This window comes from Sesamum indicum, linkage group LG5 (genome assembly GCF_026168435.1).
Source record: "Sesamum indicum cultivar Baizhima isolate 11 linkage group LG5, ASM2616843v1, whole genome shotgun sequence".
Classification (NCBI taxonomy): Eukaryota; Viridiplantae; Streptophyta; class Magnoliopsida; order Lamiales; family Pedaliaceae; genus Sesamum; species Sesamum indicum.
In genome coordinates this window covers 7,674,746-7,818,924 of record NC_142661.1, presented here as the reverse complement: position 1 = coordinate 7,818,924, position 144,179 = coordinate 7,674,746, and the positions used below count along the sequence as shown (strand labels likewise).

The window sequence follows — 144,179 nt, the reverse complement described above, 5'->3', positions numbered from 1 at the left end:
TTCTCTACGTTTTTATATTATTTTGCTTTTCATGCGTTCTTCCATGAGCATGTTTAGCTAAATCTCTCATTCCGGTTGAAGACTTGGTGAACGCTTAAATCCAACGGGTTGTGAGATCTAATTTATGCTTTCTACTTTTATTCATATTGGTATTTGTGTTGTTCTCTGTGCTTTTATTACAAATAATCTGATTTATTGTCAAGAATATTTGCCTAGCCAATTGAACTTTCAAATCCGTAATTGTTTGTTTAGTTCGATAACTAGTGGTAACACAACATAATTGATTATGTAGAAGTTTTCGATTATGTTCTGGGGAATGCACAATCTAACTTAAATAAATCCTCGTAGGAATTTATTGGTTAGAATTGGGCCTTTTTAGTTCTAAATGCTGTCGGTAAATTAAATCTTGAGGACGTTCCCAAGGTTGTTTATTGATTAGGGATTTAGTCAACGGACGTTCCTTGACTATCCACAAGGTAAGGAAAGGTGAGGTCGTTAGGTCGTACCAATTGCCATAACCAATTTATCTATCATGAATAATTGTTATCTTTGCATCTATGATCAACCGTGGAATTAAGTGTGATCCTATCTTTAACTGGAATACTCTTCTCTTATATTTATCTCTTCTAATTTTATTAGCTTTTTATTTTTATTCTTCTTCCAATCAAAACTCCCCCTAATTATTTTCGTTTTTGAAGGAATTAATTTAAAATCAATCTCTGTGGATTCGACCCTACTCACACATCTACAAAGGTGTTCGTAGGAATTATTTTTGGTGGATTCGACACCCATCATCTCACCTAAAGAACGTGTCACATTCGAGAAGTTACTTGAGGACAACCGCAAGGTCCGCAGTATCATATTGGCTTCGATGTCCAATCACCTTCAAAAGCCATATGATAGGCTATATGATGTTCCCTCGATAATGCTTTGCATGAAAGAAGTTTATACGGTTCCTGATAGGCATATTAGATATGCTGACAAGAAAGTATTCTTAGGAACCAAGATGACCGAAAGATCGTCTGTACAAAGTCATGGGTTAAGATGCTATCCCTAGTGGAGAAGCTCGAAGACCTTTAAGCTGGGCTTGACAATGACATATACACTGACGTGATTTTTCAGTCACTTTCTTCGTCCTATGACCCGTTATTATTAAGTACAATATGAACGGACTTGAGAAGTCTATTCATGAGTTATTTAATATGCTGGTCAAATGCGAGGCGACGACCCACAAATCTACACTGACGGTATTGGTAGGAAACATTTCAACCTCCAAAGCAAGAGGCAAGAGGGCCGGACACTGGAAGAGGAAGAAGGGTATGGGAAAAGCCATCGCAGCCGTGGCTAGCGCTTTAAGGGTTCCTACTGCTCCCGTTAGAATTGGCAAAGGGAAAGGGAAGATTGGCAGTTCTCAGCGGTCAAATGCAAATGATATTTGCATTCATAGCCAAGGAAAGGGGCATTAGAAGAGGGAGTGCCCGCAACTCCTCTCCAACATAGGTTAGCTTGTGATTGAAGTGATTATGATAACTAATTTTGCTTCTTGGGTACTGGATACCGGCTGTGAAGCTCACATCTGCAATAACTTGCAGGTGTTGGAAAGAATCAGAAACCTATGTAAGGATGAGATGATTCTAAGGCTAGGAGATGGGAAGCCCATCATAGCGAAAGCTGTGGGATCTCTCCAGTTAGTTATTAGTGATCATATTCGGATAGAATAAAAAGACTGTTATTATGTACTAAGCATGATCAAGAATATTATTTTCATTCTTGTTTTAGACAATGATGGTTAAATATTTGCAATTAATAAAAATAGTTTTTATTTGATGATTGATAATAACTATTATCTGCTTGATACATTGGTAAATGGTCTTTATATTCTCCAACAGTCTAATTGGATTATGCCTGGTCAACATAAACGAAAATTAGATAATCATAAAAATGCACAGTTTCGGAATGCAAAGTTAGGCCATATCTCAAAATTAGGATGAGAAAGTTGGTAAACTCAAAGAGTGTAGAGGTTGACGATTTGGACAACCTACAAACTTGAGGGAAAATGAGCAAGAAACCTTTTGTTGAAAAAAGTGCACTTGCCAACGGTCTTTTGGATTTGATCCATACAGACGTCTATAGATCTTTAAATACTCTGCCTAAAGGAGGATTCTCGTACTTCATAACCTTTATCGATGATCACTCATGATATGGTTATGTTCACCTAATGAGGTACATGTCTGAGGACTTTGGAAGGTTTCAAGGAATGCAGACTTGAAGTCGAGAATAAAACTGGCCATAAAATCAAATCCCTTTGGTCGGACCGAGGCAGAAAGTATTTAAGTGGTGATTTCATTGATTATTTAAAGGAGAATGGAATTCTCTCTTAATAAACTCCTACTGGAATGCCACAACTTAATGGCATGGCTGAAAGGAGGAATTGAACCCTGTTGGACATGGTTCTATCGATGATGACTTTTACGGAATTGCCCCCTTCTTTCTAGGGTCACGCTCTTGAGAGGACGACCTAATTACTTGAAATGGTGTCATCTATGACAGTGCCCTAGACCTCATATAAGATATGGCATGGCAAGCCTACGTCCTACAAATACTTGAGAGTGTGGGGTAGTCCCATATACGTCAAGAGGTTAGTGGAAGGCAAACTAGACTCCAGGTCTAATCTATGCAAGTTTGTCGGATATCCGAAAGAAACTGCGAGATACTACTTCTATGATCAATCTGAGCAAAATGTTTTTATCTCAAGGAATGCAGTGTTCTTGGAAAAAGGTTTTTGTGCGGATAGTCGATGCAATGAGGTACAACGTAAGGAAGGAAGTCAGAAACCTTAGCTGAGCGAAAGAACATTATTTGAGCCTATAGTTGCCACTGATGGATCTCTAATCCTCCGTAGGTCGACCAGGGAATCGCGACCACCTAATAGGTATGGATTCTCAGGACTGACCAGTTAATTGGATAATGATCCAAGGACGTACTAAGAAGTAATGTCGGACATCGATTCGGATAAGTGGCTTGAGGCCATGAAATCTGAAATGGACTCTATGGGTTCAAATCAAGTTTAAACCTTCGTAGACCCACCTAAAGGTGTTAAACCTATTGGGCGCAAATGGGTCTACAAATGTAAGCTTAGAGCTGACGTAAAGGTTAAAACCTTCAAGGCTAGGCTCATGGAAAAGGATACACTAAACAACCTGGGGTTGATTTCCAAGAAATCTATTAGCTTCTAGACATGGCCAAGTCCATTCAGATTCTTCTTGCCATACCAATATGGTATGACTATGAAATATGGCAGATGGACGTGAAAACGACATTTCTCAATGGTTTCATTGAGAAGAGATCTACATTGATCAACCAGAGGGTTTCACTTCCCTTGAGAAGAACAGAAGGTCTATTGTCTCCAAATATCCATCAATGGCCTCAAATAAGCTTTCTAAAGCTGGAACACACATTTTGATGAAGTCATACGGGGTTATGATTTCATCAAGAATGAATTAGATCCTTGTGTATTCAAGAAGATCAGTGGGAGCGTAGTTGCATACCTTGTGTTTTATGTAGATGATATCTTACTCATTGGGAATGGTGTTAAGGTATTAGGCAACATTAAAGCTTGGTTTTCCACACAATTTTCCATAAAGGATATGGGTGATCCTCTTACATTATTGGCATCAAGAGTTATAGGGATAGATCTAGAAGGATGTTAGGACTAACCAAATCTTCTTACATCGAGAAAGTCTTGAAGAGATTCAAGATGCAGAACTGAAAACGAGGATTCCTTCTCATGAGGCATAGGATTAAGATGTCCAAGAAGCAGTCTCCCAAGACTGACGAACTTAAAAGAATGTCGGACATCCCTTATGTTTCAGCCATAGGATGCATTCAGTATGTTGTCCAGTGCACCAGGCCCGATTTCGTGTACGCTTTGAGCGTGAGGAGCAGATATCAGTGATGCACCAAGGAGGAGCATTGGAGCGCAGTCAAGATAATACTTAAGTACCTGAAAAGGACTAAAGATGTGTTCTTGATTTACGGTAGTGGAGAATTGATATTGTAGGGCTACAACGATGCTAGCTTGCAATCGGATGATGATGATGCCAAATCTCAGTCGGATTTTGTATTCAAGCTGAACGATGGTGTGGTTGCTTGGAAAAAGTACCAACCAGGATACCACAATGAATTCCACAACGGAAGCAGAATACATAGTGATTTTAGAAGTAGCTAAGGAAGCAATTTCGATGAAAAAGTACATCCAAGAGTTGCGTGTGGTACCTAGAATTGCTATGCCCGTAGTTATCTTCTAGGATAACAACGAGGCAATAGCACGAGTAAAGAAAGAGATATCTCATCACCGTTGCAAACATATTCTTAAACGCTACCATCTGCTTAGAGAGTTTGTGAGCAGAGGTGACGTCAGGATGGACTAAGTCAGTTCAACAGATTACACAGCGGATCTACTTACTAAGCCAATTTCTGAAATTGCCCATGCTCGGCATCTGAATAAGATGGGTTTGAGGTTGATGGGTTATTGGCTTTAGGTCAAGTGGGAGATTGTTAGAATAGGTGACCTGAATGCCAATTGGATTGGCATGTTTGTAATTATTCAGGCAATAATTCGATTTTATGTAATATTATTCAATGAATAAAATGAGTATTTGCTATTGGCATTTCATTTGTTTTGCTCATTATATTTATGTTTGCACTTCTTTCAAATATCACAACAAAGCCCACAGACCACCTTGAACCATTGTGCAACAGTTAGAAATGTGCATTTGATGATGGTCATGAAACTAATTGTTTAGGGTTTGGTAAGAAATGTTCTGAATCGAGGACTTCGAGAATGGGCATCGAAGTGTCCTATGGAGACTTGCATTTTGAGTCACATTCATTTGATGAGTTCCATGTTTCATCAGGGATAGACGTGGGACGTTAATGCGATCTTAATGGGTTGATTGACTAGGTATCGAGTCGACTGACCTGACTCGCGGGGATCATCATATGGAAGCCTTAAAGGCTTGATCGGTATGACTTGAGTCCCCAGATCCGATAGTACAGGAGTAGTCCTCAGACTTGAGGAATCACGGCAGTAACGTGCATGTGATGACTCTATCATAGATTTGTGCGAGAGGTGATCGTGTCCAGACATGATCTTCATAGGCCAAAGTTATAGCGAGGACGGTGAGTTCCAAGAAGAGGATCCATCCCCTGTCAAAACGGGACAAAGGCATCTCCTATGCACTTGGAGATGCGTTAATGCTCTATAAACTTGTGGCCACAATCATTGGTTGAATAGAAAAAATAGGTTCCTCGTTCGATCAATTTGGCATGACGCGATCTTAAGTATTAAGTATAGATGCCTAGTCCAGTATGGGAACCGACACCCATTTTCATGCTATAAACTATGGCTAGGAGACAGTAGATGGAAGGACCGTACTCGTATAGACTAAGAGCCTAAAAGTTCACATGGATTATCACCTTGATGATAGGCTTTCTTGATCAAGGATTGACAATAATTATTAATTAAATTAGATTTAATTAATAATAGTGTTGGACACTAGCCCAAGTGTAGCTGAAAGGTGAACCTATATAGTCACACGTAAATCACTAAGAAGGGACGAGTAATTAACTGAGAATTAATTTCATAAGTAATTAGAATACTTATATATGAGAGGGATCCATTGGATGGAGAAGTCTAACGATAAATTAATTGAATTAATTTATATTAGGCCTGCCCTCAATATTTAATAAGTTGGACTTATTATTTCGTAAAGGCTTATTGGGGTATATATTTAAATGAATTAAATATATGATGGACTTAATTTAGTGGAATTTAATTAAATTAGATTTAATTAAGATTTATTGGGCCTTGTATTTCAATTAAGTAAAATTAAGTTGGTGGGAATGATTAGAAAAGGAAAATATTGACTAACAAATTCACTTTTGAAAAGTGCCATGATTAGTGATTTTTTATTTGGAATAGAGGATCTTATTACCTTATGGATGGTTAAATGAACCTAAACATATTTTATTGAATCCATACAAGGTATATATATGTATATTAGTTATTTGGAATAACTAATGAATACATAAAAAAGCAAGAAAATAATTTCCTTCTCTCCAATTCCACCTCTCGGCCTAACCCCCTCTTGTACACATTTGATGTATTTTTTTCTCGTCAATTCTTGTCTAGCAAATTAAGTTGAAGAATCTCAAGTTCCGGTATGGTGTGGGAATAGATTTAGAGGGTTTTTACGGTGAAATCTTGCGTGAACGGATCAAATGAACGAGGTTCAAAATAAACAAATCAAAGGTTATTCTTAATTTACATTTATGTACCTCTCGTTTTCATGCAACCAATAGCGTGTTAATTTTATTATTGTTGTTTATTTTATTAACTACATCGAACGCTCTGGAACTCCAAGGTATACCCCTTGGAATTACAGTTTCATTGCGATTTCGTTTTGTTTACATAGGGGAATTTTATAAATTTTGTCCGGACCTTCTTTTGATGCGTGACAGTTTTTATCATGGCTACAAATTTAAAGCTGATCGTTACAAAAGCTGTTCCAAACAAATATATTTTTTGTAGTATTTGTGCAATTCGATATATCTTTTTGGAAATGATTTAGCTTAACAATTGTAGTTACTTTGTTTATTTGAAAACCAGTTTAATTGAATCCCCAAAGACCTTTGATAAATTTATGATGGATATATAGATATTGGTAAACAAAATAAAATAAAATAAGAAGAGAAATAAGAATGATTGGTCGATTGTGGTTTATTTATATTTTAATATGTGCAAAGTTAGTAATTCTTATATCTGTGTCAATAATTTACTGAGTGACTTAATTAATAATTGTTTTAACATTATCTATTATAATCTTGTTTGTAACTATATATAATGCACGAATACTTCAAAAAATTATTTAGTGCAGCATTGAACATGGCTCGTACATGCCTCGGCCACTTGTCAGACACAACATACGAATGCATAAAAATATAAAGCAAAAAATAAAAAAAAGGACACACTATTGTATTATTGTTGTGTCCGACACGTTTTTTATGTTTAAGATTTTTTCAATAATTTTAAAAAGTCTTGGACTGTGTTAAGAAAAAAAAGAGTTTTTAACTTAACAAAACAAATAATAATTCCCTCCTTTCAGACAAAATATTTTAGGATAAATTTACTAAAAATTCGAGAGATGGTCTTGATGATTTCACAATTTTAGATTATTAGAAATTTTCGTTGTGTATTTCTTAAAAGAAACTGATTATGTAATACTTTTTAAGCCACATTTGGTTAAATATTTTACATATAAGACATGCTTATTTTAGGTTTAATTTGATACTTTTCATATTTTATATTTTAATTTTATTAAAAACTGAGAACATATATAATAAGAATTATATCGTTTATAGCAGTGTTAGTTCCGTTTTCAATTCTAATATTTTTAAATTTCTAGGGTGGCTGTGTCCATTCGTATCCGTCTCTATCGGCGTGTCTGATGCATCATAGATAACTATATCAGTAAAACTATAACATGTAATATAAAGAAAAAATTGAAGATCTTTTTATTTTTCACACTTTTTATAATAATATAGACAATGTTTCTCTATGGTTTTATGCCATATTTTCTACTTTTTCTTTTCTTTCTTTGGAAAATGGATATGTGTGGTGATGGTTTGGGAGAAACATTTTTATGTTTTTTTTACAAGGATCGATAATTTCTATCGTGCATTATAGAGAAGATCAAAAGTTATACACTTATATTTTATTCTATTATATTAGAGATAATAAAAATGTTATACAATGTACATAGTAATTCCATGTCAAATCTCAAATTACATTTTAATCTATCTTACAACAAAAAGTGTTCACTTTACATAATAAATAATTTAATATATTCTCATTTTTGTTTTAGCATACGTATGCTACTCTTCAAATTGTTTTCTTATATGACAATACATTTAATTCATTTCATTCGTCATAACCTATTTTGATATGTTAACTGATTTAACTAATTATCATTTATATCTATGCTAGTAAAACTTTCAACATTAAATCGTTTCAATTTTTCTAATTTTTGTAGGTGTTATATGATAGGGGGAAACCTAGTAAATGTGATACATTATGAATATTATATACAAAAAAATTATGAGTAAATAAGTATAATGTAAAAAGTAATAAGTAGGAATAAATATGAATAACATGAGATTTCAAGTCGAGGACCTCAAGACTGGGCATCGAGAGTCCTACTGAAACTCGTACAGATTACATTCATTATATGAGTGCCGCGTTTCATCAACGACAGATATTGGACGTTTATGCAATTTTAATGGGTTAGTTGAGAAGGTGGTAAACTAATTGAACTGACTCGCGAGGATCGTTAAATAAAAGCCTTGGAGGCTTGGCCGGTATGACTTGAGTCGTCGGCTCCGATAATATGGGAGTAGTCTTTAGACTTGGGAAATCACGACAGTCACGTGCGTTCGATGACTGTATCTTGGTTCTGCGTGAGAGGTGATTGTGTCACAGACATGAACATCATAAGCCTTGTCTGGTACAGTCGGAGTATGTAGCGAGAATGGTGAATTCCAAGAAGAGGATCCATCCTCTCTCAGCATGTGACAGAGCTATCTCCTATGCAATTGGAGATACGTTCAAACTTTATGAATATGTGGCCATAGTAGTCGATCAAATAGGAAAAAGAGGTTTCTATGTCGAGAAACTTGGCATAACACGATTTCAAATATTAAGCATAAACGCCTAGTCAAAGATGGGAACTGATCCCTAATTTCATGGCCTAAACTAAGGCTGAGAGATTGTAGATGGAAGAACCATACTGGTATAGACTTTAGAGCCTAAATATTCACATGACAATTCACCGAGTCTTTAGTGTCATGGATCGTTGCTACACGGCCACCCTTGGTGACAGACTTTCTAGATTAAGGGTTAATGAAGAATTATTAATTAAACTGGATTTATTTAATAATGGTGTTAGACACTAGTCCAAGTCTAGCTAAAAGGTGAATCGAAAGAATCACACACAAATCATTGAAAATGAATATAGAATTAATTTGAAATTAATTCCATAACTAATTGGATTACTTACAAAAAGAGATTCATTGGATAGAAAAAAGGCCCAAGAATAAATTAATGGCATTAATTTATATTTGGTTTGTCCTTATAATTTAATAAGTTGGATTTTATTAAAGAATAAGAATGATTTGGGTATAAGTATTTAATTAAGATTAAATAGAAGTTGAGCTCAGTTAAATTAGATATTTATTAAATTAGATTTAAATAAAAATTCATTGGCTTGTATTTTTATAAGGGTATAAAAATTGTTCAACCTCAATTATTTTGAGTCAAGAAAAATTTTATGGAAGGAAATAAATGGCTAGCAAATTGCAGTTTTGGAAAGTTCAATTCTAGCCATTTTTGGGGATCTTTTTATTTGAAATAAAGAGAAATATACCTTTTAGATAATAGTATATATTCAGAAATATTCTTAATTATCTAAACAAGATATAGGAAAAATGACAGATTTAGTCTTGTAGGATAGGGCAGTTCTCACTTTCGGCCCCTTACTTTCGGGGTCAACAGTTTTAGTCCATTAGTTTTATGAAATTGACACATCTAGTCCCGTTTCATCTCTAAATGGCATGATTACACCCAGCTTGCGAAAATGGTATCAGAGCCTAGGTTTATTGAAGAAATATATTATTATATTACATTTTGATATTATTTATCCACTAATGGAGGAGACTATTCAAGATAAAATGGAACCGAACGAAAGTTCGAGTTATACTGAAAATAGGAAATATTTTCAGATTCTGGAAAATACGAAGAAGAGAATTTCTCATGAAAATTCTTGACAAGTGTAACAATGGTCCCAAAAGGATTGACCCAAAATTTCTTATGCCTGAAGAAAAACAAGAGTGGCTGAGAAAATTTGAAGTTCGACAACTACTACCAGGAAATGCAGTGAGACGTCTACACTCCACTGAAGTCCATGGTAGAATTCCAGCCAGGAGTAAAGGAACGGGTAAATTCCTACATAATTTCAGTTCAACAAATTTTGACTGATTGGAAAGAACTCGAGCTAGATACGTCAAAGATTTCGTAAGATCTGAGGGAGATCCAGAAGACAGTTCAAGATTATGGACATAGGTTAATCTATATACCTATGAAAATAGAATTTTTGAGCCAAAAGGTGGATGAGATCCTTCCTGATCTACAAAAGGGTCTTACAGATCTGAAGGCAGAAATTACAGATCTGAAGAGAAACCAACGAGAGAGCCATGAGACATCTAGATCCAGACAGGAGCGAATTAGGGACGCCCTTGGAACAGTATCTCTTCTACACGAGAAGGGAAAGACCACTGAGATTCCAAAGTCGAAGTCAAGAGAAGATCTGATTATTGCATCTATTAGATCTATAAAATAATAGAGGTAACGAGAGCGGATCTATCAGATCTACAAGAATTGGCCGAATCCTTTTCCCAACTCGGGATCGTGGATTTAGTTAATATCCAAACAAATGAGATCACTCCAGCACTACCACCGGCTGGAGGGAAGTACATGTTCTAATGATCTTCCACAGGATCGACCGATGAGAGAAAGTGCGGATTTTCACACTAATGCCACTCCAACATTTGTGGGAACCAGGCTAAAGGAAAATCCAGGAAGAAATCCAAAAAGAGTGCCGGAGAATACACCTTGGACAAGGACCATACTCTAGCCTTTACATCCATATGGCGCTATACTAAACCTGGACATTATCGATTTTTGAAATACCGAGAAATTGATAGACGAATGGGTTGCAGCAATCAAGATAGCAGCCACTACCCTACAGCTCGACAAAGAAAACTTCATAAAGCTTCTGGAGTTGAGCTTGGAGGGATCTGTGAAGATCGGATGGGATAATACCCAAGAAGATACCAAAGCCAGCATCCTTGCTGGAGACTCGAAAGGCATAATAGCGGACCGGCTAGGAAGACTTATCAAGATACATTTCATCGGAGATGGATACTTTGAAGGAAGTAGAGCAGAAAAGGCTAGAGAATATGTGCAGGCGCTCTTTAGCCTTGAACTTAGGAGTATTTGCGTAGTTGATGAATACATCTATTGGTTTCGCAAGTATTTCTTCCAAAGTGGAGTAGCAACGGAAGTAGCAGCTCCAATGTTCTTCGCAAAGATATGCAGTCCATGGAGGGATATGTTGATCCAGTCATACAAAGTACCCGAAGGACAGCTGGATTTAGTGGCGCGAAGAATGTCTTTTCTTAAAGACAAATTGAATGATTATTGTTATCAAGCATCCACCCAGAAGAATATAAAAAGAATAAGAGGTAAAATCAAACGAAACCCTCTCTGTTATGATAATAATGATTTTCCGACTATTATAGGAGAATCAAGCGAACCGAGGAAAAGGAGGAAGCAAAATAGTGACTCCTATCCCAAGAGTTACAGAAGAACCTTTTCCTGACGGAGATCATGGTGGTCCAAGTCCAAAGCCAGAACATACAAATCAGGACAAAGAACAGGACCAACAAGGGCCTCATCCCAAGGATCCAGACGAACAGATGCACGATCCACCGGAAGAACCCTTACAAGAAGAACTTTCAGACGAGCCCATACCTGAGCCAATGAAAGTTTCAAAGACTGCAATTGCTGGACTTATGGAACAAAAGGACATATATCTCCCGATTGCTCGCAAAAACGTAGTGAATTGAGAAAATTTGAAGCCACGGATGACATTTTAGATGCAGTTTACTATGGCGACTTGGTACCCATCTACCAATTCAAAGATATTCCTTCAATTGAAAGCGTCTATGAGGAGGAAATAGAGACTGATTCGGATGGATCTTCAATTGAGTCAGAATAATTACAACAAGGGAGATAGGCTTCAAACTTCTGAAAGCCTATCAAGATTCTTTTCCAAAATGACAGTGTCAAACAAAACCATGGAAAGAATCATGCGACAAGATTCTAACCTTAGCCCATACGATGGTTTTAGGATTGGAGGGATTGGGAAAGTTCTGAACCAGATAGGATTTAACCAAAGTAAGCATCACATAATCTACAAAGTAAGCTCAGGTGAGTTTGCTATACCTATGGAACTTACTGGTAATGTGATGAAGATGCAATTGATTCCTAAAGAAGAAATTCTTGAAGAATTAAGTGAGCTTAGAGAAGAACTAGCTATTATTATGAAATGGATCCACATAGGAACTATTGAAGTAGTAATAAAAGCAACTTTTAAGGAAGGAATTGATTCAGAAATACATTTATCGATAATAGATAGAAGAATCAATAACTTGAGAGATGGCTGTCTTGGGACAATGATAGGAAATTTCTATGCAGGAAAATTGATGTTTGACATTCATCATAGGATTGCCTACAACCTAGCAGACCAAGATTTTAGTAGAGTATTAACCCTTCGTCAAGATTTCAAAAGAAAAGATCTAATGAAAGAAGGTAATAGACCAAATTCTATAACTTATAGAATAGCTTATGCCCTTTCCAGTATGCATCATTAAGATTTATTTCTTAGCAAAGAGTATATTAAGATTCCTGAAATTTTTAAGGAATTCGCAAGGTAATGACACCAGATCCTATTAGAATAACTAGAATAGGTGGTGTTGATATTATTATAAAAGATCACCCAGTTTTAGATTGAACACTTAGGTTTAAAACTGAGTTTAGTAGTTGGATGTCGTTTTCAGAAGGTAGGATTAGAGTCTACAAAGGAAAGGAGAAAGAGTTGTTAAAAGCTTTAACTCCTCAAGATATTAGGGTAGATAACGTAAAACTTAGATGCCTTGAAGGATGGAAAGAAATACAAGTTATATTTGACATCACTAAGAAAGAGAATTATTTCCCTTGTGATGACTTATATCATTTGTAGCAACCTATTGTTGGAAAATATGAAGGCATGCTAGAAATAGCAGGCCATGAAATTTTAGTTGCAGGAGTTGCAGACGAGAAAATGGGAGTATGACTTTCGGGTTAAGTTTCCTAAAAGATCATAAACCATGGGGAAGAAAACGTAACGGAATGGAATTCAGTCTTGATGGTGTTACCATAAGAATTGAATGACGAGTCTCTTTTCCATATACATATCTGTTAGTTTGTTGTATGATCGATATAAGACAGAATATTTTGCAGCTTATATTGATTCAGGATCAGGAATTTGCACGGAAAAACCAGGAGTTTTCCCTAAGGAAGCAAGGGAAACCTTACCCATTATTGTAGGAAGGAATTTTTAACAAAAAATCCTGATACACAATAAAGGAATACTAGAAGCCAAAATCATGATCGGAGGAGCATTCGGATCGCCCTGGTTTAGGGTAAAAACACCTCCTATATACTTTCATGATACAGGTGCTGATATCTTGCTAGGTAACAATTTCATCGAAACATTTGTAAGATATATGTAGGATAATCAGAAGAATATGTTAATCTTTCCTACTAATTGTGGTAGTGAAATACAGGTGTTGCGAAGAGAAAAGACATTTAACAGGATAATGCCAATAAATTTTCGTAGCAAACGTGGTGATTTTTTGATGTCAAATTAACTTATCCAAAAATGCAGGATAAGAGAAAATTTGGTAAGGTCCTTTTGTCTTTCAGGCAGCAGGGACGCATAGACAGCGAGAGCTTCTATAAGGAATCCGAGGAGGAAATTCTAAACCTTAAAGAAGCACTATTGGAAATGAAATCATTTGATATCAGTGAAGAGAGAAGGCTTTCTCTTGAGAATGTCAAGAGGCATATCCAGAGGAACTTCACTGAAAATCCTCTGGCTTGGTGGGATAGGAATAAGATCGAAGCTACTCTGAAGGTCAAAGATGAATGCAAATACGAGTATGTTCAATACAAACCTATCCAAATGAACATGGAGGATAAGAAGGATATGCAGAAGATAATCAACGAGAATATCAGTCTTGGACTTATTGAACCTGGAGTCTCTACCTACAGTAGCCCTGGATTTCTGGTAAGAAACCATGGTGAGATTAAGAGAGGTAAACCCAGGTTGGTTATTAACGATTAAGGTATTAATAAAATATTAGAATTTGATGGTTATTACATTCCTAGTAGAGAACACTTAATCGATTGCATTAAAGGGGCAAAAGTGTTTTCTAAATTCGATTGCAGATCTGGGTTTTATCAGATTAAGATGGAGAATGAATCAAACAAATTTACTGCATTCTCCACACCAAAGGGACAATATATGTGGAATGTGCCTCCAATGGGTTTAGCTAATGCACCTCAGATATTTCAAAGAAAAATGGATAATCTTTTCAAAGATTATTTCGAGTTCATGTTTATCTATATTGACGACATACTAATTGCATCCAAAAATATGAAAGAACATATTAAAACATCTTGAAATATTTTCTGATGCATGCCATAGAGAAGGTTGAGTACTTTCTGAAAAGAAAGCTACTATTGTTGTCAATAAAATTGAGTTTCTAGGAATTCTTATTGACGAAACAAGGATTGAATTACAGGAGCATATTGTAGAGAAAATTCGTAATTTTCCAGACGTGCTTAAAGACAAGGAGCATCTATTGAGCTTCTTGGGAGTTGTTAATTTTGCAGAATCTTCTTTAAGGATCTTGCAAGATATAGAAAGGATTTCTGACCACTCTGAAAAGAAACAGAGAGTTCAAAGTGGAAATGGAAAGAAATCCACACAAAAAGGGTTCGTGAGCTGAAACAGGTTTTCAGTAACCTGCCAAAGCTTGCTATACCATAGGACGAGGATGAATTGGTAGTCTATACAGATGCCAATGATTACAGATGGGCAGCAGTGCTTATGAAGAAGACAACTACAGGCGAAGAACCTTGTATATATACAAGAGGGTTGTTCTCATAACAACAAGTCAAAGTTTGGCACATCAACGAGAAAGAATTCTTTGCGGTTTGGAAGGCTTTTAAAAAATGGCCTTTATTTTTACTTGCTAAAGAATTTACTTTAAAGGTTGATAATACTAATGTCAAAGCTTTCTTAAAGAATAAATTAGAATAAAAAATAGAGAAAGCTCGTATTATCAGATGGCAAGCTGAATGCCAATATTATTGTTATAATATTGTCGTTATAAAATCTCATGAAAACGTTCTTGCAGATTTCCTGACGAGAGATGGAGGCATCTGAAGCAAACTCCCCTCATGTTGAGACTCAGGCACCTTCGGGGAAAACCTCGAGGAGCTTGACAGAAAGTTCGGACAGCTAGCAGTTAATGCCCAAGTTGCCAGACAAATTCAAAGAGCCGATCTAGACACTATCCAGGTCGCAATAAGGAGTTTCTTATTAGCATCCACCTCGCTATGAAACGACTTACGAGAACCAATTCGAAAGGCGTCACCTTCGGGGATGACTCACGAGTTGAGGGAGCATGACCCAAAATATGCTTTTAGAGTGCAGGGCTCTAGACCTGTAGCATCGGATTCAAGTACCGATTGCACAAGGCCATCACCAGACTCTGGTGAAACGACAACAATTGAGTCTCATTAAGTGCACACTCTTGTTGATTCAAGTCAACCCAACACCTCCGGATTTAAGGAGGGGGAGATTAGCCTTAGGCTGATGACAGGCACCTCTAAGGCTAATACTAACAAATTGATATCTTCTTCTGCTTGGCAGGATTATCAGAATATGTGTGAAAAATTAATTTCCCCCAAAGGAGTGAACCCAGGCAAGACCATTATCGAAACGTACGGAAAATATAACAGAGTTTGGATGTTAGAAGGGTCTAACCCAGAAGATGTCAGAGAATGGTAGGATTTTGGAGCTCTTCCTTCAGTTCATACTATGTCACCGAGTTTTCTGGAAATCTCAAAACTTCCGGAGTGGATCAGTGGGGCGGTCTTTGATTCATGGCAAATCAACTCCCAATTGAAGAGAGGCGATGTTCTGGACATAAAATTTGTTTCAGTAGTTCCTTAAACTGTAGGAAAGGGGTCTCATCCAGCATTCCATTTCATGAAGCTGCAGAGGCCAGATATGGTAGCTTTCAACAAAATCAAAGTTGCCTCAGGAGAAGCTCCCTTGGTAATAGCCATTAGTGAAGATAGTATCTCTACCAGGAGAGCTTGGGGATTATGAGTCTATCTCACAAAGATGGACAAAGTGAAGTATCTACTCAAGATTTTCTTAAATAAAGTGAATGGATCGTTCCTGTTGAATTCCATGACAGAAAAAAGCACGGAGTTCGCTGAAAGCTTATTCGAGAAAAAGAGGATGTTAATCTGGGAAAATAAGCTGCCAACAACTGAAGCAACAAGGATGAAGACATGCAACATGTTGCATGTTGGGCAATGGCATAACCATTTGTGCCCTTACTGAGAGAAACAAGAAAAACCCCTGTTCGAGACAAATATTCGGGTCACAAAAAATAAACCCGAATCGGACCAAGACAAGGGAAAGAGAGTAAAAATTTTATCAAAAGAAGTAATAATTAAACGATGTAAAAAATCGAGAGGATAAGAATGTCGGCATAAAACAACAAAAGCTAACAATCAGCAAAGCAGCCAGCTGGAAATCATGTGACCGACAAAGCATTATGACCGACAGCTGGAAATCATGTGACCCACAAAGCATTATGACCGACAGCTGGAAATCACAAGGCGATGATGAACACAATGACGTCATCACAAAACAAGTCTGGAGTCCGAATTTCAAGTCCGCGGACACCTATTAATAAAGATGCAATGAAGCAGAAGGGGACCATCAAAGCATTAGAATTCTGAGTCTTCTTAATTTTCTGTAATATTTTAGTTTATGAGAGGCTAAAACAGTTGTCTCCTCCAACGGAGGAATATTATCTATGTATTATTTTCTATATTTTTTCAATAAAAGTTAGGCTTCCATTCAACCTGTTTTTTCAAAATTATATTAAGTCCCCATACTAGAATCCCTTTTACGCCCTAAGATTGGAAACGAAATAGGGCTATGCTGTTTGTTACTGAAGGAGCCAAGTTCTTGTGAACCATCTACTGCGGTAGTATGGTTGGAAGAAGTCCTTAAAACCAAGGACTTGGAATACCCGGAAACAAAGCGGTCGAAAGCAAGGTATGAATTTATGGGGTCTTAATTTATTTCGGAGACATGTTGGGCCTATTTCTAAGCATGAGGTGTAGTTTCACTAAAAATTGCAAAGAAGTTGATTATAGGATCAATAGTGTTAAATTTGGAAACCAGAGGACCATAATTGTCGACCATGAAAAGCGTGGGACTAGAAGTGATAACGGCCTTATCTAACGGGACCTAAAATGAAATTTTGCCCAAGATATATATACATATGAAATACAATTATTTGGGATAATTATGATGATCATTACACACACACAAAAAAAAATCTCCTCCTTCCACCAAAAATCATTCGGCCGCCCCCTTCTCTTTTTGTTCACTTGGTGCAATTTTCTTCTTTCTTTCTCATCTAGCAAAGAGGACGTAGAGATCTCGACTCCAGTATGATGTGGAAGAATTAGAGGGTTCCTGTATTGAAGCCTCAACCGAGGAGCATTTCAAGTTATCATTTTTCACCCTTTTATTTTTTTCGTTTTTCGTAATCCAACAACAGCACCATGTTCGTTTTATTTTTAGTACCTCTAACGGTACACCCCTTGAACTTATTTATTTTCTGTATTGTTAATTTTTTGCTATTATGCATTTTATTTATTACTTCCGCCAACACATTCCCGGGCCGTACCATGCAATCCCCTTCAAGACAATGTCTTCAACTTATGAATAATATTTCTATCGTTTGCATATTTCTGTTTAATTCTATCATGTAGGAAATGTCTAAGAACCCCTTAACCCTGATAATGGAGACTAATAAATTTAATGGCACAAACCACAACGATTGGCTGCAAAATCTAATGATTGTCCTAAATTTCGAGAACCAGGGCTACGTCTTCGACAAGCAGCTCTCGGCGACATTACTGGAAAGCTTCTCGCCCGAAGAACGTGTGACGTTTGAGAGGTGGCATGAGAAGAACTGCAAGGTCCGCAGTATCTTATTAGCTTTGATGATAAATGACATCCAAAAGCAATATGATAGGTTGGAAGACGTTCCCTCGATAATGGTTCGCATAAAGGAAGTTTATGCAATTCTTGATAGGCATATTAGATATGCCGCTGCAAAAGCATTTGTCGGGTCAAAGATGACTATAGGATCTTCTGTGCAAAGACATGGGGTCAAAATGCTTCCCTCGCGGAGAAGTTCGAAGATCTCAAAGCTAGGCCTTGACATTGTCATGTACATCGAAGTGATCCTCCAATTACTTCCTTCCTCTTGTGACCCGTTCATCATTAACTACAACATGAATAGACTTGAGAAGTCTATTCATAAGTTAATTATTATGCAGGTCCAATACAAGAGAACGACCCACAAGTTTGCGCCAGTGGTATTGATAGGAGAAACTTTGACCTCCAAGAGAAAAGGCAAGTAGGATACACATATTTCATAACCTTTACTGTTGATCACTCACGGTATGGTTATGTTTAAGTAATGAGGTACAAGTTTGAGCCCGTTGGAAGATATAAGGAATTCAGCCTTGAAGTAAAGAATCAAACTAGTCGTAAGATCAAAGCCCTTGTGTCAGACTGAGGTGGGGAATATTTAAGTAGTGAGTTCATGGATTACCTAAAAGAGAATGGAATTCTCTATCAATGTACTTTATGTTGAAAGTTTGTTGCTCATTGGGAATGATGTCAAGATATTAGAAAACATAAAAGCATGGTTTTCCACTCAATTTTACATGAAGGATATGAGTGAGGCTTCCTACATCCTTTGTATCAAGATCTACAATGATAGATCCAAAAGGATGTTAGGATTAACTCAATCTTTTTACATTGGGAAAGGCTTGAAGAGATTCAAGATGAAAACCTCAAAACAGGGATTCCTTACAATGAGGCATGGGATTAAGCTATCCAAGAAACAGTCTCCCAAGACTGATAGGAACTTAAACGGATGTCAGACATTCTCTATGATTCAGCCATGGACGGTATTCAGTATGATGTCTAATGCACTAGGCCCGATTCGCATACGCTTTAAGCGTAACTAGCAAATATTAGGTGTGTGCTGGTGAAGCACACTGGATTACGGTCCTTATGTACTTGAATAGGACTAAAGATATGTTCTTGATCTACGATGGAGGATAATTTATACTGAAAGACTACAGTGATGCTAACTTTGAGTTGGGCATATTGATGCCAACTCTCAATTAGGTTTTGTACTCGAGCTAAATGGTGGTGTAGTTACTTGGAAAACTTACAAGCTAGCTACCACAAAGGATTCCTGTTGGAACAGGTGACCAAAAAGCCAATTAGATTAGTTGTTTTCAGAACCATTTAAACAATCTTTATTTAAACAATGTAGTCTCGACGAATATGAAAAGTATTCGTCCTAGCGCATGTATCTGTTGTGCTTACCAAATTACATCAAGCACTGCTTTCACATCACAACAAATGCCCACATACCACTCTGTAAGTCATGTAGTTGGCGTATTTGAAATTTCTGTGGGTTAGTTGACAAGGTGTTCAACTGACTAAACTGACTCTCGGGGATCGTCATATAAAATTCTTAGAGGCTTGGCCGTTATGACTTGAGTCCCCGACTTCGATAGTATGTGAGTAGTCCTCGGACTTGAGAAATCACAACAGTCATGTACATGCGATGACTGTATCTTTGATTTGTGCGAGAGGTGATTGTGTTTGAGGCATGGTCATCATAAGCCATGTCCAATGCAGTCAAAGCAAATAGAGAGGATGGTGAGTTCTATGAAGAGGATATGTCCCCTGTCAAAACATGACAGAGGTATCTCCGATGCATTTGGAGATGCGTTTATGTTCTATAAACCTGTGGTCATAGTCATTGGTCGAATAGCAAATCCGGTTCTTATGTCGAGCAACTTGGGGTAACGCACTCTAAAGTATTCAGATAGATGCCTAGTCCAGAATGGGAGCCGACAACCAATTTCATGACCTAGACTAACGCAGGAGATGGTAGACAGAAGGATAATACCCGTAAGGACACGATTGCCTAAAAGTTCACATGGATATTCGCCTAGTCTCTAATGCCATGGACCGTTACTAGACGGCAACCTATTGTGACGGGCTTTCTTGATCGTAGATTGATCGAGAACTATTAATTAAATTTGATTCATAATAGTGTTTGACACTAGCTCAAGTCCAGTTGAAAGGTGAACCTAAAAAGTCAAACACAAATCACCGAAAAGAACGAGGAATTAATTGAGAATTAATTTCATCATTAATTGGATTACTTATAAATGAGAGGGATCCATTGGATGGAGGAGCCTAAAAATAAACTAATAGGATTAATTTATGTTGGGCTTGCCCTTATTATTTAATAAGTTGGACTTATTAATTAATAAAAGTTTATTGGGCACATGTATTTAATTGATTAAATATATGATCGGTTTAATTAGGTGAATTTCAATTAAATTGGATTGAATAAAAATTAATTTAACCTTGTATTTTATTTTTTATAAAATCAGCCATCGCAACCCTAATTAAGTTGTTGGAAAATCTAGAAAAGGAAATTATTGACTAACAATTTTACTTTTGAAAAGTGCTATGTTAGTCATCCTTTATTTGGAATAAAGGATTTATCATCTTATGGATTGTAGAATGAACTTAGACATATTCCAGTACATTCATACGAGGTATATATCTGTATATTTGTTATTTGGAAAAAAATAAAAATCCTACCCTAGAAGCTCCTAATTCGGCCACCTCTCTCGCAAACACACTCGGTGTCTTCTTTCTACCTAATTTTCTTCTAGCACAGAGGAATGAAGGATCCCATATTCCGGTGTAGTGTGGATGTGCCTTTAGATAGCTTCTACATTGAATCTCATGTGAATTGATCAATGAAATGGAGTTCGAAACAAATCAAGAAAAAGGTAATCCTCGATTTATGTTTATTCCACTTATTGTTTTGATTTTACCATAAGCCCCATTTAGTTTTATTGTTATTATTATTAACTACATCGGACGCCCAGGAACTCCAAGGGTCATACCTTGGAATCATAATTTTGTTACGTTTAGGTGTTAATTTACGAATTTTATAGTACAGCTTCCGCTTGCTGGTTTCCAAGCCGGTCTACTAGCATTTTCCTTGCTTTCAAGTGGTAACAGAGCCCGATTCGATGTAGGGCTATATATTTATGTGAATCAGCATGATGATATATTATTATTGCTTTTAAAGTATGATATTTATTTTTGCGTATTCTTGAATGATTATATGAGAAAATCAACATGTTTAGTTTTTTCAATTTTGATTGGTTTTAGTATTTTAAGAAAATTGAATTTTCTAGTAAAAATACTTGATTTTAGTTTGAGTTTAATGTGTGAAAAAAAATTAGTGTTGTAGCAGTACACTGCCGACCGATAGTGCACAGTGTGCGCGCGTAGGCAAGAGCTTGCAACGCAGCCTGGATAGAGCAGGCCCTACGTGCAGGCAGTGCGACTGCTATCCAGTTGACGGCCGATGTTTGGGCCATTATCCGAAAAATTGAATTTTCTAATTTTTGCATATTTTCTGAAAAATATTAATTTTTGTTGATTTAATTTTGGACAAAATTGAATTTTTTTATAATTAAATTGCTTTAATCAATATGGTTGATTTACATGCATTGGATGCATGGGGCTTTATCATCCTTTTGAATTAAAAATTTTAAACCTGTTGTTTTCTGCATGTAATTTTTGTCATGATATTGGATATCACGATATTTTCTTGGGATTTTCATTTTCTTATCTAGAATGCTTAATTGATATTATGTGACAGTTGAATATGAATGGATGATCACGGAGCCCTAGACCGCATGTATGTGTTTTAATTTTATGGGTGGATCTGTGTGCGCTTGTGATTTATTTTCTTCCTCCTTCTCGTTTTTAGCTATCTCCCTCCTAGTGTACTCCCTCCGACCTCTGATCGGGGTTTCTTGTTAAATTTTAATGAGAGCAGTATAGAATATTTCAGTGATTTTTTATTTTAATTCAGCCCATAGAAGAAGGTCCATGGAGGAGGAGGACCATGGAGAAGGTGGCTCACGAAGATATTACAAGGCCCATCTATATGTTGAAGGGTAAAACATTTTTTGTAATAGCATAGGGCCACCTTACACAGTCCTTAGACTCAATGCAGGCTCAGTGGGTCGCATAGGCTGGGCTCGTGATCATCCAACAAGGGTATGCTAGGTTTCATTGCATGCAATGCGTTTACCTAATGCTTTAAATATTTGATATTTATGCATGCAATGCTATTTTGTGATGAGGTCTCTATCAAACAACTTAATATTAACTGTTTTAGGGACTTGCATCAAAATGATTTGATTTGTTCAACATTTCCATCCACAATAATAAGGTCAGGAAGCGGCCACTACCTATGTGTGCTCTCACGAGTCGTGGCACATTTGGACTAGATGCAAGCTGCTCCATTATTGTGCACAAAGGAACATACTCACTGTTTCCCTGTCTCACGAGTCGTTGGAGGCGACAGTTGAGGTGTGACTTGATTGATGAGTTGTAACCAACACGAATTAAAATATTATGACCGTAAATGGCATTTCGATCTGTCGAGGCCTTCCATCCACATCAATGTCATGAAGAAGCTACCACTATACAAATTTGGTCTCATGAGTCGTGACACATTGGGTATAGAAGGCAAGTTGTATTATCGTTTTGAATAAAGGAATACCCTGGTTGTTTCCCTGTCTCACGAGTCGTGGGGGGCAATAATTGAGGCATGATTTTGTTGATGGAATGGGTTTAATACAGAATAACATGATTCGCTTGGACTCCTCAGGGACATGTGAAGAGGTGAGGAAAAATATCTTGGGAATCTCATGGAATGAGAATGGCATCGGTTGCCTCCCACAAGGCTTTTTCCATTTGAATGATAAAAGTGGGGCATGGTAAATTGTTCTTGTGGAACCCAAGCCCACTACGAAAGGATTTTTTGAAACCCCACTTCAGAGTAGTGGAATTTTGTACAAATAGTGGGAGGAGTTAACGACTGAATGACTGAGTCTTTACTCAAACTCAACATTGCTATACTCTACTTATTTTCTACTTTGCATTTAGAATGCATGTCTTAGATACCATTTTCCATTTTCTTTATTTTTGAGATTTACTTTATGGAATACAATCGATCAAAGATGAATGTGAAAATCCAAGGATTGTCCTCAATTTCCGAACCTAGGCATATATCACGGAAAAGCCACTTCCATCGGACATGCAAAAGGAGTCCTTGCTTAAGGAATGCTTGACGCTCAGGATTAAAGCATAAGGACAATCGCAAGGTCCGGAGGATTATACATGCTTCTATCATCCATGAGCAGTATGACACGCGAGACGTTGTTGGTTTAATAAATGCTCCACATAAATCATATTTCTGTGGCACCGAACCGGCATATCGGATATGCCACGACAGAAGCATTTTTGTGAGGCCTAAATGACTGAAGGTTGTCTGTACACAAACATTGGGCTAAGATGCAATTTCTTGTGGAGAAGCTCCAATGTTGATCTTAAAAGTAATGTAATTCATCCCTCCTTCGTCCTATTTATCATAAACTCTAAATGGGCTTGAGAAACCATTTCATCAACAGAAAATAGTTGGACTAATACGAGGCAATGATTGAAGAATCTACACAGATGGTATTGGATTTGGAGACTTTAACCTCAAAAGCAAAAGGCAAGGGAGCCAGACGTCCAATGAGAAAGAAGGATGAAGCAAAATCAGCCGCTTCATGCGCTTTGAGTGTTCCTGTCACCTTAATGAGCGAATGTAAAAGGAAAAATGGGATAATGGTTCGAAAGTTAAAATTTACTTATGATGTTTACATATAATTGCCCAAGGGCATTAGAAGAGGGAGTATCATGAACACCGCTTCACCCAGACTATGGCATTTGTCGACAAAACATGACTACTGTTCATATTTCCACGTGTTAGACACTTGCTCTCAAAATGCATTTGTGCAAATGGTTTATAGAAATGAAAAGGAATAAAACTCTAAGACAAGTATTCTTAAAGCAAAGCAATGGCTAGGCCATTACTACAAAAGCAATAAGTCTAAATAAACTTAGCTCATAGTATTCATGTTGAAATAGTATACAATTATGTAACTCAAAATGATCAAGTTGTTAGTCAATTGTTGGACAAATTAGACTACAAACTTGATCAATAAAAGATTTTTTCGAGTTTGCTAAGTTATTAAATTATCGTACTATATAATTAGATTATGCACACTAAAAACAAATGACTGAAACGGATGATCAAAAGCATAACTTACAGAAAATGACATGCATGAACTAGGCCATATCTCTCTAGTTAGGATAAATAGATTGGTAGACTCAAAGAGTCCAACAATAGATGATTTAATTTTACTAACTCATGAATTCTTTTTGAGAAGGAAGAAAGCCATGAAAGCACTTTGCAGGACAAAGAATGATGTTCAAAACCAATATATTGGATTGGATCCTAAATAGACATTTGTAAGTTACTAAATACAAAAATACCAGTAGAGGGTTCACAAGTGTAAGGACTTATGGAAAGTTCTGAGAAATTAGACTTGAGGTGGAGAACCAAACTGGTTACAAAGATAATCCCTTCGATGGGATCGAGGTAGTGCATATTTAGTGGGAGTTCTTGTAACATCCACAATGAAAATGGAATTCTCATTCAGTGACATTTCACCGGAAGAGACGATCTGTGCAACTGTCTCTGGTAAGGAAGAAATTGAACCTTGATTGAACATGGTTCGATCAATGCTTCACTAGATGTGGACTTTTGAAAAACCGCCCAGTTGTAAAACATTGTGTTTTCTTAAAGTCGTAATCCAGACACTATATTTGATATGGTTTGGCAAACCTGTGTCGTACAAAAGTTTTGAGTATGAGGAATGGTCCTGCATACTTTAAAGGACTAGTGGTAGGAGAATTAGACTCGGAATCTACTTTATACAGGTTCTTTATGGAATAATACAAAATCACTTGTAATCGGAACTTAACTGAATATGTCTAAGCTCTCCAAAGGATAGTAAAAAAACTCCAGTTACCTGAAAGGTTCGAGTTTCTGAAATCGGACAAGAAGGAGCGATGTAGGGCATCTATCCGGATAAATGGCTTGGGGCCATAAAATCCGCTATGGAGTTCAAACTAGGTTCGGATGGCCTACATACTTATTTTGACAAGTTCATGAGGTACACGACTTGGTCAAGAACAAGGTGGAAAGTCAATGGGAGCCCAATTGTGTTCAAAGTGTTTTAGAGGTTCAGAGTGTCTTGATCATTTGGAATGATATAAAGACGTCTTAGATGTTTGGAACACGAACATTCTTTATCAAATTTTCCGTAATAGGAATTGGACTCCTATATAAGGACAAGCTATCCAAGATTCAATCATGGTAGACTGATGAGGAGCTTAGATATTTGACATCCCCCACGTCTTTATTGTAAGCAGCATGGAATGCAATTCGATGCATTAAGCCCGATGTTGTTCATGATTTTTAAGCATAAAAACGTATATCGACTGTGCAACGATGAGGCAACAGACTGTTGTTGAAGGGCTATCTTTAATACCTGAATAAGGATTAAAGAAGAGCTCATTACGCACATTAACGGAGGTTGATTTTGGAAGGCTATAGCAATAGTAGCTTCCAACATCATATGAATAATGTATAATCTCATAAAAGAATGCACATTCGAAGATTAATGATAATGTGGTAATATTGGAAAGGTTCGAAGTGGCATATCACAAAGAACCTAATCAACAAAAATTGAATGTACAGCAAGCTTTAAAAGTTATATTGAAAATAGGCTAGGACCGAAAAACAATGTTCAATTATTGGGTGTTTTACCTAGCATAGACGTGCCAGTAGTCACCTTGGCGGATGAGAACAGGGCTATGGTACAATATAAAAGGCCCGACATCTCATCACAGGTCTAAGGAGAAATCTTAGACACCATTATCTGCTTGAAGCGATGATAGAAAGATGTAACGTTCGGTTGGACCGCAGAACATCGGTAGAAACAAAAGTAGACCCACAAGACCTAGACGGTATCACAGATTGGTCATAATTAGATTAATCTAGAAGTATGAGTAATTTGTTTTAAGGTCAAGCGGGAAATTGTTGGAATAGGTGACCAAAATGTCAATTAGGTTGGCGGTTTGGAGAACCATTTAAACAATCTATATTTAAGAAATAATGTCCTGACGAATATGATAAGTATTCGTCTTTGGTGCATGTAAGTATTGTGCTTACCAAATTACATCAACTACAGCTTTGACTTCACAACACATGCCTATAGGCCACTTTGTAACCCATGTAATTAGGTTGCACATTGGATGGTCGCTATGAAAGCAACTTCTGTGGGTTGGTCTGAAATGTTTCAAGTTGAAGAGCTCGAATATGGGCATTAAGAGTCCTACTGAGACCTGCACTGAGTATTGAATTCATTGGACGAGTGCTGCATTTCATCGGCGAGAGGCACTGGATGTCTATGAAATTTCAGTGGTTTAGTTGACAAGGTGGTTAGCTGACTGAACTAACTCACAGGGATCGTCATATGGAAGTTTTATATGCTTGGTTGGAATAACTTAAGTCTCTGGCTCTTGGATTGAGGAATTGAGGAATCACGATAGTCACGTGCATGATATGACTGCATCTTGGATTAGTACATCCATACAAGGTATATATATGTATATTAGTTATTTGGAATAACTAATGAAAACATAACAAAAAAAAAATCCTACCCTAGAAGCACCTAATTCGGCCGCCTCTCTCACAAGCACACTTGGTGTGTTCTTTCTCCCTAATTTTCTTCTAGCAGAGAGAACTTGGGGATCTCATATTCTGGTTTGGTGTATACGTGTCTTTAGAGGGCTTCTACGTTGAAGTCTTGTGTGAACTTCGAAACAAATAAAGAGAAAGGTAATCCTTGATTTATGTTTTTTGCACTTCCTGTTGTAATTTCACGATAAGACCCATTTAGTTTTATTGTTGTTATTATTAACTACATCAAACGCTCGGGAACTCCAAGAGTACACTCCTTGGAATCATAGTTTTATTGCGTTTCGGTTTTAATTTATGAACTTTATATTATCGCTTCTACTTGCACGTTTCCAGGCCGATCCACTCGCATTTTTGTTGCTTTCAATTCCACCACGTAAGTTGAAAACAATGCAACTTTAGAAGCAGCTCAGGAAGCGATTTGGGTGAAAAACTATATCCGACACTTGGATGTATTGCCTAGCATTGCTGAGATAGTTATCTTCTGTGATAACAATGGGGCAATAGCATAAGAAAAGAAACCAAGATCTCATCACCGTTGCAAACACATTCTTAGACGCTACTATCTACTTTGAGAGATAGTGAGTAGAGGTGACGTGCGGATGGACCGAGTCAACTCAGCACAAAACACAGTAGATCCACTGACTAAACCGGTGTCGCAAATTACTCATATTCACCATTTTGATAAGATAGATTTGAGGCCGATGGGTGATTGGCCGTAGGTCAAGTGGGAGATTGTTAGAATAAATGACCAAAAAGCCAATTAGATTGGCCTAGATGTATTTTATTCTAACAATTAATCGATTATGTAATATTTTTTTAAGTAAATAAAATGAGTAATCTCCTATTTTGGCATCTACTTTTTTTTTCTCATTTTGTATGTTTGCATTTTCTTGAACATCACGACAAAGCCCATAGAACACTTGACAACCGTGTGTTTAGGCCGCGCATTGGATGGCGGTCATGAAACCAACTGCCAAAAAGTTGTGTCTGAAACGTTGCAAGTCGAGGAGTTTTAGAATGGGCATCGAGAGTCCTATGGAGACTTGCATTAAGAGTCGCATTCAATTGGTGAGTACCACATTTCATCGGTGATAGACGCGGGCATCTATGCGATCTTGATGGGTTGATTGACTAGGTATTGAATCAACTGAATTGACTGGCGGGATTGTGATATAAAAGCCTTGGAGGCTTGGACGGTATGACTTGAATCCCCAGCTTCTATAGTACGAGAGTAGTCCTCAAACTTGAAGAATCATTGCAGTCACGTGCATACGAAGACTATATTTGGTATCTGAGCAAGAGGTGATTGTGTCATAGACATGATCATCATAAGCCTTGCCTAGTGCAGTCGGAGTATGTAGCGGAAGACAGTGAGTTATTAATTAAATTAGATTTAATTAATAATATTGTTAGACGCTAGCCCAAGTCTAGCTGAAAGGTGAACCTAAAGAGTCACACACAAATCACCAGAAAGAAACAAGAAATTAATTTTGAATTAATTCCACAACTAATTAGATTCCTTATAAAGAGAGATTGATTGGATGGATAGACTCAAGCATATATTAATGACATTAATTTATATTCAGTTTGTCCTTATTATTTAATAAGTTGGATCTTATTAATTAATAAAGACAGTTTGGGCTTATCTATTTAATTATATTAAACACAAGTTGGCTCAACTAAATGGATTTTTATTAAAATTGGATTTAGCAATTCATTTGGCTCGTATTTTTCTTTGTAAAAATTGGCCAAGCCTACTAATTTTGAGCCCATGAAAATTCCATAGAAGGAAACAAATGGTCAACAAATTTTAATTCTGTAATGTGCAATTTTAGCCATTATTGGGGATCTCTTTTTTTGGAATAAAGAGAAATATACCTTGTAGATAAAAGAATAAATCTAGAAATATTTTTCATTAACAATACAAGATATAGATATATATATATGATACATAATATTTGAAAAATATTTTATCAACACAAAAAGGTCCCTTCGTTCCTCACCTACCTCTCGGCCGCCCCTCTCTCTCTTGCACTTGGAGTGATTCTTTCTCTTGTTCTCTTCTAGCAAAGAGAATATTGAGACTCCAATTCCGGTAAGGTATTGACGAATTATAGGATTCCAGTATTAGAGTTTCAAGTGAAGAACATTTCAATCGAATGTTAGAAAAACAAAGGTAACATTTTTCACCCTTTCTATGTTTTGGTTTTTGTGATTCCAGATTAGCCTCATTTATGATTTGTTTTACTATACATAAAACGTCCGTGAACTCCAAGGTTACACACCTTGAATTCGTTATTTTATGTGTTTTAATTTTGTTATTATGCTTCTTATTTGCCGCTTCGCTAGTGTGTTCGTGCACCGTACCACAGGATCCTTCAAGTGGTGTCAATATTGGAAATGTCTACCAGAAAGCCAATTAGATTGGCGGTATTGGGAACCGTTTAGTAATCTTTATGAATGTAGTAAACATTCATCTATGGCACAATGTGTTTTTTGTGCTCACTATTTATGTTGAACGGTGTTTTAACGTCAGAACAAATGCCACAGACTAATTTGAATAACTCATGTAGTTGAACTGCGAATTGGATGGCAGCTATGAAACCAACTTGTGAGGATTGGTCTGAAATATTCATCGAGGACCTCAAGATTGGGCATCGAAAGTCCTATAAAGACTTGCACTAAGTATTGCATTCATTAGATTAGTGTCGTGTTTCACCGGCAACATACATGGGATGTCTAGCTATTTTAGTGGATTAGTTGACAAGATTGTAAACTGATTGAACTGACTTGTGAGAATCGTCATATTGAAGCCTTGGAGGCATGATCGGTATGACTTGAATTTCCAGCTCCGGAAGTACAAGATTAGTCATTGGAGTTGAGGAATCATGGCAGTCGCATGCATAGGATGGCTATATCTTGAATATGGCGAGAGATGACTGTGTCTTTGATTTAGTCATTATAAACCTTATCCAGTGTAGTCGCATTATGTATTGAGGATGGTGGATTTCAAGATAAAATCTATCCCCTAACAGTATATGATGGATATATCTTCTGCGCGCTCTGAGTTGGTTTAGACTCTCTAAGTATGGCCATAATGATTGGTTGAATAGGAAATAATTTCCTTTGTCGATCAATAGAGTATACATATCTCAAGTATTCTGCATAGTTGCCTGGTCTAGGATGGGAACCGACGCCCAATTTCATGCCCTCGACTAAGGTCGGGAGATGGTCGACGGTCGACGGAAGGACCGTACCAGTATGAAACTCGAGAGCCTAAACGATCATGCCAACATTCACCTAGTCTCGAGTGCCATGGACCGTTGCTAGACGACCACCCATGGTGACGAGCGTTTCTGATTAATGTTAAATTGAAAATAATTAATTAAATTAGATTTAATTAATTAATTGTGTTGGACACAATGCCCAAGTCTAGCTGAGGGTGAATTTAAAAAGTCAGACATAAATCACTATAGAATTGGTGGAATTAATTTATAATTAATTCGAGAAGAAATGAATTAATTTAATTAGATTAAATTAATTGAAGGATAATATATAAACGATTGAATTATTTATTTAATAATCCAATTGATGGATTGCTCTAAAATTAATTAATTTGATTAGCTAATTTTGGGCTTAGTACGTTTAAATTAATTGGATTAATTTATTAGATTTGGCTTAATTAATTGATTGGATCAATTTATTAGTGTTTCGATTGATATTTATTTAATTGGATTAAATAAATTTTTGAACTTCGTTGGGCTAACATTAACTTAATTAATTATTATCCAATGGACTTTGGATGGGCTTGATTTAATTTGATTAAAATAAACTCGTTGCATACTTGAAGTCCAACCCCATTTGAGAGAGGTTGAAGCGAGTTAAGAAGGAGTTGAAACTACTCACCATGATGAACATAATGGAGTAGTTATTTCTTCATGGTTGAAGGTTATATGCATGTGTGTGTATAGGTTGCCTTGGAGGCTAACTTGATAGTTATTGAATTTTGAATTCAATTAGTGTAATATATAAAACTACACACATATCAAGTATAACCATGAGATGAGCCATGAAATTTGCTACTTTTCTCTCTTAAAGATATTCTTGTTTTTATTCTATATTGAATTGGATTCATGTTAGAACATAAACAATCCAGAAGCACTAAACAATAGTTTTAGTTTGGAGTTATTTTTGTTCTTGTTCCATCTACCGTTAGAAAAAGAACTATATCTATTCCATTTTGTGGTGTAGACAACTTAGAGAAATTCTAGTTTGAGTTCTCAAGTGAATAGAACGGGAGAACGTAAAGGGAACAACACACGTTGCTGCTCAACTATAGAAATAAAAAGGTAAAGTTTCATGTTTTGTTTCCATTCTTTTTGTTTCATCCTCTAGCCACTGTTCTAGCATGTTTATGTGTTAATTATTATGCTTTTGACAAACACCTAACGCCAGAAAATTTTAAAGGAAACACCCTTTTGAACCATTTTAATTTTCTTATTTCACCCTTCCGCCGCATTCTCAGGCCATACTGATTCTTTCAATCAGAGCACGCTTCGATATAGGGGCTGATGCTTATGTGATATTTTGCACGTTAATGTGCTTTCACGGCTTTTGAAGCATGTTTTAATGCTTTTCGTTATGTAATTATATGATGAAAATAGCTCGTTTGATTTCTGCAATTAATTGGATGATTCAAGCATGTGAAAAGAGAAATTTTCTGTATTTATGCACTTTTTTGCTGTTTTACGTTCAACACACAAAATATTGGAAAAAAAATCGCATCAGCACTGTTACTGCTGGGGCATAGTGTTCGCCCGACCAGACATAAGCAAGCAAGGGAGCCTGCACACGCTGAACCTGGCAGAAAGCAAGCACGTGCGTGAGCATCTTGCAATGCAGCCACGCATGCGAATGCTGGGAGAGGGCCAGAGCGCACGGCCAGGCAACTACGATAGTGCGTGCTGCAAGGCTAACAGCCAACGGCTAGGCTGTTTTTTGCCCGTAATACAAAGATTTGATTTTCTGGAATTTTCTTCAGTATGAGTTAGTGTTATAATTTTTTGGGACAAAATTGAATTTTTTCTAAAATTAAAGTTGCATAATTAATTAGCCAATGCACATATTTTTTTATCATCCTTTTGATTGGGGCTTGTGTTTTCTTCCTAAAATTAATTTTTGTGATATTGGATATCCTGGAGTATAACATTACATGGGACGTATATTATGTGATGTATGGATGAATGACCACGGAGCCCACGACCTCTTGTAAGTTTAAGTTTATGGTTAGGCTTGTATGCCCTTGTAATGTTTCTTCTCTCTCCCTCTCGTAAAAATATAAAGTAAAAGTTAAAAAAAAAGGATGCAGTATTGTATTATTGGTGTGCCCGACACGTTTTTTATGCTTATGATTTTTTTTATAATTTCAAAAAGTCTTGGGCTGTCTTAAAAATAAAAATAATAATTCCCTCCTCTCAGACCAAATATTTCAGGATAAATTTACTAAAAATTCGAGAGATGGTTTTGATGATTTCACAATTCTAGATTATTAGAATTTTCCTTGTGTATTTTTAAAAATAAACTGATTATGTAATACTTTTTAAGCAACATTTGGTTAAATATTTTTAGATGTAAAACATGCTTATTTAGATTTTATTTGATATTTTTCATATTTCATATTTTAATTTTATGAAAAACTGAGAACATATATAATAATAACTATATTGTTTATAGCAGTGTCATTTTCGTTTTCTGTTCTAATATTTTTTAAATTTCTCGTGTGGCTGCGTCCATTCGTATCTGTCCCTATCGCCGTGTCTGATGCGCCATAGATAACTATATTAGTAAAACTATAACATGTAATATAAAGAAAAAATTGAAGATCTTTTTATTATTCACACTTTTTATAATAATATAGACAATGTTTCTCTATGGTTTTATGCCATATTTTCTACTTTTTCTTTTCTTTCTTTGGAAACTGGATATGTGTGGTGATGGTTTGTTTACACATTTTTATATTTTTTTCATAAGGATCGATAATTTCTATCGTGTATTATAGAGAAGATCAAAAGTTATACACTTATATTTTATTCTATTTTATTAGAGATAATAAAAATGTTATACAATGTACATAGTAATTCCATGTCAAATCTCAAATTACATTTTAATCTATCTTACAACAAAAAGTGTTGGCTTTACATAATAAATAATTTAATTTATTCTCATTTTTGTTTTAGCAAACGTATGCTACTCTTCAAATTGTTTTCTTATATGACAATACATTTAATTTATTTTCATTCGTCATCTAACCTATTTTGATATGTTAAGTGATTTAACTAATTATCATTTATATCTATGCTAGTAAAACTTTCAACATTAAATCGTTTCAATTTTTCTAATTTTTAGTAGGTGTTATATGATAGGGGGAAACCTAGTAAATGTGATACATTATGAATATTATATACCAAAAAATTATGAGTAAATAAGTATAAAGTGAAAAGTAATAAGTAGGAATAAATATGAATAATCTGAGGTTCCAAGTCGAGGACCTCAAGACTAGGCATCGAGAGTCCTACTAACACTCGCATTGAGTATTACATTCATTACATGAGTGATGCGTTTCATCAGTGACAGACACGTTGTCTATGCAATTTCAGTGGGTTAGTCCACAAGATGGTCAACTAACTGAACTGACTCGCGGGATTCATCATATGAAAGCCTTAGAGGCTTGGTTGCTATGACTTCAGTCGCCGACTTCGATAAAATGGGAGTAGTCCTTAAACTTTGAAAATCATGGCAACCACGTGCGTACGATGACTGTATCTTGAGTCTACGTGAAAGGTGATTGTGTCACACACATGATCATCATAATACTTGTCCAGTACAATCGGAGTATGTACCGAGGACGGTGAGTTCCAAGAAGAGGATCCATCCTCTCTCAGTATGTGATAGAGGTATCTCCTATGTACTTGGAGATACGTTCAAATTTTAGGAATATGTGGCCATAGCAAAGAGGTTTCTATGTCGAGAAAAATTGGCGTAACGCGATCTCAAGTATTAAGTATAGACACCTAGTCAAAGATGGGAACCGACCCCTAATTTCATGCCCTAGAGTAAGGCTGAGAGACAATAAACGGAAGGACCGTAAACTCATATGGACTCGAGAGCCTAAATGTTCACATTGTAATTCATCTAGTCTCTAGTGCCATGGATCGTTGCTACACAGCCACTCTAGGTGACATGCTTTCTAGATTAAGGGTTAATGAATAATTATTAATTAAATTGGATTTAATTAATTATAGTGTTAGACACTAGTCCAAGTCTAGCTGAAAGGTAAACCGACAAAATCACACACAAATCACTGAAAATGAACATAGATGTAATTTGAAATTAATTTCATAAGTAATTGGATTACTTACAAAGAGAGATCAATTGGATGGAAAAACGTCCAAGAATAAATTAATGGCATTAATTTATATTTTGTTTGCCCTTATAATTTAATAAGTTGGATCTTATTAAAGAATAAGGATAATTTGGGTATAAGTATTTAATTAGATTAAATAGAAGTTGACCTCAATTAAATTGGATTTTTATTAAATTAGATTTAAATAAAAATTCATTCGGTTGTATTTTTATAAGGGTAAAATTGTTCAAGCTCAATTATTTTGAGCCAAGGAAAATTCTGTGGAAGGAAATAAATGGCTAGCAAATTGCAGTTTTGGAAAGTTCAATTCTAGCCATTTTTGAGAATATTTTTATTTGGAATAAAGAGAAATATACCTTGTAGATAATAGAATATATTTAGAAACATTCTTAAAAATCAAACAAGATATATATATATATGAAACATAATTATTCGAGAAATAACTATGATGATCATTAATCACAAAAAAAGAATCTAATCTCGTTCTTCTACCAAAAACCATTCGGCCGACCCCTTCTCTCTTTGTTTACTTGGTGCAATTTTCTACTTCCTTTCTCATCTAGCAAAGAGGATGTAACGAATCCTGTTTGATGTGGAAGAATGGGAGGGTTCCTGTGTTGAAGCCTTAAATGAGGAGCATTTCAAGGTTTTTTTCACCCTTCTATTTTTTTGGTTTTGGTAATCCAACATCAGCCCCCCATGTTCGTTTTATTTTTAGTACATCGAACGCTTGGGCCGTACCACGGGATCCCCTTCAAGACCATGTCTTGAACTTATCAATAATATTACTATCGTTTGCATATTTCTCTTTAATTCTATCATGTAGAAAATATCTAAGAACTCCTTAACCCTGATAATGGAGATTAGTAAATTTAATGGCACAAACTACAACAACTAGCTACGAAATCTAAAGATTGTCCTAAATTTCGAGAACCGGGGCTATGTCTTCGACAAGCCACTCCCAGCGACATTGCTGAAAGGCTCCTCGCCCGAAGAACATGTGATGTTCAAGAGGTGGCGTGAGAACAACTGCAAGGTCTGCATTATCATATTAGCTTTGATGATCAATGACATCCAAAAGCAATATGATAGGTTGGAAGACATTTCCTGATAATGCTTTGCATAAAGGAAGTATATGCAATTCCTGATCGGCATATTAGATATACCGTTGCAAAAGCATTTTTCAGGACAAAGATGACTAAAGGATCTTCTGTGCAAAGGCATGGGGTCAAAATTCTTCCCTCGCGGAGAAGCTCGAAGATCTCAAAGCTAGGCTTGACAATGTCACGTACATTAATGTGATCCTCCAATTATTTCCTCCCTCTTGTGACCCACTTATCATTAACTACAACATGAATGGACTATAGTAGTCTATTCATGAGTTAATTAATATGCTGGTCCAATATGGGGCAACGACCCACGAGTTTGCGCCAGTAGTATTGATACGAGAAGGCCGGACGCTAGAAGAGGAAGAAGGAAAAAGTAAAAGTCGTCGTAGCCACTTCTAGATCTCCAGTGCAAAAGGAAAAAGGGAAGGGGAAGAACGGCGGTTCACAGCGATCAAGGACAAATGATGTTTGCATTCATTGTGATTAACAGGGGCATTGGATGAAGGAGTGCCCACAACTCCTGTCCAACCAAGGCACGTTTGTGATTCAAGTAAATATGATAACTAATTCTATTTTTTAAGTATTAGATACTGGCTATGGAGCTCATATCTGTAATAATTTGCAGGTGCTGGAAAGAAGCAGAAGGCTACTTAAGGAGGAGATGGTCCTAGGGCTTAGTGATGGAAAAGCCGTAGCAAGAAAAATTGTGGGATCACTCAAATTAGCTATTAGTGATCGTATTCAGATAGAATTAAAGAACTGTTATTATATACTGAGTACAATAAAAAATATTATTTTCATTCCTGTTTTAAACAATAGTTATGCGTTTAAGATCAATAAAAATAGTTTTTAATTGATGATTGATGATAACCTTCATCTGCTTAGTACATTAACGAACGGTCTTTATATTCTCCAACAGTTAATTAGATTATTATTGCCCAAAACAAACGAAAATTAGATAATCATGAAAACACGCAGACTTGGCATGCAATGTTAGGTCATATCTCCATAGAAAGGATGAGGAAGTTGGCAGAATATAGGAGTCTAGAGGTAGACGACTTCGATAAATATCTACTTGCGAATCCTGTTCAAAAGAGAAAATAACCAAGAAACCTTTTGTTGGACAAAATACGCTTGTCACTGGTATGTTGGACTTAATCTACACAGATGTTTGTAGACCACTGAATACTCCGGCTAAAGGAGGATACCCACATTTCATAACCTTTACTAATGATCATCACGGTATGGTTATGTTTACCTAATGAGGTACAAGTTTGAGCGCTTTGGAAGATTTAAAGAATTCAAACTTGAAGTAGAGAATCAAACTAGTCGTAAGATCAAAGCCCTTCTGTCAGATCGAGGTGGGGAATATTTAAGCAGTGAGTTCATGGATTACCTAAAAGAGAATGGAATCCTCTATTAGTGGACTCCTCCTGGAATGCTGCAGCTTAACGGCGTGGCCGAAAAGAGAAATCGAACCCTATTGGACATGGTTCGATCCATGAAGAGTTTACCCAACTACCCTTGTCCTTTTGGAAAAACGCTCTTGTGACAGTGGCCAAGTTGCTCAACATTGCGCCATCCAAAGCTGTGCCCCCAATCGCCATATGAGATATGGCACGGCAAGCCAACATTATACAAGTACTTGAGAGTATATGGTAGCCCAGCATACATCAAAAAGCTAGTAGGAGACAAACTAGCATCAAGGTCTAGTCTGTACAGGTTTGTCGGTTATCCAAAAGAAACTGCGGGGTATTATTTCTATGACTCATCAGGACAAAAGATTTTTGTCTCGAGAAACACAATATTCTTGGAAAAAGGTTTTCGCATGAATAGCCAATGCGATGAGGAACTGCTTGAAGATTCAATTGAGATACCTCATCAAGATAATGCAACACCATCTGTACTACGATTCCCAGTAATAGTGCTCTAGTTCTTCGTAGGTCAACTAGAATATCTCAACGTCCTGATAGGTATGGATTATTAGGCTTGACTAGCACATTGGATGGTGATCGAACAACATACAGAGAAGCGATGTATGACATCGATTCGCACAACTGGCTTGAGGACATGAAATCCGGAATGGACTAAATGGTTTGAATCAAGCTTTGACTCTCGTGCACCCACCTAAAGGTGTTAAGCCAGTTGGTTGCAAATGGGTATACAAACGTAAGCTTGGAGCTAGCGGGGAGGTTACTACCTTCTAGGCTAAGTTCATAGCAAAAGATACACTCAACAACTCCGGGTCAACTTTGAGAAAACCTATTCGCTCGTAGCAATGGCTAATTCCATTAGGATACTGTTTACCATAGCAGCTTGGTATGTCTACGAAATATGGCAAATTGTCATTAAAATGGCCTTCTTGAACTATTTCATCTAGTAACTGATCTACATGGATTAGCCAGAAGGTTTCACCTCTTCTGTAGAAAAATAGAAAGTTTGTCATCTCTAGAGGTCCATCTCTAGCCTCAAACAAGCTTCCCGTTGCTGGAACACGCATTTTTTGATGAAGTCATGCAGGATATGATTTCATAAAAAATGAATATGATCCTTGGGTATACAAGAAGATCAGAGGGAGCTCGGTTACGTACCCTCTACTTTATATTGACAATTTATTTTCAGAGCCATTCAAGCAATTATATTTAAACAATGTTCTTCCGAAGAATATGAAAAGTATTCATCCTGGCCGACGTCTCTATTGTGATTACCAAATTGCATAAAGCACTACTTTCACATCGCAACAGATGCCCTCACATACCACTTTGTAACCAATGTAGTTTGCGTATATAAAATTTCTGTGGGTTAGTTGACAAGGTGGTCCTTAGAGTCGCCGAATTTGATAGTATGGGAGTAGTCCTTAGAGTTTAGGAATCACAATAGTGACATACATGCGATGACTATATCTTTGATTTGTCCAAGAGGTGACCGTGTCTGAGGCATGGTCATCATAAGCCATGTCCAATGCAGTCAATGCATGTAAAGAGTATGGTGAGTTATAAGAAAAGGATCTGTCCCCTATCAAAACGTGATAGAGGTATCTCCGATATATTTGGAGATGCGTTTATACTCTATAAACTTGTGGTCGTAGTCATTGATCGAATAGAAAATGAGGTTTCTATGTCGAGCAAATTGGCGTAACGCAATCTCAAATATTAAGCATAGACGCCTAGTCCAGAATGGGAGCCGACACCCAATTTCATGCCTTAGACTAAGGCCAGGAGATTGTAGACGGAAGGACAGTACTCGTATGGACCGAGCGCCTAAAGATTCACATGGATATTCATCTAGTCTCTAGTGCCATGGACCGTTGCTAGACAAAAACCTACGGTGACGGGCTTTCTTGCTCGAGGATTGATCGAGAACTATTAATTATATTTGAATAATAATAATGTTTGACACTAGCCCAATCAAGCTGACAGGCAAACCTAAAGAGTCAAACACAAATCACCAAGAAGGGACGAAGAATTAAGTGGGAATTAGTTTCAAAATTAATTGGATTACTTATAAATGAGAGGGATCCAATTGATGGAGGAGCCTAATCATAAAATAACAGGATTAATTTATATTTGGCTTGCCCATATTATTTAATAAGTTGACTTATGGATTATAAAAGTTGATTAGGCTCATATATTTAATTGGATTAAATAGATGATGGTCTTAATTAGGTGAATTTTAATTAAATTAGATTTAATAAAAATTAATTGAGCCTTGTATTTTGTTTTTAATAAAATCAGCATTTGAACCCTATTTAAGTTGTTGGAAAATATAGAAAAGGAAATTATGGACTAACAATTTCACTTTTGAAAAGTGCTATGTTAGTCATCCTTTATTTGGAATAAAGGATTTATTAGCATATGGATTGCAGAATGAACCTAGACACATTATAGTACATCCATACGAGGTATATATTTGTATATTAGTTATTTGTAATAAAAAATCCTTCCCTAGAAGCTCCTAATTCGGCCGCCTCACTCACAAGCACACTTGGTGTGTACTTTCTGCCTAATTTTCTTCTAGCAAAGAGAAATGAGGCATCCCATATTCCGATGTGGTGTAGACGTGTCTTTAGACAGCTTCTACGTTGAATGTCATGTGAATAGATCAACGAAATGAAGTTTGAAATAAATCAAGAAAAAGGTAATCCTCGATTTACGTTTCTTCCACTTATAGTTTTCATTTTACCATAAACCCCATTTAATTTTATTGTTGTTTTAATTAACTACATCGGACGCCCGGGACTCCAAGGGTCACACCTTGGAATCATGATTTATTACGTTTAGGTTTTAATTTACGAATTTTATAGTGTCGCTTCCACTTGCTGGTTTCCTGGCCAATCCACTCACATTTTTTATGCTTTAAAATGCTATCAGAGCACAGTTTGATGAAGGGGCTATGTATTTATGTGTATAAGCATGATAATAACATTGTATTGCTTTTGAAGCATGATATTTATTTTTGCTTATTCTTGAATGATTATATGAGAAAATCAACATGTTTAGTTTTTGCAATTTTGAGTGATTTAAGTATTTTAAGAAAATTAAATTTTTTGGTAAAAATACTTGGTTTTAATTTTAGTTTAATGTGTGAAGAAAAATAGTGTTGTAGCAGTGCACTGTCGGTCGATAGTGCACAATGTGCGCGCACAGGCAAGAGCTGTCACGCAACTTGGATAGCGCAGGCCTTGCGTGCAGGCAGTGCGACTGCTGCTCCAGTTGACGATCGACGTCAGGGCCATTTTCATCGTTTTTTTGAAAATTGTATTTTCTAATTTTTGCTGATTTAATTTTGAAAAAAATGAAATTTTTTTAGAATTAAATTGTTGTAATTAATATGGTTGATTTGTGTGCATTGGATGCATGGGGCTTTATCATCCCTTTGAATTAAAAAATTTAAACTTGTTGTTTTCTACATGTAATTTTTTGTCATGATATTGGATATCACAGTATTTTCTTGGGATTTTCATTTTCTTATTTAGATTGCTTAATTTATATTGTGTGCTAGTTGAATATGGATGGATGATCATGGAGCCCTAGACTGCAGGTATGTCTTTTAATTTTATTGGGTGGGCAGTGTGCCCTTGTGATTTATTTTCTACCTCCTTCTCATTTTTAGACTTGGAATAAAGCTTGCTATTTCCCTCCTAATGTACTCCCTCCAAGCTCTGATCAGGGTTTCTTGTTAAATTATAATGAGAGCAGTAGAGAATATTTTGGTGAGATTTTTATTTTAATTGAGCCCATGGAAGAAGGTCCACAGAGGAGGAGGCCAATGGAGAAGGCGACCCACGAAGATGTTACAAGGCCCATCTATATGTTGAAGGGTAAAGCATTTTTTGTAATAACATAAGGCCACCTTAGGCAGTCCTTACACTCACTGTGGGTTCAATTGGGTCGTATAGGCTAAACTCGTGATTATCCAATAGGGGTATGTTAGGTTTCATTGTATGCGATGAGTTTACCTAATGCTTTAAAAATTTTATATTTATACATGCAATACTATTTCGCGATGAGGTCTTGATCAAACAACTCAATATTAACTCTCACTTGGTTGGACCAAGTTAAAGTTTTAGGGCCCAATATGGATTTGCATCAAAATGATTTGATTTGTCTAACATTTTCGTCCACAATAATGTGGTGAGGAAGCTGCCACTACCTAAGTGTGCTCCCACGAGTCGCGGCACATTTGGACTAGAGGCAAGCTGCACCATTATTGTGAACAAAAGAACACGCTCACTGTTTCCCTGTCTCACGAGTCGTGGTGGGCGACAATTGAGTTGTGACTTGATTGATGGGTTGAAACCAACACGAATTAATATATTACGCCCGTAAATGGACTTGGATCAAAATGGCATTTCATCTGTCCAATCCATCCATAGCAATATCATGAAGAAGCTGCCACTATCCAAATATGGTCTCATGGGTTGTGACACATTTGGAATAGAAGGCAAGCTGTATTATTGTTAAGAACAAAGGAATATGGTGGTTGTTTCCGTATCTCACAAGTTGTGGGGGGTGATAATTGAGGTACGATTTGGTTGATGGGTCGGGTTTAACAAAAAATAACATGATTCGTTTGGAGTCCTCAGGATCATGTGAAGAGGTGAGGAAAAATATCTTGAGAATCTCATGGAATGAGATGGCATCGGTTCCCTCCCACAAAGCTTTCTCCATGTTAATTATAAAAGCGGGGCATGGTAACTTTTTCTTGTGGATCCCAAGCCCACTACAAAAGGATTTTTTGAAACCCCACTTGAGAGTGGTTTGATTTTATAGAAATAGTGGGAGAAGTTAACGACTAAAAGACTTAGATGCAATCCCTTGTGGAGAAGCTCTAAGACCCTAATGTTGGTCTTAAAAGGAATGTACTTCATCTCTCCTTTTTCCTATTTATCATAAACCCTAAATGGGCTTGAGAAGACCATTTCATCAGTTGATAAAAAAATAGTTGGACCAATACGAGGCAACGATTGAAGAATCTGCACAAACGGTATTGGATTTGGAGGCTTCAACTTTAAAAGTAAAAGAAATTACCAAACGTCTAGCATCCCCTCACACTTTGAGTGCTCATGTCAGCTTAATGAGCGAATGTAAAAGGAAAAATGGGATAATGGTTCAACAGTCCAAATTTACATATGATGTTTACATATAATTGCTAAAGGACATTAGAAGAGCGAGTATCGTGAACTGCCCTTCACCCAAACTATGGCATTTGTCGAGCAAACATGATTACTGTTCATATTCCCAAGTGTTAGACACTTGACCTCAAAATGCATTTATGCAAATGTTTTACAGAAATGAAAAGGATAACTCTAAGACAAGTACTCTTAAAGCTAATGATAGGATCGCATTTTGTGCTTATTTTATATAATATTTTAGCCTATTTTGTGATCAAATGCTCCTAATTAAATATTATTTTGCAGCAATAGGACAAGAGAAATGGAAAATGAAGAAAAGCACCAAAATGGAAATTCAAACAAGACTCACACTCAATTTTTGGCAAGAGTTTGGAGCTGCTTGAACTATCTCTGATGAAGGAAGAGTTTAACTAGAATTATAATTTTATCTCTATAAGTCTTTTAGTTCAACTAGGAATCTACTTCTAATCCTAGTAGAACTAGGTATCTAGCTATTATAAATAGGTGATGTAATATACTTTCAGAGACAACTTTTGAACTCTTTTATTTCTCTATGTTTTTATATTATTTTGCTTTTAATGCGTTCTTCCATGATCATGTCTAACTAAATCTCTCATTCCGGTTGAAGACTTGGTGAACGCTTAAATCCAACGGGTTGTGAGATCTAATTTATGCTTTCTACTTTTATTTATATTGGTATTTGTGTTGTTCTCTGTGCTTTTATTACAAATAATCTGATTTATTGTCAAGAACATTTGCCTAGCCAATTGAACTTTCAAATCCGTAATTGTTTGTTTAGTTCGATAACTAGTGGTAACACAACATAATTGATTATGTAGAAGTTTTCGATTATGTTGTGGGGAATGCACAATCTAACTTAAATAAATCCTCGTAGGAATTTATTGGTTAGAATTGGGTCTTTCTAGTTCTTAATGCTGTCGGTAAATTAAATTTTGAGGATGTTCACAAGGTTGTTTACTGATTAGGGATTTAGTCAACGGACGTTCCTTGATTATCCACAAGGTAAGGAAAGGTGAGGTCCTTAGGTCGTACCAATTGCCATAACCAATTTATCTATCATGAATAATTGTTATCTTTGCATCTATGATAAACCGTGAAATTAAGTGTGATCCTATCTTTAACTGGAATACTCTTCTCTTATATTTATCTCTTCTAATTTTATTAGCTTTTTAGTTTTATTCTTCTTCACAATCAAAACTCCCCCTAATTATTTTTGTTTTTGAAGGAATTAATTTAAAATCAATCTGTGTGGATTCGACCCTACTCACACATCTACAAAAGTATTCATAGGAATTATTTTTGGTGGATTCGACACCCATCAGCTAAGCAATGGCTAGGCCATTACTATAAAAGCAAAAAGACTAAATAAACTTAGCTAATAAGTATTCATGTTCAAATAGTATACGATTATGTAACCTAACATGATCAAGTGATTAGTCAATTGTTGGACAAATTTGACTACAAACTTGATCAATAAAAGATTTTTTCCAGTCTGCTCAGTTATTAAATTGTCGTACTACATAATTAGATTATGCACACTTAAAACAAATGACTAAAACGGATGATCTAGAACATAACTTACAGAAAATGACATGCATGAACTAGGTCATATCCCTCTAGTTAGGATAAATAGGTTGGTAGATTCAAAGAGTCTGGCAATAGATGATTTGAGTTTACTAACTTATTATTCCTTTCTGAGAGGGAAGAAAGCCATGAAAGCACTTTGTGGGAGAAAGAATGATTTTAAAAAACAATCTATTGGAATGGATCCAAAATAGACATGTAAGTTACTAAATACAAAAATACCAGTAGAGGGTTCACAAGTCAAAGGACTTCTGGAATGTTCGGAGAAATTAGACTTGAGGTGGAGAACCAAACTGGTTACAGAGATAATCCCTTTGATGGGATCGAGGTAGTGCATATTTAGTGGGAGTTCTTATAACATCCAAAATGAGAATGGAATTCTCATTCAGTGTAATTCCACCGGAAGAGACGATGTTGAACTATCTCTAGTAAGGAACAAATTGAACATGGTTCGATCCGTGCTTCAATAGATGTGGACTTTTGAAAAACCGTCCAGTTGTAAAACATTGTGTTTTCTTAAAGTCGTAATCTAGACACTATACTTGATATGATTTGGCAAACCTGTGTCATACAAAAGTCTTGAGTACGAGAAATGTTCCTGCATACGTTAAAGGACTAGTGGGAGGAAAATTAGACTCGAAATCTAATTTATACAGGTTCCTTAAGGAATAATACAAACATCACTTGTAATTGGAACTTAACTGAACATGTCTAAGTTCTCCAAAGGTTAGTCCGAAAACTCCGGTTACCTGAAAGGTTTGAGTATTTGAAATCGAACAAGAGGAAGCGATGTAGGACATCTATCCTGATAAATGGCTCGGAGCCATAAAATCTGCTATAGACTTCTAACTAGGTTGGGATGCCCTACATACTTATTTTGACAAGTTCATGCGGTACATGACTTGGTCAAGAACAAGGTAGAAAGTCAATTGGAGCCCATAATAGGAATTGCACTCCTATTTAAGGATAAGCTATCCAAGATTCAGTCATGGTAGACTGGTGAGGAGCTTAGATTTTTGACATCCCCTACGTCTTTGTTGTAAGCAGCATGGAATGTTATTCGGTGCATTAAGTCCGATGTTGCTCATGCTTTTTAAGCATAAAAACATATAACGAGTGTTCACCGATAGGGCAACAGACACCTGTTGAAGGGCTATCTTTAATACCTGAATAAGGATTAAAGAGAGCTCTTAGCGCAAATTAATGGAGGTTGATTTTGGAAGGCTACCGCAAAAGTAGCTTCCAGCATCATATGAATAATATTTAATCTAAAAAATGAATGTACATTCAAGATTTAATGATAATGTGGTAATATTGGAAAGGTGCCAAGTGGAATAACACAAAAACCCTAATAATGATACATTGAATGTATGGAAAACTTTTTAAAAGTTATATTAGAAAAAGGTTAGGACCGAAAAACAACACTCAATTATTAGGTGTTCTACCTACCATAGGTGCGCCAGTAGTCACCTTGGAGGATGACAACTAGGCTATGGCACAATATAAAGGGCCCGAGATCTCATCACAGGTCTAAGGAAAAATCTTAGACACCATCATCTGCTAGGAGCGATTATAGGAAGATGTAATGTGCTATTGGACCGCTGAACATTGATAGAAATAAGAGTAGACCCATAAAACCTTGTCGGTATCACAGATAGGTCATAATTAAATTAATCTAAACACATGAGTAATTCGCTTTAAGGTCAAGTGGGAAATTATTGGAATAGGTGACCAAAAACCCAATTAGATTGGCGGTTTTGAGAAACATTCAAGCAATCTTTATTTAAAAATATTGTCCTGATGAATATAATAAGTATTCATATTTGGCACATGTAACTATTGTGCTTAACAAATTACATCAACTACAGTTTTGACGTCACAACACATGCCCATAGACCACTTTGTAACCCATGTAGTTGAGCTGCGCATTAGATGGTGGCTATGAAAGCAACTTCTGTGGGTTGGTCTGAAATGTTCCAAGTCAAAGACCTCGAATCTGGGCATTGAGATTCCTACTAAGACCCGCGCTGTGTATTGTATTCATTGGATGAGTGTCACGTTTCTTCGACGAGAGGCATAGGACGTCTATGAAATTTTAGTGGGTTAGTTGACAAGGTGGTCAGCTGACTGAAATAACTCGCGACGATCGTGATATGGAAGCCTTAGATGCTCGGTCGGAATAACTCAAGTCTCCAGCTCCGATAGTGCGGGAGTAGTCCTTAGAATTGAGGAATCACGGCAGTCACGTGCATGCGATGATTGCATCTTGGATTAGTACATCAATACAAGGTATATATATGTATATTATTTATTTGGAATAACTAATGAAAACATAACACAAAAAAAATCCTACCCTAGAAGCTCCTAATTCGGCCACCTCTCTCACAAGCACACTTGGTTTGTTCTTTCTCCCTAATTTTCTTCTAGCAGAGAGAACTCGGGGATATCATATTCCGGTGTGGTGTATACTTGTCTTTAGAGGGCTTCTACGTTGATGTCTCGTGTGAAAGGTAATCCTTGATTTACATTTTTTGCACTTCTTATTTTAATTTTACGATAAGCACCATTTTTATTCTTAGAATCTACCATCTACTTTGAGAGATTGTGAGCAGAGGTGACATGCGGATGGACTAAGTCAACTTAGCACAGAACACAGTAGATACATTGATTATACCTTTGTCCCAAATTGCTCAAATTCAACATCTTGATAAGATAGGTTTGAGGCCGATGGGTGATAGGCCTTAGGTCAAGTGGGAGACTGTTAGAATAAATGACCAAAAAGTCAATTATATTGGCCTAGATGTATTTTATTCCAACAATTAATCATTTTATGTAAATAAAATGAGTATTCGCTTATTTTGGCATCTATTTTTGTTCTCAATTTGTATGATTGCGTTTTCTTGAACATCATGACAAAGCCCATAGAGCACTTTACAACCGTGAGTTTAAGCCATGCATTGGATGGCGCTCATGAAACCAACTGCCAAAAGGTTGGGTCTGAAACATTGCAAGTCGAAGACTTTTAGAATGGGCAACGAGAGTCCTATGGAGACTTGGATTAAGAGTCGCATTCAATTGGTGAGTTCCGCGTTTCATCGGTGACAGACGCGGGGCGTCTATGCGATCTTGGTGGGTTGATTGACTAGGTGTCGAATCAACTGAACTGACTGGCAGGATCATCATATGGAAGCCTTGGAGGCTTGGTCGGTATGACTTGATCCCCAACTTCTATAATACGATAGTAGTCCTCAGACTTGAAGAATCATGGTAGTCACGTGCATACGTTGACTATGTCTTTTATCTGCGCAAGAGGTGATTGTGTCATAGACATGATCATCATAAGCCTTATCCAGTGCAGTCGAAGTATGTAGCAAGAACGGTGAGTTTCAAAAAGAGGATCTGTCCCCTGTGAGTATGTGATAGAAGTATCTCCTATGCATTTGGAGATGCATTCACGCTCTATAAATCTATAGCCACAGTCCTTGATCGAATAGGGAAAAGAGGTTCCCAGGTCGAGAAACTTGGTGTAATGCGATCTCATGTATTAAGAATAGACGCCTAGTCTATGATGGGAATCGACACCTAATCCCATGAGCTAGACTAAAGTTGGGAGATGGAAGACGGAAGGACCATACACGTATGGACTCGAGAGCCTACATTGTCTCACAGAAACTTACCTAGTCTTTAGTGCCATGGACCATTGCTAGACGGCCACCCATGGTGATAGGCTTTCTAGATTAAAGGTTAATCAAGTATTATTAATTAAATTAGATTTAATTAATAATAGTGTTAGACACTAGCCCAAGTCTAGCTGAAAGGTGAACCTAAAGAGTCACACATAAATCACCGGAAAGAAACAAGGAATTAATTTCGAATTAATTCCACAACTAATTGGATTACTTACAAAGAGAGATCAATTGGATGGATTAGAATCAAGCATATATTAATAACATTAACTTATATTGGGCTTGTCCTTATTATTTAATAAGTTGCATTTTATTAACTAATAAAGACAATTTGGGCTTATCTTTTAATTATATTAAACACAAGGTGGCTCAAATTAAATGGATTTTTATTAAAATTGGATATAAAAATTCATTGAGCTTGTATTTTTCTTTGTAAAAATTGGTCAAAGCCACTAATGTTGAGCCCATGAAAATTCCATAGAAGGAAACAAATGGCTAGCAAATTTTAATTTTGAAAACTGCAATTCTAGCCATTATTACGGATCTCTTTATTTGGAATAAAGAGAAATATACCTTGTAGATAAAAGAATGAGTCTAGAAATATTTTTCATTAAGACTACAAGATATAGATACATAAATATATGATACATAATATTTGGGAAATATTTTAGTTTCACATTATTACACAAAACAAAAAAGTCCCTTCCTTCCTCACCTACCTCTCGGCCGCCCCTCCCTCTCTTGCACTTCGAGTGATTTTTTCTCTTGTTCTCTTCTAGCAAAGAGAATATTGAGATTCCGATTTTGATGCAATATGGACGAATTATAGGATTCCAGTATTGGAGCCTCAAGTTAAGAACATTTCAACTACATGTTAGAAAAAACAAAGGTATCATTTTTCACCCTATCACTATTTTGGTTTTTGTGATCGCACATTATCCTCATTTATGTTTTATTTTATTATACATCAAACGTCAAGGAACTCCAAGGTTACACCCATTGAATTTGTTAGTTTATGTGTTTTAATTTTGTTACTATGCTTTTTATTCACCGGTTCGCTAGCGTGTTCCTGGACCGTACCACAGGATCCTTCAAGTAGTATCAATATTTGAAATAGTGACCAAAAAGCCAATTAGATTGACGGTTTTGAGAACCATTTAGCAATCTTTATGAATGTAGTAAGCATACATCTATGGAACCATGTGTTTTTTGTGCTCACTATTTATGTTAAACGGTGTTTTAACGTAAGAACAATGCCCACAGATTAATTGAATAACCCATGTAGTTGGACTGCGCATTGGATGGCAGTTAGTAAACCAACTTCTGAGGGTTGGTTTGAAGCGTTCGTCGATGTCCTCGAGACTGGGCATCGAAAGTCCTATAAAGACTTGCACTAATCATTGGACTTGAGGAATCATGGCAGCTGCATATATATGATGGCTATATCTTGAATCTGACCAGAGATGACTGTGTCTTCGATGTGGTCATTATAAGCCTTTTCCAGTGTAGTCGCATTATATATTGAGGATGGTGGATTTGAAGATAGAATCTCTCCCTTATCAGCATATGAAGGATATATCTTCTACACGCTCTAAGATGGTTTAGACTCTCCAAGTCTATGGCCATAATGATTGGTTGAATAGGAAATAGTTTCTTTTGTCGATCAATAGAGTATAGACATCTCAAATATTCTGCATAGTTGCCTGGTCCAGGATGGAAACCGACGCCCAATTCCATGCCATATACTAAGGTCGAGAGATGGTCGATGGAAGGACCATACCTGTATGGAACTCAAGAGCCTAAATGTTCACGCCAACATTCACTTAGTCTCTAGTGCCATGGATTGTTGCTAAACGGCCACCCATGGTGACAGACGTTTCTGATTAATGGTTAATCAAAAATAATTAATCAAAATAAATTTAATTAATTAATTATGTTTGACATAATTCTCAAGTTTAGTTGAGGGTGAATCTAAAGAGTCAGACACAAATTACTATGGAATTGGTAAAATTAATTTAGAATTAATTCGAAAAGAAATGAATTAATTTAATTGGATTAAATTAATTCAAGGAGAATATATAAACCATTCGATCATTTATTTAATAATCCATTTGATGGATTGCTAAAAAACTAATTAATAGGATTAACTAGTTTTGGAATTAGCACCTTTAAATTAATTAGATTAATTTATTAGGTTTGGCTTAATTAATTGATTCGATCAATTATTTAGTATTTCGGTTTAGATTTATTTAATTGGATTAAATGAATCTTTGGACTTTGTTGGGCTAAAATTAACTTAATTAATTATTATCCAATGGACTTTGGTTGGGCTTGATTTAATTTTATTAAATTTTGTTTGGTGCATACTTGAAGTCCAACCCCATTCGAGGGAGGTTGGAGCAAGTTAAGAAGTTGAAACTCTTTACCATGATGAACTTAATGGAGTCGTTATTTCTTTATGTTTGAAGGTTATATGCATGAGTGTGTATAGGAATCCTAGTTTGAATTATATCTATTACATTTGGTGGTGTGGACAATTTAGAGGAATTCCTGTTTAAATTCTCCAGTGAACGGAACGGGAGAACGTAAAGGGAACAATGCACGTTGCTGCTCAACTATAGAAATAAAAAGGTAAAGTTTCATGTTTTATTTTTATGCTTTTTGTTTCATTCTCTACCCACTTTTCTAGCATGTTTATGTGTTGATTATTATGCTTTTGACAAACACTGAACGCCAGAGAATTATAAAGGGAAGACCCTTTTGAACCGTTTTAATTTTTTTATTTCACCCTTCCGCCGCATTCCCGGGCCATGCTGATTCTTTCGATCAGAGCACGGTTCGATGTAGGGACTGATGGTTATGTGATGTTTGTATGTTGTTAACTTTCACGGTTTTTGAAGCATGTTGTAAGTCTTTTCATTAATAATTTGTATGATGAAAATAGCTTGTTTGATTTTTGCAATTATTTGGATGATTCAAGCATGTGAAAAGTTGAAATTTTCTGTATTTATGCTTTTTTTTGCTGTTTTACATTCAACACAAAATATAGGAAAAAAAATCGCCCCAGCACTGCCGCTGCTGGGGCATAGTGTTTATGCGACAATACTTGGGCAAGCAGAGAGCAAGCACGCACCCTGCAATGCAACCACATGCGCGCATGCTAGAAGAGGGCCAGAGCACACGCGCAGGCAACGAGGACAGTGCGTGCTGCAGGGCTGACAAACAACGACTGTTTTAATTATTTGGGACAAAATTGATTTTTTTGCTAAAATTAAAATTTAATAATTAATTGGCCAATGCACATATTTTTTCGATCATCATTTTGATTACAAATTTCAAGCTTCTGTTTTCTTCGTAAAATTAATTTTTGTGATATTGGATATCCTGGAGTATAATATTACATGGGATGTATTTATTATATGATGTATGGATGGATGATCACGGAGCCCACAACCTCTTGTAAATTTAAGTTTATGGTTGGGCTCGTATGCCCTTGTAATATTTCTTCTCTCTCCCTCTCGTTTTTAATCTTGGAATAATGAGGACTGCTATCTCCTTCCTTATGCACTAACCCCAACTCCTGATTGGGGTTTCTTTTCAGTTGTAATAAGAGTAATATAGGAATTTTTTTTGTCGGGCTTTTTATTTTAAAGCTAGCCCATGGAGAAGAAGGTCCAAGGATAAGGAGGCCCACGAAGAAATTACAAGGTCCATCTAATGTTAATGGGTAATATTACTTTGTAATAGGATAGGGCCACCTTAGACTGACCATAGACTCATTGCAGGCTCAGTAAGTCGCATAGGTAGTGCTTGTGATCATCCCAGGTGGGTATGCTTAATTATGTTGCATGCGGTGATTTCTTTATTGCTTAAGCATTTGATGTTTTGCATGCTATAAAATTATGTAATGAGGTCTTGGTCAGACACCCAAACATTAACTCTTACTTGATTGGACCAAGTTAAATATTAGGCCCAAAATGGACATGGATCGAGATTGTCTTGATCTCACCAAGCCTTCCATCCAAAAATTTGGTGAGGAAGATACAGTTGCCCATGTGTAGTCTCACGTGTCCTGGCATAGTTTGGAATAGAGGAAAGGTACAATATTATTGTGAACAAAGAACATGTTCAGCATTTTCCTTTCTCACGAGTCGTGGGGGGCGACGATTGAGGTGTGATTTGGTTGATAGGTCGAGCCTAATATTGAGTAACATGATTTGCTTGCCGTCCTTAGGATCGTGTGAAGAGGTAAGGGCATGGTATATTGTTCTTGTGGATCCCAAGCCCACTAGGAGAGGATTTCCCAAAACTCCACTTAAGAGTGGTGGACTTTCTTATCAATAATGAGAGAGTTAAAGACTAAAAGACCATGACTTGAACTTATCAATAATATTACTATTATATGTTGAAATCTGTTTAATTCTATATTGTAGAACATGTCTAAGAACCCCTAACCCTGATAATGGAGACTAATAAATTCAATCGCATGAACTACAACAGTTGGCTGCAAAATCTAACGATTGTCCTAGGTTTCGAGAACCAGACTATGTCTTGGACAAGTCGCTCCCGATGACCTTGCCGGAAGGGTCTTCGCCCGAAGAGCATGTGACGTTCGAGAAGTTGCATAAGGACAACAACAAGGTCACAGTAACATATTAGCTTCAATGAGCATGACATCCAAAAGCAATATGATAGGCTGGAAATCGTTCCCTCGATAATGCTTCACATGATCGAAGTTTGTATGATTCCTGATAGTAATATTTGAGTGCTGCTAGAAAAATATTTTTTAGGACAAAGATGATTGAAGGATCTTCTATGCAAAGTCATGCGACCAAGATGCTAACCCTCGTGCAGAAGCACAAAGACCTCAAAGCTGGGCTTGACAATGACACGTATATCGATGTGATCCTCCAATCACTTCCTCCCTCCTATGACCCATTTATCATAAACTACAACATGAATTGAATTAAAAAGTCTATTCATGAGTTAATTAATATGCTGGTCTAATACGAGGCAATGACCTACAAGTCTGCACCTATGTTACTAATAGGAGAGGCTTCAACCTCCAAGGCGAAAGGTAAGAGAGCCGGGCGCCGAAAGAGGAAGAAGGAAAAAAAAAAAGCCATCGCAGCCACTGCTAGCGCTCCGACCGCCCCTGTTGCACCAGAGGGAAAGAGAAAAGGAAAATGAAGAACAATAGTTCACACCGGTCGAGGGCAAATGATGTTTGCATTCATTGCCGTGGAAAGGGGCATTAGAAGAGGGAGTACCCACAACTTCTCTCCAACCCAAGTACGTTTGTATTGAAATAAATATGAAAACTAATTCTGGTTCTTGAGTATTGCATACTGGTTGTGGAGCTCACATCTGCAATGATTTGCAGGTGTTGGAAAGAAGCAGAAGGCTAAGTAAGGATGAGATGATCCAAGGCTCGTTGATGACAAGGTCGTTGCTGTGACATCGGTGGGATCTCTCAACTTAGGTATTAGTGATCATATTCGGATAGCATTAAAGAACTGTTGTTATGTACAAATCATGATAAAAATTATTAGTTCCATTCCTGTTTGGGACAATGATTGTTATGCATTTGGGATTAATAAAAATAATTTTTATTTGATGATTGATAATAACCTTCATCTGCTTGATACATTAACGAATGGTTTTTATATTTTCCAATAGTTAAATTGGATTATAACTACCCAACACAAACAAAACTTAGATAATCATGAAAATGCACAGATTTGACATGTAAGTTAGGTCATATCTCTATAGAAAGCATGAGGAAGTTGGTAGAATCAAGGAGTCTAGAGGTAAATGACTTGGGAAAACTATCAACTTGTGAGTCCTGACTAAAAGGCAAAATGACCAAGAAACTTTTTGTTTGTCACGCTTGCCATTGGTCTGTTGGACATAATCCACACAGACGTCTGTGCACCACTAAATACTCCGGCTATAAGAAGATACTCATACTCTGTAACCTTTATCTATATCCACTAACGGTATGGTTATTTTTAGCTCATGAGGTACATGTTTAAGGCATTTGGAATATTTAAGGAATTCAGACTTGAAGTAGATAATCAAACTTGCCATAAGATCAAAGCCTTTCATTGAGTCTGACCGAGGTAGAGAATATTTAAGTGGTGATTTCATGGATTATTTAACAAAGAATGGAATTCTCTCTCAATGGACTCCTCCTAGAACGCCACAGCTTAACGGCGTGGCCGAAAGGAGAAGTCGAACCCTGTTGGACATGGTTAAATCCATGAAGAGTTTTATTGAATTGCCCATGTCCTTTTGGGGATACGCTCTTGAAACAGCGACCAAGTTCTTCAACATGGCGCCATCCAGAGCTGTACCCCATACGCTATATAAGATATGGCACGATCATGGTAAGAAAATATATCAAAACATAAGGTAAAATAGAAAAAGACAAGTTTTACTGAGTATGATTTGTACAGCCTTAACAAGGAGTTCCACAAGAATTTATTATAAAATATTTATCAAATAAATAAAGTTGAATCTCTTGTTGAATTCCTAATTACGGAAAATAATTTCTTAATATATTAAAATTTAAATATTTATTTTTTAAAACTTTGACAGGAAAGAAAATTAATTTAAAATAATTAAATATGTACCTGAGGCTCCGTTAAACTTGCTCACAGAGCACAAGAGATGGGATCCAACGATAGCACACCGGAATCTTCACAAGATAAATTGAATTTGGGTTGGATGAAATTATCCGGCCAAAATCTTTAGTGTATGTTCTTGGAGAATTCTGTTGGCACATTATACATGATGACGAATTAACAAATCAATTCAGAAAAAGGAATTAAAGAAGGAAAAATAAAGAATCAAATGCTTGAGAAAAGGAACAATGGAGTTGCCTGCGTAGAATTCATCTTACATTTATGGAGTTTTTTGCCATTTCTTGGATACCGAAGGAATTAGATGTAACGTTCCTAGGGCTCTTGAGCGTAGTACTTTATGGACTTGCACAATGTTTTGCAGTGAGTGTGTTGAGGGAGAAAAGGTGTGAGCAAATGTGAAGTGTGAGTAAACGTTGTGTGTGTATGTGTGAGTGTTTCAAATAACAAAACTCAATTCGGGATAGCAGAAGCCTTGGAATTGACGTTCTATCTTTTTCTCATAATATTTTTCTACTAATTTCTTCTTTTTTGGTTTGTCTTTACTTAATATTATTGTAATAATTAGACATGAATCAGTTTTAGAAAGAAAATATATATTCATGCTATCTATGAATACAATACAATAAATTATATTCTATATCAGATTCCTCCAGAAATGGCAAAAAACATGAGAGATAATATCTATGAAAATTAATTAGAGAGTTCATCAATTTGTACATATTGTTGTATTGTAATCAACCATTTATTTTACGAAATTCTTATATACAACTCAAGTTTTTAGTAAGATTGAAAAAACTTAAAGTAGTGATGAAGTTAAAATCGATACTCAAAAATGAAAAATTAATCATGTATACCTTTCTTAGCAGTTCAACCATTCTGGGTTTTGTTGAAATTGGACAATATTTTTATCTGAGGATCTTTTGGAATTCCGTTTCAAAGGGTGGAAATTTTGAAACAAATATATGTGGTATATAATTAATGGTTTGGTATATAAAAGATAGTTATAAATTAAAGTCACTTACCTAATTCATAACTTTAATGATTATTACTCTTTGAAGATTGGATTTCATTCATGAACTAGATTCCAGAAATTTAAGTTTGAAATTTTATTGCAATTATATTGAAGTTATACAGATAAACTAATGTGTGCAAGAAATATATATCACTTTCAAATATTTTGAAAAGAAAAATCAATACACTTTTGAATCCATTAATCGCAATATATATATATATATATATAATAGATACTTAAAAAATACTAAAACAATAAGGACGATTCAATTGCTACAATTTTTTTATTGGAACACAAAAGAAAAAATTGGACTAAAATATTTTTAGTCCCCTATGCTAATTAGAAGGGGTGGTATTTTAAAGGGACTGAGTTTGTAATTTAAAAAATCCATGCAATGAAATTTTCATTTCAAAAGACTGAATTATTAACTTTTATTTTATTTGACGAAGTTACTTTTGAGCTCTTTACACTATGAGTTCATATATTTATTGATATTCAATTATATAATTGTTCAGTTATTTCTAATAATATTCATTCATTTGTTGTAAAACTCTTTTTCAAAATTTAATTTTTCAACTTTATAAATTTTCAATCTTTATAATTCATTTGTTTGCTCCATCCAATTTAAATTAATTGTTTATATAACTTTTTGAGAAAAATGTTGAAAGCAATCACTAGCATAAAAAAAAAAAAAAAGGTTTTATAGCGGTGGAATTTTAGACGGCTTCAATGGTTTTGCCAACGGAAAAAGCTTCAATCTGAAAATTAGGCTTCGGAAATAAATTCTGATGGTTTTCTCGAAAGAACCATTGACCAAAAACTAAAGAAACTATCGGAATATGCATCCTAGTGAACGAATAACAAAATTACCAAATTCTGGTGAGGATGGAATATTTTCCGACAAAATTACCAACAGGCGTGTACCTTTTTTTTTGGATGCCATGCATTATTAATGGTGTTAATATTTACAATATTATGCATACAAAATACTAAAACATGACGAGGTTTGGGTCATATAAATTACAAATGACTATCACTTCGTTTGACCAAGTTAAAATATTAGACCCGAAAATGAAAATAAACAAAGCATTGTTATTTCATTCCTTTCATCCACGATAATGTAATGAGGAAGTTGATTTCATCCATACGTGGTTTCACGAGTTGTGGCACGTTTGGACTAAAATGAAGCTGCACTATTATTGTTAACAAAGTGAATACACACTTATTTCCTAGTATCATGAGTCGTGGGGGGAGATAGTCTACACTATGATTCGGTTGATAGGTCGAGTCTGACACTAAGTAACGTCACTCGCTTCGACAAAATTTGTTTCTTTTTTTTTTAGTATACAGGTGTTCCCAGGGTTACGTTTCTAGCAAATAATGCCAAAGCTTATTTATGTACATCAATCCATTGGATGGATGACATAAAGTTTAATAAATTAGATTAATTAGAATTTCAAGTTAGCCATTAAAATTAATTGGACTAATTTTATTGGACCTGGTCTAATTTATCAATTGATAGAGAGATAATAAAAGGGTTGGATCCTTTAATTGGATTAAAGGATATTTTAATATTAGCTTATAAATTAAACTAGGTTTGATTTAAAGTCCATTAAAGTGGACTTGATTTAATTTTAATTAATCTAGAGCCAGTCCATTCAAATGCAAAGCCAAGGCCTTGGCTAGACCATGGCTAAGTTAAGGAGGAAACACCTCCTTGGGTGTGGTTTGGCCAAATTGGGGTCCTAGGGTGCACCAAAATCAACCACAAGGTAGCTTAGATGTGTTAGATGGTAGTTGGAGTCTTGCTAGATCAAGACTCCTTTGTATCTTGTGCATAGGTCACATATAAAGCCTCTGAAATCCTTATAGCCAACCAGCAGCTGCTGCACACGCATACCCATGAAAATTTTTCTCCTATTTTCTCTCAAAAAAACCTCGCAAGATCTCAAAGATAGAAAGAGGAACAAGAGATCAGACGTTAATCAATAACGTTGTTGATTCTTTGCACTTCCATGGAGGTTTTTCTAGAACAAAATCTCCACATTCTTGGTGCGTTAGTGTTTAGATGGTCTCTAGATCGAGACATCACTATGAACGGATCCAGAACAATGAATCAAAGCTTTTAGCCGAATGATAAAAACAAAAAGGTGTAAAAATCTCATTTAGTATTTTCGTCCCTCTTATTTATTTTTAGCAGAACTCTTGCCTCCTTTGTTTTGTTTTTACACCAAATGCCCTAAAAAAGATCAAGAGTACACCCCTTTTTCGAGATTTAATTGTATGTTAAATTATTATTTTTTGATTTTTTGAGCTTTCGCTCTTCAAGTGGTATCAGAGCACGAATCGGTGTATAGACCTAGAATTTAACATGTTTAATACGGATGTCCATGATAACATACTTTAATTGGCTTTGGAAGCTTGGATTTTGGTCTTAATTACATCTCTAGAACTAAGATTTTAGATGTTTTAACTATGCATTTAATTTTGGGCATGAGAATTTTTTGAAATTTGAAAATTTTCAAATATAATTGATTTTTGTTGTTTCAAGTATTCCAGAAAAAGAAAAACAAAAAGTTTCACAAAAATAAAAAAACAGCAGTAGATGTGTTGTTGTCTACTGGCCGATTACTGGCTGGCAAGGTACAGCTAGCAGCGAGAGCCTTGCTCACGCAGTTTGGCCAGCGTTCTTATGAGCGTGAATGCTAGTAGGAGCGAGCCTATGCATGCGGGCATACACACAACATGTGTGCGGAGCCCTGTCTGCTAATGCCGGCTGTGACACGAGCGCATCTGGCAGGTGTGTCTGCGTGCGTGAGCCTAGCTATGGCAGGTTGGGCCAGTTGGTCATCTGGACTAAATGTTTATGTTTTTTTAGAATTTTTGCATATTTTTCGAAAATAGTTAATTTTGGGGTATTTAATTTTTTTTAAAAATTTGGTATTCTCCAACCTTAAATTTGTAAAATTAATTTTAATGGATTTTCGAACAAGAACTATTTGTTTGCATGGGGTTGCACTTATATCCATAGTTAAGTTGCATTATTTTTAATGTAAAATTCATTGAATTGGATATGTGATTAATTTATGATATTGGATATCATTATTATAATGTATGGTTTGCGTTATAGTTTTTGTGCTTGTTTATTTTCGAAATAAATGTGTTTTTTTGTTAATTGGTAACATGGATGATCACAAAGCCATTTGGACCTTATGGATGGTTTCTTTTCTATTATTTTGGGGCCTACATATATTATTTTCTTATCTCTTCATTTTTAGCCTAACTATTTAAGGCTTGCTTTCTCCTTATTTATGTACTCCCCCTAACTTTTATTTGAGGTTTCATTTCAATAGGTTAGAGAGACGTTTACTTTTATTTTTTATAATAATCGAAGAGAGCAAGCCCATATGATGAAGGCCCATGAAATAGGCCACAGGTTGGCCCATAGAAATCCATGGAAAAGAGGCTTGAAGGATGGTGCCTACGAAGTAGATGAAGAAATAAAGAAAGATTACAAGGTCTGTAATATGTTAATGGGTTTTAATATCTTGTAATAGCGTAGGGCCTACCCTAGACTACCAAAGATCCACCACGGGCTCAGTGCACCACATAGGTTATTGGGCTTGTGATCATCCAACAGGCGTGTACGTTTTTTTTTACATGCGATGCATTTTAATTAATGTTGTTAATATTTAGAATATTATGCATACAAAATACTAAAATGTGACAATGTCTGGGTCATATAAATAACAAATGACTATCACTTGGTTTAACCAAGTTAAAATATTAGACCCTAAAATGAAAATAAACAAAAGATTGTTATACCATTTCTTCCATCCACGATATGTAATGAGGAAGGTGATTTCATCCATACGTGGTCTAAGAGTCCTGGCACATTTGGATTGAAATGAACCTGCACTATTGTCGTGAACGAACACACACCTATTTCCTAGTGTCATGAGTCGTGGGGGTAGATAGTCTACACTATGATTCGGTTGATGGGTCGAGTATGACACTAAGTAAGGTCACTCGCTTGGAGTCCTTCTAATCACTTGAAAAAGGTGAGGCTAAATATCTTGGGGATCTCATAGGTCAAGAATGGTATTTGATGCGTCCTACATTGTTATTTCCATGTGAATCATAAACGTGGGGTATGGAGAACTTCGTTTGTGGACCCCAAGCCCACTAGGAAAAAGTTTCGGGAAACACCATTTGAGAGTGATGGGCTTTCATAGAAATAATGAAAGGGTTTAATGACTGAAGTCCAAGTCCTTAACTTGAACATAATATTATGATAATCTACTAATTTTTCTATTTATTAATAGATGCCTAAGAATCCATTGAAAACCATACTTGATTCTAATAAATTTAGTGGAACAAACTATTGGAATTGGATGGGAAATACACTAAGTGATAGTCATCGATTTCAAGAACCTGACTAGTATGCTGGATGAGTCTCTACCTCGGAATTTGCCGGAAGGGCTCCTGCAATGAGAATATTTGACGTTCGTCAGTGGCATGAGGACAATCGAAATGTACGCAGTATTGCACTGGGCACGATGAGTAACAAGATCTATAAACAATACAAGAGGTATTAATATTTCGATGCAAGACATGCTTATTTTAGTTTGAATTTTATAAATATGGGTATTTGGTCTACTTTTATAGTAGTTTCTTGCTTTTAGTAATTTTTATTTAATGTATGATTTAATTTGAAATTATGTGTCTATATATATCGATAATTTATTACACTATTTTCAATAAAAATAATTCACTTATATTTAGGTTTTCATGAATCGCAAGTATATAATAATTAATAATGAATTTTAGAATATTGAATCATAGTTTTGATATAGTAAAAAAAATGTCCCTTAACATAACAAAAGAAAAAAAGTTGATCATATTACTACCTTCCAATGATTATAAATTTGTTTTGGTTTCTGATAATTCAAAATGAAGATTGAATTAAAAATTTAATTGACGAGCTCACTTAGTTTGAGATATAATTTGATCTATAGTTAAAGTAATTGAAAAAGTATTTAATCGATCCATTGAATTTGTTTAATGAAATAAATTTAAGTAAATTAAACTTTTCATTGATTAACAAAAATAATAAGTAGTTAATCATTTTATTGATATTAAAAATTAGTTAATCAAATTAAAAAGATGTCAAAATTTAAAATTTCCTTTTTAATTATAAATGTTGACAAAATAATAAGAAAAGAATAAAGAGAAAATTGATTGGCTATAAATAAATTATTGGGTTGTTTAAAGCACAAGCAAAGATCTCTAACTCTCCATCTTTTTAACTATAAATGTTTATTTGGATTTTCATTGCCCGGATTTGATGGAATGCCTATTAAGATAACAACATATAACAAAGATAAGAGTTAAAATTCAACCAAACCTAAACCAATTATGTTGGTAAGAAATGAATATGATTTAAAGTAGAACATTCTACATACCTTCTATTTCCTTTTCTATCTCAGTAATATTTCTTGTACTACTTCCACTTACATCCCCAACCTGAATGTTGTGGAAGTTTTAATATGTGTCATGAACAAATCACATAATGGTTCATTCATTTTTTATAATCTTCTATAGTTAAAAAGATAGAAAATAAAACATATCCACATAAATTTTGGTCAAAGATAAAATGGATTTATGGATTCAGAATTTACCTGTTCGAGCACTAGATCATTCCTCCGACAGCTATAGAGCATAAAAGTTGCAACCTCCTTTAAAGAGCGGAAGTTTTGAGAGACTCTATCATGAATATAGTACTATTGCATGAAAATTTGGTTGAAGAATGTTAGTTATATTATATTAGTTTTGCATAACTCAAAAATTGCGCTTTTTCTTTTGTAATATCCAAACCTTGTATCTTGGTTGGATTTTTACTGTCTCAATAATTTCCAGTAGAAGGTCCACGTCTTGTTGGAGATGGACTTTCTTCACTCTTACGTCCAACTTGTCTTCATTATCTTGTACAATTATGTAATACATTTCCCTTTTTCCTACTTCAATCTGCCATACATATGTAAATTATAATATCACATTTTTTATAAATTATAATATCACATTTTTTAGATAAAGAAATGTAAAAGTGCATAAGAACAAAAATGCACGTGATTGCACACTAATATCTAATCTTGTTTTCTGTTTTTTAGTGCATGAGGTGCTAGAGATAAGTAAAGTAATTGCATAAGTTTTCTACAAACAAAGTGTTATATGTAGATTAAAGAACAAATAAATAATTACCAAGAAAATAATTAAATTTTAGAATAAAAAGTAATAAGATGAGAAAAAGATTACTTCAGTACTAAATCAGTAAATCATAATACCAAACGAAACGGATTTCTAATATTCAAACGATTTGGATATATGAACCTAGCTTGCGTCCCAAAAATATAGAATTACTATTATTTTAGTTTTATTCATCATAGGGATCTCACATTATATCTTGTAATTGAGAAACTTCCACCAAACTAATGTTAAATTATTGGTCATGGACTAAATTCATGGTTGCTAGTCGCAGATCAAGATGCCTAAAGAGTTGGGTTCAAGAGGGACTCAATCTAGAATTTGATTGACCTAATCCAGGAAAGTTGGTTGGTCCAATCCAGACCAATCATGGGCTGATTCCAAGTATCAATACTTGGGATAGGCCAGCCCAATGACCTAGGACCTCCTAACCCTCGGTCGAGTTAGCGGGGCAATCTAATCGTAGCTACTTCTTTTTTTTTTTTAATAATACATGACATGTAAGTTTTATTTTATTCTTATAGCTTAACTATTCCATATTTTTTATACTTTTGAAACTCTAAAAAGTTTTACCTTTATTCTTCTACTTCTATCTTAGTACAATAATTTACTAAAACTCATTGTTATTTTTTTAAAAATGTATTTTAAATATTTTTTGGGCTTGTCATTATTTAAGTTTATTATTTGTAGCTAGTTGGTTAAATTGTTATAATGATCTTTATGCGGTCTTAGCTACTTTTTTTTTTGTAGTTTTGACTTTTTGTTTGGTTTAATTTATGATTTATTTATTTAAACATCAAAGCATAAATGATTTAAGTTTGTTGAAAAAAGTATCTCATCTTCATTAAAAAAGAAAGGAAAGAAAACTTATTTGGTTTGAGGTATAAAAATTATTTAAGGTATAAAAATTAGTGTTTTCAAATATGGTAAGAAAATATATAAAAAAATAAGGTAAAAGAAAAAGAAAAGCTTTATTGAGCATGATTTCTATAGCCTCAAGAATGGATTCCACATCAATTTATTTTAAAATATTTATCAAATAGCGAAAGTTCAATTTCTTGTTGAACCCTAATTACGGAAAAAAATTTCTACATTAGATTCGTATTGAAAAGGCAAAAAATAAAAAAAAAAGAGATAATATTTTTGTAAATTAATTAAAGAGTCCATCAATTTGTACGTATTATTGTATTGTAATGAACCATTTGTCTTTACAAAATTCTTTATATATAACTCCAGTTTTTGAGTAAAATTGAAAACTTAAAGTAGTGATGAAGTTAAAATTGATACTCAAAAATGAAAGAAATATATGTTGTAGGTGTGATTTAATCTGAAAAATGTAATTAATGGTTCGGTATATAAATAAAGGTATAGACTAATGTCACTTGATTGATAATGTTAGTGATTATTACACTTTGAGGATTAGATTTCATTGCTGAAATAATGTTGTAGTAATTTAAGTTTGAAATTGAATTGCAATTATATTAAAGTTATACATATATACAAATGTGTGTAAGAATTTTTTGCACTAATTTATTTAGTTCTTTGCCACCATGGAACATATTGCTTTCAAATATTTTGGAAACAAAAATGAATTGACACTTTTGGATCCATTAATCCCAATATATATATACACATATGTAATTGACACATAAAAAAAGCTAAAAGAATAACAAAGACTAGAGTGTTGGATATAACAAAAAATAAAGCAAATTCTCGAATATCGAACCCTCTAAGGCTGACAATCCTCTAGCAGCTTCTGGAATGTCTCCTATAAAACAAATAAAATTATTAACACTTTTAAGCAAGAATTAATTTTTTTTATAAAATAATACCTACTTACCGCCACCTCCAATGCCCTCGGCCAGCTCCAGCCGCCGTCCACTTTTTTCTTGTAGCACTTCTCCAATAATTTCATCTGCTTGGGGGGCCTATCGAGCTTTGCCTCCTGTAGATGAAAAAGCATTTAGCATCTTATTTATAAAATAATGGTAAAGCATTTAAAATACAATTATTTACTTACCAACTTCCTCTTATGCATGTCGATAGAGGAAGACCCCCTCCAATACATAATTGAGGACGTCGTAGAGTTCGCCGCCCGGTTCACCTAGGAGTGGCCTGACCAGGATGGACAGGACGATGAAAAGTATCTTTTGGATTTACTTATCAGCCAACATGTGGAAGACCCAGTACATGAACCCATTGTCACAGTCCCACAAGTAGGTCATCTACAATAATAAAATTAAATCAAACATTAGTAAAATTCATTAAATAATTAAATTATTAGATAAAACTAAATTAATTTAAAATTGATTACCTACATGGTCTGAAACCAGAAATGCTGGTACTCTGGCGGCATCTGCTCATACATAGGGATAGGTGGGGAAAGTGTCCCCGTCACGATTGCATTGATGCGCTCGTGAAAGCGGCGATCAGACATAAAAAGGACATGCTATATTAGATATTTTGAAGATAAAATAATAATAAAAAAATTTGAAAAATAAAATTAACTCGCGTCATCGATGCTGATGTACTGGGCGTGCTAATGGTACGGGTACTGATGGTAGTGATGAGCAGCCGTTGGGGTGGCAGACTGTTGTATCGTGTCATTAGCTGTCGGTGCAGCTCCAGATGCTCCAACATCATTCGGAGTCCGCGGGGTGGGGGACGGTGCGGTTGTGTCAGGTGGTGGCGGTGGTCGAAGAACTACTTCCCCAACATGAGACGAAACTTGTAGACGACCATGTCCTCGACCACATGGCACAGGAGGCGTACCACTAAACATGATCTAAACAAATTATTGAGAAATATTAGTCTAAATTTTACGAATATTCACATTAATATGTATATAAAAAAGAATACACTAATGCTTACATATCGAAAATATTATCATGAAGTTATGAGTATTGTACTCATTAATTATTTAAAAATATATAATTATCTTTTGCACGTATAAAACGGGCCAAGTATTGTTTTAAGCGTGTAGCCTATCACATGAATTTTTTATTTTAGTATTTGTTACATTTATCCATTTTAATTTATCAACATTGTCTTTTGTTGACAGATGAAGATGGATAAACATAACAAGTTTTACTAGCAAAATTCAATTAATAGGATAAACAAGATTAAAGGCATATGTGATCTGTTTGTACGCTGTTACCAAAGAACTATATATTTTTAAATAATTATTAATTATTGAAAATATTGTCCTCAATTTGTTTTCTATTTCTAATGATTATGTAATTATATTTTAATTTTAAATATTACCTTAATATTGTTATTGTTGACATTATTTTGTATATAATATTATTACTGGAATTATTGGTCTAATTTTGTGATTACTGACATTATTATGTAAAAATGTTATTGTTGGGAATATTCTCTAATTTTGCGATAATTGACATTGTTATGTAAATAATGTTATTACCGGGAATATTAGCTATTTTTCAAGATTATTGAAATTATTATTTAAAAATATTATTACTGGAAAAATTGGTCTAATTTTTTTATTATTGACATTATTATGTAAAAATATTTTTATTAGGAATATTGGTGCAATTTTTGTGATTATTTACATTACTTTTTAAAAGTATTATTATTGAAAATATTGATCTAATTTTTTTTTATTATTCAAATAATCTTATTATTGGGATTAACTATTGGTCTAATTTTTGTGATTGTTTACATTATGATGTTAAAATTGTTTTATTGAAAATTTTGGTCCAATATTTTTGATTATTTACATTATTATTTAAATAAATTTACTATTGAGATTATATATTGGTCTAATGTTTTTTGGTTATTTACGTATTATGTAAGGGCATAAATTACACATAAATTGCACATAAATTACATAAATTGTATAAATTTACAGAAAATTAGAAATTTTGAAAAAATATTTTCGAAATTTTTTGAAAAAATATTTCAGAATTTTTTTCATACAGATTTTTTTTTAAAATACCAAAGATTTACAAAAAAAATTTAAAATACCAAAAATATACAGAAAATAAAAAAATTTTGAAAACATTTTTTCAGAAATTTACAGAAAAATTTTAGAAATACAAAAAATTAACAGAAAAAATTTAAAAAATATAAAAAATTAAAAAAATTTCAAAATATTTACAATTTTTGCCTCAGTCTGGTCCCTCAAGCTATTTTTTGTTGAATACGTGGCTGAATTTTGACTTTTTGGAGGGTAAAATAGTCCATTTAAGTTTGATTTTACCATTTTAATCCCTTAAATTTATAACATTGTCAAATTCCTCCTTTTTTCAAAGGAAAAAAACGTATCTATATTTTTTATGTTGATATATTAAAATTATCTTTTATGAATAACAAAAAATTTGCACTCTTGTGAACATAATAATATATTTAACTTAAAACAAAAACAGTGTACTCTATTTTCTCTTTTTTTATTGCAATAAAAAAAATCCAAAATTATGATAAATTTTATGAATTTACCTTTTGCGAAAAGTTATATAAAAAATTGAAGTCAGTAATTTTTTATTTCAAAAAATTAAAGATAAGTCTAAAAGTTAAACCTTAACAATCTATCTTTATTACTAATTAAGAGCACTATTTTGGTGTCTCACTCTTTTTGGTGGGTCAATTTTTTTTTTTAATTATATTTCTTATTCTCAACTTTGTTTGAAAAATTACAAATAACTCCTCATTGTTTGAAAAATTATAAACTTCCCCTTAATATTTGATAAAATCATATAATCCTTGGATGGAGGTTTAAAATTATTAACTTTGCCCTTGATGTATTTTTATCTTTTTTTCTAAAAATATTAAATAATGGAAAAAAAAACATACATAGTGGATGAAATATTATCAACTTAGTCCATAAAAATTTTTTAGAAAATTTTTAAAAATAACTAAAATTATAATTCAAAATTCACAAGAATATTTTAGTCAGTTTACCATAAAAATAGATGAATTGGACTAATTATTACAACAATGTTAGAATCAAAGGTTGCATGGTAATTTTTCAAATAAAGATGGTGTATTTATAATTATGTCAAACCTATTTATATATATTGTTATTATTATGAACTTTTTGTTTATATCGATGTATTGTAACTTAAAGAACAAAATTTATTTGCATTACTAATGTACAACATTTAATATTTCGATTGACTTTCACAAAATTAAAAAAGTTATGAAATAACCAGAACAAAAAAAAAAAAAAAGTTTTGAATTGTGATTTTAATTAATGCGTACATTACATTACACGGAACACATGCTAGTTAATTATACATTCATCAATTATAGTTATAAATAAGCGAGACCTATAATTGGTATTAATTGGTATAAATGAAAATATCTGGAATGTGTTTGATTTTGTGATAATCTTCTCCTTCACCATCCACCACTCCTACCCTCTTCGCAAACTCTTCTGGCATAGATATAATTCTCAGTTCTTGGAGAGTATTAATGAATTCCAATTCATCTGGAATCATCTTCAATTTACTGCATTCTGCAATAAGTAGACTAGAGAGGTTGAGCATTGCTCCTTTCTCCACTCTCCACCCCATTAAATTCAACAACCCATGCAAAACAAGTTCCTTGAGTTAAGGAAATCCAGTTGCCCGACAAACCATCACTCTGCCCACATATGGATTGCTCCACAAGCCAAGAACTCTTAACATGGGAAGCTTCTCTAGTATTTCCATTGGGTCTTCCTCAATCCTTGTACCCACAAGCTGCAATTCTATCATATTTTGATATAGTTGAACTTCATAAGTTGGTAATTTGCTCACTCGACAATGTGTGATTCTCAAGTAATGTAGTGAGTGATACATCACGAACCTCCTGAAAAGAGTTGAGCCATCTTCCCGATTCGTATTGACATCCATGTCCATCTTTGGCAATTTAAGAAGATGAGTGATATCATCAACCACATCACCAACCCAGATATCATCAACCATCTCCAATTCATTCAACCCTTCAAATTTCAATTTTTCGCCTCCAACCCTCTCATGATCATCTTTCATAAATAGATGCCTCAAGCGCTTCATTTTGTATATGCAATTAGGTAATCTCATTATATTTTTCACATTCAATGTCTGCAAACAAGGTAGCTTGCATATAGATGGTGGCAATTCTTTCACAATACTATTTTCGAGACTCAATAGCTTCAACAGCTCCCATTTTGCGATTCCTTTGGGCAATTTCCAATTCTCAAATTGATAACCTTTGAATACAAAAGATCTTATGTTCTTATTTTCCCCAATCCTTTGACTAAGATCGTTATCCACTCCCACCGCATGAATAGCCAATCTATTTATTTTGCAAATGGCAGAGTCTCCTCCTCCCATCTCTCTATCCATAACCTTCAGAAATCCTTTTCTTTTTCCTTTTGACAAACATAGATCTCTAATCATATCATGAAGCCGGCATGACTTAAACCTTTTATACAGTGGCAACTCGTCTATTTCCACTTGAACCATACACCTATTTTCTGGCTCAAATAAATACCGTTCTGCCACATCTCTCAAACTTTCTCCCTTTCCCTTGTCTTCTGAAGAAATCATTCCTTCAGCCATCCATAGTAAATATAGTTTTTCTGTATCTATTTCTTGATCCTTTTTAAAACATGCCAAATACAAAAGACATGATTTCGGGTTGTAAGGGAGCATATTGTAACTCAAATCTAGTATTTGATTAACTCTTCTGTCAGTCTCCAAACCTCTTCCATGTTGAAGGTACGAATCAAGATTTCTACACACATTTTTCTATTCTATTGATGCCTTTTCATGACGAAGAGTTCCCCCAATAACTGAAATGGGTAATGGTAAATAACCACATTTTTTTACTATTTTCCTTCCATATTCTTCCAATAACTTTATTTCAGTTGTAGGTAGCTCTGCATACATAATGAATTATTGTTAGTTATTTACGTTTGTTAATTCAATATATTAAATTTGTGCAATTAAAACAAATCAAAATAAGAGAATTTCGCCCCATACTTAAAACAAATAAAAATAGAATTGTTGTTATGTTTGTATTTTCATGAAATTGTCACTAATTATTCATAATAACAATTTTTTTGGCACTAATAATTTTTAAAGATAGTTTTTTCACACATATTGTCGTCATGAAAACTATAAAAAAATATTAGACATATTAAAATAATCTTTTTCGCCTAATATATACTATTAATGATATTTTTAGCATCATTACTCTTTTTCTTTTTGTCACTAACTAGAGAAGAAGATTCAAAATCAATAAAACAAAAACAAAAATATTTACAAACTAACCTTGTGAATAACTATTTGGGAGTGCTATCTTTTGAAGGAGCTCCCATCCTTCATCTTCACTCATGCATATAATTTACTACAACCTACACAATCTAAGAATATTTTTCAATAATTGCATCAAAATAATTAACTTAATGATACGAAAACAGACAAAGTTCAAGCAAGAAAATTGAAAAATAGAATCAACAACCCTAGTGAAACTATAGATTCATTAAGGACAATTCTAAACAACATCTTAATAAATAGCAACTATTATACGCCATATAAAAAATTATTGTATTAATTCTTAATAAATAGTTATTACTAAATATATTTTTCAAAATAATCCAAAGTTTATAATATGTTTATAATTTTTATAACTATCTTTTACAAAATTAATAAAAAATAAGATTGATGTTGACCATCCACATAGACACGGGTGTATCTATAAAAGTAGGATACGTTCCCTATTACAAAAGGAAATCGAAAATAAAACATAAATTAAATCACTTAATTTTGATTGGTTCAAAATTCCATCTAAAGTTCATAAAGTGAATACATCAAATTGATAAGAAATATGTGTGCAGTATATTTGAGAAGACAATGAAAATAGTTAATAATGAATTAGAAAATTGATATTGAAACTCCAACGATTAGTAGTGGGTAGATGATAAATAATTATATATATATAAAAAAAACTCAATAAACTCATGAAGCCAGGCAAGAGGATTTCTCCTCCAACAAAATCAAACTAGCAAATGAATAATGGAACCATATGTTTACATGACAACTTAATGAGTTCTATTGTTAATTAACTTTTGAATTTTCATTGAATATTGATCCGCCTCGATCACGTTTGACCTTGATCAATGATCTCGACCTCTCACATCACCGATTTGGATCTGTTATCTGGAAACAAAATACAAAGCTAGTCGGGATCATCCCGACAACGAAACTCCGATGCCTAAGTCAGATGCTGAGATTGAAGGTAAAATTCGGCAATCTAAAATATAAGTGCGGAGAAACAGGGTAGCTTCTCTCAGTGGGGACTTGGAGTATTTATAGACAATGGAGGATGGGACCCACTTGCGGGACAAGTGTCAGCTCCATGCTCGCCCCTGCAGAGACTAAGTTGCTTCTTTAGTGGACACCTGTCCAATGAGTATTGCGGGTCGGATTTGGGTTCCCTTGGCCCGATTTGAGACGTCATCAAGCCATAATGCGTCACATGCGATCTCATGACCTCACCCTGCGACCTTGTTTATGTTCTTTATCCCCCTCGACCTGCGATCTTCTATGCGACCAACCGGCAACACCACATTCTAATCTCCCTCTTCTTGTGGCATCCTCATCATAATTCCCCCACTTCTTCCAAATGTAATTTATTACATTGGGGAGAAGCATATCTCTTCCAATTTGGGTCGAAAGAAGTCCTCGCAGGGTCGTGTGTTTGATGCAATTTGATAATCGAGGGTTGAAGCCTTGAATATGTACCGTCATCCAAGATCAGTAACCGAAAGGTCTTGCTACGATAAGTCCAATCGTTGCATCAATAAAACGCCACGCGCCAGCAATCCATTAGTCGGCTCGATCCTCGAAGCGCCACGCGCCGTACATCCCCTCATCCTGCAATGGTGCGTCTTTCCATATAGTGGTCTATATATACCCCCCTTTTTCAAAATCCGCCTGCTCCACCACTCTGCCCTCGAGATCGTTGCTAGATTCCCAGCGACCTGCCTCCTCGATCTTTAACAAGGTACCATGTCTTCCATTAATTCGAGCTTTTCCTTTTCTATTTCTGTGACTTCTCCCTTGCATGAGGAACATCCAGAGGGACCTTCAGTGGTCAGGTCTAAGTCTTGATCTAGGTCTAGGTCGAGGTCTAGATCGAATCCCTCCAATGACTCATCTGATGATGGGGCCCCTAGGCACGTTAGATTTCAACAAGCATTAGATAACAACCTTTGGATTGGTATTGTCAGTAAAGTGAAACAATCCATTTCCCAAATAAAGGAAAAGTACTTCATCCCGCATGATTTCGAGGTCTTGATCCCCCGTTCTTTTGATCGCATGCATACACCTCCTAGAGGTTTCTGTACTTTATCGATTGGCCATTTTGAGGCTGGTCTGCGAATGCCTTTAGCTCCCCCTGTAGCTCGCATACTTAGGGGATTAAGGTTAAATCCCATGCAGTTGTCCCCCAATTCCATTAGCCACATCATACTTTTTGTCATAATAATGCGAGCTTTCGATCTCGACCCCAGTTTTGATAACTTTTGGTCACTCTATTCTTTTACTACTTCCACTAGGTCTGCCAATAGAGGTTTTTTCTACCTCACCTTCCGTAGACAATGTAGATATTTAGAGCCTCTTAAGTCCAACACTGGTCCTTGGAAGGATCGCTTCATCTTCGTGCGACCTCCACCTGGTAAAAAATGGCCCTTCACTCTCAAATGGTCTGGAGAGAAACTCGAACCGGTTACTGAAGGAGAGGGTCTAGATCGGGATTTGATTAATAGTCTCGCTTCTAACCCATTTTTTTCAAAAAAGTTACTGACTGAAGAGATTTTCTGTCTCGCGCGCTTATCTCGTGCTTCTGTACCCATCACCGGGTCGTTAGGTGATTCACTATCCTCTCTACTAGTTTTCTTTTTTCTTCCTCCGCTAACTTTTTGAGGTCGCAAATTTGCAGAGACCAAAATTATGTTGGGTCGTCTGACTCAGCATGCTCAAGCTCGCCAGGAGTGAGCTGCTCGTGAACAAGCTCAACAGTCCACTCCTACACATGATCGGGCTCCACGTCGCACCGCTCCTCAGTTACCCGACCCAGATACTTCGGCCACTCCAACAACTGAGATGCAAAGGCCGGACACCCCAATTGACATCGGCAGCAAGGAGATCCATCTTCACAACCTTTCTCCTCACCCAGTTTGAGGTGTTTCCCCTAGTACCGAGATGGTTGGCTCGCAGGTCGAGGCCAAAGCTGCTGGTCCTAGCCACCCTCAGAAGCGTAAGCACAGATCGCCTTCTAAGTCCAAGCATGGGAGGTCGCACTTTCATAGGCGATCCGAAGAGGAAGCTGCTGCTGCTCGAGCTGCTGAGGATGAAAATTTGAAATGTTTAAAGGAGGTCGAAGAGTGGGAGTTGTCTGCCCTGGCCAATCATCGCACGGAGTCTCAAAAGTCGGCCGAACGGACTGGAGCTCAACTTGCACCCAACTGGAGGGTTTCTGACCACAGCACTATCCTGAACAGCGAGGCCGGGTAGGAATCTTACGAGATCTATAGGCACACCAACCTACCTCGCGAACAGGCTACACTCCTCTCCTTCCCCTACCCTCGATTGGAGCAGTATGCTGCCCACGCCCTGGCGCAGGTAATTGCTTCGACCTCCGTATTTACCTCAACTTCTTTACTCTTCTGACCCGATGTACCATCTCTGCAGGCCGGGTCGTTCATGCGATTGTTGTCACTCAAATGCACTGTCCTTCACAAGCGTCGCCGGGAGGTTCAAGAAAAATAACGCGAGCTCCGAAATGACATCCGGGCGAAAGAGAAGGAATGGGGAGAGGAACGCCAGCCCTCGACGTGGTGAAGACAGGTCTCGAGGCGGAGGTCGCTCGACTGAGGGAGATCGTGGAATCCCATGGTGCTGAGGTCGCCAGGGCGCGTGAAGAGGGCCAAAGGTCTGGTTTTTCTACTGGCCAAGAAGCTGGTCTCATTCAGGGTCGCACAGAGGGCCGAGAGGAGTTCCTAAACTCTCCTGAGTTCGCTGCTCGATCTCGCGACCTTCGATTGGAAGGAGCACGGGATTTCTTGAAGACTCTGGTCTTCGATACTGCAGTCGAGATCAAGGCGAGTGTGTACGTGCAGGGCTTCAAAAAGTGCAAGGCTCAAGTCAACAAATTGGAGGCATTTGTTGAAGGGTTCGATTAGAACAGGCTCAACCCCTTTGTAGATGAAAACTTCCAGCCATACCCTGTAGAGCCATCTCCTCAGATTGAAGGCACTAAGTTCGCGAGCTTAATGGATGATGTGGAAGCCATGGATGAATGAGCTTGGCCTCTTGACCTTATGACCAGCATTCCTGCAAATACTTGAATTTTTTTTGTATAGACCCAGGGTTAGAGAAACAATTATATTTTGATTGCTCATGCTTATTGATCATGAATTTTGTAATGACTTTTTGGAACTTTTGCCATGTTTATTGACTTCAACAATTCAATGCATGATAGCTTTTCTAATTATTCAATGAATGTGTAAACGGTGCTCTCGAATATTTGGATTTGACACCAATGCAACGTTCTTCAAATCATGAAGATCTAATGCTCAGATGATCATCTGATGTTTTTTACTTCTGCAACTTTTTCCTACTTCCGCAGGTCGCGTCTTTTATAGATCGAATGATCATTTACAGGTCCTACGATCTTTTCCAGATCGAATGATCTTTCTCAAATCTTGTGATCTTTTGCAGATTCTATGATCTTTTTCAGATCGAATGATCTTTCTCAAATCTTGTGATCTTTTGCAGGTTCTACGATCTTTTTCAGATCAAATGATCTTTCTCAGATCTTGTGATCTTTTGCAGATTCTACGATCTTTTTTCAGATCGAATGATCTTTTCCAGATCTTGTGATCTTTTTCAGATTTCAGAATTAAACATAAACTAAATACTTAACAAAATAAGTTGCGGAAAAAGAACATGATATTTATATATGCAAGCGATCTTTTTCAGATACAATGTACATGACCTTTGATCGACCTCGAACTAGACCTTTCTCAGGTATAAAAGTGATCTCTATTCCCATGGATACATGACCTTTTTCAGGTTCAAAATTATGCATAAAATTTCTTCAAGTTTTGGATATTCCACGGTGTGGGTAGATCTCGACCCTCCATATCCTAGAGGCGATAGGTGCCTCTTCGTTTGATTTCTGTAACTTTATACGGTCCTTCCTAGCCTGGGTCCAGCTTTTCCACATGCTTCGACACCTCCACCTTCTTCAAAACAAGATCTCCAACTTGGAATTGTCTGGGCCTCAATCTTTTGTTGTAACTCCTCATCATCAAGCTTTTATGATGTAGCATTTTTGCGTACGCGACCTCCCTTTTTTTTTCCTCGATTAGTTCCAAGTCCAGCAAGCACTCCTCGTGATTGGTCATTGGATTGTACATAGTCATCCGATGTGATTCTTCGCCTATCTCTGCAGGAATAAGAGCTTCAGTACCAAATACAAAGCAAAAAGGAGTTTCACCTGTTGATGATCTAGGAGTAGTCCGGTATGCCCACAAAACCCCAAGTAATTCGTCCAACCATGATCTTTTGGAATCTAGTCTTGTCTTCAAATGCTGAAGGATGGTCCTGTTAGCAACCTCGACCTGTCCATTCGACTGCGGGTGTCCCACTACGGTAAAGTTCTGCTGAATTTTTAGCTCTTTACACCAACTCGTAATCTTCTTCCCTTGAAATTAGGTGCCATTATCTGAAATTAAAATTCCAGGGACCCCGAATCGGCATATGATGTTCTTCCATATGAACTCGATCATGTTCCCCTCCGTCACCTTAGCCACAGCCTCTGCTTCTACCCATTTGGAGAAATACTCCACAGCTACCACAATGAATTTTTTTCTGAGATCGCGCAGTGGGGAAAGGCCCTTAGATGTCTATCCCCCATTGGTCAAAGGGACAAGCAATCTTAACTGGTTCCAGCTGGGTCGCAAGTGCGTGAATCTGTATTGCAAATTTTTGACAGGCCTCGCACTTCTTGACTAACTCTTTCGTGTCTTCCACTAGGGTTGGCCAAAAATATCCTTATCTGATAACTTTTTCTGCTAGCGACCTTCCCCTAGAGTGATTTCCACAACTCCCTTCATGAATTTCCCTCATAACGTATTCAGCTTTCTCCGGATCTAGATATTTCAATAAAGGCCTTTCTATGGTTCTTTTTGTATAATTGTTCATCAACCAACGTAAAACAAGCTGCTCTTGCCTTCAATCTTCGCGCACCAATGGGGTCAGTAGGTAAACTTCCTTCTTTCAAATATTGGACGATCTCATCCTTCCATGACGGCTTTTCATTTACTGCATTAACGTCAATACTCTCAGTGATCGCGGATGTCTCTTTGATCATCACAGTAATCTTGCGATTTCATGTCGTGGAATTTGGTGCACCTGGCACTTGTTAAATTTGGATATTATGGATTTCGCTTTGGTGTGGTATAATATCATGCTCTCTTCTTTGGTCTCGTAAGTGCCCTCTATCTGTAAAGCAACAAGCTACGAATCTGTGAACACTTCTAAATCTTTCGCTCCCGCCTCTAGCGACAGCTCCAAACTCATGATAAGAGCTTCATATTCAGCTTCATTATTAGCGACTGGAAAAGAGAGTCGTGCTGCGACCTCGATCTCCACGTATTCCTAACCCTGTATCAATATCCCAATTCCTCCATTTCCCGCATTAGAGGATCCGTCCACATGCAACATCCATTTATCTAGCTTGGGCTCGGTCTCAGGCTCGCCGACGAGCTCGACCATGAAATCAGCCAATACTTGTCCTTTCAATGCCGTCCGAGCTTGGTATTCAATATCAAATTCCCCCAGTACACCTTCCCACTTCACAAGCCTACCCGAGGCCTCTAGTCGCGCCAATACATTACGGAGCAGATGATTGGTTAGGACGACTATGCGATGACCTTGGAAGTAAGGTCGCGGTTTACGGGCCGTTACAATAAGCGCAAGTGCCAGCTTCTCAATCTGTGCATACCTTTTCTCCGCCCCTTGCAACATCTTGCTCACATAGTATATCGGACTCTGCACCCCATCTTCTTCTCTGACCAAGGCTGAACTAACCGCATTGTCTGAAACAGCCAGATACACATACAACACCTCATTTCCTTTCAGATTCGTGAACGGTGGTGAGGGCAAGAATGTTTTTAGGTCTTGAAATGCTCGCTCACACTCGTCAGTCCACTCAAAATTTTTGGTTTTCCTCAACACTTTAAAGAAATGCAGATTTCTATCTGAGGATTTTGATATAAAACAATTAAGGGATGCGAGCTTACCGGTAAGTTTCTGGACTTCTTTAATGGTGGTTGGCGACTTTAGCTTTAGTATTGCCTCTATCCTCTCAGGGTTCATCTCAATGCCTCGCTCGCTGACTAGGTACCCCAGGAATTTTTCCCCTGTCACTCCAAAGGTGCATTTCATCGAATTCAGCTTCATTCTGAATTTCCTGAGCGTCGCAAAAGTTTGTTCAAGATAAACTATATGATCTTGCGACCTCGAGCTCTTTACCAGCGTATCGTCAACATAAACCTCCATAGTTCTTCCAATCTGATCTTCAAACATTTTATTCACTAGCCGCTGGTATGTGGCCCTCGCATTCTTCAGCCCAAAGGGCATCACCTTATAGCAATATATTCCCCTTTCAGTCACAAATGAAGTCTTACTCTGATCCTCTTCTGCCATGAAAAATTGATGGTAGCCCTAATAAGCGTCCATCATGGAGAATAGCTCATATCCTGCTGTGGAGTCCACCAATGCATCAATTCGAGGAAGTGGGTACGGATCCTTTGGGCACGCCTTGTTTAAGTCCGTGAAATCGATACAAACTCTCCACTTCCCTCCTGGTTTAGGAACTACAACAACGTTGGATAACCAATCTGTATATTGGACTTCGGTAATGTACCCGGCATTCAACAGCCTTTCCACTTCTTCTTTGATCACCTGGTTTTTCTCCATGCTGAAATTTCTCTTTTTTTGTTGCACAGGTCGCATGGTAGGGTCTACATTAAGCCGATGAACAATCAACTCTGGCGCCACACCCACAAAATCAAACGAGCTCCATGCGAAGACATCAGCGTTCTTTCTTAGCAACGATACCATCATGGTTTCCAACTGCTCGCCGAATTGTGACCCGATACGGGTGGTTTTGGATGAGTCACCTGGTATTACTTCCACTATTTTGTGACCTTCAATCGGCTGTATTCTTTGAAATTGTTCGTCAGGTACCCTACAATTTTTGTCTCAGTCTGGTTCCTCAAGCTATTTTTTGTTGAATACGTGGCTGAATTTTGACTTTTTGGAGGGTAAAATAGTCCATTTAAATTTGATTTTACCACTTTAGTCCCTTAAATTTGTAACATTGTCAAATTCCACCTTTTTTCAAAGGAAAAAAACGTATCTATATTTTTTATGTTGATATATTAAAATTATCTTTTAGGAATAACAAAAAATTTGCACTCTTGTGAACATAATAATATATTTAACTTAAAAAAAAAAACAGTGTACTCTATGTTCTCTTTTTTTATTGCAATAAAAAAAATCCAAAATTATGATAAATTTTATGAATTTACCTTTTGCTAAAAGTTATATAAAAAATTGAAGTCAGTAATTTTTTATTTCAAAAATTAAAGATAAGTCTAAAAGTTAAACCTTAACAATCTATCTTTATTACTAATTAAGAGCACTATTTTGGTGTCTCACTTTTTTTGGTGGGTCAATTTTTTTTTTAATTATATTTCTTATTCTCAACTTTGTTTGAAAAATTACGAATAACTCCTCATTGTTTGAAAAATTATAAATTCCCCCTTAATATTTGATAAAATCATATAATCCTTGGATGGAGGTTTAAAATTATTAACTTTGCCCTTGATGTATTTTTATCTTTTTTTCTAAAAAAATTAAATAATGGAAAAAAAAACATACATAGTGGATGAAATATTATCAACTTAGTCCATAAATATTTTTTAGAAAATTTTTAAAAATAACTAAAATTATAATTAATAAATAAGTGATTTTAATTAGAAAAAAAAAAGTTACGAATTGTGATTTTAATTAATGCGTACAGTACATTACATGGAACACATGCTAGTTAATTATACATTCATCAATTATAGTTATAAATAAGTGACACCTATAATTGGTATTAATTGGTATAAATGAAAATATCTGGAATGTGTTTGATTTTGTGATAATCTTCTCCTTCACCATCCACCACTCCTACCCTCTTCACGAACTCTTCTGGCATCGATATAATTCTCAGTTCTTGGATAGTATTAATGAATTCCAATTCATCTGGAATCATCTTCAATTTACTGCATTCTGCAATAAGTAGACTGGAGCGGTTGAGCATTGCTCCTTTCTCCACTCTCCACCCCATTAAATTCAACAACCTATGCAAAACAAGTTCCCTGAGTTGAGGAAATCCAGTTGCCTGACAAACCATCTCTCTGCCCACATATGGATTGCTCCACAAGCCAAGAACTCTTAACATGGGAAGCTTCTCTAGTATTTCCATTGAGTCTTCCTCAATCCTTGTACCCACAAGCTGCAATTCTATCACATTTTGATATAGTTGAACTTCATAAGCTGGTCATTTGCTCACTCGAGAATGTGTGATTCTCAAGTAATGTAGTGAGTGATACATCACCAACCTCCTGAAAAGAGTTGAGCCATCTTCCCGATTTGTATTGACATCCATGTCCATCTTGGGCAATTTAAGAAGATGACTGATATCATCAACCACATCACCAACCCAGATATCATCAACCATCTCCAATTCATTCAACCCTTCAAATTTCAATTTTTCGCCTCCAACCCTCTCATGATCATCTTTCATAAATAGATGCCTCAAGCGCTTCATTTTGTATATGCAATTAGGTAATCTCATTGTATTTTTCACATTCAATGTCTGCAAACAAGGTAGCTTGCATATAGATGGTGGCAATTCTTTCACAATACTATTTTCGAGACTCAATAGCTTCAACAACTTCCATTTTGCGATTCCTTTGGGCAATTTCCAATTCTCAAATTGATAACCTTTGAATACAAAAGATCTTATGTTCTTATTTTCCCCAATCCTTTGACTAAGATCGTTATCCACTCCCACCGCATGAATAGCCAATCTATTTGTTTTGCAAATGGAAGAGTCTCCTCCTCCCATCTCTCTATCCATAACCTCCAGAAATCCTTTTCTTTTCCCTTTTGACAAACATAGATCTCTAATCATATCATGAAGCCGGAATGACTTAAACCTATTATACAGCGGCAACTCATCTATTTTCACTTGAACCATACACCTATTTGCTAGCTCAAATAAATACCGTTCTGCCACATCTCTCAAACTTTCTCCCCTTCCCTTGTCTTCTGAAGAAATCATTCCTTCAGCCATCCATAGTAAATATAGTTTTTCTGTATCTATTTCTTGATCCTTTTTAAAACATGCCAAATACAAAAAACACGGTTTCGGGTTGTAAGGGAGCATATTGTAACTCAAATCTAGTATTTGATTAACTCATTTGTCAGTCTCCAAACCTCTCCCATGTTGAAGGTACGAATCAAGATTTCTACACACATTTTTTCTATTCTATTGATGCCTTTTCATGACGAAGAGTTTCCCCAATAACTGAAATGGGTAATGGTAAATAACCACATTTTTTTTACTATTTTCCTTCCATATTCTTCCAATAACTTTATTTCAGTTGTAGGTAGCTCTGCATACATAATGAATTAATGTTAGTTATTTACGTTTGTTAATTTAATATATTAAATTTTTGCAATTAAAACAAATCAAAATAAGAGAATTTTCGCCCCATACTTAAAACAAATAAAAAGAGAATTGTTGTTATGTTTGTATTTTCATGAAATTGTCACTAATTATTCATAATAACAATTTTTTTGTCACTAATAATTTTTAAAGATAGTTTTTTCACACATATTGTCGTCATGAAAACTATAAAAAAACATTAGACATATTAAAATAATCTTTTTAGCCTAATATATACTATTAATGATATTTTTAGCATCATTACTCCTTTTTCTTTTTGTCACTAACTAGAGAAGAAGATTCAAAATCAATAAAACAAAAACAAAAATATTTACAAACTAACCTTGTGAATAACTATTTGGGAGTGCTATCTTATGAAGGAGCTCCCATCCTTCATCTTCACTCATGCATATAATTTACTACAACCTACACAATCTAAGAATATTTTTGAATAATTGCATCAAAATAATTAACTTAATGATGCAAAAACAGACAAAGCTCAAGCAAGAAAATTGAAAAATAGAATCAACAACCCTAGTGCAACTATAGATTCATTAAGGACATTTCTAAACAACATCTTAATAAATAGCAAGTATTATACGGAATATAAAAATTGTATTAATTCTTAAAGAAATAGTTATTACTAATTATATTTTTCAAAATAATCCAAAGTTTATAATATGTTTATAATTTTTATAACTATCTTTTACAAAATTAATAAAAAATAAGATAGATGTTGACCATCCACATAGACACGGGTGTATCTATAAAAGTAGGATACGTTCCCTATTACAAAAGGAAATCGAAAATAAAACATAAATTAAATCACTTAATTTTGATTGGTTCAAAATTCCATGTAAAGTTCATAAAGTGAATACATCAAATTGATAAGAAATATGTGTGCAGTATATTTGAGAAGACAATGAAAATAGTTAATAATGAATAAGAAAATTGATATTGAAACTCCAACGATTAGTAGTGGGTAGATGATAAATAATTATATATATATAAAAAGAAACTCAATAAACTCATGAAGCCAGGCAAGAGGATTTCTCCTCCAACAAAATCAAACTAGCAAATGAATAATGGAACCATATGTTTACATGACAACTTAATGAGTTCTATTGTTAATTAACTTTTCAATTTTCATTGAATATTGATCCGCCTCGATCACGTTTGACCTTGATCAATGATCTCGACCTCCCACATCACCGATTTGGATCTGTTATTTGGAAACAAAATACAAAGCTAGTCGGGATCGTCCCGACAACGATACTCCGATGCCTAAGTCAGATGCTGAGATCGAAGGTAAAATTCGGCGATCTAAAATATAAGTGCGGAGAAACAGGGTACCTTCTCTCAGTGGGAACTTGGAGTATTTATAGACAATGGAGGATGGGAGCCACTTGCGGGATAGGTGTCAGTTCCATGCTCGCCCCTGCAGTGACTAAGCTGCTTCTTTAGTGGACACCTGTCCGATGAGTATTGCGGGTCGGATCTGGGTTCCCTGGCCCGATTTGAGAAGTCATCAAGCCACAATGCGTCACATGCGATCTCATGACCTCACCCTGCGACCCTGTTTATGTTCTTTATCCCCCTCGACCTGCAATCTTCTATGCGACCAACCGGCAACACCACATTCTAATCTCCCTCTCCTTGTGGCATCCTCATCATAATTCCCCCACTTCTTTCAAATGTAATTTATTACATTGGGGAGAAGCATATCTCTTCCAATTTGGGTCGAAAGAAGTCCTCGCAGGGTCGCGTGTTTGATGCAATTTGATAATCGAGGGTTGAAGCCTTGAATATGTACCGTCATCCAAGATCAGTAACCGAAAGGTCTTGCTACGATAAGTCCATTCGTCGCATCAATGAAACGCCATGCGTCAGCAATCCATTGGTCGGCTCGATCCTTGAAGCGCCACGTGCCGTACATCCGTTCATCCTGGAAGGGTGCGTCTTTCCATACAGTGGTCTATATATACCCCCCTTTTTCAAAATCCGCCTACTCCACCACTCCGCCCTCGAGATCGTTGCCAGATTCCCAGCGACCTGCCTCCTCGATCTTTAACAAGGTACCATGTCTTCCATTAATTCGAGTTTTTTCTTTTCTATTTCTGCAACTTCTCCCTTGCATGAGGAACATCCAGAGGGACCTTCAGTGGTCAGGTCTAGGTCTAGATCTAGGTCTAGGTCGAGGTCTAGATCGAATCCCTCTAATAACTCATCTGATGATGAGACCCCTAGGCACGTTAGATTTCAACAAGCATTAGATAACAGCCTTTGGATTGGTATTGTGAGTAAAGTGAAACAATCCATTTCCCAAATAAAGGTTAAGTACTTCATCCCGCATGATTTCGAGGTCTTGATCCCCCGTTCTTTTGATCGCATGCATACACCTCCTAGAGGTTTCTGTACTTTATCGATTGGCCATTTTGAGGCCAGTCTGCGAATGCCTTTAGCTCCCCCTGTAGCTCGCATACTTAGGGCATTAAGGTTAAATCCCATGCAGTTGTCCCCCAATTCCATTAGCCACATCATACTTTTTGTCATAATAATGCGAGCTTTCGGTCTCGACCCCAGTTTTGATAACTTTTGATCGCTCTATTCTTTTACTACTTCCACTAGGTCTGCCAATAGAGGTTTTTTCTACCTCACCTTCCATAGACAATGTAGATATTTAGAGCCTCTTAAGTCCAACTCTGGTCCTTGGAAGGATCGCCTCATCTTCGTGCGACCTCCACCTGGTCAAAAATGGCCATTCACTCTCAAATGGTCTGTAGAGAAACTCGAACCGGTTACTGAAGGAGAGGGTCTAGATCGGGATTAGATTAATAGTCTCGCTTCTAACCCATTTTTTTCAAAAAAGTTACTAATTGAAGAGATTTTCTGTCTCGCGTGCCTATCTCGTGCTTCTGTACCCATCACCGGGTCGTTAGGTGATTCACTATCCTCTCGACTAGTTTTCTTTTTTCTTCCTCCGCTAACTTTTTGAGGTCACAAATTGGCAGAGACCAAAGTTATGTTGGGCCGTCTAACTCAGCATGCTCAAGCTCGCCAGGAGTGAGCTACTCGTGAACAAGCTCAACAGTCCACTCCTACACATGATCGGGCTCCACATTGCACCACTCCTCAGCTACCCGACCCAGATACTTCGGCCACTCCAACAGCTGAGATGCAAAGGCCGGACACCCCAATTGACATCGGCAGCGAGGAGGTCCATCTTCACAACCTTTCTCCTCACCCAGTTCGAGGTGCTTCCCCCAACACCGAGATGGTTGGCTCGCAGGTCGAGGCCGAAGCTGCTGGTCCTAGCCGCCCTCGGAAGCGTAAGCACAGATCGCCTTCTATGTCCAAGCATGGGAGGTCGCACTTTCACAGGCGATCCGAAGAGGAAGCTGCTGCTGCTCGAGCTGCTGAGGATGAAAATTTGAAATGTTTAAAAGAGGTCGAAGAGTGGGAGTTGTCTGCCCTGGCCAATCATCGCACGGAGTCTCAAAAGTCGGCCAAACTGACTGGAGCTCAACTTGCACCGAACTGGAGGGTTTCTGACAACAACACTATCCTAAACAGCGAGGCCGGGCAGGAATCTTACGAGATCTATAGGCACACCAACCTACCTCGCGACCAGGCTGCACTCCTCTCCTACCCCTACCCTCGATTGGAGCAGTATGGTGCCCACGCCCTGGCGCAGGTTATTACTTCGACCTCCGTATTTACCTCAAGTTCTTTACTCTTCTGACCCGATGTACCATCTCTGCAGGCTGGGTCGTTCATGCGATCGTTGTCACTCAAATGCACCATCCTTCACAAGCGTCGCCGGGAGGCTCAAGAAAAATATCGCGAGCTCCAAAATGACATCCGGGCGAAAGAGAAGGAATGGGGAGAGGAACGTCAGCACCTTGACGTGGTGAAGACAGGTCTCGAGGCGGAGGTCGCTTGACTGAGGGAGATCGTGGAATCCCATGGTGCTGAGGTCGCTAGGGCGCGTGAAGAGGGCCAAAGGTCTGGTCCGAGAGGAGTTCTTAAACTCTCCTGAGTTCGCTGCTCGATCTCGCGACCTTCGATTGGAAGGAGCACGGGATTTCTTGAAGACTCCAATCTTCGATACGATAGTCGAGATCAAGGAGAGTGTGTACATGGTGCAGGGCTTCAAAAAGTGCAAGGCTCAAGTCAAAAAATTGGAGGCATTTGTTGAAGGGTTCGATCAGAACAGGCTCAACCCCTTTGTAGATGAAAACTTCCAGCCATACCCTGTAGAGCTATCTCCTCAGATTGAAGGCACTGAGTTCGCGAGCTTAATGGATGATGTGGAAGCCATGGATGAATGAGCTTGACCTCTTGACCTTTTGACCAGCATTCCTGCAAATACTTGAAATTTTTTTTATAGACCCAGGGTTAGAGAAACAATTATATTTTGATTGCTCATGCTTATTGGTCATGTATTTTGTAATGACTTTTTGGAACTTTTGCCATGTTTATTGACTTCAACAATTCAATGCATGATACTTTTCTAATTATTCAATGAATGTGTAAACGGTGCTCTCGAATATTTGGATTTGACACCAATGCAACGTTCTTCAAATCATGAAGATCTAATGCTCAGATGATCATCTGATGTTTTTTACTTCTGCAACCTTTTCCTACTTCCGCAGGTCGCGTCTTTTATAGATCGAATGATCATTTACAGGTCCTACGATCTTTTCCAGATCGAATGATCTTTCTCAGATCTTGTGATCTTTTGCAGATTCTACGGTCTTTTTCAGATCGAATGATCTTTCTCAAATCTTGTGATCTTTTGCAGATTCTACGATCTTTTTTCAGATTGAATGATCTTTTCCAGATCTTGTGATCTTTTTCAGATTCCAGAATTAAACATAAACTAAATGCTTAACAAAATAAGTTGTGGAAAAAGAACATGATATTTATATATGCAAGCGATCTTTTTCAGATACAATGTACATGACCTTTCATCGGCCTCGAACTAGACCTTTCTCAGGTACAAAAATGATCTCTATTCACATGGATACATGACCTTTTTCAGGTTCAAAATTACGCATAAAATTTCTTCAAGTTTTGGATATTCCACGGTCTGGGTAGATCTCGACCCTCCATATCCTAGAGGCGATAGGTGCCTCTTCGTTTGATTTCTGTAACTTTATAGGGTCCTTCCCAGCCTGGGTCCAGCTTTCCCACGTGCTTTGACACCTCCACCTTCTTCAAAACAAGATCTCCAACTTGGAATTGTCTGGGCCTCAATCTTTTGTTGTAACTCCTCATCATCAAGCTTTTATGATGCAGCATTTTTGCGTACGCGACCTCCCTTTTGTTTTCCTCGTTTAGTTCCAAGTCCAGCAAGCGCTCCTCGTGATTGGTCATTGGATTGTACATAGTCACCCGATGTGATTCCTCGCCTATCTCTGCAGGAATAAGAGCTTCAATACCAAATACAAGGCAAAAGGAGTTTCACCTGTTGATGATCTAGGAGTAGTCCGGTATGCCCACAAAACCCCAGGTAATTCGTCCAACCATGATCTTTTGGAATCTAGTCTTGTCTTCAAATGCTGAAGGATGGTCCTGTTAGCGACCTCGACCTGTCCATTCGACTGCAGGTGTCCACTACGGTAAAGTTCTGCTGAATTTTTAGCTCTTTACACCAACTCGTAATCTTCTTCCCTTGAAATTGGGTGCCATTATCTGAAATTAAAATTCTAGGGACCTCGAATCGGTATGTTCTTTCATATAAACTCGATCATGTTCCCCTCCGTCACCTTAGCCACAGCCTCTGCTTCTACCCATTTGGACAAATACTCCACAGCTGCTACCACAATGAGTTTTTTCTGAGATCGCGCAGTGGGGAAAGGCCCTAAGATGTCTATCCCCCATTGGTCAAAGGGACAAGCAATCTTAACTGGTTCCATATAGGTCGCAGGTGCGTGAATCTGTACTGCAAATTTTTGACAGGCCTCGCACTTCTTGACTAACTCTTTCGTGTCTTCCACTAGGGTTGGCAAAAAATATCCTTGTCTAATAACTTTTTGTGCTAGCGACGTTCCCCTAGAGTGATTTCCACAACTCCCTTCATGAATTTCCCTTATAACGTATTCAGCTTTCTCCGGATCAAGACATTTCAATAAAGGCCTTTCTATGGTTCTTTTGTTTAATTGTTCATCAACCAACGTAAAACGAGCTGCTCTTGCCTTGAATCTTCGCGCACCAATGGGGTCAGCAGGTAAACTTCCTTCTTTCAAATATTGGACGATCTCATCCTTCCATGACGGCTTTTTATTTACTGCATTAACGTCAATACTCTCAGTTATCGCGGATGTCTCTTTCATCATCACAGTAATCTTGCGATTTCTAATTACCGACAGAGTAGCCCCAAACTTCGATAATGAATTGGCTCTGTCATTTTCATGTCGTGGAATTTGGTGCACCTGGCACTTGTTAAATTTGGACATTATGGATTTTGCTTTGGTGTGGTATAATATCATGCTCTCATCTTTGGTCTTGTAAGTGCCCTCTATCTGTAAAGCAACAAGCTACGAATCTGTGAACACTTCTAAATCTTTCGCTCCCGCTTCTAGCGACAGCTCCAAACTCATGATAAGAGCTTCATATTCAGCTTCATTATTAGTGACTGGAAAAGAGAGTCGTGTTGCGACCTCGATCTCCACGTTTTCCTAACCCTGTATCAATATCCCAATTCCTCCATTTCCCGCATTAGAGGATCCGTCCACATGCAACATCCATTTATCCAGCTCGGGCTCGGTCTCAGGCTCGCCGACGAGCTCGACCATGAAATCAGCCAATACTTGTCCTTTCAATGCCGTCCGAGCTTGGTATTCAATATCAAATTCCCCCAGTACACCTTCCCACTTCACAAGCCTACCCGAGGCCTCTAGTCGCGCCAATACATTACGGAGCAGATGATTGGTTAGGACGACTATGCGATGACCTTGGAAGTAAGGTCGCAGTTTACGGGCCGTTACAATAAGCGCATACCTTGGAAGTGCCAGCTTCTCAACCTCTGCATACCTTTTCTCCGCCCCTTGCAACATCATGCTCACATAGTATATCGGACTCTGCACCCCATCTTCTTCTCTGACCAAGGCTGAACTAACCGCATTGGCTGAAACAGCCAGATACACATACAACACCTCATTTCCTTTCAGATTCGTGAGCAGCGGTGGTGAGGGCAAGAATGTTTTTAGGTCTTGAAATGCTCGCTCACACTCGTCAGTCCACTCAAAATTTTTGGTTTTCCTCAACACTTTAAAGAAATGCAGATTTCTATCTGAGGATTTTGATATAAAATGATTAAGGGATGCGAGCTTACCGGTAAGTTTCTGGACTTCTTTAATGGTGGTTGGCGACTTTAGCTTCAGTATTGCCTCTATCTTCTCAGGGTTCATCTCAATACCTCGCTCGCTGACTAGGTACCCCAGGAATTTTTCCCCTGTCACTCCAAAGGTGCGTTTCATCGAATTCAGCTTCATTCTGAATTTCCTGAGCATCGCAAAAGTTTGTTCAAGATAAACTATATGATCTTGCGACCTCGAGCTCTTTGCCAGCATATCGTCAACATAAACCTCCATAGTTCTTCCAATCTGATCTTCAAACATTTTATTCACTAGCCGCTGGTATGTGGCCCCCGCATTCTTCAGCCCAAAGGGCATCACCTTATAGCAATATATTCCCCTTTCAGTCACAAATGAAGTCTTACTCTGATCCTCTTCTGCCATGAAAATTTGATGGTAGCCCTGATAAGCGTCCATCATGGAGAATAGTTCATATCCTGCTGTGGAGTCCACCAATGCATCAATTCGAGGAAGTGGGTACGGATCCTTTGGGCACGCCTTCTTTAAGTCCGTGAAATCGATACAAACTCTCCACTTCCCTCCTGGTTTAGGAACTACAACAACGTTGGATAACCAATCTGTATATTGGACTTCGGTAATGTACCCAGCGTTCAACAGCCTTTCCACTTCTTCTTTGATCACCTGGTTTTTCTCTATGCTGAAATTTCTCTTTTTTTGTTGCACAGGTCGCATGGTAGGGTCTACATTGAGCCGATGAACAATCAACTCTGGTGCCACACCCACAAAATTAGACAAGCTCCATGCGAAGACATCAGCGTTCTTTCTTAGCAACGATACCATCATGGTTTCCAACTGCTCGCCCAATTGTGACCCGATACGGGTGGTTTTGGATGAGTCACCTGGTATTACTTCCACTATTTTGTGACCTTCAATCGGCTGTCTTCTTTGAATCTGTTCGTCAGGTACCCTACCGCTTTCTTCAAAAACCTCTAATCTCTTTCTCTTGTTAGCATTTTCGCCCTTTTTTAGGGACAGATTATAACAATTCCTTGCCTCTTCCTGATCACACCTTACTTCTCCCACTCCTGCATTGGTCGGGAATTTCATATTCAGATGATAAGTGGAAACTACTGCTCGAAAGGAGTTAAGTGCCGGCCTTCCTAGGATTACATTGTATGCAAATGGGGTATCCACTACTAGGAATTTGACCATCAAGGTTTTCCTTCGCGGTTCATCTCCCATCGAAACAGGCAAATCAAGGGTACCTAAGGATGCGATCTCGCTACCCCCAGACCCGACCAAAGGAGTCCGCACCGGTTCCAATCTAGCGTTCTCCAGTCCCATTTTCTCCAATACATCTTTCAAAATGATATCCGCCGAGCTTCCGTTGTCTATCAGAACCTTATGCACTGCGAAGTTAGCAATGTCTAACTTGACCACCATCGGGTCATTCTGCGATCCTACTCTGTCTGCCCTATCTTTGTTCCCAAATCTTATTTCTTCTTCCGGCTCAATGTTTGCCATCAGCTGACTTCTCTGGTCACTCCTGCTTTGTCGCTTTCTGGATTTTCTAGAATCACCCCCTTCTGGTCCTCCTGCAATCGTTTAAATTACACCTTTCGCAGGCGCATTATTTCCAGGATTAGCCTCTTTCAGCACACCTTTTCCTTTATCTTGCCTCCTATCGGGGCTCCTAGATCGACTCCTTCTGATGACATTGTCGTCTGCCCGACATTTCAGCACCAGTTCCTTAAAATAGCCCTATCTAAGTAACCTCTCTATCTCATCTTTTAGCTGATAACATTCTTCTGTATCATGTCCTCGCTCTCGATGAAATTTGCAATACTTGCTAGAAAATTTCTTAGCTGCTGTGAACCTCGTGTGATGAGGCCACTTCAGTATATCAGACTTTTCTACAGTCAATAGCGCCTTGGTTCGGGTTGTATTCAAAGGTGTATATCTGTGATATTTCGGTCGGTAGGGAGGATCTCGACCTCGATCTACCTGCTTTCCATCTTTCCCATGATCCTGCTCGCGGGTCCTTACATTACCCATCCACTCTCCATCCTTCATCGCATTCATTTCCTCCTCGTTAATATATTTTTGCGCCAAGCGCATCAATTGTTCGACATTGGTCGGCGGGTCTCTTGCCAGAGCAGAGGCAAAAGGTCCTTTTTTCAACCCGTGAATAAGGATGCTCACCATCATGTCAGTTCTTAAATCTTGGATCTCCAGAGTCTCGTTATTAAATCTCCCCATGAAATTTTTTATGGTCTCATTTTCTTTCTGCCTGATGGTGAATAGATAGGTCGCTGACCTCTTTTGTTTTCTTTTGCTCGTAAAATGAAAAATGAATTTTTGTACCAACTGTTCGTGTGATTCAATACTACCCGCCGGCAAACTTGTAAACCACTCTTGCGCCTTCCCCGTCAAGGTTGTCACAAATAGTTTTGCTTTAATAGATTCCGTTTGTCCGTAAAGATTCATCACTAAATCAAAAGCGGACACATGCTCTTGCGGGTTCTTCAAACCATCATACTTCTGTAAATCTGGCATTTTAAAAGTTGCATTTACAACTTCACTCAGAATCCTATTGTAGAACGGTGAGTGCTTGTTCTGAGTGACTAATTCTCCCCTCCGCTTCAATTCATCAATCTGTTTCCCCAGCAGATGGATCTGTCTACCTACATTATCAACATCCGCTCTAGAGATCGCGGGTTCCCGTCTCCGCCATCCAATTTGTGAACTAGACCCCACTTCAGAAGGGGTGACCGCACGCCTCCTTTCGGGAGCTCTTCTACTCATTCCTTCATAAACCCGCTCGGTTTCTCTTTCACGTACTACCCTTCGTCTGGCCGTTTCATTCTCAATAGGTTGTGTTCTTCTTTCGTATGCCAAGATGGCATTCCTACTAGCCTCCTCCATCATTCGTTGTAATTCTCCTTGTGTATGTTGGACTATCCTTTCATTCCCCGCCCTCGGGGTCTCCTCAATTGCCCGCCTACCACCTTCCAATCTTTTCATGTTTTAGGGTTTATGTTTTATCTCCAAAATCGTTCCCACAGACGGCGCCAAACTGATCCGCCTGGATCACATTTTGACCTTGATCAATGAGCTCGACCTCCCACGTCACCGATTTGGATCTGTTATCTGGAAACAAAACACAAAGCTAGTTGGGATCGTCCCGACGATGATACTCCGATGCCTAAGTCAGATGCTGAGATCGAAGGTAAAATTCGGCGATCTAAAATATAAGTGTGGAGAAACAGTGTACCTTCTCTTAGTGGGGACTTGGAGTATTTATAGACAATGGAGGATGGGACCCACTTGCAGGACAGGTGTCAGCTCCACGCTCGCCCCTGCAGTGACTAAGCTGCTTCTTCAATGGACACCTGTCGATGAGTATTGCGGGTCGGATTTGGGTTCCCTGGGCCCGATTTGAGACATCATCAAGCCACAATGCGTCACATGCGATCTCATGACCTCACCCTGCGACCTTGTTTATGTTCTTTATCCCCCTTGACCTGCGATCTCCTATGCGACCAACCAGCAACACCACATTCTAATCTCCCTCTCCTTGTGGCATCCTCATCAAATATATTTACATTAATTATTAAAATTTCAAATTCATTAAACTTAATGAATAAAATCTTTTCATTAATAAAGTGCTTATTAAATTTTAAAATAATATGTATTCATTTATGAAGTATTTTATATTTTTGCTAAATTAAACTTCTAAATTTTGTCAAGATTATAAGTATCATGTGCAACGCACGTGATTCCTACTAGTAGCGACAAAAGGTGAGATCTATAAATCAAAAGAAAAACCAAAGACACAAATCTAACAGATTCAAAAGCCATGTATGATTCAAACAGAGATAACAAGAATCAATTGACAATCAATGGAGGCCAAAGCACATGAACACAATATTAAAGGATGATGAGGAATGTAACTACTACTGTCTCACCATTGTTAGTCGTAATAATAAATGTCAATAAAGGGTATGTGTTTGATTTTGTGATAATCTTCTCCTTCACCATCCACCTCTCCTACCCTCTTCACGAACTCCTCTGGCATAATTATAATCAGTGTTTTTAGAGTATTAATGAATTCCAATCCATCAGGAATCATCTTCAATTTACTACATTTTGCAATAACTAGATGAGAGAGATTGGGCATTAATCCTTTCTCCACTCTCCACTCTACTAAATTCCGCAAATCATTCAAGGAAAGCTCTCTGAGTTGAGGAAATCCAGTTCCCTCACAAACCATCTCTCTGCCCACATATGGATTGCGCCTTAAGCCAAGAACTCTTAACATGGGAAGCTTCTCTAGTATTTTCATTGGGTCTTCCTCAATCCTTGTATCCACAAGCTGCAATTCTATCACATTTTGATATAGTTGAACTTCATAAGTTGGTAATTTTCTCACTCGACAATATGCAATACTCAAGTAATGTAGTGAGTGACACATCACCAACCCTTTGAGAAGAGTTGAGCCATCTTCCGAATCCATATTAACACCCATGTAAATATTAAGGTTTACATCGCGAAATTGTTCTTGATGATTTAAAATGTGATCAACAATCATTGGCAAACATTCTTCATAAAAAATTCTTCCTTCCAATACTCGGAGCTTCGGCAATTTAAGAAGATGAGTGATGTCATCAACCAAACTATTGAACCCAGTTTTCATCTCCAACTCATTCAACCCTTCCAATTTCAATTTTTCACCTCCAACACTCTCATGAAGAAATCCCAAAAATAGATGCCTCAAGTGCCTCATTTTGTATATGTAATTAGGTAATCTAATTGTAATTTTCACATTCAATGTCTGCAAACAAGGTAGCTTGCATATAGATGGTGGCAATTCTTCCACACCACTATTTTCGAGACTCAATAGCTTCAACAGCTTCAATTTTTCAATTCCTTTGGGCAATTTCAGATTCTCAAATGTATAACCTTCCAATACTAAGACTTTGAGAGATTTGAAAATCCCAAATGTAATGTAATTATACAAAAATGTATCTCGCCAGTCCGTTTTGAGGAATAGAAAAGATCTTATGTTCTTATTTCCCCCAATCCTGTAACTAAGATCGTTATCCACTCCCTCAATATGGATAGCCAATCTATTTGTTTTACAAATTGAAGACTCTTCTCCTCCCATCTTTTTATCTATAACCTCCAGAAATCCTTCTTTTTTTCCTTTTGACAAACACAAATCTCGTATCATATCATGAAGCCGGCATGACTTAAATCTATAATATAGCGGCAACTTGTCTGTTTCCACTTCAACCATACACGTATTTGCTAGCTCGAATAAATACCGTTCTGCCACATCTCTCAAACTTTCTCCTCTTCCCTTATCTTCGGAACAAATCATACCTTCAGCCATCCATAGTAAATATAGTTTTTCTATATCTATTTCTTCATCTTCTTTAAAACAAGCCAAATACAAAAAAACATGGTTTCAGATTGTAAGGGAGCACATTGTAACTCAAATCTAGTATTTGATTTACTCCTTTGTCATTCTCCAAACCTCTCCCATGTAGAAGGTACGAATCAAGATTTCTACACATATTTTTCCATTCTATTGATGCCTTTTCATGATGAAGAGTTCCTCTAATAACTGAAATGGGTAATGGTAAATAACCACATTTAATTACTATTTTCCTTGCATATTCTTCCAACAACTTTATTTCAGTTGTAGGTATCTCTGAATACATAATCAATGAATGTCAGTTAATTCAAAATATTATGAAATTTGAATTTCTTATAAATATGTATAGTAATTAAAACAAATCAAAACAAGAGAATTTCGTCCTATACTTTCAACAAATAAAAAATAGAAATAAAATCTGAAAGCATAACTTTATATTGCTGAATCCATTTCTTTGTATGGCTTTCTAAATGTTTGATTCCTTTTACGTTTTAAACAAATTTTGTATCAAGAAATAAATTTTAAATTGCTATTGAACAGCGTTTTATACATATAGATCAACTTGAAATTTACATAAGAAAATTCAAACAATCTTTTCATCATGAAAACTATAAAAAAAATTAGACTTAACAAAATAATCTTTTTCGCTAAATATATACTATTAATGATATCTTTAGTATCATTACACTTTTTTATTTTGTCACTAACTAGAGAAAGAAGATTCAAAATCAATAAAATAAAACAAGGAATTTTACAAACTAACCTTGTGAATAGTTGTTCGGGAATGCTATCATTTGAAGGAGCTCCCATCCTTCATCTTCATCCAAACACTTGAGATTGTGGACGTATCCTCTGGAAGCAATGTTTTGATTTCTGATTGTGAGCAAAACTTTGCTATCTGCCTCTGCAATGGGAAAGGTACGCCTTAAGCAATTCCAATGATCAACTTCCCAAATGTCATCCAAAACTAGGAGACATTTTCTATCTCTTTGTACTTGGTACAACTTTCTGACCAATGTATCTTCATCTTGCTCTTCACTTTCATTCGGAAGAAGTTGCTTTAATAGTCGTTGGAAAGTAGTTTTGGGTTGAAATTGCTGACTTATACAAACCCAAGCACGATATTTGAAGCACCGCTCCACGGCCTCCCCATTGTAAATCTTAGTAGCAAGAGTGGTTTTTCTCAATCCTCCCATGCTACATATGGAAATCACTCCATTTGATTTGTCATCAGTTGTCAGAACTGATTCTAACTGTTTAATATCCTCCTTCATTCCTACAAAATATTTTTCAGCCTCATGCCCATACGTTCTTCTTGACCTATCGGTATCATCTACCAATCTTGATGAGTTGTCTCCTACACTCATAGACTCCGACTGTTTGGTGAGGTCGGACATACGAGACTTGATATCTTTAATGTCTTCTTCAATTTGCTGCATTCTTGACTACTCACTCAATATACAAGTGAATCTTTTGAGAACCATTTTAAGGCCTTTTCCTTTTCTTTTGGACACCACTTCAATGACATATCTTTCTAGCACATTCTCAGCTTGAATGGACAAATCGCGAAGTTCAGCTATCCAATTCTAGACTGTCTATGAATTGTACCGATCTTGCCTCCTATCAGCATCCTTCAAGAAACAGTGCATGATGTTGAGCTGCCTACGGACTTCCTCAACCTCACCGCCCACACTCGATAGAAATTTTGCTTCCTCAATCAATATGTCCCGAAGTGTTTCAAGTGCAATTGTTGCAACAGAATCAACCATTTTACTTTATATTTGGGTAATTTTCTGGAGAAATGTGTTGGATCAGTAGCGGCTAATTGCAAAGTGGATGGATGTTATTGATCTTTTTAATTCACCAACTGCCTTCATTTTATATATGCGCATACCAATTTCTATCCCTACTTGACACAGATTCTACGCATGCTACAAATTCTTTTCTCCTCTTATCTTTTCTTGTAAATTGGAAGTTTTAGATTCTTTCTCCCATATTTCACACTTTCTTGACTCTCACTTTTAATTTAAGTTAAAGCAAAATAATCGGCTACTCATAACACAAGTTCAAGAAATCCCTTTCAGACTTAATTTAAATTCTACTCATAGGTACAAATTCTTTTCTCCTCTTTCACACAATTTTTATTGATGGGTATTGACTCAATCCAAATTTAATTTATATCTTTTAATGGGTTTGGATTTGGACCTAGGTTTAGTAATATTTATTGGATTTGAGTATGAGTTTGAGTAGGGTCTCACCCTATCCATTGACACCCCTATACTATCAATGTATCCATATCAAATTAGTGTTGGTTAACTATAATACTAATTTTAATTAATTATATATATTGGATATTAATTATTGATGATTGCATAATATAATTATAATCAATTTATTAAAAAAAATTATGTTCGGGTTTTAATAATGATCAGTACCACAATCCGCAATTGATCCTTCAATCTATATTATATAAGTAACTCAAATGCTTTCTCGTCCCCCCCCCCCCAAGAATAAGATGTGGATGCCAAAATGCACTTAAGTGTGAAGCACATGGACTACAATCAGCCTATGGGAAAAGTATCAGATATTTCAATTGCTATGTATTTTTTATTCATTTAAAAGAATGTTAAATAAATCTATGAATTCACATCCATCTTAAAACATAAAAATTAGAAATATTAATAACATAAGACGTACATGGCTCACCCAATTTGAGCTACATCCAACAAATAGAACGTTTACGACATCGAAAAATGATGATGAGGAATGTGCAAAATGACTTTCAGAAGTAATACAACTCTAGTCTAAAAAATATAAGTCTTGGACTATTACATGATACTGAAATAGAGCATGATAACTTAAAGTACCTTATTAATAACAAAAATTTAAACTATATGATAATTTACATATAAAATCTGCGATAGATGAATAGTTGTGATTGTTTGAAATCCAACATTCTTGTGCTATGCTACACATATTTAGAAGAGTACATAGCGTCCTTTGTGAGTACATCACAGGCAAAAGTCCATTCGATGGTTTGCTTGGCTTCTCTCCAGTGAAAATCTCTATGCTTTCCATAACTCAACTTTGTCAAATCAAATAACTCTTTTACGGTATGTTTTTGAACAGTGGATCCTGATCCGGCTTTATGTAACTCATGAATCTGCATCGTCGACTTTGTCTTAGTGGGAGAAACTTGTGTGATTGTGAATGTGGCACTGCAAAAAAAAAACCTCGATTTGGAATGGATATTTTATAACGGGTATGTGAAAAATCCTTCAGACTTCTGTGTGCTTACCTGCTCTCACCTACTCTCTCCTGCTTCTAGCTAACACCTCTGTATTGGTGGAATGGGGACTCCTTAAAGTTGCCGACTGCAAAAGCATTTGCCAAGAATTTTTTCATTAATCAAGAACGATAGATAATTCATCCATATATATCCTCAACTTAGGAATAGTGAGAAAAATCATTGTTATCATATATCTCTAGTACTCATCCAAATAGACAAACTCCCACACGGTGTAGCATTTAGTCTAATAAACAAACTAGATAAAAGCAAACCAACAACATTAATGTCTATTTGGTTGATCATTGTATTAACTTTCTTCACTCTTCATCAAGTCATCACGAATGCATATCCACCTCCGTCCTGATGCATCATGGCATCTATAGAATCTCCGTCCTCCATTTCCATCTATGTATAAAGTCAAAAGTAGCAATACAAATAAAAAAATTTCATAGTTATTACATGTTTACGTTAGCAAAAGCAAGCGATATGCAAGACTTATGTGCACGTGACTTTTCCGTCCGAAAATCAGTTATGCATCATAAGCACAAAAACATTACTATGCATTAGAACTTCAAAACTAAACTATACTTGCGAATGATAATACATCAACGCAAATTAATTCGAATGCAAGAGAATAATTACATTTCCGCTATCATAATGTTATTTTTCAGCAAATTTCATCATTGTTTTCTTTGATCTTACAATGCTAGGAACAAAAATTTTACTTATATAGTAAAAAAGGTGTTAAATGCAGTTTACCCCATGTGATATGTGAAATGAACAAATATTTTCTAGAGAAAAAAATTTGCAAATTACCCCACTATTTAGATGGGTGGGGGTGGGGGGTAATTGGTTTCATTTCTCAAGACACATGGGGTAATTTGCTATTTTATTCACAACAGTTTTTTTTATTTTTCATTTCTCATATCATGGAGGTAAATTGCATATTTCCTATTTGTGCAGCAATTTGTGCATAAGTTACAGAATCACATTTAACATTAAATTCTAGCATCAAAGACGAAAATAAAGATGTTACGCGAAAGTATCAATAGACGTTACCTCCAGGGGAGTTTTTAAAGCTTTGACGCGTTGGCCATCGTACACAAATGCTATTGCGTCGTAGTTTAATTTCTTCTGCTTACAGTAAGATGTAAATAAGTGTTGTAGTCTCTTGTCGAGCGGAAACCGGTAGTAGACCTCGTCCCCGTCCTGCAATGACATAAAAATTAAGTAGTTCAAAGATAACTTGCATCAAGAATTAATTAACTACATTTGTATTACTGTGAGATATTCTGAATACTTATATCTATTATTATTAATTATTAATCTGAACTTCAAATATATAATTCATGGGTGAATAGAAATTTGCACCCTGTGATATTATAAATGAGTAAATTAGTCTTTTATAGAAAAAAAAAAGATCGGGAGGTACATTGGTGTATTTAAGATTATATAAGGATGTAAATCTAGGTCCTTCTCTAGCGATTCTTGTAAGTTTTGTGCATGCACTTGAACCCTCCTATGTGAAGGCATATAAACCTGCTCTGACCAGACACTTTATCGCTCCTCTAGCAAGTCCCTTAAGTCTTTGTTTGAGTAGGCACCCCCAAATTATCCTCTTTTGATGAGGCAAACATATTTTGCTCCGTGCAAGCACACAACTTCTGTTCATAATAGATATATCTCCATTATTAACATTTTCTTTTTGAAAAATAAAGCCCTAAACTTGAGTAGACAACCATTAAGCCTTAATCCATGGAGGCACACGAGCCTTCCTCCATAGAGACAAATAAGCCCTACTCCTACAGGAAAGACGTGCTATAATAGCTAGCATTAAAGAAAAAAAATGCCATCTACACTCACAAAAGGCAGTTAATGACACCATCGCACCAATTTTTGAATATCGCAATTGCACCCCTAGTTAAATTAATTTAAAAATTAATTTTAATTACTCCTCTGTTTTTGTTTACAAAAGTGATTACGCATCATTTTAATACTACTACACTAACTTTTTTATTGTGTCGATAATACCTTAAATTTTTTTTTAAATGTGATTTGTTGGTTAATATATTTTGTTCTTAATTATATATAATATATTTTAATATATAAATAATTATATTTATATGCACGCAAGAATGACGTGCCACGACGAATAACTAGCATAATTTAAAAGATATTGATAGCTTGTTACAACATTAATACAGATTAATAGTTCAATGAACTCATCTTCTTTTTTTCTTGGAAAAATTATAATTTTCGTTCTATAAGAATGGAAGGTAACACTTTTGGTCCACTTAAAATTTATTTTAGCAACGAAGGACAGTAAGAAAAAAAAAAAAAGAAGCACATTGCGGACATTTGTCTCTGTAAATTTTCCCTAGTTACAGTTGCCATGCACATAATATGCACGTGACATTTTCCAATAAAATTGGTTATTTATTGGTGAATATAAAGAAAAAACAGTATCAACATTATGAAAAAAAGCAAATCAAAGATAGTTAATTCATCCATATCCTCAACTTAGAATAGTGAGAAAAATCATTGTTATCATATACCTCCAGCACTCATCCAAATAGACAAACTCCCACACGTTGTAGCATTTAGTCTAATAAACAAACTAGATAAAGCAAACCAACAACGTAAGTGTCTCTACGGTCTATTTGGTTGATCGTTGTATCGACTTTCTTCACTCTAGATCAAGTCATCACGAGAGCGTAGCCACCTCCGTCCTGATGCATCATGGCATCTATAGAATCTCCATCCTCCATTTTCATCTATGTATAAACTCAAAAGTAGCAATACAAATAAAAAAGTTTCATAGTTATTAGATGTTTACGTTAGCAAAAAGCAAGCGATATGCAAGACATATGTGCACGTGGGACCTTTCGGTCCGAAAATTAGCCATGCATCATCAGGACAAAAACGTTACTATGCATTAGAACTTAAAAACTAAACTATACTTGCGTATGATAATACATCCAAGCAAACTAATGCAAATGCAAGAGAATAATTACATTTCCGCTATCATAATGTTATTTTTTTTTTGCAGATTTCATAATTGTTTCCTTTGATCTTATAATGCTAGGAACAAATATTTTACTTATACAGTAAAAAAGGGGTTAAATGCAGTTTACCCCATTTGATATGTGAAATGAACAAATATATTCTATGAAAAAAAGACTTGCAAATTGCACTATTTAGATGGGTGGGGGGTAATTGGTTTCATTTTTCAAAACACATGGGGTAATTTGCTATTTTATTTCACAACACTTTATTTATTTATTTATTTATTTTTCCATTTCTCGTATCACGGAGGTAAATTGCACATTTCCTATTTGTGCAGCAATTTGTGCATATCGTTACAGAATCACATTTAACATTAAATGCTAGCATCAAGTCATCCAAATAGACAAACTCCCACACGTTGTAGCATTTAGTCTAATAAACAAACTAGATAAAGCAAACCAACGACGTAAGTGTCTCTACGGTCTATTTGGTTGATCGTTGTATCGACTTTCTTCACTCTTGATCAAGTCATCACGAGTGCGTAGCCACCTCCGTCCTGATGCATCATGGCATCTATAGAATCTCCGTCCTCCATTTCCATCTGTGTATAAACTCAAAAGTAGCAATACAAATAAAAATGTTTCATAGTTATTAGATGTTTATGTTAGCAAACGCAAGCGATATGCAAGACATATGTGCACGTGGGACCTTTCGTTCCGAAAATCAGCTATGCATCATAAGTACAAAAACGTTACTATGCATTAGAACATAAAAACTAAACTATACTTGCGTATGATAATACATCAACGCAAACTAATGCAAATGCAAGAGAATAATTACATTTCCGCTATCATAATGTTATTTTTTTGGCAGATTTCATCATTGTTTCCTTTGATCTTATAATGCAAGGAACAAATATTTTACTTATACAGTAAGAAAGGGGTTAAATGCAGTTTACCCCATTGGATATGTGAAATGAACAAATATTTTCTATAAAAAAAAGACTTGCAAATTGCACTATTTAGATGGGTGGGGGGTAATTGGTTTCATTTTTCAAAACACATGGGGCAATTTGCTATTTTATTTCACAACAGTTTATTTATTTATTTATGTATTTATTTATTTTTTCCATTCGTATCACAGAGGTAAATTGCACATTTCCTATTTGTGCAGCAATTTGTGAATATCGTTACAGAATCACTTTTAACATTAAATTCTAGCATCAAAGATGAAAATAAAGATGTTACGCGAAAGTATCGACAAACGTTACCTCGAGGGGAGTTTTTGAAGCTTTGACGCGTTGGCCATCGTATACAAATGCTATTGCATCGTAGTTTAATTTCTTCTGCTTACAGTAAGATGTAAATAAGTATTGTAGTTTCTTGTCGTGCGGAAATCGATAGTAGACCTCGTCCCCATCCTGCAATGACATAAAAATTAAGTAGTTCAAAGATAACTTGCATAAAGAATTAATTAACTACATTCGTATTACTGTGAGATATTCTGAATACGTATATCTATTATTATTAATTATTGATCTAAACTTCAAAATATATAATTCATGGGTGAATAGCAATTCACACCCTGTGATATTATAAATGAGTAAATTAGTCCTTTATGAAAAATAAAAAATAGGGAGGTAGATTGTTGTATTTTAGATTATATAAGGAGGTAAATCTAGGTCCTTCTCTAGCGATGCTTGTAAGCTTTGTGCATGCACTTGAACCCTCCTATGTGAAGGCATATAAACCTGCTCTGAACAGATACCTTATCGCTCCTATAGCAAGGCCCTTAAGTCTTTCTTTGAGTAGGCACCCCCAAATTATCCTCTTTTGATGAGGCACACATATTTTGCTCCGTGCAAGCACACAACTTCTGTTGATAATAGATATATCTGCTTTATGAACATTTTCTTTTAGAAAAATAAAGCCCTACACTTGAGTAGACAACCATTAAGCCTTAATTCATGGAGGCACACGAGCCTTCCTCCATAGAGACAGATAAGCCCTACTCCTAATGGGCTGGTTCGGAAAATTCCTGCTCCATATAGCATGAAGTAAGCTCTTCTTTCTCTAAGCATGTTTATGCCACTAATATTTTCCTGTAAGAAAAAAAAGTGGGTCCCTCTTCAAGCTAGTCTCTTGCCTCTGAGATGGTTATTCTAATAAGTTTTGAAGTTTCCATTTATTAGATTGAGGAGTAGAATGATGCCCATAAAAATACACTGGCCTAAAAAGGCCCAAATTTTCCAAAAAAAAAAAAGAGATCTTCAAAATTCAAAAGAATGCAAAGCCGAAGTGGAGCCCAAGGGGCCCAGTTCGAGTAAGAGCTTAGAATGCCTTATGAAAATTTAGTTCGGGTAAAGCCCCCAAGGAGTCTAGCAGCAAATGCTTCTAAAAACATAAATTGGCCAAAAGAAACCCAAATTGGCTAAAATTCAAGAAGGCCCAGACCCAAGAAGTCCTCACAGGCCCATAAGGAAGTTTAGATACTTGAAATCCCCTAGGCAAAGTCAAAATTCATTGTACAAGGCATTCATGTCAGATCTCTAAAGGCACATATCACAAAATCAAATAAAGACGAGCAGCCCCCTCGAGGACACATGGTGCCTCCAACCAGAAGTAACCTTAAAACCTAAAAGCTTGAACTCAGGTTGGAATAAGGTATCTCCTCAATTACTTAATGTAAAATTTTGGAAAACATTCTTATCTCTAAAAGATACATTCACCTGCAACGGACTCCAATCCCGTCCCCCCAAGAATCGGGGGTCTCCAACTTCCAAGAAATAACCCTCAACCTAGTCCGTTGGAGAACTCCTAACTGTTGGGAGATTACCTCTACAAAATGTAGCAAGATTTAGCTTTATCTAACCATTTTGAGATGATGCTCCATCAGATCTATGAAAATCCTCCACCGAGTCACAGATCGATTGAATCATCTCCAATCAACTTATGATTACCTATAAATATAGAGCCCCGAGCTACAACTTTGGTTGAAGGGAATACTTCAATTTCATATTATTATTATTAGGGAAAAAGATTATTTTAGTCCGCTAAGTATGCCTAATTTTAAGTTTAGTCCGATAACTATGTCCATTTTTGTTTAGGTCTAGTAAGTTACGAAATTGCTTACTTTTAGTCCACTGACAGATTTTCGGACTAGTTTACCCCTATGCAACTTTGAAAGGCAGTTTTAGTCCATATTCACTCATATGGGTAAAATTATTCGAAAATCTGTCAGAGGACTAAAAGTAAGCAATTTCATAAGTTACTAGACCTAAATAAAAATAGACATAGTTATCGGACTAAAATTAAAATTAGGCATACTTAACGGACTAAAATAATACTTTTCCCTTATTATTATTGTTGTTGTTGTTGTTGTTATTATTATTATTATTATTATTATATAATACTATTATTATTGCAATGTTTATCAATCTTGGTTCTTGGGATTATCAACGGGAAAGATTCTTGATTTCGAGTAGATCAAGAATTACAAAAAAGAACCGAGTCGACAAACAGGCCGAATCACTAGTTCTTGGTTATAAATCTTTAAAATCCCATAAAAAATATAAAAAAAAAATCACATAAAAATCGTTTCTTGGTTATAAATTTTCAAAAGGATTAACATCAAATCAAACTAATCTAACCATACACAAAAAGGAGAATATATATATATATGTATATATAAGTAACAATTAAAAAAAAAAAGGGGAAATGAAAGAAGAAATGTACCTGAGATTTGATGGAGAGGGCAATTTTAGAAACAATGGATTGGTCATGATTTGGTTTCTTGCCGTTGGAAGTCTCTCCTGGTCTCATTTTCTTTCAGCCTTAATTTCAGTGTGCGTGTGTGTGTGTGTGTGTGTGTGTGTTCGAACACAAACACAAATACAAATAAGAACGCCTCCTTTGATTCTCCTTTGGTTGCTGTTTGAGTTAAAGCATTGAACCACTTCTGTCTTTATACACTTTAATTTTGTGTATCTCTGTGGGTGTGTGTGTGTGTGTAATTTTTAGGTTTCCTTTCTCTAAAATGGAAATACATTGTATAGTAAGTATCTGGAAAAATAAAATATAATAAAGTCCGATATGGAATTTAATCAAATTGGAGACTCCTAAAATACAAATAGTAGAGGAAATAACATTGTATTATGTCCATTTATTAGAAATATATTCAAATTTAGTGATTTAAAATTTTACTTGAACTATGTAAACTGTAATGAGTTTATAATATATTTTTGGTTTTTTTAAGAATCAATTCCCAAAAATAAAATTAAATTTCCTAACATGAATATTTAACGTTATTCTTTCGTAAACACCCTCACCTCACGTATTCTAATGATCATGTAATACAATGACCTTTCGACCGTTTATATGGTTTATATGTTAATTTTAACTATATTCGAACTTTTAGATATGTATACACTGTCGAATTGTATACATAATTCCGTTACCAATTAAATGTTATTTAGGCATTAATTAGTTCTAGTCTAGGAATGTAGAGTAAGCGAGCTTTAAAATCTTTCAGCTATTTTTTTTTTTTAACTTGAGCTCGTTCAGGGGTCGAGCTCGAATCAGATTATAAATGTTTAGAAATTCATGAACCAAGTCGAGTACTTCTTTTATTTTTTTTAATATATTTATGGTAACTATAGTTGTAATAACATTGTTATTATTCTTAAAAATAATAATTACAATAAACCTGATTACAACCGAAGGTAATATTTTTAGTTCAATAATTTTGTGCTACTCCGTAATAAACATGATTATGCTTTTATTTGTTATGATAACTGTATACATGACGAGGTCGGTGGGATCGCCCTAAGTCCTCGGGGTTTTCATAGAAAATAAGTCTGAAATCAAAGCAACACGTCAAAAGTGTTGGGGTAAACCCAAAAAATTCACTCCAACGATTAATTAGGAGACTATCGGTTGATTGGAAGTTGGACCTAAATAATTGTTTGTCTAATAGAAGTTATATCTTTAATTTTTTTTATAATTTATTATTCACATTTTTATATTCATTTAAACATACAATATAGAGTAAATTGCTCCACATTATTTAATTAGTCTTCATATGGAAGAAAATCTAGGCACAAAATTGATCTTTTTGACTGTAAAAGGACTTTTTTCCTTCAATTTCTTTCTTTCAATTTTCAAATATTTTTTCACGTTGATTTCTAACTTAAATACTATTATTTATTGGTATAATATTGTACTAATATTTTATACATTTATTTTATGTATATAGTTAAAAAAAATTTATGAGAAATCTTGTATTCAAATATGAGATCAAGAAATCTCATATCTGTAGAGAAGACAACCAAGCAGCAGATTTGCTTGCTAACCAAGCCTGTGTTACGCTCTACTAACTACCGATCACATGCGAGGCAAGATTATTGGAATCACCAAACTTGACTCTTATGGCTTCCCCAACATCAGAACTATGCAGAGATGTGAGGGAGTTGCACTCCCAATTATGCTTTATTTTTCCTTAGTTGTATTGAATTGTCAATACTAACCATACCTATAGGTGCTTATGAGGATCCATGGGCTGACTGTTCTATCCTCCACTATGCTTGACTATTTGGTGTATAACGGGGTCATGTTTATTTTGCTACTTAACTGTATTTGGGAGGTATCTTCCATTGCATTGCATATCTTGGAAATTTTTATTGTTTGTAAGTTGTACTCCTTCGTCTCTACTTGAGTTTTATTGTTGTTGACAAATGTTAGTGGATTTTACCCCCGCTTATGCTCTCTTTTGTCTGGCCATAAAACTAAGGTGCCCTTCTTTTCTGGCTGTGTTGGTTTGTTTGATTTTTTATTGCAGGTACCTCCAACAAATAATCTGAAGGATTCAAGTTGAGATATATTTATTGCTAATTGACGATGTGATAAAATTTTTTTAACACGCCAAACTTTTGACTCAACTTGATGGTAACACTACAAAAAAATGCAGGATTTGGATAGATTTTGAAATGTTTAACTTTGGACGATTTCAAGATCACAAAACCTATTTGGCCTGGAGTTTGGAATGGATGGAAATCCGCCCCTGCAGTTGGCGTTACAAAAATGTAGGAACGGTTTATGTAAAAAGCAGTTGCAACTAGGGATGGTAATTGTATCGGTCGTTGAAAATCGTTCCTAATATCGATTTAGCCCAAAAAATTTAATTTAAGAATTGGAACAGTTGGGGATAGTCTTTCTAATGGTTACTTATATTTTTTAGGTGAAATTTTGGAACGGTATTTATAATCATAATTTTATTTTGAAACTGTTTTTTTTTTCTAATTTGGATCAATTTAGGAACAGTCTTTGAAACATTTTTTTGCAACGAGTTATTGAATTTGGAACACCTTTGTAGAATTATTTTAGGAATAGAATTACGAACGGTTCATATAATTTGGAACGCATATTAGATACAGATTAGTAATTCTATTTGGAACGATCATATATTAATTTGGAACAATTCGTTTAGTTTAGGAACACTTTTTTGGGACAGTCTTTGTAACGGATTCTGGAACGAGTTTTGGTAAAACTTTTAATATTTTCTTTAGCATTACTAAACCCGTTCCTAATTTTTGAATGTCATAATTTTTTATAAATTATTAATATATTTAATAATTTTGAACAAATAAATAAATTTATACATTTTAACAAATTTTATGATTATGTACATTATTATGTAACAATGTTAGTATGTACTGGGAATATTGTTGTAATTTATTTTTTTATGATTATTATGTAATTTATAATTATTTATATTTATTAATGTAATATTGTTGATATTGCATTAATTGTTTCAAAATTCTTTATTAATGTGATTAGTTGTAAAATTTATTAAATTACATAAATTCCATAAATTTGTGTAAATTACACATAAATTGCATAAACTACACATAAAAATTATAAATTACATAAATTACACATGTATTTCATAAATTACACATACAAATTATAAATTGCATAAATTACAGATATATTGCTAAAATTACACATAAAAACTATAAATTGCATAAGTTACACATGTACTGCAGAAATTGCACATAAATTACATAAATTGTATAAATTTACAGAAAATTAGAAATTTTGAAAAAATATTTTCGAAATTTTTTGAAAAATTATTTCAGAATTTTTTTCTGAAAATTCATACAGATTTTTTTTAAAATACCAAAAATTTAAAAAAAAATTTAAAATACCAAAAATGTACAGAAAATTAGAAAATTTTGAAAAAGTATTTTCAGAAATTTACAGAAAAATTTTAGAAATACAAAAAATGAACAAAAAATATAAAAAATTACAAAAATTTCAAAATATTTACAATTTTTGTCTCAGTCTGGTCCCTCAAGCTATTTTTTGTTAAATACATGGCTGAATTTTGACTTTTTGGAGGGTAAAATAGTCCATTTAAGTTTGATTTTACCATTTTAGTCCCTTAAATTTATAACATTGTCAAATTCCTCCTATTTTCAAAGGAAAAAAAATGTATCTATATTTTTTATGTTGATATAATAAAATTATCTTTTATGAATAACAAAAAATTTGCACTCTTGTGAACATAATAATATTTAACTTAAAAAAAACAGTCTACTCTATTTTCTCGTTTTTTATTGAAATAAAAAAAAATCCAAAATTATGATAAATTTTATGAATTTACATTTTGCGAAAAGTTATATAAAAAATTGAATTCAGTAATTTTTTATTTCAAAAATTAAAGATAAGTCTAAAAGTTAAACCTTAACAATCTATCTTAATTACTAATTAAGAGTACTATTTTGGTGTCTCACTTTTTTTGGTGGGTCAATTTTTTTTTAATTATATTTCTTATTCTCAACTTTGTTTGAAAAATTACGAATAACTCCTCATTGTTTGAAAAATTATAAATTCCCCCATAATATTTGATAAAATCATATAATCCTTACATGGAACACATGCGAGTTAATGCGTACATTACATTACATGGAACACATGCTAGTTAATTATACATTCATCAATTATAGTTATAAATAAGTGACACCTATAATTGGTATTAATTGGTATAAATGAAAATATCTGCAATGTGTTTGATTTTGTGATAATCTTCTCCGTCACCATCCACCACTCCTACCCTCTTCACAAACTCTTCTGGCATAGATATAATTCTCAGTTCTTGGAGAGTATTAATGAATTCCAATTCATCTGGAATCATCTTCAATTTACTGCATTCTACAATAAGTAGACTGGAGAGGTTGAGCATTGCTCCTTTCTCCACTCTCCACCCCATTAAATTCAACAACCCATGCAAAACAAGTTCCCTGAGTTGAGGAAATCCAGTTGCTCGACAAACCATCTCTCTGCCCACATATGGATTGCTCCACAAGCCAAGAACTCTTAACATGGGAAGCTTCTCTAGTATTTCCATTGGGTCTTCCTCAATCCTTGTACCCACAAGCTGCAATTCTATCATATTTTGATATAGTTGAATTTCATAAGTTGGTAATTTGCTCACTAGACAATGTGTGATTCTCAAGTAATGTAGTGAGTGACACATCACCAACCTCCTGAAAAGAGTTGAGCCATCTTCCCGGTTCGTATTGACATCCATGTCCATCTTTGGCAATTTAAGAAGATGAGTGATATCATCAACCACATCACCAACCCAGATATCATCAACCATCTCCAATTCATTCAACCCTTCAAATTTCAATTTTTCGCCTCCAACCCTCTCACGATCATCTTTCATAAATAGATGCCTCAAGCGCTTCAATTTGTAAATGCAATTAGGTAATCTCATTGTATTTTTCACATTCAATGTCTGCAAACAAGGTAGCTTGCATATAGATGGTGGCAATTCTTTCACAATATTATTTTCGAGACTCAATAGCCTCAACAGCTTCCATTTTGCGATTCCATTTTGTATTGTCATGAAATTGTCACTAATTATTCATAATGACAATTTTTTTGTCACTAATAATTTTTAAAGATAATTTTTTCACACATATTGTCGTCATGAAAACTATAAAAAAATATTAGACATATTAAAAATAATCTTTTTCGCCTAATATACCATTAATGATATTTTTAGCATCATTACTCTTTTTTCTTTTTGTCACTAACTAGAGAAGGAGATTCAAAATCAATAAAACAAAAACAAAAATATTTACAAACTAACCTTGTGAATAACTGTATGGAAGTGCTATCTTTTGAAGGAGCTCCCATCCTTCATCTTCACTCATGCATATAATTTACTATAACCTACACAATCTAAGAATATTTTTGAATAATTGCATCAAAATAATTAACATAATAATACGAAAACAGACAAAGTTCAAGCTAGAAAATTGAAAAATAGAACCAACAACCCTAGTGAAACTATAGATTCATTAAGGACATTTCTAAAAAAATCTTAATAAATAGCAACTATTATATGCCATATAAAAAATTTTTATATTAATTTTTAAACAAATAGTTAATACTAATTATATTTTTCAAAACAATCCAAAGTTCATAATATGTTTATAATTTTTATAACTATCTTTTACTAAATTAATAAAAAATAAGATAGATGTTAACCGTCCACATAGACATGGGTGTATCTATAAAAGTAGGATACGTTCCCTATTACAAAAGAAAATCGAAAATAAAACATAAATTAAATCACTTAATTTTGATTGGTTCAAAATTCCATGTAAAGTTCATAAAGTAAATACATCAAATTGATAAGAAATATGTGTGCAGTATATTTGAGAAGACAATGAAAATAGTTAATAATGAATAAGAAAATTGATATTGAAACTCCAACGATTAGTAGTGGGTAGATGATAAATAATTATATATATATAAAAAAAAACTCAATAAACTCATGAAGCCAGGCAAGAGAATTTCTCCCCCAACAAAATCAAACTAGCAAATGAATAATGGAACCATATGTTTACATGACAACTTAATGAGTTCTATTGTTAATTAACTTTTGAATTTTCATTGAATATATTTACAGTTATTATTAAAATTTTAAATTCATTAAACTTAATGAATAAAATCTTTTCATTAATAAAGTGCTTATCAAATTTTAAAATAATATGTATTCATTTATGAAGTATTTTATATTTTTGCTTAATTAAACTTCTAAATTTTGTCAAGATTATAAGTATCACGTGCAACGCACGTGATTCCTACTAGTAGTGACAAAAGGTGAGATCTATAAATCAAAAGAAAAACCAAAGACACAAATGTAACAGATTCAAAAGCCATGTATGATTCAAACAGAGATAACAAGAAGCAATTGACAATCAATGGAGGCCAAAGCACACGAACACAATATTAAAGGATGATGAGGAATGTAACTACTACTGTCTCACCATTGTTAGTCGTAATAATAAATGTCAATGAAGGGTATGTGTTTGATTTTGTGATAATCTTCTCCTTCTTCACCATCCACCACTCCAACCCTCTTCACGAACTCTTCTGGCATAATTATAATCAGTGTTTTTAGAGTATTAATGAATTCCAATCCATCAGGAATCATCTTCAATTTTCTGCATTCTGCAATAACTAGATGAGAGAGATTGGGCATTGCTCCTTTCTCTACTCTCCACTCCCCACTCTACTAAATTCCTCAAATCATTCAAGGAATGCTCTCTGAGTTGAGGAAATCCAGTTGCCTCACAAACCATCTCGCTGCCCACATATGGATTACGCCTTAAGCCAAGAACTCTTAACATGGGAAGCTTCTCTAGTATTATCATTTGGTCTTCCTCAATCCCTGAATCCACAAGTTTCAATTCTATCACATTTTAATATAGTTGAACTTCATAAGTTGGTAATTTGCTCTCTCGACAATATGCAATACTCAAGTAATATAGTGAGTGACACATCACCAACCTTTTCAGAAGAGTTGAGCCATCTTCCGAATCCATATTAACATTCATGGCAATTTCAAGTCGTACGTCGCGAAATTGTTCTTGATGATTTAAGATGTGATCAACAATCCTTGACAAACTTTCTTCATCATAAATTCTTCCTTCCAATACTCGGAGCTTCGAAAATTTAAGAAGATGAGTGATGTCATCAACCAAACTGTTGAACCCAGTTATCATCTCCAACTCATTCAACCCTTCCAATTTCAATTTTTCACCTCCAACGCTCTCATGAAGAAATCCCAGACATAGATGCGTCAAGTGCCTCATTTTGTATATGTAATTAGGTAATCTAATTGTATTTTTCACATTCAACGTCTGCAAACAAGGTAGCTTGCAGATAGATGGTGGCAATTCTTCCACACCACTATTTTCGAGACACAATAGCTTCAACAGCTTCAATTTTTCGATTCCTTTGGGCAATTTCAGATTCTCAAATGTTTAACCTTCCAATACTAAGACTTTGAGAGATTTGAAAATCCCAAACATAATGTAATTATACAAAAATGTATCTCGCCAGTCCGTTTTGAGGAATAGAAAAGATCTTATGTTCTTATTTCCCCCAATCCTGTAACTAAGATCGTTATCCACTCCCTCCATATGGATAGCCAATCTATTTGTTTTACAAATTGAAGACTCTTCTCCTCTAGAAATCCTTTTTTTTTATCTATAACCTCTAGAAATCCTTCTTTTTTTCCTTTTGACAAACACAGATCTCGTATCATATCATGAAGCCGGCATGACTTAAACCTATTATATAGCGACAACTCGTCTATTTCCACTTCAACCATACACCTATTTGCTAGCTCGAATAAATACTGTTCTGCCACATCTCTCAAACTTTCTCCTCGTCCCTTATCTTCAGAACAAATCATTCCTTCAGCCATCCATAGTAAATATAGTTTTTCTATATCTATTTCTTCATCCTTTTTAAAACAAGCCAAATACAAAAAACATGGTTTCATATTGTAAGGGAGTACATTGTAACTCAAATCTAGTATTTGATTAACTCCTTTGTCATTCTCCAAACCTCTCCAATGTTGAAGGTACGAATCAAGATTTCTACACACATTTTTCCATTCTATTGATGCCTTTTCATGACGAAGAGTTCCTCCAATAACTGAAATGGGTAATGGTAAATAACCACATTATTTTACTATTTCCCTTCCATATTCTTCCAACAACTTTATTTCAGTTGTAGGTATCTCTGAATACATAATCAATGAATGTCAGTTAATTCAAAATATTATAAAATTTGAATTTCTTATAAATATGTATAGTAATTAAAACAAATCAAAACAAGAGAATTTCGCCCTATACTTTCAACAAATAAAAAATAGAAATAAAATCTGAAAGCATAACTTTATATTGCTGAATCCATTTCTTTGTAAGACTTTCTAAATGTTTGATTTCTTTTACGTTTTAAATAAATTTTGTATCAAGAAATAAATTTTAAATTGCTATTCAATAGCATTTTATACATAATAGATCAACTTGAAATTTACATAAGAAAATTCAAACAATCTTGTCATCATGAAAACTATAAAAAAACATTAGACTTAACAAAATAATCTTTTTTGCTAAATATATACTATTAATGATATCTTTAGTATCATTACTCTTTTTTCTTTTATCACTAACTAGAGAAAGAAGATTCAAAATCAATAAAATAGAACAAGAAATTTTACAAACTAACCTTGTGAATAGTTGTTCGGGAATGCTATCTTTTGAAGGAGCTCCCATCCTTCATCTTCATCCAAACACTTGAGATTGTGGACGTATCCTCTGGAAGCAATGTTTTGATTTCTAGTTGTGAGCAAAACTTTGCTATCTGCCTCTGCAATGGGAAAGGCACGCCTTAAGCAATTCCAATGATCAACTTCCCAAACGTCATCCAAAACTAGGAGACATTTTCTATCTCTTTATACTTGGTAAATCTAGTTTCTTCTCTAGCGATTCTTGTAAGTTTTGTGCATGCACTTGAACCCTCCTATGTGAAGGCATATAAACCTGCTCTGACCAGACACTTTATCGCTCCTCTAGCAAGTCCCTTAACTCTTTGTTTGAGTAGGCACCCCCAAATTATCCTCTTTTGATGAGGCAAACATATTTTGCTCCGTGCAAGCACACAACTTCTGTTCATAATAGATATATCTCCATTATTTACATTTTCTTTTTGAAAAATAAAGCCCTAAACTTGAGTAGACAACCATTAAGCCTTAATCCATGGAGGCACACGAGCCTTCCTCCATAGAGACAAATAAGCCTACTCCTACAGGAAAGACGTGCTATAATAGCTAGTATTTGGAAAAAAAAATGCCATCTACACTCACAAAAGGCAATTAATGACACCACCGCACCAATTTTTGAATATCGCAATTACACCCCTAGTTAAATTAATTTAAAAATTAATTTTAATTACTCCTCTTTTTTTGTTTACAAAAGTGATTACGCATCATTTTAATACTACTACACTAACTTTTTTTATTCTGTCGATAATATCTTAAGTCTTTTTTTTTTTTAAATGTGATTTGTTGGTTTATATATTTTGTTCTTAATTATATATAATATATTTGAAAATATGAAAAATTATTTTTATATGCACGCAAGAATGACGTGCCACGACGAATAACTAGCATAATTTAAAAGATATTGACAGCTTGTTACAACATTAATACAAATTAATAGTTCAATGAACTCAACTTCTTTTTTTCTTGGAAAAATTGTAATTTTCGTTCTATAAGAATGGAAAGTAACACTTTTGGTCCACTTAAAATTTATTCTAGCAACGAAGAACAATAATTTAAGAAAAAAAATAAAAAAGCAGCACATTGCGGACATTTGTCTCTGAAAATTTTCCCTAGTTACAATTGCCATGCACATAATATGCACGTGAAATTTTCCAATAAAATTGGTTATTTCATTGGTGAATATAAAGAAGAAACAGTATCAACATTATGAAAAAAAGCAAATCAAAGATAGTTAATTCATCCATATCCTCAACTTAGAATAGTGAGAAAAATCTAAACTCATTTATTCTACTAACGTATATATGTATGGCAGGTTGAAGTAGGGGAAATGGACATGTATTACATAATTGTACAAGAAATTGAAGACAAGTTGGACGTAAGGGTGAAGAAAGTGCCTCTCCAACAAGACGTGGACCCTCTACCGAAAATTATTGAGAGAATAAAAATCCAACCAAGATCCAAGTTACCCCTACAGGAACGATTAGAGGAGCCTCAAATGCTACTGATAAGGTAGTAATTATTTAATACTTTACCTAAATAATCTTTAAATTTCTGAGTTATGCAAAAATAATATAATATAACTAACATTCTTCAACCAAATTTTCATGCAATAGTACTATATTCATGATAGAGTTTCTGAAAACTTCCGCTCTTTAAAGGAGGTTGCAGGTTTTATACTCTATAGTTGTCCGAGGAGTGATCTAGTGCTGGAACAAGTTAATTCAAAATCTATAAATTCATTTTATCTTTGATCAAAATTTATGTGGATATGTTTTATTTTATAACTTTGCAACTATAGAAGATTATAAAAAATGAATGAACTATTATGTCATTTTGTCAGGATGCATATTAAAACTTTCTAAACATTCATGTTTTTAACTCTTATCTTTGTTATATGTTCTTATCTTAATAGGCATTCTATCAGATTCGGGCAATGAAAATCCAAATAAAATGGATAATGAAGTGTTGGAGATCATTGCTTGCACTATAATTGATTTATAGCCAGTAAATTTTCTCGTTATTATTTTCCTATTATTTTGTCAACATACATAATTAAAAAGGAAATTTTAAATTCGAAGATCTTTTGCCTTTTCAAAATCTTGTGAGGCCGTCACCGCGGCCCCATTTTAGGAGGAGCAAATTCCCATTTCTAATATTATGGAGGGTACCAGTACGCCTTGGGGTGATGCAGTGCAGATGATTCGGCATAGAGGATGGTTTTTGATGTCGCCAGGCTGGCTTTCTGATCTTCTAAGTATAACCGGGATAGTGTGCCTGATAATGCTACGAGGTCGTATCCTACTAATGTAGGACCTAGTTCATATTACGGTAGGTCGTACGATTATGTGTCTGGGCTGGCAAATCAGTTTCACGATGTAGTGCATGCAGCAGAGCAGCCATTGGAGAACGGTTGCACCCAATTTCAATTGAAGATTGTTGCTGAGTTGGTGAATATCAAGGTCGTTGGCCATTTTCTCAGCATATATGTGACCAAATATCCCAGTGGGTTGATCATATAGTAACGCAACCACACCTTGTCCCAGGATTACTATACTACGAATAAGAAACTTAGGTTTACCTATTGGAAGATTGATGTGTGTAAAAATGATTGCATGTTATACTGGAAGGTGATCCTTGACTATTGCATGTTTTGTGGAGAAGCTAGGTACAAGTCAACCAGGGCGCGAAATCCTAATCGCAAAAAGACAGCGTATACCAGTCTTAGGTACCTGCCGATTACCCCTCGCCTACAAAGGTTGTATGCTTTAGAAGCGATTGACGAACAAATGATGTGGCATGCTAATAATCTAATAAAAGAGGGATCCGTATTCAATTCGTCTGATGCAGATGAATGGAGGCATTTTGATCGAACATATCCTCATTTTGTAGTAGAGCCCCGTAATGTTAGATTGAGTTTGTGGACGGATTGGCGCGCACCGCACGGGCAGTACGATGGAACGTACTCATGTCGCCCCATTATACTTACACCATACAATCCCCACTGGGAATGTGCATGAGTGCTGAGGTGATAATGGTGATCCTCGATCCTTCCAATCCTAAACGTTTCATCAATGTTTATCTGGAGGCTTTGATCGAGGATTTGCAGAATTTGCGGCATGTAGGTGTACTAACGTGTGACACTGAGAAGCGAGTTATTCGCAATGCACGCCATATTGATGTGGACTGTGAACGACCTACCCGCTTATAGATTGGCCTCTGGATGGAGTTCCACTGGTGCTATGCGGTGTCCAGTTTGTATGGAAGACACACATTCATTCTACCTACAGAACAGTAGAAAGTCATGCTGCTTTGACTATTACAGACAGTTCTTCCCCCTGGACCATCCAAACCGTAGGAACAAGAAAGCATTCAATAAGAACCGAGTAGAAAGGAATGTTACACAACCAAGATTGATGGGAGAACAGATCCGCAAATGGGTTGGAGAGTTTAGCCCTGCGGTTGAAGTGTCGTTGTCACTTGCGGACGGGTAAGGTAGCGAGTATAAGTGGACAAAGAAAAGCATCTTTTGGGAGCTCGACTACTGGTTGATGCATCTGATATGATGAAATCTTGATGTCATGCACATTGAGAAAACATGCTTGACATTATATTCAATACCGTGATGGATATAAAAGGAACAACGAAGGATACTCTGAATACATGGAAGGACCTGAAGATCATATGTAACTGCCAGAAGCTTGAGCTGGACAAAAGGAGGATGAACGTAATGCCTAAAGCTGTATACACCCTGACTCTCGATGGACCGACATTGCGTTTCAAGAAGTTGAGAGAATACCTCCAAGTTCCGACGGACAACCATAATTATAACCTGCATAACCCAAATGGTACACAATTAGTCGTTGAGCTTTATGTTGCTAATCAACAAGGAGCAGGTACATCCCGATCGGGGAACTGTAAATCTTATGACGAGTCTGACGACGATAGCTTTGATGAGGATTACGAGACTGAAGAAGTTAAAAATTCTAATTGACATTTAGCATTTTCTATATCAAGTGTCTGTGTATTTTGCCGATACAAATTAGTATAAATTAAAAAATTACCGATAATAATTTATAAAAATAGTTTACCAGCTAATTTAGAAGTACAACTTTCAAACTATTTGTCCATACCAATATTTTTTTTTAAAAAAACAAAACACATTTTTTTTTTCTATGTAGGAATGGTCAAAAAATCTACAAACAAAGTGTTATATGTAGATTAGAGAGCAAATAAAAAATTACCAAGAAAATAACTAAATATTAGAATAAAAATTAATAAGATGAGATAAAGCTTACTTCAGTACTCGGAATCAATAAATCATAATAGCAAACGGATTTCTAATCTTCAAATGATTTTGATATATAAACCTAGCTTGTGACCCAAAAATAAAGAATTACTATTATTTTAGTTTTATTTGTCATAGGAATTTCACATTATATCTTGTAATTGAGAAACATCCACCAAACTAATGCTAATTCAATGGTCATGGACTAAACACATGGTTTCTAGTGGGTGATCAAGATGCCTAAAGAGTCGGGATCAAGAGGGACTCAACCTAGGATCTGATTGGCCCATTCAAAAAGAGTTGGTTGGTACAATCCAGGCCAAACCAAGGCTGATTCCAAGTATCAATACTTGGGATAGGCCCAGCCCAATGACCTAGGACCTCCTAACCCTGGGACAAGTTAGCGGGCTGACCTAATCGAGCCACTTCTTTTTTTTTAATAATATATGACATAGAAGTTTTATTTTATTCTTGTAGCTTAACTATTCTATATTTTATATACTTTGGAAACTCTAAAAAGTTTTACCTTTATTCTTATACTTCTATATTAGTACAACAATTTACTAAAACTCATTGTTATTTTTTTAAAAATGTATTTTAAATTTTTTTTGGGCTTGCCATTATTTAAGTTTATTATTTGTAGCTAGTTGGTTCAATTGTTATTAAGTTCTTTATGCGGTCTTAGCTACTTTTTTTTTGTAGTTTTGATTATTTGTTTGGTTTAATTTATGATTTATTTATTTAAAATAAAATCATAAATTATTTAAATTTATTGAAAAAAGTATCTCATCTTCATTTAAAAAGAATGAAAAGAAAATAGGCACAATCAGGTTTGGTTTGAGCCATCACCACTGCTATTGCACTTTCTCTTCATCCCCCGTTTTGTGCTAAATATAAGGTATCAAAATTAGTGTTTTTGACTCACTTGTATATTGAGCGAGTGGTTGAGAATGCACCAAATTGGAGAAGACGTTAAAGATATCAAGTCTCGTATGTCCGACCTCACCAAACAGTCGGAGTCCATGAGTGTAGGAGACATCTCATCAAGATTGGTAGATGATAACGATTGGTCAAGAAGAACGTATGGGCATGAGGTTGAAAAGTATTTTGTAGGAATGAAGGAGGATATTAAACAGTTAGAATCAGTTCTGACAACTAATGACAAATCAAATGGAGTGATTTCCATATGTGGCATGGGAGGCTTGGGAAATACCACTCTTGCTACTAAAATTTACAATAGGGAGGCCGTGCAGCGGTGCTTCAAATATCGTGCTTGGGTTTGTGTAAGCCAACAATTTCAACCCAACACTATTTTCCAACGACTATTAAAACAACTTCTTCCCAATGAAAGTGAGGAGCAAGATGAAGATACATTGATCAGAAAGTTGTACCAAGTACAAAGAGACAGAAAATGTCTCCTAGTTTTGGATGACGTTTGGGAAGTTGATCACTGGAATTGCTTAAGGCACGCTTTTCCCATTGGAGAGGCAGATAGCAAAGTTTTGCTCACAACCAGAAATCAAAACATAGCTTCCACAGAATACGTCCACAATATGAAGTGTTTGGATGAAGATGAAGGATGGGAGCTCCTTCAAAAGATAGCACTCCCAAACAACTATTCACAAGATTAGTTTGTAAAATTTCTGTTTTATTTTATTGATTGTGAAGATAATGTTGAATTTCTTGTTGAACCCTAATTATGGAAAAGAAATTCTTAATATATTAAAAAATTAAATATTTACTTTTTTAAACTTTGACAAGAAAAGAAATTAATTAAAAACAAATTGGAGAAACAAAAAGACAAATAATTAAATCTGTACGTGAGGCTCCATTAATCTTGCATGAAGAGCACAAGAGATGGGATCTGACGATAGCACATCACCGAAATTTCACAAGATGAATTTGAATTTGGGTCGGATGAAATAATCCGGCCGAAATCTTTAGTGTATGCTCTTGAAGTATTTTGTTGGCAAATTATAATGATGACGAATTAACAAATTGATTCAAAAAGAAGAATTAAAGAAGGAAAAAGAAAGAATCAAATGTTTGAGAAAAGGAATAATGCAGTTGCCTGGATAGAATTCATCTTACATTTATGGAGTTTTTCGCCATTTCTTGGCTAACGAAGGAATCAGATGTAACGTCCCTAGGGCTCTCTGAGCGTAGTACTTTATGAACTTGAACAGTGTTCTGCAGTGAGTGTGTTGAGGGAGAAAAGGCGTGAGAAAATCTGAACTGTGAGTGGTTGACTGAGAGAGTGTGAGTAAATGTTGTGTGTGTATGTGCGAGTGTTTCAAACAACAAATCTCGATAGGGGGTAGCAGAAGCCTCGGAAGTTACGTCCTGTCTTTTTGTCATAATATTTTCTTGTTAATTTCTTCATTGTTGGTTTGTCGTTACATAATATTATTGTAATAATAAGACAAAAAGCATTTTTAGAAAGAAATGTATATATTGATTCTATCTATGAATACAATACAATGAATTATTTTCTATATTAATTGGTCCAGAAAAAGCAAAAAAATAAAAAAAAATGAGACAACATTTATGAAAATTAATTAAAGAGTTCATCAATCTGTAAATATTGTTGTATTGTAATCAACCATTTGTCTTTACTTCTTTGTATACAACTACAGTTTCTGACTAAAATTGAAAAACTTAAAGTAGTGATGAAGTTAAAATTGATACTCAAAACTGAAAAATTAATCATGTATACCTTTCTTGCAAGTTCAATCATTTTGTGTTTATTAAAATTTGGCAATACTTTTAACTACCAGTTTGGAATTCGGTTTCAAAGGCTGGATATTAGAGCGAAATATATGTGGTAGGTGTGTTTTAATCTGAAAGATGTAATTAATGGTTTGGTATATAAAGATAGGTATAAACTAATGTCAATTATTACACTTTGAGGACTGGATTTCATTGATGAACTGCAGTCTAGTAATTTATGTTTGAAATTGAATTGCAATTATATTAAAGTTATACACATAAACTAATGTGTGTAAGAATTTTTTGCACCAATTTATTTGGTTCTTTGCCACCACAGAACATATCACTTTCAAATATTTTGAAAAGAAAAATCAATTGACACATTTGAATCCATTAATTCCTATATATATATACATATGTATAATAGACACTTAAAAAAGCTAAAAGAATAACAAAGACTAGAGGGTTGGATATTGCAAAAAATAAAGCAGCTTCTGGAATATCCACCCCTCTAAGGCTGACTATCCTCTATTAGCTTCTAGAACGTCTCCTGCAAAACAAACAAAATTATAAACACTTTTAAGCAAGAATTAATTTTTTTAAGAAAATAATATTAATAATGTATCTATTACTGCCACCTCCAACGCCCTCAGCCCACTCCAGCCACCGTCTGCGTTTTTCTTGTAGCACATCTCCAATAATTCATCTGCTTGGGGGGCGACCGACCTTTGCCTCATGTAGAAGAAAAAACATTTAGCATCTTATTTATAAAATAATGGTAAAGCATTTAAATATTATTTACTTACCAACTTCCTCTTGTGCATGCCGATATAGGACGACCCCCTCCCCCTGATACACAATTGAGGACACCGTAGAGTTTGCCGCCCGGTTGCCTTATTCTTAAAGGACTCCCGCTGGAAGTCCACGTTGGCCCAGTACGTCTGAAGCTGGAGCCAAATCTTGTTGGCCAGCTAGAGTGGCCTGACGAGGCTGGACAGGGTGATAGAAAATATCTTCCAGATTCACTTATCGGCCAACATGTTGAAAACCAAGAACATTAACTCATCGTCACAGTCCCACCAGTAGGTCATTTACAATAATAAAATTAAATAAAACATTAGTAAAATTCATTAAATAATTAGATTATTAGATAAAACAAAATTAATTTAAAATTGATTACCTTTGCGCTGTCAAACCAGAAATGCTGGTACTCTGGCGGCACCTACCTCAGATAAAGCGACAGGTAGGTGAAATGTCCCCGTCACAACTGCATTGATGCACTCGTGAAAGTGGTGGTCAGATTTAAAATTACATGCTATATTAGACATTTTTAATATAAAATAATACTAAAAAAAATTGTTAAACAAATTTACCTCGCGTTATCGAGGCTGATGTACTGGGCGCACTGATGGTAGTGGTGGAGCAACCGCCGGGGTGACAGACTGCTATATCCTCTCTTTCGCTGCCCGTCCAGCTCCAAATGCTTCAGCGTCATCTGGAGTCTGCGAGGCGGGGTACGGTGCAGTCGTGTCAGGTGGTGTGGGTGGTTGAAGAACTGTTTCCCAAAATGGGAAGCATCCCACGAAAATGGTAGAAGTGGCGGGGCACGACCACGACCATGTGGTATAGGAGGCATACCACTAAACAAGATCTAAACAAATTATTCAGAAGTATTAGTCTAAGTTTTACGGTTATTGACATTAATATTTAAATAAAAAAGCATATTCTAATTCTTACACATCGAAAACATTATCATGAAGTTATGATTATTGTACTCATTAATTATTTAAAATGTATAATTCGCTTCTGCATATATACAAACGGGCCAAGTATTGATTTAAGGTTGTTTACCCTATCACATGAACTTATTATTGTAGTATTCCTTACATTTATACATTTTAATCTATTAACATTATATTTTATTGACAGATGAAAGATGGATAAACATAACAAGTTCTACGGGCAAAATTCAATGAATGGGCTAACAAGAAAGGCATGCGTGATTTGTTTGTACGCAGTTACCAAAGAACTATACATTTTTAAATAATTATCAATTATTGGAGATATTGTCCTCAATTTGTTTTCTATTTCTAATGATTATGTAATTGTATTTTAATTTGAAATATTACCTTGATATTGTTATTGTTGATATTACTTTGTTAATAATATTATTATAGGGATTATTGGTCTAATTTTGTGATTATTGATATTATTATGTAAATGTTATTATTGAAAAAATTGGTCTAATATTTTTTCTATTGACATTATTATGTAAAAACATTATTATTAGGAATATTGGTGTAATTTTTTTGATTGTTTACATTACTTCTTAAAACTTTTATTATTGAAAATATTGATCTAATTTTTTTGTTATTTACATTATTATTTAAATAATATTATTACTGGGATTAACAATTGGTCTAATTTTTGTGATTGTTTAGATTATGATGTAAAAATTATATTGTTTGAAAATATTGGTCCAATACTTTTTATTATTTAAATAATGTTACTATTGAGATTATATATTTGTCTAATTTTTTTGGTTACTTACATTAAGATGTAAATAGTAGCATATTTATAAAATAAATTGCACATGTATACAATAAATTTCAAAAAAAAAAAAAGGCAATATGATATAATACACATAAGAATTGCAAAAATTATGGAATGTTACATGAGTAAATTGCACTAAATTTAACAATACTTGCATCAATTACACAACTATACAATTAATTTTGAAAAATTACACAAACATTCTATAATTGCAGAATGAATTAAGGTTATTGGAAACATATAATGCTATAAATTAAATTGATACATGTTCAGAAGATCAAGTATATTTGTATATATAAGATTGTTACTCTTATGTAGATGTAAGTGACATCTTATACTATACTATTGCATCGTCTAATCAGACTGATAAAATTTTTATCAAGCCGTTGGATAGTATAAAATCGACAAAATACCACATTCGATGAAGTTTTTGAAATTTTTGTTAAACGGATACCAAGATATCGTATTTGATACACAATCAATGAGGTTAAAAATGATGAAACTGTCCCAGATGTTGAGACATTATAATCGGGAAGTGAACGAGCAATCTATGGAATATTTAGGGACAGTTTAATCATTTTAGAAACAAATATTTTATACGAATGATTTTATTTAATTTCATATTTTGCTACGGTCAAATATTAAATAACCATTCCTAGGTTTGAGTTTTCCTCCAGTTTTCTTTTGACGTGAAATTAAATTTGTTTGAACTTATTTTGAAACGGTCATAATAAATAGACCGTTCCTCTATTTTAATTTTTCCTCTTTTTTATTTTGGAAATTGTAATATATTTAACGGTTTATTTTACTAATGTCGGTTCAAAATTGGAACGGGCTCTGGATCGACTTCCTAATTCTTTAACCATTCCTAAATAGAAAAAAATTGTGTTTTGTTTTTAAAAAAATTTATTGGTATGAACAAAATAGTTTGCAAGTTATACTTCTAAATTAGCTGGAAAACTATTTTTCTAAATTATTATCGGTAATTGTTTAATTTATACTAATTTCTACTGGCAAAATACAGAGACACTTGATACAGAAAATGGTAAATGTCAATCATAATTATTGTCTTCTCGTAATCCTCATCAAAGCTATCCTCGTTAAACTCGTCATCAGTTTATTGTTCCTTTGATTAGCAATAGAAAGCTGAACGACTAATTGTCCGTCACAACTTATGGAGTAGGTATTGTCTCAATCTCTTGAAATGCAATGTCGGTCCATCGAGAGTCAGGTTATATACAGCTTTGGGCATCACGTTCAGCCTCCTTTCATCCAACTCAAGCTCCGGTTAATCACATATGATCTTCAGGTCCTTCCATGTATTCAGAGTATCCTTCGTTGTTTCTTTTATATCCATAACGGTATTGAATATATTGTCAAACACGTTCTTCTCAATGTGCATGACATCAGGATTATGTCGTATTAGATGTACCGACCAGTACTCGAGCTCCCAGAAGATATTTTTCTTTGTCCACTTATGCTCGCTACTGTTCCCGTCCGGGAGTGACAACAAAACTTCAACCGCAGGACTAAACTCTTCAACCCATTTGCGGATCTTCTCCCATCAATCTTGACTGTGCAACATTCCTTTCTTCTCGATTCCTTGCGAATGCTTTCTTATTCCTACGGAACGGATGGTCTAGGGGCAGGAACTGTCTGTAGCAGTTAAAGCAGCACACCTTCGTACCGTTCTGCAGGTAGAATGAATGTGTGTCTTCCATACAAACTGCACACCACATAATACCAGTGGAACTCCATCCAGACGCCATTCCATAAGCGGGTAGGTCGTTCAAAGTCCACATCAACAGGACTGCATTGGGAATATCCCATTTCTTAGTGTCACACGTTAGTGCACCTGCATACTACAGATTCTGCAACTCCTCGATCAACGACTCCAGGTAAACATTAATGAGACGTTTTGGATTGGAAGGACCGGGGATCACCATCATCACGAACATATACTCAACACTCATGCACATTCCCAATGGGAGACTGTACGGTATAAGTATAACGGGCCAACATAAGTACGTACCACCGTACTGCCCATGCGGTGCTAGCCCATCCGTGCAGAAATCCAATCTAACATTACGGGGATCTACTGCAAAATCAGGATGTGTCCGATGAAAATGCCTCCATGCATCTGGATCGGACGAATGGCACATGGATCCCTCTTCCGTTTGATTCTTGGCATGCCACGTTATTCGCTCGGCAGTCGCTTCTGAAGCATTCAACTTTTCCAGGCGAGGGGTAATTGATAGGTACCTAAGAATGGCATATAGTGTCTTTTTACGATTAGGATTTCGCTTACCTAGTTTCTCCACAAAACTTGCAGTAGTGCAGATCAATGTCGTCCTTCCTGTACATGCAACCATTTTTACACGCATTAATCTTCTAAATAGGTAAACCCATGTTTGTTATTAATTTCTTTGTACTATAGTAATCATGGGGCATGGTGTGGTTGCGGGGCATTATATGATCAGCCCACTAAGATATTTGATCATACATATGCTGAGCAAATGGTCGGCGACCTTGATATCACCAACTCAGCAACAACCTTCAATTGAGATTGGGTGCAACCGTTTCACAACGGCTGCTTGGATGCATGCACTATATCGTGAGATTGATCTGCTAGCCCAGACACATAATTAGGGCCCTCTACCATAATATGAACTAGGCCCTGTATTAGTAGGACACGACCTCGGACGATTATCAGGCACAACATCTTGATTTTACTTAGAAGACCAGACAGCCAGCCTCGCAGAATAAAAAACCATCCTTTGTGCCGAGAATCCATCTGCACTGCATCACCACAAGGCGTACTAGTACCCTCCATAACATTAGAAATGGGAGTTTGCTCCTCTTGAAATGGGGCCACGGTGACGGCTTCAAAATACTCCTACACACTCTACTCGCCATGAGAAGTCTAATTATAATACTCCGGCATAAAACCTTTCATAAATAAGTCAAAATTTACCTCGTCCGTGGTTTTGAAAACATCATTTTTGCACTTATGACAAGGACACTTAATTTTCTCACCATCCATATATGCATGTTGACACTTGGATAATTCTATAAATGTAGCAACACTATCCTCAATAGAGTAAGACCCGCCTTATTTGGAAGGTTCTTCTCATACATCCATCTCCTCAACTATCTTAACATGACAGTGAGTTCTACACAGACACACAAACAAACACTGATATATACATATATTATGATATTAAATTAATTTATAAAATTACAAAAAATATAATCAATTGACAAGTAAAGGGTTAAAGTTTTTACCTGATCAAAATAACTTTAAATATCAACAAAAAATTGAGATAGGTTGACGAACAAGAGTAGAAAGATGTTTGTGGGTTAGTGAGAGATAAAAAAAATCGAGAGAGATTGAGGAAATAGAGAGAAAATAAGAATGGAAGAAAATAGTGACATTGAATGGAAAGAGCACACATATTTAGTTGTTAAAAATAGCTGTTGATTTAGATTTTGAAATGGTTCTTTCAACGAGTTTAGGAACACTTTTTTTTTACCATTGAAATGTAGGCGTTGTATTTCATTTGGAACAGTCTCGGTAATAGTAAATAAATAATACAAAAAAATAGTTGCAATTTGTACCAAGTTTTGGAACGATTTTTGAAACACATTAGTTTTTAAATAAAACTAATAATTTGGAATGGTTCTTGCATAATTGATTAAGGGTGTTCCAAAATCATTCGAAATTGTATCTCATTTTGGCATACATTTTCTAACTGTCATCTTTTGGACATCCTTTGTCACCCATATAGGGATGGTCAATTCAAGACCGTACCTAATTCTAATATTATGTTCCAAATAGAGTTCCAACCATTTATCGTTACTATTTTGTAACAGTATTTGGATCAGATTTTGTAACTAATTGTCTGGGACTCATGTTGGAACGGTTTGCCCATTCAAAAATTATAACTTAAAAAGAATATAGATCATGACATCATCATTTCATATCCATTCATTATGTGTACCAAAGACCGTTTCAAGATGGAAGGGGCTTAGGAATGGTTGTCTTGACCGTGCCAAATCCCGCCTTTTTTTATGGTATGATGATGTGCTCTAGCCAAATCTCATCCATAAAGGTGGTTGGCAGAGCACAAGATCTAGGATACGATAAGAGCACAAGAGATGGGATCCGCAAGATTTTTGGTTTTACAGGCTAGCTTATTTAAGTTTGTTAAAAAAGTATCTAATCTTCGTTAAAAAAAAGAAAGAAAAAAAAAAACAGGCAGAATCAGGTTTGGTTTGAGCCTAGGCCTGGTCATCACCATTGCTTTTGCACTTTCTCTTCATCTCCCGTTTTGTGCTTAATTTAAGGTAAAATTAGTGAAATAAAAATTATTGTTTTCAAATATGAGTTTAGTCATTGCAGCTACTGGTCTTGGTAAGAAAATATATCAAAAAATAATGAAAAAGAAAAGTTAAGTTTTATTGAGCATGATTTCTATAGCCTCAAGAATGGGTTCCACAAAAATTTATTTTAAAACATTTATCAAATAAGTAAAGTTGAATTTCTTGTTTAACCTTAATTATGGAAAAAGATTTCTTAATATATTAAAAAATTAAATATTTATTTTTTTAAACTTTGACGGGAAAGGAAATTAAATACAAACAAATTGGAGAAACAAAAAGAAAAATAATTAAATTAGTACCTGAGGCTCCATTAATCTTGCCGACAGAGCACAAGAGATGGGATCTGGCAATTGCACATCACCGGAATCTTCACAAGATGAATTTGAATTTTGGTCGGATGAAATAATCCGGCCAAAATCGGTAGTGTATGTTCTTGAAGAATTCTGTTGCAAATTATATGGTAATGACGAATTAACAAATCGATTCAGTAAAAAGAATTAAAGAAGGAAAAAGAAAGAATCAAATGATTGAGACAAGAAATAATGGAGTTGCCTGCATAAAATTCATCTTACATTTCTAGAGTTTTCCGCAATTTTTGGCTACTGAAGGATTCAGATGTAATGTTCCTAGGGCTCTCTAAGCGTAATACTTTATGGACTTGAATAGTGTTCTGTAGTAAGAGTGTTGAGGGATAAAAGGCATGAGCAAATGTGAAGTGTAAGTGGTTGAGTGAGAGAGTGTGCGTAAATGTTGTCTGCGTATGTGTGAGTGTTTCAAAAAAGAAAGCTCGACAGGAGGTAGCAGAAGCGTTGGAAGTTACGTTCTGTTTTTTCTAATAATATTTTTTCAAATATCTTCTTTTTTGGTTTTTCTTTACTTAATATTATGTAATAATTAGACAGAAAGTATTTTTAGAAGGAAATGTATATATTTGATGCTATCTATGAATACAATACAATAAACTATTTTCTATATTAGATTCCTCCATAAAAGGCAGAAAAAGAAAGAGATAATATTTATGAAAATCAATTAAAGAGTTCATCAATATGTACGTATTGTTATATTGTAATCAATCATTTGTCTTTACAAAGTTCTTTATATACAACTCCAATTTTTGAGTAAAATTGAAAAACTTAAAGTAGTGATGAAGTAAAAATAGACACTCAAAAGTTGACACTAAAAAATGAAGTATAAACATTTCTTGTAAGTTCATTGTTTTGCATTTATTCAAATTTGACAATATATTTAACGAAGGATCTATTGAAATTTGACAATATTTATGAAAATTCGGTGTGTTTTAATCTGAAAAATATAATTAATGGTTTCATATATAAAGATAGGTATAGACTAATGTCACTTGCTTCATAATTTTAGTGATTATTACACTTTGAGGACTGGATTTCATTGATGAACTGAAGAATAGTAATTTAAGTTTAAAATTGAATTGCAATTATATTAAAGTTATACAGATATACTAATGTGTGTAAGAATTTTTTGCATTAATTTATTTGGTTCTTTGCCACCACGGAACATATCACTTTCAAATATTTCGAAAAGAAAAATAAACTGACCCTTTTGAATCCATTAATCCCAATATATATATATATATATATATATATATAATAGACACTTAAAAAAAGAAAAAGAATAACAAATAATAGAGGGTTGGATATTACAAAAAATAAAGCACCTTCTGGAATATCCAACCCTCTAAGGTCAACCATCCTCTAACAGCTTCCGGAACGTTTCCTGCAAAACAAACAAAATTATTAACACTTTTAAGCAAGAATTAATTTTTTTTTAAAAAAATAATATTAATATTGTAGCTACTTACCTCCACATCCAACGCCCTCAGCCCGCTCCAGCCGCCGTTCACTCTTTTCCTGCAGCACCTCTCCAATAATTCCTTTTGCTTAGGGGGGGGGGGGTGGTGATCGAGCTTTGCTTCCTGTAGATAAAAAAAAATTTAGCATCTTATTTATAAAATATGGTAAAGCATTTAAAATACTATTATTTACTTACCAACTTTCTCTTCTGCATGCTAATAGAGGAAGACCCCCCCCCCCCCCCCCGGATACACAATTGAGGACACAATGGAGTTTTCTATAAGGACTCCCGCTGGAAGTCGACTCTGGCCCAGTACATTTGGAGCTGGAGCCAAACCTTGTTGGCCAGTCAAAGTGGTCTGACCAGGCTAGATAGGATGATGGAAAGTATCTTCTGGATTTACTTATAGGTCAACACGTGGATCACCCAGAAGATGGACTTATTTGTTACAGTCCCACCAGTAGGTCATCTACAATAATAAAATTAAACAAAATGTCAATAAATTTCATTAAATAATTAGATTATTAGATAAAACAAAATTAATTTAAATTTTATTACCTTCATGCTCTCATATCACAAATGCTGGTACTCTTCCGGCACCTATCTCGGACATGGCGATGGGTGGGGAAAGTGTCCCCGTCACCATTGCATTGATGCACTCGTGAACTCGGCAGTCAGATCTAAAAGGACATGCTATATTAGACATTTTCAATATAAAATAATACTAAAAAGAAATTGATAATCAAATTTACCTTGCGCCGTCGTGGCTGATATATTGGGCGCGCTGATGGTGGGTGGAATTGATAGTAGTGGTGGAGCAGCCGTCGGGGTGCCACACTGGTGTATTGTCTCATTAGCTGCCGATGCAGCTCTAGATGCTCCAGCATCATCTGGAGTCTGCGGGACGTGGGATGGGGGACGGTGTGGTCGTGTCAGGTGGTGTGGGTGGTCGAAGAACTGCTTCCCCAACTTGGGAAGCATCTGACAAAACTGGTAGAAGTGGCGGGCCACGACCATGACCACTTCCTCGACCACGTGATATAGGAGGCATACCACTAAACATGATCTAAAAAACTATTGAGAAGTATTTGTCTAAATTTTACGATTATTCACATTAATATGTAAATAAAAAAGAATATACTAATTCTTACACATCGGAAAAATTATCATAAAGTCATGATTATTGTACTCATTAATTATTTAAAAATGTATAATTCTCTTGTGCACATATACAAACGGGCCAAGTATTGCTTTAAGCTTATTTAGCCTATCACATGAACTTTTTATCATAGTATTTGTTATATTTATCCATTTTAATCTATCAACATTTTCTTTTGCTGACAGATGAAAATGGATAAACATAACAAGTTCTACTGGCAAAATTCAATTGATTGGCTAAACAAGATTAAAGGCATGCGTGATCTGTTTGTACGCTGTTACCAAAGAAATATACATTTTTAAATAATTATTAATTATTGAAAATAATGTTCTCAATTTATTTTCTATTTCAAATGATTATGTAATTGTGCCTTAATTTGAAATATTACCTTAATATTATTATGGTTGACATTATTTTGTAAATAATATTATTATTGGGATTATTGGTCTAATTTTGTGATTATTGACTTTATTATGTAAAAATGTTATTTTTGGGAATATTTTATAATTTTGCGATAATTGACATTGTTATGAAAATAATGTTATTACTGGGAATATTAGTCTACCTTTTGTGATTGTTGACATTATTATGTAAGAATGTTATTATTATTAGGAATATTGGTGTAATTTTTGTGATTATTTACATTACTATTTGAAAAGATTATTATTGGAAATATTTATTTAATTTTTTCTATTATTTACATTATTATTTAAATAATGTTATTATTGGGATTTACTATTGGTCTAATTTTTGTGATTGTTTACATTATGATGTCAAAATTATTTTATTGGAAATATTAGTCCAATATTTTTTATTATTTACATCATTATTTAAATAACTTTACTATTGGGATTATATATTTGTCCAATTTTTTATGGTTATTTACATTATGATGTATTGCACATGTATACAATAAATATGGCAAAAAATTTAAGCAATATAATATAATACACATGAGAATTGCATAAAGGGAAAAATAGGCCTCATTTGACTTGAATTTTCAAATTCGAAGGAGACTAGTAACTAATCAAAATAGGCCTCATTATAGAATTACACAAAATTTCTATAATTGCAGAAATTACATAAAATAAATTTCTATAATTTCAGATATTCTTATACAACTAAATATTTCTATATTTGCGAAACATACATAAAATAACTTTTTAACAGAATTTTTTTAAAAATGAAAAGAAATTGATAGAGAATTTTTAAAAATCACCAAAAATTAAGAAAAAATTATTAAAATAACCAAAAATATACAAAAGTTTGGAAAATTACATAAAATTTACAAATTTTTTTTAAGATTTTCAAAAATTTATTGAAAAATATTAGAATTACGAAAAATTATGAAATTTTTTATAATTTCATAAATGTATAATTTTTTTAAAAATTACAGCAAAATTAAGTAATTATTTTTAAATTGCCGAAAGTTTTCTAAAATGTTTTATTTTACACCAAATAATTAAGAAAATAAAAAATAAGGATAAATTGTCCCGAACATGTTAATGATCAGAAAAAGTAGACTATAAATAATTATGGTCATTGGAAACATATAATGCAACGAATTGAATTGATACATATTCAAAAGATCAAATATATTTGTATATATAAGATTGCTAGTCTTACGTAGATGTAAGTAACATCTCACACAGTTCCATTGGATCATCTAATCAGACCGTTAAAATTTTTATCAAACCGTTGGATAGTATTAAATCAATAAAATACTAAATTTTATGAAGTTTTTGACATTTTTGTTATACGGATACTAAGATATCGTACCCGATACACAATCAATGAGGTTGAAAAAATGATGAAACTGAACATCAGACAATTTGATTTTAGATCAGACCACTAGATATGTTCACATATAAAAAGTATTGTTATGAGTTTAAATTTGAAATTAATCAGGGACCCGGATATTGAGACACTGTAATCGGGAGGTGAACAAGCAATCTATGGGCATGTTTAGGGACAGTTTTTGGAACACATTTAGAAAAGTATTTTACTAATTTCAGAAAAAGATATTTTATACATTTACGAACGATTTTATTTAAATTTCATATTTCGCAACGGTCAAATATTAAATAATCATTCCTAGGTTTGATTTTTCCTCCAGTTTTCTTTTGGTGCGAAACTCAATTTGTTGGAACTTATTTTGGAACGGTCAAAATAAATTAACGGTTCCTATATTTTAATTTTTCCTCCTTTTTATTTAGTACATTGTAATATATTAAACGGTTTATTTTATTAATGTCGTTCAAAGTTGGAAAGGGCTTTGGATCGACTTCCTAATTTTTTGACATTTCCTAAATACAAAAAAAATGTGTTTTGTTTTTTCTGAAAAAAGAAATTATTGGTATGGACAAATAGTTTGCAAATTGTACTTCTAAATTAGCTGGTAAACTATTTTTATGAATTATTATCGGTATTTTTTTAATTTGAACAGAAAATGGTAAATGTCAATCATAATTATTGTCTTCTTCAGTCTCGTAATCCTCATCAAAGCTATCCTCTTCAGACTCGTCATCAAATTTAAAGTTCCCCGGTCAGGTCAACATGAGTATGTACCATCGTACTGCCCGTGCATTGCGAGCCCATCCGTGCACAAACCTAGTCTAACATTACGGAGCTCTACTGCAAATGAGGATATGTCCGGTCAAAATACCTCGATGCATTTGAATCAGACGGATGGCACTTGGATCCCTCTTCCGTTCGATTGTTGGCATGCCATGTTATTTGCTCGGCAGTCGCTTCTAAAGCATACAACCTTTGCAGGCTAGGGGTAACCGGCAGGTACCTAAGAATGTTATACAATGTCTTTGTGATTAGGATTTTGCTCCCTGATTGACTTGTACCTAGCTTCTCCGCAAAACTTCCAATAATCCAAATCAATGTTGTCCTTCTTGTACAACATGCAGCCATTTTTACATACATCAATGTTCTCAATAGGTAAATCCAAGTTTCTTCACAATTTCTTCGTACTATAGTAATCTTGGGGCAAGGTGTGGTTGTGGGTCACTATATGATTAGCCCATTGGGATATTTGGTCACATATATGTTGAGAAAATGGCCAACGACCTTGATATTCAACAACTCAGCAACAACCTCAATTGAGATTGGGTGCAACCATTCTACAACGGCTGCTCAACTGCATGCACTACATTGTGAAACCGATCTGCCAGCACAGACACATAATCGTACCACCTACCATAATATAAACTACACCCTATATTAGTAGGACACGACCTCATACCTTTATGAGGCACACCATCCCGATTATACTTAGAAGACCAGACATCCGGCCTGGCGGCATCAAAAACCATTCTCTATGTCAAATCCATTTGCACCGCATCATCCAAAGGCGTACTGGTGCCCTCCATAACATTAAAAATGGGAGGTTGCTCCTGCTACAATTGGGCCGTAGTGATGGCCTCAAAATACTCTTGCACCCTTTCCTCGCCATGAGAAGTCCAATTATAATACTTCGACATAAAATCTTTCATAAATAAGTATAACTTTACCTCATCCGTGGTTTTGAAAACTTCATTTATGCACTTTCAAAAAGGACACTTAATTTTCTCACCATCCATAATGCATGTTGAGACTTCGGTCATTCTATAAATGTACTAACACCATCCTCAATGGCGTAAGACCCGCCCTATTTGAAAGGATCTTCTCATACATCCATCTACTCAACTGTCTTAAGATTACGATGAGTCATACACAAACACAGAAACACACACACACATATATATATGTATATATTATTATAACATTAAATTTAAATGTTAAAATTGCAACAAATATAATCAATTGACAAATAAAGGGTTAAAGTTGTTACTTGAACAAAATAACTTCAAATATCATTAAAAATTTGAGACAGGCTGACGAGAGTAGAAAAATATTTGTGAGATAGTGAGAGATCAAAAAAAATCGAGAGAGATTGAGGAAATAGAGAGAAAATAAGAATCGAAGAAGATAGTGACATTAAATAGAAAGAGCACACAAATTTGGCTGTTAAAAATTAGCCGTTGATTTGGATTTTGAAACGGTCCTTTCGACGAGTTTAGGAACATTTTTTTTACCGTTGAAATATAGCCATTGTATTTCCTTTGGAACAGTCTCAGTAATACTAAATAAATAATACAAAAAAACAGTTCCAATTTGCACCGAATTTTGGAACGATTGTTGGAACACATTACTTCTTAAATAAAACTAATAATTTGGAATGGTTTTTCGCATAATTGATTAAGGGTGTTCCAAAATCATTTTAAATTGTACCTTATTTTCGAATACATTTTCTAACTATCATCTTTTGGACATCCTTTGTCACACATATAGGAACAGTCAACTCAAGACCGTCTCTAATTCTAATATTATGTTCCAAATAGAGTTACAACCATCTACCATTACTATTTTGTAATGGTATTTGGATCAGATTTGTAACAGTTTGTTCGGAACTCATGTTGGAATGGTATGCCTGTTCCAAAATTATAACAAAAAAAAATATAGATCATTGACATCATCTTTCAATATCCGTTCATTATGTGTTCCAAAGACCGTTTCAATATGGAACGGGTTTAGGAACGGTTGCCCTGACCATGTCAAATTCCACCTTTTTTTATAGTGTGGTGAAGTACTCTAGCCAAATCCCATCAATAAAACTGGTTGGTGGAGCACAAGATTTAGGATCCGATCATAGCACAAGAAATGGGGTCCGCAAGTTTTTTAGTTTAACAAGCTAGCTTAGGGTACTATCATTATAGAAAAAGGCGGAATTTGAAGCGATTTTAGGATGGTTTTTTTGGGTTTGGAACGGTTTGCAGGACATTGAACTTATTTGGGGTGATTTTTGAAACGGTTGGAAATTCATCCTTACAACTGGCGTTACAAAATTTTAGGAACGGTTCTATTTGGGACGGGAACTGTAACATACTACGAAAACCATTCCTAATATCAAATTTGTCAAGAAAAATTTATTTTTTTCAATTGGAACGGTTTTAGGAATTGTCAGTCATATTTAGGAACACATTAATAAAACTGTTTTAATAATGGTATTAGCAATGGTGTTTTTGAGAACACGTACTTAAAATTGAAATAGCAATGGTATTAGGAACGGTCAACCACTATTTAGGAACACTTATTAGAAATGATTTTAGCAATGGTATTTGAAACAGTCAATGCAGTTTAGGAACAGGGGTTTGGAACTATTTCAATAATGATATTTGGAACGGTCATTTATTTAGATTTATAATATTTCTTTACCATTACTAAAACCGTTCCTAATTTTTTAATTCTATAATTTATTTTTTAAATTTATTCATATATTTAATATATTGCAATAAATAAATAAATTTATTTATTTTAATATATAATTAAATTAATTTAATAGTTTTTTAATCAATTATCTTTATGAATTTAATTAATTAACTAAAATTGATATAATGAAATTTAATAAATATTATGCAACATGAATAATTAAGAAAAAATATTATATTAATGTGAAAAATTATCTAATTAAAAAAATAAAAAAAAATTAAAACCAAATCTAAGCCCTCCTCTTCAGCGACGTCAATATTGTCCTGGTTGAAGCTTGGGGGTTTGTTGAAGGCAATTCTGGAACGTCTACTGCAAAACATACAAAATTATTAGTACTTCTAACCAAGAATTACTTTTTTCTAAAACAAAGAATATCAATAATCTACTTACCGCCACCTCAGCCGCTCTCAGCCCACTCCAGCCACCATCCTCCTTTTTTGTGTAGCACCTTTCAAATAACTCCATCTGCTTGGGCGGCTGATCGAGCTCTGCCTCTAATAAAAGAAAAAAACAGTTAACATCTTATTTATCAACATTATCTTCTGTTGACAAACGAAGATGGATAAACCTAAACAGTTTTACTGACAAAATTCACTTGATGGGCAAAAATTTAAAGGCATGTGTAATCTGTTTGTACATGGTTACAAACAAACTATATATTTTTAAATAATTATTAATTGTTAATTGTATTTTAATGTGAAATATTACCTCAATATTGTTATTGTTGATATTATATTCTAAATAATATTATTATTGGAATTATTGATCTAAATTTGTGATTATTGACATTATTATGTAAAAATATTATTATTAGGAATATTTTCTAATTTTGGATTGTTGACATTGGGAATATTAGCCTAATTTATGTTAATGTGATTATTATGTAAAAAATTATTAATGGAAATATTGGTCCAATTTTTGTGATTATTTACATTTATTATGTAAAATTGTTTGTATGGGGAATTTGGTGAAATTTTTTTTATTAATTAGATTATTATGTAAGAAATTATTATTTGGAACAAATTCTCAATTTTTTTAATTATTTATATTTATTATATAGAAATGTAATATTGGTGAAATTTGTCAAATATTTTTTATAAGTTTAATATAAATTGCGTAAATTACACAATGAAATAAACATAAATTGCATAAATTACTCAAAAAATTATACATAAATTGCATAAATTACACAAATTGTGGAAATGACCAAAAATTAGAAAAAGATAACAAAAAACAATTAAAATTAACAAAAGTTTTCTGTCAATTTTTTAAAAATAAAAAAAAATTAAAAAAAGTACCAAAAATTTATAGAAATTTTTTAAAAATTACCTAAAAAGTTTACAAAAAAATTAGAAAAATTAGAAAAACATAATATAAAATTAGGAAAACTAAAAAAATACAAAAATATCAGAAAATTTTCAGAAACCCGTAATTAGTTTTTTCAAAAAAATTTTAGAATTTTTTTTCAAAAAACAGAACTTTTATATAGTTAAATGCCCGAATGTTTTTTTCGAAAAGTAGCCAAAATATTTTAAAAAAATTGGTGTTTTATTTTATACGAAAATGGAGGAAAAAAGGAAGAAAACTGTGGTGAAAAGAAGAAGAAAAATGGTGGGGGGTGGGGGTATCAAAGAAAAAGGTTGGGGGTCAAAAAAAAGAAAAAGGAAACGTAACCACTTGATTCCACTTACCTCTAGACGACAGCGGACGGCTGACGGTAGTGGAGCTAAGTACCACGTGAGGGAGGCAGTCGGTCGAGGAGAGTGAGGGAGGGAGAGTGAAGGAGGAAGAGGGAGGGTGAAATAAAAAAATCTTCTAAGTTTTGTATGTATACCGATTTTTGAAGCGGGCTTTGGAACCGGCAATTTTTAAAAAACCATTCGTAAGACCTCTCTTTGCAAAAAAAAAAAACATTGTTTCTATTGACAAGCAATATTTAAAAAGTCGTTCCTATTGTTTAGCCATTCCAAATAACCTTTCCCAAAAAATCAATGTCATTTGTTTCGAAATGACGTCATTTTGGTATAATATTAATACGACCACTCATGAGATGCAATATGAGAAAATTGCAATAAATGGAACTAAATTGGAAAAGGCCCTTACGGGACAAAAGGTGCAATTTTTTCCTTAAGAGTTACATTACTTTGTGTGCTGCCCCATTTAGTACAATAGAGATACTACTTGTAAACCAATCTTAAAGTACCTTTAGTTTACCATAAAAGATAAATATTAGTTATAGTTATTAAATAAACTAGGCAAAATCACACTATTGGGATATAAGTTTATCCAGAAACAGATAAGTTATATAAACAAGTTTTTGGAACAAAATTATTATTGCAGAAGTTTCACTATTTCAACTTTGACCCATTCGGTCCGATTAGATATTATCACAAATAATATAGGTAACCCCTAGGACCCAACATTTGGTTAAATCTAACTTCATAATATTAGCTATTGCTAGGACACAATAAGTGGTTAATATGCATTCTTTTACTTTTTTTTTCTTTCTTGGATACGAAAATCATATCATATGTTTGCCACGAAGAACTATATATTACATGTAAGTAATAATTCAACCCCCTCAGTGCTGTAGTGAGCATTTCTTGCCAATCGATGTGCAAGACTGTTCGCTTGTTGATGAACATGCACAAAAGTGATGGAATGAAAAGCCACTGCTAATGACTTGATACCTTCAGAAATTGGTCCTAGTGATAAGGAGACCAATTTATGATGGATAAGCAATCACCTTCAATAAGAACACTCCTGCAGTGTTTCCACTGCTTCCTTTCATTCCAGGATGGTCTGGTGTAGTAGGAAAAGAGAAATATTTCATCCACCTTGCTAAATAGATGTCCTTAGAGTTTCTTGGAATAACCCCTACACCCATAGATGATTGTTCATGAGAATTTACACCATCAAAGTGAACTTTTACTGAATCAGTAGGTGGAGGATACCACTGATTTGTTTGAGCTTGATTCCATATTGTACGAAGACTCTGGTAACAATTCATGAACTCGGGAAGATGGATTGCTGACTGATGTATTATCTCCATAGTGTGAGAACTTGATGACTCCATCAAACACTTGTTGCGGTGATTTAGATATTCCAAAAGATAGTAACCAATGAATCAGCTTCTAAACGCCAAAGTGACATACAGGAAATTGATACTAGTCGGCACAGTTTAGATAAGGGGATAAAATAATTCGATTAGGAATAAGTAATGGAGGTTTGACCATCAACACCTTGTGATGTTCACTATTGGTCGTTTTCGATTTGTTGGTCTGCTTTTGAGAAATCTCCATCTTTTGGTCTGGTTCACCGTGCTGGTCATGCGCATGCTTAGTGTCATTTTCGTCCATGTTTGGTTGCAACTCTTTTTCACTTGGAAGAACAAAAACAACAGCATTTTATTTGGGGTCAACAACAGACTAGGAATGTAATTTACCTTAGGATTCCAATTTACTAATAGATGACGTCAGTTGACTGATTTGAGATTCCAAATTTTGAATGCTCGTCTGGGTCTGCTGTTGGAACTGTTGTTGGAACTATTATATTTGTTGTTGGAACTATTATATTTGTTGTTGGAATTATTGTGTTTTGGTCACTAGTGCTTTTATCATGTCTTCGAGAGATGGACCAGGTGTGGGATTAGGCGAAGGGGTTGGTGGCCAGTTTTGAGATTGCGAAATGTAGCTAAGACTGGGGTAAGTTGTCCTTCCTGGATTGTACATGTTGAAATGAGGATCATATCCTCTTTGTGGTGTTCCAAAAAGTCCTCCAACAACATTGGCATGCTTGATGGTTTCTTCTTGAAGCATAGGGCACAAATCGGTGGGATGTGCCATAGAATTACATAAACGAAAAGCCTTCATTCGTTGGAATTCTTCTTCGACAACTCTTTCAACAAGGGAAAAAAGTTTATCAAAATAATCATAAATGGAAGATACATTTACCTCATTCACCGGAGGATTGCCGTATCTAGTCCCAAATTATTGAGTATTTGTCCACATGATTGCAATTGGGTTGTGTGTTGTGGTTCACTCCAAGTGTCCAATATCTCTTGTGCTAACTATGGCTCGGAAGAAGTGGGTATCCTTTCAACTTATTGCTTGGTTTCCTTTCAAAATCTCCGCCCAGTCTTCTCAATCTTGAATCAGATCAAGTTCACATGTACGAGAAGATTATAGTATTAAACCAAGTAACCAAAAAAAAATCAAGTAACAAGAAAAGAAATCTTCTTAAAAACACCAGCCCCGGCAACAGTGCCAAAATTTGGTGAGTGTCGAGATCACCAAAAATAATTCCTATAAAACATGTGAAAGTGGGAGTAGGGTCGATTCCACAAGGACTGGTATAAGTTGATTGCTTTAAGAAAAAGAAAATAATGAGAGGAGATTTGACGATAAAAAAAAATAATTAAAAACTAAATAAGCTAGAAAATAATTGAAATTACCTGGCGAAGATAGGAGAGAGAGATTTTACGGTTAAGGCTAGGATCATGCTTGATTCTTGCGAGTTCATCATTGATGCAAAAATACATCCTAAAACAAATTTAGACATCATGAATAGGTGATGAGGGAAATTTTAAGCATGATATAGGATACATTGGGATAGATTGAATAATTGCCTTTAGGAGAATCTCCTTACGCGCTTGGGAGAGCATCTTCTTCTTCCAGCCTTGTTCTCTTTGTCAAATCTTATCCTTAATTCTAGCACATTAATATTTCTTTCTTCAAGAGTCCACCCACCGCCGGTTACCCCAAGTGTTGACTTTCGCTACGGCCAAGTGGTATTCATTGCATATGTTCCTACTAAACCCCGTGCTCTATTTTTTAAGATTAATAATCTACCCCGATGCTTGTGTGTATCGGTATAGTATGATACCATGGAAAGATGACAATGTGGCCTTGCACAAAACACAAGGGTATCTTCAACCAAGAATAGGTGAGATATTCGTGGTGCCACGGTTGCCATTCAAACACCCTGGATCAAACCTATTGATTTAGCCGCTTTTAACATTCCACTGAGAACTTCTCCAGAAAATAAGAATAGGTAAAGCGATCGGGGGTCTCCTTGTTCGATTCCCCTAGACAGCTTTACTAGTCCAAAATTCTCACCATTAAGAACAAAAGAATAACTAATAGTACAAAACAAGCATCAAAAGAAGACGGACAAAAGAGTACTTAAACCTTAGTCTAATAAGATAGACTCCAAGAAGAGCCAATCAACCAGGTCCTAGACGTTGCTCATGTCAAGCTTCATTATTAAATAGCGTTTCTTTCCTCCTGTCTCAGATTTCAAGAAGTGATTAGCATCATAAGTAAGAAAAATATTAATAGATATTAATCGACCTGGAATAACCAATCTTCTTTGTCTCTTTGTTTCTAGATGATCTCATCTTCCATAAAACATCTCTCAATTTCATCTAAACATTTTTTCAGCATTTTCGATCAAGGTTAAGACTCTAGAAATTTAATCCTTTCTTCAAGCTCTTTAATCATCCATTTCAAGTGTCCAAATGAGCACTTGTTCTATCTAGCCAGTTATATCCTACAGCTTTAGACTCGCTAAGTAGATGTTTAATGTTAAAACAGGTACAAACAACCTTCCCACTATCAGAAATGATCTTCACACACTCGTCTACCTTCAACCACATTGCCCCAAAGCGCTACACCTTAGAGCAGTTGTCGTGAAAATTGCTAATTTAGAGTAATACTTATAATTAAAGGAGCATGGTCAGACAATAGAATCGGGATCACGTCTACTTTTGCTTTTGATCAGGTAGACCACCCTGAGTTTGCACATGTATAATCCAAACGAGCCATGACATTGTTGGAATGAATGACAAAAAGCCAGTTAGATTGGTTGTTAATCATTCTCCAATCTTTATGGAATAATATTGGATTGATGAATACGGTAAGAGTTCATCAAGTTGGTAGTGTGTTTTATTTTGTTTACCACTCATATTGAATGGGGTTTTCAATATCACACCAAATGCCCACAGATCGAAAGGTGAAACTGGTGGAGTTGGGCTACGCATAGATTTGGCAGCTATGAAACCAACTCATGAGGGTCTCGGCCTGATGCGTTCCAAGTCGAGAACCTGAAAATAGGGCATCAAAGGTCCTATAGAGTCTTGCACTAAGTATTGTATCTGTGTTTCGTCGGCAGGAGACGTATGCCTTCTTTGCTATTTTAGTGGATTAGTTCAGAAGGTAGTTGACTGACTAAAATGACTTCTAGGAATTGTCATATGGAAACTATTAAGGCTTGATCAGCATGACTGGGATTTTTTGGTTGTAATAGTACGAGATTAGTTCTCGGACTTGAGTAATCATGCTAGTCACGTTGCACACGAAGAATGTATCTTGGATATGGCGAGCGGTGATTGTGTTGTGAGACATGATCGTCGTAAGCCTTATCCAGTGCATTCTGAGTATGTAGCAAGGACGGTGGATTCCACCAGAGGATCTATCCCCTATTAGTTTATATCAGTGAGTTCTCCTTTGCGCTCTGAGATACTTTAGACTCTACAAGTATTTAGCCAAAATGATTGATTGATTAGGGATAGGTTTAAGATCAGTTCAGTAGAGTAAATGCATCTCGAGTATTAAGCATTGTCTCCTAGTCAAGGATGGAAACCGACACCTAATTCCATGCCCAATTCTAAGACCGGGAGATGGTTGACAGTAGGACCGTACTCATACAGATTCGGAGCCTACATGTTCAAGCTGCTATTCACCTAGTTTCTAGTACCATGGACCGTTGTTACACGACCACCTATGGTAACGAGCTATTTCTGATTATGGGATAATTCAAAATAATTAATTAAATTAGATTAGGTTAATTTTGTTGGTCGCACATGCCCAAGTCTAGTCGAGGGTGAACTTAAAGATTCACACCCTACCACTATAATGGGATGAAATTAATTTGGAATTAATTCCAGAGAGTTGGATTAATTTAATTGAATTAAATTAAATCTTGGAGAGAATGAATGATTCATTTATTTAAACCAATACATTTGATGGATGACTTTAGTTTAATTAATTGGATTAATTAGAATTTCAAGTTAGCTATTCAAATTAATTGGATTAATTTTACTGGGCATCGTTTGATTTATGAATTGGTTTTATAAGTTAAAAGCGAGAAAATAGAAGGCTTGTATCCTTTAATTGGATCAAAATATATTTTAATATTGGACTTATAAATTATATTAGATTTGTTTTAAAGTCCATTAGACGTGGGCTTGATTTAGTTTTAATTAATCAAGCTCCTTCCATTAAAATGCAAGCCCAAGTCCTTTGTTAGACCATGGCTAAGTTAAGGAGTCAAAACTCCTCCTTGGGTGTGGTGTGGCATAGAGGTGTTAGATGGTTGAAGAAATCTTTCTAGGTTAAAGCTCATTGGTATCTTGTGACTAGGTCTCATATAAAGTTTCTAAAATACTGATAGCCGACCAGCAGCTGCAGCAAAAACATACCCATAAAATTTCACTCCTATTTTCTCTCCAAAAACCCTCTTAAGATCTTAGAGATCCAAAGAGGAAGAAATGATCAAATGTTAAACAATAATGTTGTTGATTCTTTGCACATTTGTTGAGTTTTTGCTAGTACAAAATCTCCATATCCTTTACTGGTGGTGTGTTAGTCTTTGGAGGGTCTCGAAATCGAGATCTCACTGTGAACGATACAGAATGAGGAATCAACGCTTGTAATCGAACATAATGTGGATTTTTGTCTCTCTTATTTATTTTTTCTCCTAATTATTGGCCTTCTTTGTTTTATTTTTACACCGAAGGTCGAGAAAAAGATTAAGGGTACACCCATTGGTCAAGATTTAATTTTGGGATTGAGAATTTTTCATAAATTTTGGAATATCTAAAATATAATTGATTCTTCGAAATGTAGAATAAAAACAAAAAGTTTAAAAAAAAATGTCAGTAGATGTGCCGACAAGCGCACGTCCGGGTGCGCGCTCCTACAGGTATGCTTGCCAGCAAACCAGATCCACGAGCGGGGTCCGCGCATTGTTTGCTCATGTCTGCTTTATGTTTTTTCAAAATTTTTATTTTTTCTGAATTTTCTGCATATTATTCTGAAACAATAAATTTTTGGGAATTTAATTTTTGGTTGAGATGTGGTATTTTCTAAAGTTAAATTACTAAAATTAATTTGAATGGGTTCTCAAACAAGAATTTATTTTTTGTATCGGTTGCACTTATGTCCATAAATAAGTTGCTATTTTTAATAAAAAAAACCCTTGGATTAGATATGTGATTAATATATGACATTGGATATTATTATTATAATGTATGGTTTGTATTATATTTTTTGTGCATGTTTATTTTGAAAATAAATGTGTTTTTTTGTTAATTTGATTAATATGGATGATCACAAAATCCATTGGATGGTTTATTTTCTGTTGGGTTGTGGCATGCATGCCACTTATTTTCTTATCTCTTTGTTTTTAGCCTAATTATTTAAGGCATATTTTCTCCCTATTCATGTACTTCTCGCTACTTCTGTTTGGGGTTTCTTTTTAGTCGTAATAAGTGTAGTAGGTTAGGAAGATTTAGTTTTATTTTTTGTAATAATTGAAAAAACTAGCTCAGACAATAGAGGCATATGGAGGAGCCATGGCTTGGTTCATGGAGAAGAGGTCCAAAGCACGGAGCCCACGAAGGAGATAAAGAAATAAGGAGAGATTACAAAGCCCATAGTATGTTAATGGGCCTACCCTAGACTGACCATAGATCTACTATGAGCTCAGTACATCTCATAGGCGGCTTTTGACTATCGAATAGTGGCGTGCTAGACTATTATTTTGCGTTCCATGTATTTTAATTAAGGTTTTTAATATTTAGAATATTATGCATGAAAAATATTAAATGTGATGTGCTCTCGGTCATATAAATAACAAATAATCCTCACTTAGTTGGACCAAGTTAAAATATTAGACACAAAAATGAAAATAAACATCGTGAATTTTGCTTGTGGACCCTAAGCCCACTAAGTAAACGTTTTTCGAAAATCCATTTGAGAGCGATGGTTTTTATAGAAATAGTGGGAGGGTTAATGATTGAAGTCCAAATTCTTAACTTGAACATAATTTTATAATAATCTAGTAATTTTTGTATTTATTGTAGATGTCTAAGAATCCACTTAACGGCATACTTGAGGATAATAAATTTAATGGAACAAACTATTCAAATTGGCTGAGAAATCTGAGGATAATCCAAGATTTCGAGACCTAAACTCATGTTCTGGATAAGTCTACCTCGTACTTTGCCAAATGGGTTCTTGCTAGGAAAATGTTTGACGCTCGAGAAATTTACTCAGTGGCATGAGGACAACTGGACAGTATGCAGTATCATACAGGGCATGATGAGTAACAAGATCCAGAAATAGTAAGAGAGGTACAAAGATATATGGTCAATAATGCACCGCATGAATGATCTTTATGCGATACCATATGAAGGAATTCTTACGTGCTAGAATAGTTAAGGGATTGTCCGTATGAGAGTATCGAATGATGATACTATCCTTAGTACAAAAGCTGAAAGACCTCCAGGTTGATTTTGAGAATGAACGTGATCTTAGAATCACTACCACCCTTTTTTGATCAATTTATTATCAACTATAACGTGAATGGGATTGAGAAAAACCTTCATGAGTTGATCAATATGTTGGTCCAGTATAAGACAACGGTTGAAAAATCTGCATCAACCAGTACTAGTGGGAGAGGCTTCAATCTCTAAAGCGAAGGGCAAGGGTGCCAAATGGGGGAGAGAATGAGTGATGAGACTTCTTCTATTGCTTCTAGCACATCAAGTGATCCGGTTACGCTATCAGGCAGGGGTACGAGAAAAAGGAATATTGTTCGTCAGTCAAGGATACTGAATGATGTTTGCATTTATTGTTGAGAGAATGGCCATTGAAAGAGGGAGTGTCCTAATCTCCACTCTAATGAAGGTAAAATCTTTAATTGAGTATTAACATAATCACCATTCTACTCTTGGTATTGGTTACCACTAAATACATAATCTGTGAATGGTTTGCAGGTGATGATGAGGAATGGAAAAGTTGAAACAAGAAGGTCCTAGGGCTTACCGATAGAGGGGCTATTACGACTAGGGACTTAGTTAGGCTTAGTGGTGATCATGTTAGTATAGCGTTTATGTAACCTAGCATGGTCGAAATAGTGATTTCAATTATTGTTGGTTAATTTTGATTATGTATATTGCTCAATAAAGTCTTTTATGTAACATTAAATGGGAGATGTCTATTGGGTGAAATATAAAATTTATATTATCACATAATCGGATTATGCATAATCAAGAATGAAACTTACCGTTCTGGTTGAACAATCTCTTCTAGCTGAGGATGAGAAAGAGTGATGGATTCAAAGAGCTTTAGAAATAGGCGATTTGGATCCATTAGCTTTCGAAATCTTTTCTGAGAATGAGAAAGACCACAAAAGCTATTTTGTAGGTCAAAATGAGCTTATCAATTGCACATTGAATTGGATCTGGTGTGATATTTGTAAGTCACCAAAACACAAAAATTCAGTATGGGGTTTACAAGTCTAATTTCGTTTGATGGGTTCAAAGAATTAGACTCAAAGTGGTGAACGAAACTGATCACCTTTTGATTGGATTTCGAAGGTATGTATTTAGTAGGATTTCTTGAATATTGAAAAATGAGAATATGATTCTCCACTTAATGAAATTCTTCCTCAAAGGGCCACAGTTGACCGGTCTTTGAAAAGAAAGAAATTAAAAGGCATAACGCAGTAGAGAGAAAGATGCATATATCATCATTCTTCTTTAGCTTTTCTTGATTCTTTTTATTTCCAATAAGGAACAATTAAGCTTTACTGATTCATGTTTCTAATAAAAGTGATAATGCAGTGAAAATATAGACATTCTACTGTTTTCTTCTTTTACTAAAGATGTTAAAAGAAGGGCAAATAGAAATTAATTTTTTTATATTTTGATGTTCGATCATTGAGATTTTGAATAAATTAATATATTGAATTTTTAACTAATAATTCAATTTGTTCAACTATTTTAAAAAATTCTCGACTTCTAATTTAAGAAAAAGGCTCGGGACTAAATTCGTCAAAAAGGAATAAATGTGGAAATAAAGTAAGTTACAGGACCAAAAGTGTAAATTTACCTACATTTTATATTATTATATATTAAATTGATTAAGAATACTGGCCATGATGTGGAAAGC

The 144,179-nt window shown here is 35.2% G+C and overlaps 9 protein-coding genes and 1 long non-coding RNA gene across 10 annotated transcripts; 1 reads left to right on the top strand and 9 right to left on the bottom strand.

The window, feature by feature from the left end:
- Positions 1 to 66,785: 66,785 nt before the first annotated feature.
- On the bottom strand, positions 66,786 to 67,760 carry LOC148788086 (putative disease resistance protein At1g59780). Its single transcript, XM_088880339.1, has one exon. It carries the CDS (start codon positions 67,758 to 67,760, stop codon positions 66,786 to 66,788), a length of 975 nt encoding a protein of 324 aa, XP_088736465.1.
- Positions 67,761 to 73,408: 5,648 nt separating this feature from the next.
- LOC148788085 (uncharacterized) lies at positions 73,409 to 74,583 on the bottom strand. Its single transcript, XM_088880338.1, has 2 exons — positions 74,460 to 74,583; positions 73,409 to 73,914 (listed from the first exon to the last, which is right to left on the bottom strand). Exons 1-2 carry the CDS (start codon positions 74,581 to 74,583, stop codon positions 73,409 to 73,411), a joined length of 630 nt encoding a protein of 209 aa, XP_088736464.1.
- Positions 74,584 to 77,379: 2,796 nt separating this feature from the next.
- On the bottom strand, positions 77,380 to 78,624 carry LOC148788084 (putative disease resistance protein At1g59780). Its single transcript, XM_088880337.1, has 2 exons — positions 77,884 to 78,624; positions 77,380 to 77,781 (listed from the first exon to the last, which is right to left on the bottom strand). The coding sequence occupies exons 1-2, from the start codon at positions 78,622 to 78,624 to the stop codon at positions 77,380 to 77,382; spliced, it is 1,143 nt and encodes a 380-aa protein (XP_088736463.1).
- Positions 78,625 to 84,117: 5,493 nt separating this feature from the next.
- On the bottom strand, positions 84,118 to 85,460 carry LOC148788083 (uncharacterized). The gene is made up of 3 exons (XM_088880336.1): positions 84,771 to 85,460; positions 84,470 to 84,593; positions 84,118 to 84,419 (listed from the first exon to the last, which is right to left on the bottom strand). Exons 1-3 carry the CDS (start codon positions 85,458 to 85,460, stop codon positions 84,118 to 84,120), a joined length of 1,116 nt encoding a protein of 371 aa, XP_088736462.1.
- Positions 85,461 to 90,294: 4,834 nt separating this feature from the next.
- On the bottom strand, positions 90,295 to 91,716 carry LOC110011434 (putative disease resistance RPP8-like protein 2). The gene has a single exon (XM_088880334.1). The coding sequence runs from the start codon at positions 91,714 to 91,716 to the stop codon at positions 90,295 to 90,297; it is 1,422 nt and encodes a 473-aa protein (XP_088736460.1).
- Positions 91,717 to 92,519: 803 nt separating this feature from the next.
- Positions 92,520 to 93,200, bottom strand: LOC148788082 (putative disease resistance protein At1g59620). Its single transcript, XM_088880333.1, has one exon. The coding sequence runs from the start codon at positions 93,198 to 93,200 to the stop codon at positions 92,520 to 92,522; it is 681 nt and encodes a 226-aa protein (XP_088736459.1).
- A 4,321-nt stretch (positions 93,201 to 97,521) lies between these two features.
- Positions 97,522 to 101,964, bottom strand: LOC148788081 (uncharacterized). Its single transcript, XR_016065592.1, has 2 exons — positions 101,791 to 101,964; positions 97,522 to 99,476 (listed from the first exon to the last, which is right to left on the bottom strand). It is a non-coding gene; the product is annotated as an uncharacterized LOC148788081 (long non-coding RNA).
- Positions 101,965 to 106,090: 4,126 nt separating this feature from the next.
- LOC148788080 (putative disease resistance protein At1g59780) lies at positions 106,091 to 106,966 on the bottom strand. Its single transcript, XM_088880332.1, has one exon. The coding sequence runs from the start codon at positions 106,964 to 106,966 to the stop codon at positions 106,091 to 106,093; it is 876 nt and encodes a 291-aa protein (XP_088736458.1).
- A 1,588-nt stretch (positions 106,967 to 108,554) lies between these two features.
- On the bottom strand, positions 108,555 to 109,226 carry LOC148788079 (putative disease resistance protein RXW24L). The gene is made up of 2 exons (XM_088880331.1): positions 108,911 to 109,226; positions 108,555 to 108,802 (listed from the first exon to the last, which is right to left on the bottom strand). Exons 1-2 carry the CDS (start codon positions 109,224 to 109,226, stop codon positions 108,555 to 108,557), a joined length of 564 nt encoding a protein of 187 aa, XP_088736457.1.
- Positions 109,227 to 115,942: 6,716 nt separating this feature from the next.
- Positions 115,943 to 116,623, top strand: LOC148788078 (disease resistance protein RPP13-like). The gene has a single exon (XM_088880330.1). The coding sequence runs from the start codon at positions 115,943 to 115,945 to the stop codon at positions 116,621 to 116,623; it is 681 nt and encodes a 226-aa protein (XP_088736456.1).
- The last annotated feature ends 27,556 nt before the right edge of the window (positions 116,624 to 144,179 follow it).

What these genes read in the sequence shown, in the direction of transcription:
- LOC148788086 (XM_088880339.1), bottom strand. Translation starts at nt 67,760, where the DNA reads ATGGCTGAAGGAATGATTTCTTCAGAAGACAAGGGAAAGGGAGAAAGT.
- LOC148788080 (XM_088880332.1), bottom strand. Translation starts at nt 106,966, where the DNA reads ATGACAATACAAAATGGAATCGCAAAATGGAAGCTGTTGAGGCTATTG.
- LOC148788085 (XM_088880338.1), bottom strand. Translation starts at nt 74,583, where the DNA reads ATGATCAAAGAGACATCCGCGATCACTGAGAGTATTGACGTTAATGCA. An exon ending in TTTACCTACTGACCCCATTG is followed by an intron (nt 73,915 to 74,459) that starts GTGCGCGAAGAT and finishes CCTAATTTCAAG; the next exon opens with GGAAGAAGATTACGAGTTGG.
- LOC148788078 (XM_088880330.1), top strand. Translation starts at nt 115,943, where the DNA reads ATGCACCAAATTGGAGAAGACGTTAAAGATATCAAGTCTCGTATGTCC.
- LOC148788084 (XM_088880337.1), bottom strand. Translation starts at nt 78,624, where the DNA reads ATGGCTGAAGGAATGATTTCTTCAGAAGACAAGGGAAGGGGAGAAAGT. An exon ending in CAACTCTTTTCAGGAGGTTG is followed by an intron (nt 77,782 to 77,883) that starts GTGATGTATCAC and finishes ATAGAATTGCAG; the next exon opens with CTTGTGGGTACAAGGATTGA.
- LOC110011434 (XM_088880334.1), bottom strand. Translation starts at nt 91,716, where the DNA reads ATGGCTGAAGGTATGATTTGTTCCGAAGATAAGGGAAGAGGAGAAAGT.
- LOC148788082 (XM_088880333.1), bottom strand. Translation starts at nt 93,200, where the DNA reads ATGCAGCAAATTGAAGAAGACATTAAAGATATCAAGTCTCGTATGTCC.
- LOC148788083 (XM_088880336.1), bottom strand. Translation starts at nt 85,460, where the DNA reads ATGTCCAAATTTAACAAGTGCCAGGTGCACCAAATTCCACGACATGAA. An exon ending in AAGCAGAGGCTGTGGCTAAG is followed by an intron (nt 84,594 to 84,770) that starts GTGACGGAGGGG and finishes TCGAATGGACAG; the next exon opens with GTCGAGGTCGCTAACAGGAC. An exon ending in TACTCCTAGATCATCAACAG is followed by an intron (nt 84,420 to 84,469) that starts GTGAAACTCCTT and finishes TTATTCCTGCAG; the next exon opens with AGATAGGCGAGGAATCACAT.
- LOC148788079 (XM_088880331.1), bottom strand. Translation starts at nt 109,226, where the DNA reads ATGAGGCACTTGACGCATCTATGTCTGGGATTTCTTCATGAGAGCGTT. An exon ending in TCTGAAAAGGTTGGTGATGT is followed by an intron (nt 108,803 to 108,910) that starts GTCACTCACTAT and finishes TTGTGGATTCAG; the next exon opens with GGATTGAGGAAGACCAAATG.